The 144,179-nt window shown below is 36.2% G+C and overlaps 10 protein-coding genes across 12 annotated transcripts; 3 read left to right on the top strand and 7 right to left on the bottom strand.

The window, feature by feature from the left end:
- Positions 1 to 25,964: 25,964 nt before the first annotated feature.
- On the top strand, positions 25,965 to 27,311 carry LOC148694481 (uncharacterized). Its single transcript, XM_088700713.1, has one exon. It carries the CDS (start codon positions 25,965 to 25,967, stop codon positions 27,309 to 27,311), a length of 1,347 nt encoding a protein of 448 aa, XP_088556839.1.
- A 7,629-nt stretch (positions 27,312 to 34,940) lies between these two features.
- Positions 34,941 to 39,416, top strand: LOC148694480 (uncharacterized). The gene is made up of 7 exons (XM_088700712.1): positions 34,941 to 35,085; positions 35,215 to 35,496; positions 36,016 to 36,230; positions 37,436 to 37,804; positions 37,918 to 38,568; positions 38,745 to 38,949; positions 39,160 to 39,416. Exons 1-6 carry the CDS (start codon positions 34,941 to 34,943, stop codon positions 38,937 to 38,939), a joined length of 1,857 nt encoding a protein of 618 aa, XP_088556838.1. The 3' UTR covers positions 38,940 to 38,949; positions 39,160 to 39,416.
- Positions 39,417 to 73,565: 34,149 nt separating this feature from the next.
- Positions 73,566 to 76,624, bottom strand: LOC137741132 (transcription factor MYB20). The gene is made up of 3 exons (XM_068480936.2): positions 75,927 to 76,624; positions 75,319 to 75,448; positions 73,566 to 74,353 (listed from the first exon to the last, which is right to left on the bottom strand). Exons 1-3 carry the CDS (start codon positions 76,057 to 76,059, stop codon positions 73,807 to 73,809), a joined length of 810 nt encoding a protein of 269 aa, XP_068337037.2. The 5' UTR covers positions 76,060 to 76,624; the 3' UTR covers positions 73,566 to 73,806.
- A 4,659-nt stretch (positions 76,625 to 81,283) lies between these two features.
- On the bottom strand, positions 81,284 to 86,731 carry LOC137739823 (ADP-ribosylation factor-like protein 8c). Its single transcript, XM_068479541.2, has 6 exons — positions 86,557 to 86,731; positions 82,805 to 82,886; positions 82,686 to 82,718; positions 82,434 to 82,555; positions 81,723 to 81,884; positions 81,284 to 81,619 (listed from the first exon to the last, which is right to left on the bottom strand). Exons 1-6 carry the CDS (start codon positions 86,592 to 86,594, stop codon positions 81,502 to 81,504), a joined length of 555 nt encoding a protein of 184 aa, XP_068335642.2. The 5' UTR covers positions 86,595 to 86,731; the 3' UTR covers positions 81,284 to 81,501.
- A 2,273-nt stretch (positions 86,732 to 89,004) lies between these two features.
- On the bottom strand, positions 89,005 to 92,278 carry LOC137739720 (putative inactive receptor kinase At1g48480). Its single transcript, XM_068479401.2, has 2 exons — positions 90,706 to 92,278; positions 89,005 to 89,970 (listed from the first exon to the last, which is right to left on the bottom strand). Exons 1-2 carry the CDS (start codon positions 92,240 to 92,242, stop codon positions 89,369 to 89,371), a joined length of 2,139 nt encoding a protein of 712 aa, XP_068335502.2. The 5' UTR covers positions 92,243 to 92,278; the 3' UTR covers positions 89,005 to 89,368.
- Positions 92,279 to 102,031: 9,753 nt separating this feature from the next.
- Positions 102,032 to 103,114, bottom strand: LOC137741066 (15.7 kDa heat shock protein, peroxisomal). The gene is made up of 2 exons (XM_068480869.2): positions 102,785 to 103,114; positions 102,032 to 102,441 (listed from the first exon to the last, which is right to left on the bottom strand). The coding sequence occupies exons 1-2, from the start codon at positions 103,038 to 103,040 to the stop codon at positions 102,146 to 102,148; spliced, it is 552 nt and encodes a 183-aa protein (XP_068336970.2). The 5' UTR covers positions 103,041 to 103,114; the 3' UTR covers positions 102,032 to 102,145.
- A 3,115-nt stretch (positions 103,115 to 106,229) lies between these two features.
- Positions 106,230 to 108,311, bottom strand: LOC137741182 (plasmodesmata-located protein 7). The gene is made up of 3 exons (XM_068480989.2): positions 107,375 to 108,311; positions 106,823 to 106,936; positions 106,230 to 106,640 (listed from the first exon to the last, which is right to left on the bottom strand). The coding sequence occupies exons 1-3, from the start codon at positions 108,105 to 108,107 to the stop codon at positions 106,633 to 106,635; spliced, it is 855 nt and encodes a 284-aa protein (XP_068337090.2). The 5' UTR covers positions 108,108 to 108,311; the 3' UTR covers positions 106,230 to 106,632.
- Positions 108,312 to 110,654: 2,343 nt separating this feature from the next.
- Positions 110,655 to 111,523, top strand: LOC137740755 (DEAD-box ATP-dependent RNA helicase 13-like). Its single transcript, XM_068480568.1, has 3 exons — positions 110,655 to 110,779; positions 111,097 to 111,190; positions 111,314 to 111,523. Exons 1-3 carry the CDS (start codon positions 110,655 to 110,657, stop codon positions 111,521 to 111,523), a joined length of 429 nt encoding a protein of 142 aa, XP_068336669.1.
- A 3,668-nt stretch (positions 111,524 to 115,191) lies between these two features.
- LOC137740940 (nudix hydrolase 18, mitochondrial) lies at positions 115,192 to 116,768 on the bottom strand. 2 transcript variants are annotated; one of them, XM_068480746.2, is made up of 5 exons: positions 116,546 to 116,768; positions 116,220 to 116,334; positions 116,041 to 116,109; positions 115,691 to 115,819; positions 115,192 to 115,594 (listed from the first exon to the last, which is right to left on the bottom strand). In XM_068480746.2, the coding sequence occupies exons 1-5, from the start codon at positions 116,644 to 116,646 to the stop codon at positions 115,448 to 115,450; spliced, it is 561 nt and encodes a 186-aa protein (XP_068336847.2). In that variant the 5' UTR covers positions 116,647 to 116,768; the 3' UTR covers positions 115,192 to 115,447. The 2 variants fall into 2 exon arrangements, with proteins under 2 accessions (XP_068336847.2, XP_068336846.2); XM_068480745.2 differs by having other exon boundaries at positions 116,041 to 116,124; positions 116,546 to 116,766.
- Positions 116,769 to 128,435: 11,667 nt separating this feature from the next.
- On the bottom strand, positions 128,436 to 134,690 carry LOC137741050 (uncharacterized). Of its 2 annotated transcripts, none has more exons than XM_068480856.2 (12): positions 134,222 to 134,690; positions 133,435 to 133,638; positions 133,015 to 133,160; positions 132,367 to 132,635; positions 131,838 to 131,935; positions 131,480 to 131,627; positions 130,963 to 131,402; positions 130,134 to 130,648; positions 129,962 to 130,022; positions 129,607 to 129,870; positions 129,198 to 129,459; positions 128,436 to 128,989 (listed from the first exon to the last, which is right to left on the bottom strand). In XM_068480856.2, the coding sequence occupies exons 1-12, from the start codon at positions 134,594 to 134,596 to the stop codon at positions 128,676 to 128,678; spliced, it is 3,096 nt and encodes a 1,031-aa protein (XP_068336957.2). In that variant the 5' UTR covers positions 134,597 to 134,690; the 3' UTR covers positions 128,436 to 128,675. The 2 variants fall into 2 exon arrangements, with proteins under 2 accessions (XP_068336957.2, XP_088556532.1); XM_088700406.1 differs by having other exon boundaries at positions 129,245 to 129,459.
- Between the last annotated feature and the right edge of the window lie 9,489 nt (positions 134,691 to 144,179).

Raw genomic sequence — 144,179 nt, 5'->3', positions numbered from 1 at the left:
GGCAATTTTTGACATAACAATAATAACAATCAGAGGCAGAATTCCTATCGCAACAATAATCAGAAGCAGAATTTCTACAATAATCATGGAGGTCGCAACAACTTTCAATTTTCTGGCAAGAAAATTTCATGTCAAATTTATAGGCAATTTGATCATACAGTTTAGGACTGTGTTCATCGCATGAATGCAAATTATAATGCTAAATCTTCTCACTTAGCAAATTATAATGCAAATTATATGGCAATCTTCATAATCTAGAAGCCTATATAGGACCTGAACAAGTTTACATTGGCTATGGAAAAGGTTTACCCATCTCTCATTCTGAATCTTCTATTTTGCCTATTGCACATTACAATTTTCAATTAAATAATGTGCCTCATGTCCCGGATCTTAAGCAAAATCTACTTCTGCAAATCAATTCTTGATTGATAACTGGCGCTCAATGCATCTTTATCATTTTCACTTCATTGTGAAAGATCTTTCTTCAAGGAAGATGCTTTTTAAAGGTCCTATCAAAGAAGGCTTCTATCCTTTTCATCCATCTTCATCTCATGACGTGCATCTAAAGCTTTGATTGCAATTGTTAAAGCTTCTAGTAAAGTGTGACATCAAAGATTGGGTCATCCCTCTGTGAAGATTTTAAATAAATTGGGCACTCAATCATGTATCTCAATTTTACATAGTACAAATAAGTCTTTTTGCTCAGATTATGCATTAGGCAAGTGTTCTAGACTTCCTTTTGTATATGTTACTTGCCCTACAAGTAAACCACTAGAGCTTATTCACATAGATGTTTGGCGGCCATCACTTGTGTCTTCTCTCAATGGCTCTAGATATTATGAACTTTTTGTGGATGATTACAAAATATACTTGGTTTTTCCCTTTGAGATATAAATCTAATGTCTTCTCTATCTTTGTCCAATTTAAGAATCTTGTTGAAAACTCTTTGTCTGCTAAAATAATTGCTCTAAGGTCTGATTATGGTGGTGAGTTCATGAGTAGTTCTTTTTCTAAGTTCTTGATTAGAAGTGGCATTCTACATCAACTTAGTTGCCCTCATACCCCCGAGCAAAATGGGTGTAGAAAGGAAACACAAGCACTTAGTTGAAACTGCAAGGACTTTGTTGACAGCTTCTAGAGTTCCTCATTTCTATTAGGTTGATGCATTTCCCATATCAATTTATTTGACAAATAGATTACCTACTACATCAAAATCTTCACATTGGGAGTTATTGTTCAAAAGGTTACCAAATTACAGTACTCTCAGAGTTTTTGAATGTACTTGCTTCCCTTGGCTACAACCATGTTCTCCTTCAAAACTACATCCAAATAGCAAGTTATGTGTTTTCTTGAGATATAGTCTGCACCATAAACGTTATAAATGCCTCGACCCTGTGACCAATAGAGTCTACATACCCAGACATGTTCTCTTTGATGAATCAAGTTTCCACTTTTCATCATTTCTCAGTCCCTGCCATTACCACATCTCTCAATCCTCATCATCACCAAATCCATCATCTCTCACATTTACCATTCCAATTCTAGCTCATTCTCCTTCACCAACAACTGCCATACCACCATCTACTATTTTATCCCCAACTTCTGAATTATCCAATTCTCAGTAACCTACTTCCATTTCTGCAAAGTTACAAGTTTCATAATCCCCAAGTATAACCTTACCAAATCATTTACCTTCATTTAATACTCACCCAATGCAGACAAGGTCTAAGTCTGGAATATTCAAACCTAGGGCTTTCACAGCAACAAAGCATCCACTTTCAACACATGTTTCTTCAGCTTATACTCCACAACCTACTTGCAAGAATCAAAGCATCCTCACTGGCACCAAGCAATGCTAGAGAAATATAATGCTCTTCTCAGCACAAGAACATGGTCTTTAGTTCCCTCAACATCATCTGTGAAATCCTGTTCCTGGATTTCACTATGGTAAACTACGTATTTGTATTAATGAGATTTTACATTATTTTCGGAAATTTATATTAATTTATTTGAATTTAGATTTTAATTGAGCTAATTACAAAGTTTGAGTTTTTTAAAATAATTATTTTAAATTCGTAGACCTTCGGGGGTCACTCCTAATATTTTTGTATTAAGCAATCCTACAAGCGCGTAGGTGAAAACCATTCGCAAATCGGAGTTAAAAAGAATAAATTAGAGGTGTTTTAGATGTTAAAAATAAAAAATAAAAAAAAATTAAAAAAGAGGAAAAATTTGGAAGCTGCCACATGGCAGCAAGAGAGAGGGGAAAAAGAAGAGAAAGGAGGGAGAGAGAGGGCCAATCGGAAAAGGGAGCAAGGAGGAGAAAGGAGAGACCCGAAACAGGTCATTTTGACCCGCAAACCACCATTTTTGACCCGGCCATATTTCCTTCATCCAACTTCTATTTTGGGATCTTGGTGTCCATGGAAACCTCTCGATGAGACCAAAATCTTGATATTGTTAGATTTCCCACCTTCTCGCTCATTTTCCCAAGTTGAAGCCACAAAGTGCCAAGGGTTATTTGGCGAGTTTTCTCATTTTCCAGTGATTCCGATAACGATTACCATTGATCATCACCACTAATAGACTCCCCTCAACCCCAGGAGCAAGGCCCAAGCATTGGATGAAGCGTCGGAGTTTGTTTTGGTGATGAATCGCGGAAAACCCATTTCTTGGTTTTCCGGTGGATTCGAGGGAAATTGGAGCTTTTCCCAACCAAAGTGGCCTTAGTCACAGGTATAAAACTTGATCCACTAATTGAGATCTACATTTCTATGAAATTTGGCAAATTTTGGAAATAGTTGATTTTTCCGGCAAGTCTAGGCGGCCGGCCTCAGCGTGTGGTGGCGCATGGGCCGAAACCCCACATGACCTTCCTAGGCTAAATTTGATGCCACAATTCCATATGTGATGTCCAATTGATGAAATCCCATCGTTTGCACATAGTTTTGATAATGGCTGCCATTTGATCATTATAGGAATCAACAATCCAATCGTTGGATCGTTACTAAACTTTAATGGGTTATTATTTGTAGTATTTGAGGACCTAAGGAACTTAGGGATTGGGAATTCGATATACGGATCTTCCCAAACTGAATTCCTAAGTTTGTAAAATCGAACGTTAACCACCATTTAATTTTTGAGATTGGCAGAGATCCAATCGTTTGACCGTTTCAAAATTTTAAGATATTGTTCTAGAAGATTAAAGAGACTCTTGGGAAGTTACTGATCAGAAATCTAATAGGCAGATCTTCCGGATTAGATTACTAGGGTTGTGGACCCTACCCTCGATCTTGATTGACGATTGATTTTTTTATTCAACTAGCCCGAATTATTCTAGCTTGTTGTTTATCTTAGAGTGTTGTTGAGATTTCATGGAGCTTAATGGGCTCATCATGATGATGTGTGTCTCGATTTAAGTACTAGTGGCACCATATTGTGTTATACTTGTTTATTAAATATGATTTCTATTGAATTGTTATTTTTATTTTTGGCCATCGATCTATATTATTAAATGTGATTCGACTATGGTTTGTAAATGGTTATGAAATGTGGTTTGATTTGTATAATTGGTATGATGTGTATGATTATTTTTATGATGATGTGAACCTAGAATCTTATTAGAAGTATTATGTAGAACTTTTATGCTTGTATGACAAGATAGTTAGTGGTCATGAGAAGTTGATAGTGCAGGTGCCTACATTGTAAATCATACGGATTGAGGTTGGGATAGATTGTGTGTTAAACTGCTTGGCATATTCGCGATAGGGGACCATACGTATTTCAGGGGTGATCATGCTTGGTATATCTGCGATGGGTGATCACCACCTGCACAATTAAACTATACTTATGGTCCTCCTTGGTATATCCGCAATGAGGGACCATACACATTCTAGGGGTGATCATGCTTGGTATATCCAGCGATAGGTGATCACTACCTAGAGTGAGGACGTGGTCCTGCTTGGTAAATCCGAGATAGGGGACCACACGCTAGATTATGCTTATGGTCCTACTTGGTTTATCCACAATAGGTGACCATATGCATTCTATGAGTGATCATACTTGGTATATCTGCGATAGGTGATCACTTCCTAGAGCTATAAAACGTGGTCCTGCTTGGTATATCCACGATAAGGGACCACACGTTAGACTATGTCTATAGTTCTGCTTGGTTTATCCGCAATGGTGGACTATACACATTCTAGGGGTGATCATGCTTGGTATATCCATGATAGGTGATCACTACCTAGAGCTATAGGATACAGTCCTGCTTGGTATATTTGCGATGGGGGACTATTTGGAGTGATCATGCTTGGTATATTAGCGATAGGTGCTCACTGCCTACACGTTTAGATTATGCCTATGGTTCTGCTTGGTTTATCCGTAATGGAGGACCATATGCATACTAGAGGTGATGAGGATTAGTTGTACTTGGTACATATTAATATCTTGGAGAATCTTGGAGGGCCAGAGGGCTCGTTTTAGCCCTCTGGCCCTCCAAGATTCTCCAAGATATTAACATTTTAATGAATAGTACAGGGCCATATTTGCCTCTGTCTCCAACTGAGGGCCAAAGGGCCAGAGGCTCGTTTTAGCCCTATCACAAAAAACCGTCTCCAACTGAGGGTAATAGTGCCAAACATAATTTATCATTTAAAAACTACAACTTAAATGTTGTGTAAGTTTCATGTTGTTAAATGTTTTTTTTTAACAAATATGAAAAACTAGAAATGTTTTTAATAATTTGTTAAATGTTGGTAAAAACTACAAATTTTGAAAAATAAAAGTTATAGGAAAAAAATAGAATTTAAAAAAAATGAAAAATAGAAGTTATAGGAAAAATTTTGTAAATAAAAAAATAATAATAAAACTGTAAAAAAAAAATTCAAATCAATCTTGTCGGTTTTAACCGACAGGGTTGATTTGAATTCTGGCCAGCCCCAGGCAGGCTGGCTGGCTGCATGCAGCCAGTCCTCGAGCCCTCTCCGATTCCGTGGGGCCCTCTCAGATTCCACAGCCCTCGGTTGGAGACGGTTTTCGGGCTATTTTATGCCCTTTGGCCCTCTGGACCCTTTGGTTGGAGATGACCTTACCGTCAATAACTGCCCGATCAAATTGGATTGTGACACCTCCTTTTCGTTGTTTCCACTTTGATTACTATTGGGCCTTGGTTTTTGTATTAAAGATTGGAGTCACATTTGCATTATGGACTTGTAATTCCAGCCATATATCTTTTAAGTTTCCCTTCAAGGACCATCTAAACATAAGCAGAATCCAAGATTTAGACATCTAATCAACATTAAATAAGTAGATGTAGAACAGATCGCTCAGAGGATTCTTTAGTTAATTTTGCTTATTGTATATAAGGTCCTTAAGTCCATCCTTAAATTAAAAAAAATACTCATATGTAAAGCAAATGACTGAAATGATTAAATAATAATTGAATATGAGTAAAATTGATAGCAATAGCCCAACCATTGCATACTTGGGCGTCATTGTCTAATTTGGGCTTACGATCATCCGTTTAAAGAGAACAACAAGGCGATCAAGATTAAAACACTAGCTACAGTTTGATGTATGGGCATTTTTGGCCGAATTGGTATTTACATCCCAAAACCTAATTTTAAGATTTTAGAACCCTTGGGGTATTTGTTAGAGAAAATTAGAATGCCCTACATCTTTTCTATAGTTATTGGGCTAAACATTGATCCTTTTTAAAGATTTGATTAAGGTTTTTTGATCAATTGCCACCTCAATAATTTTCTATTTATTTAATTTCCATGTCATTAATTTAAATGCATTTATATAGGCATAAGGTAGCTTAGCAACTAATTGCTTATAATATAGGAATTTAATTTCATCAATCCCCTTCTACGCATTAAATGACATTTTTTTAATAAAATAAAATAAAAAATTAATTAACTAATTCCTCATTACCTTATTATCAGTATTTAAAAAAAAAATCTCTTTCTATTAAAAATGTCTCAATAAAAAGTCTTCAATACATTTTTTTTCTGACACACCCCGACCGAGATCAGGGCATGCTGGCCGTCACATGGAAGTGACGTAACCATGTGCACAGTGCGGAAGCTAAGAAATAATAATAAAAGTATGAATAAATAAAAATTAAGCTATACACAAGGTAAATAATAAACATGTGCAAGCGTAAGTATGAAAAACAATGTTCAGAGCACGGAAGACCCAGTGCAGTCTAGGAGAAACAACACTACATAAACACACCCAAAGGTGGCCCTACACTGGTGATAATCTGTTAGATAAGCCGAGAAATCCTCTGGGGAGCCACCAAAAGTGCTAGCCAAACTAGAACCTGGAAGGGCGCAAAACAGAAAGCGTGAGTGGGCAAAAACAAAGCTTTTCAAAAATCATTTCATAAACAAAGTTCTAACCCCTCACCGTAAAACCTGTATACTTCGTAGAAAATAGAATATATACGTATATATATATATATATATATATATATATAAGTCATGCTCAGGAATATGCCATGTCAAATGTCTCTAAATAAAATGCAAGTACTCAGGTAATGCCAATCAATGCCATGTAATCTGTCAGTCGGAGTCACCTAACGTGACCTGTATGGCTAAATCTAGAGCTCAAATCTCCAACTCACTAACTACACCTGCACACAAGTTGGAACCACCTAAAGTGGTCTGTACGACAGGACTGGGTGTAAATAAGTACGCTCAAGTGCTACGATCACGTGAAGACTGGGCGAATAATCGCGGGTCACCTACAAGTCGGAACCACCTAAAGTGGTCTGTACGACAGGACTGTGCACCTAACTTGGATCCAAGATGAGCGTGTGGTGCAGGAGGTGAACATCACGTGAAGGACTATGCCCAACTCTGGGCAGGAGCACTAACACCGAGGGTGCAGGTTATGAGCTCTCTATGCATCTCATATCACCGCTAAGCATAAACATAAACCATAACTTACCTGGCACTTACCTGTGCGTCCGCAGCACCAAACATATGTATATATACAACTAATAATGCATAATTAAACGGGCAAACATAATGCATGGCATATAAACGTATAAACGTTTCATTTCACTTTCTGGGAAACACACAAGTATATAGGTATATACGGAAAACCAAAAGCCCACTCACTGGTATGTAGAAGGGTCGTAACCCCCTTGCCTTGAGTGACTGCGCTCGTCCTCAGGATAGGTTTCACCTATATGCGAAACAACTATAAAAACGTTAATTTTAAAGCACATAACCAACATTACGAAATAACTTCTCATACAATGCTCAAATGGGGTGTATGAATACACCAACATGATCTATTCAACCTCACGAACATCCCCATATTTTTAAAATAATTTTCTGACACCGCACGTGCCCCCACGCACAGGCCAAGGCACGGCCACACACGCAGGCACGTGCCTAGCACACTGACGGCGTCAGTTAACGCCGTCAGGAATATTCTGTTAACTCTGACGGATTCCGTCAACGCCGTTAGGAATATTCTGTCAGTTTGGACAGAATATTCCGTCGTCTTCTCCGGCCAAACTCTGGCGCCGTCGCCGTCGCCGGAAAACCGGAAAAAACTTCCAAACTTCATATCTCACTCGTTTTTCACCCAAATTTCACCAAAATTAGTACCAAAATGAAGCTTACAACTAGAGGAACAAATCCTTACCACTTTCAAGCACTAAAACCAACAAAATCTCACCGGGAAAACTCCACCAACTCCAGCCAAACCTGCAACTCACGATCCCGACGTCCAAAACCTTCAAACAAACCATCCCGAGCCTCCTAAGGACCTCACCAAGCTTCCTACAAGCTTGAAATTTCCAAAAACACAAGAATTAACATGTGCATGAACAGTACCCCAATTTACACCTCTCGGGTTCTACGTGAAAATAAGGGTTCCCTTACCTGAAATGGGTATGGTTGAACTCCTAAGAACCTCACGAGCACAAATATGTAATTTGTTTCCTCAATCCGTAACGTTTCCAAAGGTTTTGGTGTTGTCCGTACGAAGAAGATAGGAAAGGGAGAGAGAGACAGATACGGGACAAGGCAGAGAGAGGAATGAGTGTGGGTGTGTGTGTGGTCCAAAATCAACCAACCAAATTCCAAAAACGACCACACAACGAAACAAACATACTAGGGGCAAAACCGTCATTTCACCCCTACGGTACGAAAAGTCCGGGACGAGCTGTCACATTTTCACGTATAGATATATATATATATATATAAATAATATAATTAAAACTTATGATACATTTGAGAACAAAAATATTGACTTTTGGTACGTTTAGATTTCAAATGTACCGAGAAACCAAATGGACCAAAAATTCAAATGTACCATAAAATCAAATGTACCCATTGTTATGTAACCCTTTTGGTACGTTTAGATTTCAAATGTACAGAGAAACCAAATGTACCAAAATTTCAGATGTACCATAAAACCAAATGTACCCATTGTCAGGTAACCCTTTTGGTACGTTTAGATTCCAAATGTACCAAAAGACCAAATGAACAAAAAATCACAAATGTACCACCAAACCAAATGTCTCTATCAGATAACCCTTTTGGTACATTTACATTCCAAATGTACCGAGAAATACAAAAAATCAAATCTACTATAAAACTAAATGTGTCCAGATTATAGGTAACTAGACGCAGCTATATAATCAAACAAATCTTTATTATTCGTTGGGTCTTCTAAATAATAAAATCTGACAATTTCTTTTACAAATATTCTACTATATTCACAAAACAAAAAAAGAGTAAAATTATAACAAACAATAAAAACATGCATAGAGATGGATAATAAATGCATAAATATAGGGATAATGGGAAAAGAAAAAAAAAAACGAAATGTCCATGAAAATTCATGAAAAACTAAAATTCTAAACAAAATTGAACTTATGTGAAAAACTGAAATTAATAACCAAAATTTTAGGAAAATGTTTGATCAAATTTTCAAAAGGAGTGTATGTTTAGTCTAAAAAATTAAAAAAACGAGGTGCCTATATCAAAACGCCCTTATTTGTTATTTGTTTAATTAATTCTTTCCTATTTATACTGTTAGAAAGTCTAGGGTCAAGAGGCACTATACCCAATCTCTTGGGTGTTAGAGCTATAATCTTTCATATCATTCAATAATAATGTAGGACCTTTTGGTATTTTATTTGTTTAATGCTTTCCCATTTGTACTCCTAGAAAGTTAAGAGGCACTATAAGCAATATATTGGGTACTAGACTTGTAATCTTTCACATCATTCAATATGAGGTTTCATATGGGCCTGGCAATTCCTGACACGACCCGATAACCTGACACGACATGACACGAAATTAACAGGTGTTCAGGTCGACACGATAACGAATCGGGTCGTTATCGGGTAACCCAATAAGCACCTATTAAGATAACGGGTTGATTCGAGTAAACATGTGGGTAACACGATACACGATAAGGAGAATATTATTTTTATAATTTTATAACCCTAAAAAAATATTGTAATAATTATATATATTAATTTAACAATTTTATACCCCTAAAAACTATAATAATTATAATATACCCACAAAATATTAACTATCTATAATAATTATATATATATATATATATATTAAATTTTATAATAATTATAATAATTATTAATTAATATGCATCCATTGATTTGATTCCATACTTGATAATTCCATTCCATTCCATTCCTTGCAGTGCCGCCATTTTTGAAGAAAAATGGAGGGAAATGAAAATGATAAGAAAAGTTGAAAACAAAACAAAAAAGAGAGGGAATTAGGGAAAGATGGGTAGGCATCGTAGGCTGCCGGAGGAAAAAGTGAAAATTATAAGAAAAGTTGAAAAGGAAACAAAAAAGAGAGGGAAAAATGAAAATTAATAGAAGTGGTGAGAAATTATTTTTTTTTTTTTAATTATTAACTTTTAATCACACATATGACATATCTCACTATTTTTATAATGACACACATGATGTACTACTCCGTGTACCAGTCAATTATACGTTCAAAATAAATAGATTTAAATCTACTTAATAAATATATGTATATACACACACACACACACACACACCATTAAAGTTGATGGGATATGAATTCTCCGAAACTAATTTCAACGATCACAACCGTCAAATTTGTTTGTATATGCTTCGAGATCACATCAGCAAAAAGCAAAAAACAAACATTCAGAGATCAAGTAACGGGACAAAGCTTTTCGACGGTTATAAACGAAAAATCACGATTTAACGGTTATTTTAACTTCGATTTTGATGATTTACAACCACACTCCTTGACCCTATATGAATACAATGAATGAATTCAATCTTCAATTTAAAATATTTACACAAGTGGATACCACAAAATCTTATGTTATAGTTGATGAAAGTATAAATAAACTCTAAGTGTTAGTCAATCTATCGTTTTGATGGGATACAAATTCTCCGAAACTAATTTCAAAGATCCCAACTGTCAAACTTGTTTGTATATGCTTCGAGATCATATCAGCAAAAAATCACAAAAAACAAACATTCAGAGATTAAGTAATGGAACAAAGCTTTTCGACGGTTATAAATGAAAAATCACGATTTAACGGTTATTTTAACTCCGATTTTGATGATTTTTTACAGCTACACTCCTTGACCCTATATGAATACAATGAATGAATTCGATTTTCAATTTAAAATATTTACACAAGTGGATACCACAAAATCTTATGTTATACTTAATGAAAATATAAATAAACTCTAAGTGTTAGCCAATCTATCATTTTCATGGGATACGAATTCTCCGAAACTAATTTCAACGATCCTAACCGTCAAACTTGTTTGTACATGCTTCTAGATCACATCAGCAAAAAATTGCAAAAAAAAAAAAAAAAAACATTCAGAGATCAAGTAATGGGACAAAACTTTTCAACGGTTATAAACGAAAAATCACGATTTAACGGTTATTTTAACTCCGATTTTGATGATTTTTTACAGCTACACTCCTTGACCCTATATGAATACAAAGAATGAATTCGATCTTCAATTTAAAATATTTACACTAGTGGATGTGGATATCACAAAATCTTATGTTATATACTTAATAAAAGTATGAATCCACTATAATAATTATATACATTAATTTAACAATTTTATACCTAAAAACTATAATAATGATATAATATAATTATATATATTAAATTAAATTTAAAAAATTGATGACCATTGGATCGGTTGAGATTAAATCTCAGCCGTCCATTTCATAATTATATATATATATATATATTTTATTAAATTTAAAATTTTGATAATCATTGGATCAGCTGATATTTAATCTTAGCCGTCCATTGTTACCAGAAACAGTTCAAGCTTTGTTGTGCACACAAGATTGGCTATTTGATAAAGGAGATAATATATTTTTATATGGTATAGTACTATTATTTTATTTCTTTTCATAATTATTTTGGTAAACTTCTCATAATTTGAATGATTTTTAATGTTTGGTTTTTCTATACTTAGTTTATGCGGAAAAGAGTTCTGACGTGGAAAACCTTACTGAAAACATCATCAACATAACTCTTGAAGGCAATAGATCAAGCCAAAGTTCCAATACAATTTCATGATGATCGATGTAAATTAAAGATTTTGTAAATGGAGGTTTAAACTTTTGAGAAAGACTTACAACCTTGAAAACAAAAACTCTTTCATTTTGCATATCCTTGCACATTTAATATTTGTAATAGATTAGTAGTGTATGTATTATTTTTTTATTAGACTCTTATTTTCGAGTGTAGATATAGTACTTAAACGACAAATGTTTTAATGTTTTAAAGTAATATTTATGTGGCAATGTGTAGTATGTGCAAATTAAAAATATATATATATTTTTCTTAACGGGTCATAATGGGTCGGGTCACTTTACCCAACGGGTAAAGTGAACCGATCTGTTAAGGACCCGTTAAGATAACGGGTGTGACACGACACGACCCGTTAAAATAACAGGTGTTACACGAAAACGACACGAACATAACAAACACGACCCGTTTGCCAGGCCTTTCATATATCATGGTTGATTCCAATTTGCTAATGAATTTTAGCTTACATTATATTCATTTGATTTTCGTGTTTAATATATATGAAGCTGCGTCTTAGGCTAAAACAAGCATGTTTCAAAAGAATAAAATGTTGTAACTCAGATAAAAGTTACAAATGAATATTCTCAATTCCACAAGGGGGGCATAAAAGAACCACATAATTTAGTAGCTTTTACTTTTTATAATCTACTATTTGAAGTAAGACTACTTTTAATTTGATTTTCGAAGGATAAGTTAGAAAATTGAGTATATCGCCACCCACGCGCCTTCGTTTATTTCTGGTTCTGATTCTAAATTTTAGAGATTGGAAGAACTACAAACCAGCGAACCCAACTTTAGCATTATATTATATATGTCCTAACAAACCAAAAGGGAACACAGCGTGCATATACAAAGCTGATGTGTTTGAATATAATCGATCCAGGTCGAGCACCGACAGATAAAAGTGATTATCTCTAAGACTACGGAAAATCCAAATAAAATGTAGAAGGTTTAAGTGTTTGAATATCATCACCGATCCAACTATAACAAATGGAAGAAAATGATAGATGCATGGGTACCTCCATAACATTTTGTCTGCCTCCCTCTGACATTCTAATTATATTCTTTAAATTTATTTTTATTTTTAATTATGCATTCTAATAATCTAAAGCCTCAAAATCTCACACCTTGACACTGCAGAATTATTAGAGAGACGGGTCGATTTTCCATTACCAACATCGATATTGTTCCTAATTTAGTAATTACCACTTGCACAATTCATTAGGTGTAGAGTTTTGTCAAAAACTGTCTCAATATTAGTTGAAGTAGGATTTAGAATTGTTAAACTCTTCTTTAGATACGGTCAATTTGAGATATTTCAACAGGCACAAGTCCAAAACAATGTATATCCAGAGTTATGCTTCGGGAAGATAGTAATCAACCTTTTTGGAAAGAAAAATTTATCAATGGTTTACCAAATCTTTTTGCTCACAAAATTCGAAATGTTTTAGTAAATGAAGAAGGTGTCATACCTTATCATACCCTTACTTATGGTAACATAGTTAATGTTATTCAAAAGGAAGGATTGAAAATGTGTATCGACATGAAGATTTCAAAACAAGTTCATAAAGATAAATCTATTGCTAAATACGAACTTGGAACATTTTGTGAACAATATGGTTTACCTCCAATCGCTCCTTCGAGTAAAAAGAAAAAAGCCCAACAAACCAGCAAGTTTTCTAAACATCAATCCAGATTTTATAAAAGCAAAAGATCTTCCAACAAACCTTTTCAGACAAATAAATTTTATGAAAAACCATCTTCAAACAAAAAACCTTTTCGAAAGTCTAAAAAGGATTTTCAAAATAAAAAGGGAAAGTGTTACAAGTGTGGTAAATTTGGTCATTATGCAAATGAATGCAAGGTTAAAAAGGTTATTAACCAACTAAAAATCTCTGAAGAAGAGAAGGTTCAACTTATCCAGGCTTTAGAAATTAGAAATACCGACTCTAGTCAATCTGACAAAAATCCCGATTTTTCCGTCTCCGATTCTAGCAGTTCTAGCGACGTCTCCTCGCCAAACATTAAGTTTGGGTGCACGGACACTTGTTGTAACAAAATTTCAGTGCTTAATAAGCAAGAAGAACAAGAAGAGTTTTTAATGGAATTAATTAGTAAAGTCGATGATCCTGATTTAAAATCTTTTTATTTGAAAAAACTCAAAAATTTGATTTCTTCTCATGAACCTGGCACTAGTCAAATTTCTTCTCAAAAGATTTCTCTCAGTACCACTTTGGAACGTTTTAATAAATCCAAAAAGGAGATCACCCTCAAAGATTTGCAAAAAGAAGTTAATCAAATCAAATCGGAAATTAAGTTTTTAAAATCCGAAAATACCGACATTCGTTCACAACTCAGTAGAGTACGTACGCAAGAATACGTCCAAGAACAAAATGGTTCTTCCTCAAATTCCGATTCCGACGCTCACTCGACTAAATCTTCTTCTTCAAAAGAACTTGTTTTAAGTCTTTTAGACAAAATAAGAATTCGAAAATGGTATTCTAAAGTTACGATAGTAATCGAAGATTTTCATTTAGAAACCATCGCTTTAATTGATTCAGGTGCAGATTTAAATTGCATTCAAGAAGGATTAATACCTACTAAATATTTTCACAAGTCTACGGAAACACTTAGCGCTGCAAATCAATCCCCGATGAAATTAAAATATGAAATTCCCAAAGCCCATGTTTGTCAACAAAATATTTGTTTTAAAACTCCATTTGTTTTAATCAAAAATATTTCTGATCCAGTTATTTTGGGACTCCCTTTCATTGCATTAATTTATCCTTTCAAAGTTCATCATAACTGTATTTCTACCAAGGTTTTTGGCCAAAAAATTACTTTTGAATTTTGCATGGAAACAGATCTTAAAAAGTTAAAACAACTTCAAAAAGATAATGTTTCAAAAACTCTCAACCAGATTACTGCAAAATCCCAACAAATTGCTTTTTTACAGGAAGAAATTCTTCACAAAAGAATTGAAGAACAATTAACAAACAAATCTTTATTAGATTCTATTTGCCAGTTTTCTGATAAGCTTACTAAAGAAATTTGTTCCGATCTTCCAAATGCTTTTTGGCACAGAAAACAACATATTGTTAAACTACCTTATATTAAAGATTTTATTGAGTCAAAAATCCCCACAAAAGCACGACCAATTCAAATGAATCAAGAAGTTTTAGAGTTTTGTAAAACTGAAATTAATCAACTTTTAGAAAAAGGAATTATCCGTAAAAGCAAATCTCCATGTTCATGCCCTGCTTTTTATGTCCAGAAAAACGCAGAATTAGAACGCGGTGCTCCACGACTGGTTATCAACTACAAACCATTGAATGATGTTTTAGAATGGATCCGATATCCAATTCCTAACAAAAGAGACTTGATAAAGAGACTTTCTCAGGCAACTATTTTTTCTAAATTTGATATGAAATCAGGCTTTTGGCAAATTCAAATTCATGAATCTGATAAATACAAAACTGCTTTTGTAACTCCTTTCGGACATTATGAGTGGAATGTAATGCCTTTCGGCTTGAAAAATGCACCAAGTGAATTTCAAAATATCATGAATGAAATTTTTAATCAATACAGCCATTTTTCGATTGTTTATATTGATGATGTATTAATTTTCTCAAAATCAATAGAAGAGCATTGGAAGCATTTGCATGCATTTGTTAGGATCATTAGGTCCAATGGGTTAGTTGTTTCGGCATCTAAGGTTAAGTTATTTCAAACCAGAGTTAGATTTTTAGGTTACCATATTTACAGGTCTACCATTCAACCAATAGATCGAGTCATCCAGTTTGCTGATAAATTTCCAGATCAAATTATTGATAAAACCCAGCTTCAAAGATTCCTTGGATCTCTCAATTATGTTTCAGAATTTTATCCTCATCTGCGTCAACAATGTAAGCCCTTGTTTGATCGTCTCAAGGAAAATCCTCCATCATGGTCACAAAATCATACTTCCATTGTCAAACAGATCAAAAATCATGTCAAGACTTTGCCTTGCCTTGGCATTCCAACTCCCGGCTCTCTCAAAATAGTCGAAACCGACGCATCTGAAATCGGTTATGGAGGTATCCTTAAACAAAAAATTTCTTCCGAAGCTCCTGAACAAATTGTTCGTTTCCATTCAGGAGTTTGGAATTCTGCTCAAGCTAATTATAGTACTATTAAAAAAGAGATTTTATCTATTGTATTATGTATTAGCAAATTCCAAGATGATTTATTAAATCAAAAATTTTTAGTTCGTGTTGATTGCAAATCTGCAAAACATGTTTTACAAAAAGATGTTCAAAATATTGCATCAAAACAAATTTTTGCACGCTGGCAAGCCATATTAAGTATTTTTGATTTTGATATTGAATACATTAAAGGCAGCCAGAATTGCATCCCAGATTTTCTAACCAGAGAATTTTTGCAGGGGAAGAATGGGTACTAATCCTACTCAGCAACGAAGGCTCCCAGCCACCCTTACCCAAACCCCAGCACCAGTAAAACAAGAGTCTATTCCCGACTCTTCATCGGCCCTCGCCATTACAAACAGATTTACTCCCTTAGGATCAACAGTAGGAAATATCCGACCAAATTACCAAACGGCCTTAGCCACCCCTTATGATCCTTACTCATCAGTTCGTTCTCCAACTCCCTCACAACCAAAAACACCTAGCTATGCTAAAACATCACCATATGTCCAGAACCCTCATTCTGAAAAGCTTTTTAGCATTCCTCTTCATATTGACAAAAACCAACCCCCAGAGCACATTGCCAAATTACTTCTCCCACCAAGAACAGATTAGATATGAAAACATTTGGCTCTGATACCAATGAACACATCTTTATAGGAAAGCATTGCTATTAACAACATCTTTATAGGGAAACTGCTGGATATGAAAACATCTTTATACCATCTGAAATCACTTAAGGTTGGACACCTTAAATTACTCAGTTGGTCGTGAATACGTGTAGTAACGTTGCTGGGTGTTCCTATAAAGTGTTCTATAATCGTATAAAGTAAAGTATTTACCCCGTCGGGTATTCCCTGTCCTATCGTTTCGTCAAAAATGGGAAATCCTTCCTCATCTTTTTTGACCGCAAAGCGTATTTCATCTCTGGACTGAGAAGTTAAGTGCTTCTCCCACCAAGAATGAAGCATTCCAGTGAAACCAGTGACGAGAAGATCAACGATTTGTGTTTGTGTAAAATTGTGATTTGAAATGTAGCTATTAGCAACCATGGACATGTGTTGAAGTTTGTTCAAAAGTTCTTGTTCGGATAAGCCATCTATGTTCCACTCATAAAGTTTGTCGGCTGAAACTGAAAATTGATTTTGAATATTTCGTTCTTCAAATTGAAGGTCAGGAGGAGTTGGCCTGGGATACCAGTTTTTTGTGAGAGAAGTAGGGTTGACCGGATGAGTACGAATACGTTTTAAATCAAAAGTTGGTTGAAGATCAATGTTTTGAAAAATATTTTCAATATTTTGGATAGCAGAACTAGTTTCCGTGTCCTGAGAAGAATCAGAAGTATTTTCTTCTTCGACAGAAACATCATTGTTTTGCAAAACATTAACAACTTTTTCTTTTTTGAGCTCAGTGAGCATATGATCAATTTTTTGTAAAGTAGTCATGGATTTTAAAGCAGTGGAACTTGAAGCAGTATCAGTAAAATTTACTAAAGGTTTTTCTTTTGGAGAAGAAATTGGTTGAGATAATTTGTCGATTTTGGTTTCAATTTTGTCTAACTGTTTTCCAATAGTATGAAGACTTTGGTTTGTAAAATTGTTCTGTTCAATGACAGGTTTAAAACCAGAATCTTCTTTTGGAATTTTGAAAGGGGTTGCGGGGATGTTGGTATTACCAGTGGAAATCAAAATAGTTTCTTTGGGAGGATGACTGGAAGAAATCAAAGTTTTGTCTTCCTTAACCCAATTTTCTTTGGTAACAACCGTAACTTTATTTTTTGTTTCAAAATGTTTTTCAATAAAATCAAAGAAAGATATTTCAAATTGGTATTGTTCTACAAAAGCTTTCCATTCGGCATATATGGCTAGCTTTTCTTCATCACAATACTTTTTTCTAAAAATATTTCTTCTGGGAATATTTTCCTCAGAAGCGATGTCAGCTTTAAGCTTCCTCCATCGGATTTTATGTGGTTTGTTTAAAACAAGTAATTGGTGATTCACCGATGTTGTTTCAAAATCAGAAGGAGTTGGAGAAGTGGGTTCTTCATGGTTTGGAGGATGATAAACAGGATGTGCAACTTGTGAAGAAGTGTCGACAGACTTTAATTTGAGTAAATCATTGACTAGATCTTGTTGTGCAGCTTCCTGCTCTTTTAACTTTTTGTTTACTAAAGATTTGATCAAATCTTGATCTCGACCCAGTCTATCGGTTGACGTGGATCCAGAAAAAGACTGTCTGCTAGGAGTAAAAGATTTGTGTGACAAAACTGATTCACAAGATTTTCTTGCTGGACGATCAAAATTGATTTTAACTATGCCATCAAAATATTGTTCAATGTTGTCAAGATTAACGAGGCTGTTTTGGACGGAAACCGGCTTACTTTCATTAATTAAACACCAATCTGAGGGGAGACTGATGTCTGACCACCTAATGGTTCTTGGTACTCTAATGTTTGCGCTTTCTTGGGTTGTTTGGATTAAAAGAGTGTGGTCGCGAGGACTTTTGTTCAAAGCTTGAAAATTCATGTTTGTGCCAGTGACTTTGTAATAAACTCTAAAAATAAGTGCCAAAGGTTGTGTTCCTTCCAGGACTTGGTACCCGGAGGTTTTGATATTAAGAGTAAGAGCTTTTAAAACATGTGGATCTGAAAGACTTATTGTGAGATCGGGAAAACAATCAAAATGGATAGGTCCGTTATAAAGACTTGATTCAATCATTCCAAGAATACTATCGTTAAAATCAGTAAATCGGGCGTCACGAAGACATAAAAGAATAGACGTATTAAGACCTTTTCGTGTTAAAGGTTTAACAGCGATTTGAACTAAACCAATGTGAAGATAGTTATGACCGTTTTTGCGATGCGCTTTGATTTGTTCTGGAGAAAATAATTGACAAGTCTCATGTTCTTTGCTAAGAGCATAAGCCTTCTCAACTGTTTTGACGTGATGTTCGGATTTAAAAGAGGTCAAAGACCATTTTTTCTTGTAAATATTTTGGGTTGAAACTTTTGGAATGTTCCAGTCGGAAAAATCAATACTTTCGTCTGTTTGAAAATCCAGTTTTTGTTCTTTGGCGGAGCTAACAACAGGCGGCAAAGCCGGCCATAGAATGTAAAGTGCGGAAGTAAAATATAAAATAGCAGCAGGAGGCATAGCCTTCCATAGAATTTAAAGTGCAGAAATAAAACATATAAAAACAGAGTAGCATATCAAAATAATGAGTTAAACGTAATGATGCAAATATATTTGAAAATAAGTTTTATTGAAAACTTACTGCAATGCAGATAACAAACAGGTATTGCCTAATGGCAGATGAAACAAGTAAACAAAGAGATGGAGCTCGCAGGCATCCTGAATAATATGTATGTATTACAAGTGTTTGAATAATCTCAGAGAGATATGGTTGAACTGAGTTCTTGAAGTTAAAAACTTATGTCTTCCTTCTGAAGATGAATCCTCGTTATATAGAGCGAGGGTGAAAGACTTGGCCAAATGATCCGGGAATCCCGCTGTCTGCTAAAGCTGGGTGAAAGAATAGTGAAGATGCTTTGATTCTTTTACAAAAGTTAAATGAATAGTGACCTTTTTGTTTTTCACTATTGTGAATAGTGACCTTTTTGTTTTTCACTATTGAAGAATAATGCTTTGTCTTTTACGGAAGAGATGAAAGCAGCTACTGCTGATGATGTTGCTGGGCTGACACAATCACATGGGCAAATAATGTGTCTCAGATATCGAAAGGGTCCTGGGCATCTTGAAAATCTGCTTGATCAGCCCATTTGGCGGGAAGCTGAGATGAGGCATCAGAATTATCTGAATCTGAGTCTGAACCTTTTTTCTTTTGCAGCAATGCTGCTTCCGCCATTAGCAGCTGAGCCATATCCAGCAGTTGGGAAGTTTTTTCTTTCTTTGAACTGGAGGACTTGGCTGTCTTGGAAATTCCTTTGAGAGAGGAAGATGGACTAATGTCTGATAAGGACTGAACTGGTTCCTGAGCTTTTGGTAATTCAGGAAATTGCTGATGAACTGGCAAAGCTTGTGAGGACGAAGATGAAACTTTGATTGGCAGTGCTTGAAAAGATGCCTGGGGAAATTCCACTTTTACAAGATCAATAATTTTTTGGTGGTTGAATTTATCCCACCATTTTACCCATCTGGTCCTGTAAATACCACCGGTGTCCACTTCAAAGTTCCATTTGAGAATCCATGGGATCTTGTACTTGGCCATGAGCAGTGAAAAAATAGTAACTCTGTTGTCGAAACGACTTCTGTCAAAACTGGGCTGGAAGTTGTTTGTGAGTACATGACGAAGGTCATCTGGAATGATAGAAGAGCTTGGGCCATGGGAAGCCCACCAATCTGGAAACCATGCAGGAAACCGCAATCTGAAATTCTTATCAAAAGTTATGAACCATGAATGACTAAAGTCTTCTGTCTGGTGGAGAAAAATGTTGGTCCATGCTTGGATATAATCGTAGTAATTGTAATGATTGTTTGGGATGAGAACATGCTGGGTATGAAGGGGTTTTGTGTGATAAAGGGGAATTCCCCATTCGAGTTCGGTAAGGAATTTTCCAATATGGAGTGAATGATACAATATTTTGTTTTGGTGAGTGGTACTGTAAATTGGCTTAATAGCAATGCTTTCTGTTTCTGAGAGGATAGCCTGGTAATATTTTAGGCTTTTATAGGATTCAGTTGGTAAGAAATGAAAACCCCTGTTGTTAATTGCATTTTCAAACAGACGAAAGTATTGATTTTTCCGACTGGAACATTCCAAAAGTTTCAACCCAAAATATTTACAAGAAAAAATGGTCTTTGACCTCTTTTAAATCCGAACATCACGTCAAAACAGTTGAGAAGGCTTATGCTCTTAGCAAAGAACATGAGACTTGTCAATTATTTTCTCCAGAACAAATCAAAGCGCATCGCAAAAACGGTCATAACTATCTTCACATTGGTTTAGTTCAAATCGCTGTTAAACCTTTAACACGAAAAGGTCTTAATACGTCTATTCTTTTATGTCTTTGTGACGCCCGATTTACTGATTTTAACGATAGTATTCTTGGAATGATTGAATCAAGTCTTTATAACGGACCTATCCATTTTGATTGTTTTCCCGATCTCACAATAAGTCTTTCAGATCCACATGTTTTAAAAGCTCTTACTCTTAATATCAAAACCTCCGGGTACCAAGTCCTGGAAGGAACACAACCTTTGGCACTTATTTTTAGAGTTTATTACAAAGTCACTGGCACAAACATGAATTTTCAAGCTTTGAACAAAAGTCCTCGCGACCACACTCTTTTAATCCAAACAACCCAAGAAAGCGCAAACATTAGAGTACCAAGAACCATTAGGTGGTCAGACATCAGTCTCCCCTCAGATTGGTGTTTAATTAATGAAAGTAAGCCGGTTTCCGTCCAAAACAGCCTCGTTAATCTTGACAACATTGAACAATATTTTGATGGCACAGTTAAAATCAATTTTGATCGTCCAGCAAGAAAATCTTGTGAATCAGTTTTGTCACACAAATCTTTTACTCCTAGCAGACAGTCTTTTTCTGGATCCACGTCAACCGATAGACTGGGTCGAGATCAAGATTTGATCAAATCTTTAGTAAACAAAAAGTTAAAAGAGCAGGAAGCTGCACAACAAGATCTAGTCAATGATTTACTCAAATTAAAGTCTGTCGACACTTCTTCACAAGTTGCACATCCTGTTTATCATCCTCCAAACCATGAAGAACCCACTTCTCCAACTCCTTCTGATTTTGAAACAACATCGGTGAATCACCAATTACTTGTTTTAAACAAACCACATAAAATCCGATGGAGGAAGCTTAAAGCTGACATCGCTTCTGAGGAAAATATTCCCAGAAGAAATATTTTTAGAAAAAAGTATTGTGATGAAGAAAAGCTAGCCATATATGCCGAATGGAAAGCTTTTGTAGAACAATACCAATTTGAAATATCTTTCTTTGATTTTATTGAAAAACATTTTGAAACAAAAAATAAAGTTACGGTTGTTACCAAAGAAAATTGGGTTAAGGAAGACAAAACTTTGATTTCTTCCAGTCATCCTCCCAAAGAAACTATTTTGATTTCCACTGGTAATACCAACATCCCCGCAACCCCTTTCAAAATTCCAAAAGAAGATTCTGGTTTTAAACCTGTCATTGAACAGAACAATTTTACAAACCAAAGTCTTCATACTATTGGAAAACAGTTAGACAAAATTGAAACCAAAATCGACAAATTATCTCAACCAATTTCTTCTCCAAAAGAAAAACCTTTAGTAAATTTTACTGATACTGCTTCAAGTTCCACTGCTTTAAAATCCATGACTACTTTACAAAAAATTGATCATATGCTCACTGAGCTCAAAAAAGAAAAAGTTGTTAATGTTTTGCAAAACAATGATGTTTCTGTCGAAGAAGAAAATACTTCTGATTCTTCTCAGGACACGGAAACTAGTTCTGCTATCCAAAATATTGAAAATATTTTTCAAAACATTGATCTTCAACCAACTTTTGATTTAAAACGTATTCGTACTCATCCGGTCAACCCTACTTCTCTCACAAAAAACTGGTATCCCAGGCCAACTCCTCCTGACCTTCAATTTGAAGAACGAAATATTCAAAATCAATTTTCAGTTTCAGCCGACAAACTTTATGAGTGGAACATAGATGGCTTATCCGAACAAGAACTTTTGAACAAACTTCAACACATGTCCATGGTTGCTAATAGCTACATTTCAAATCACAATTTTACACAAACACAAATCGTTGATCTTCTCGTCACTGGTTTCACTGGAATGCTTCATTCTTGGTGGGAGAAGCACTTAACTTCTCAGTCCAGAGATGAAATACGCTTTGCGGTCAAAAAAGATGAGGAAGGATTTCCCATTTTTGACGAAACGATAGGACAGGGAATACCCGACGGGGTAAATACTTTACTTTATACGATTATAGAACACTTTATAGGAACACCCAGCAACGTTACTACACGTATTCACGACCAACTGAGTAATTTAAGGTGTCCAACCTTAAGTGATTTCAGATGGTATAAAGATGTTTTCATATCCAGAGTTATGCTTCGGGAAGATAGTAATCAACCTTTTTGGAAAGAAAAATTTATCAATGGTTTACCAAATCTTTTTGCTCACAAAATTCGAAATGTTTTAGTAAATGAAGAAGGTGTCATACCTTATCATACCCTTACTTATGGTAACATAGTTAATGTTATTCAAAAGGAAGGATTGAAAATGTGTATCGACATGAAGATTTCAAAACAAGTTCATAAAGATAAATCTATTGCTAAATACGAACTTGGAACATTTTGTGAACAATATGGTTTACCTCCAATCGCTCCTTCGAGTAAAAAGAAAAAAGCCCAACAAACCAGCAAGTTTTCTAAACATCAATCCAGATTTTATAAAAGCAAAAGATCTTCCAACAAACCTTTTCAGACAAATAAATTTTATGAAAAACCATCTTCAAACAAAAAACCTTTTCGAAAGTCTAAAAAGGATTTTCAAAATAAAAAGGGAAAGTGTTACAAGTGTGGTAAATTTGGTCATTATGCAAATGAATGCAAGGTTAAAAAGGTTATTAACCAACTAAAAATCTCTGAAGAAGAGAAGGTTCAACTTATCCAGGCTTTAGAAATTAGAAATACCGACTCTAGTCAATCTGACAAAAATCCCGATTTTTCCGTCTCCGATTCTAGCAGTTCTAGCGACGTCTCCTCGCCAAACATTAAGTTTGGGTGCACGGACACTTGTTGTAACAAAATTTCAGTGCTTAATAAGCAAGAAGAACAAGAAGAGTTTTTAATGGAATTAATTAGTAAAGTCGATGATCCTGATTTAAAATCTTTTTATTTGAAAAAACTCAAAAATTTGATTTCTTCTCATGAACCTGGCACTAGTCAAATTTCTTCTCAAAAGATTTCTCTCAGTACCACTTTGGAACGTTTTAATAAATCCAAAAAGGAGATCACCCTCAAAGATTTGCAAAAAGAAGTTAATCAAATCAAATCGGAAATTAAGTTTTTAAAATCCGAAAATACCGACATTCGTTCACAACTCAGTAGAGTACGTACGCAAGAATACGTCCAAGAACAAAATGGTTCTTCCTCAAATTCCGATTCCGACGCTCACTCGACTAAATCTTCTTCTTCAAAAGAACTTGTTTTAAGTCTTTTAGACAAAATAAGAATTCGAAAATGGTATTCTAAAGTTACGATAGTAATCGAAGATTTTCATTTAGAAACCATCGCTTTAATTGATTCAGGTGCAGATTTAAATTGCATTCAAGAAGGATTAATACCTACTAAATATTTTCACAAGTCTACGGAAACACTTAGCGCTGCAAATCAATCCCCGATGAAATTAAAATATGAAATTCCCAAAGCCCATGTTTGTCAACAAAATATTTGTTTTAAAACTCCATTTGTTTTAATCAAAAATATTTCTGATCCAGTTATTTTGGGACTCCCTTTCATTGCATTAATTTATCCTTTCAAAGTTCATCATAACTGTATTTCTACCAAGGTTTTTGGCCAAAAAATTACTTTTGAATTTTGCATGGAAACAGATCTTAAAAAGTTAAAACAACTTCAAAAAGATAATGTTTCAAAAACTCTCAACCAGATTACTGCAAAATCCCAACAAATTGCTTTTTTACAGGAAGAAATTCTTCACAAAAGAATTGAAGAACAATTAACAAACAAATCTTTATTAGATTCTATTTGCCAGTTTTCTGATAAGCTTACTAAAGAAATTTGTTCCGATCTTCCAAATGCTTTTTGGCACAGAAAACAACATATTGTTAAACTACCTTATATTAAAGATTTTATTGAGTCAAAAATCCCCACAAAAGCACGACCAATTCAAATGAATCAAGAAGTTTTAGAGTTTTGTAAAACTGAAATTAATCAACTTTTAGAAAAAGGAATTATCCGTAAAAGCAAATCTCCATGGTCATGCCCTGCTTTTTATGTCCAGAAAAACGCAGAATTAGAACGCGGTGCTCCACGACTGGTTATCAACTACAAACCATTGAATGATGTTTTAGAATGGATCCGATATCCAATTCCTAACAAAAGAGACTTGATAAAGAGACTTTCTCAGGCAACTATTTTTTCTAAATTTGATATGAAATCAGGCTTTTGGCAAATTCAAATTCATGAATCTGATAAATACAAAACTGCTTTTGTAACTCCTTTCGGACATTATGAGTGGAATGTAATGCCTTTCGGCTTGAAAAATGCACCAAGTGAATTTCAAAATATCATGAATGAAATTTTTAATCAATACAGCCATTTTTCGATTGTTTATATTGATGATGTATTAATTTTCTCAAAATCAATAGAAGAGCATTGGAAGCATTTGCATGCATTTGTTAGGATCATTAGGTCCAATGGGTTAGTTGTTTCGGCATCTAAGGTTAAGTTATTTCAAACCAGAGTTAGATTTTTAGGTTACCATATTTACAGGTCTACCATTCAACCAATAGATCGAGTCATCCAGTTTGCTGATAAATTTCCAGATCAAATTATTGATAAAACCCAGCTTCAAAGATTCCTTGGATCTCTCAATTATGTTTCAGAATTTTATCCTCATCTGCGTCAACAATGTAAGCCCTTGTTTGATCGTCTCAAGGAAAATCCTCCATCATGGTCACAAAATCATACTTCCATTGTCAAACAGATCAAAAATCATGTCAAGACTTTGCCTTGCCTTGGCATTCCAACTCCCGGCTCTCTCAAAATAGTCGAAACCGACGCATCTGAAATCGGTTATGGAGGTATCCTTAAACAAAAAATTTCTTCCGAAGCTCCTGAACAAATTGTTCGTTTCCATTCAGGAGTTTGGAATTCTGCTCAAGCTAATTATAGTACTATTAAAAAAGAGATTTTATCTATTGTATTATGTATTAGCAAATTCCAAGATGATTTATTAAATCAAAAATTTTTAGTTCGTGTTGATTGCAAATCTGCAAAACATGTTTTACAAAAAGATGTTCAAAATATTGCATCAAAACAAATTTTTGCACGCTGGCAAGCCATATTAAGTATTTTTGATTTTGATATTGAATACATTAAAGGCAGCCAGAATTGCATCCCAGATTTTCTAACCAGAGAATTTTTGCAGGGGAAGAATGGGTACTAATCGTACTCAGCAACGAAGGCTCCCAGCCACCCTTACCCAAACCCCAGCACCAGTAAAACAAGAGTCTATTCCCGACTCTTCATCGGCCCTCGCCATTACAAACAGATTTACTCCCTTAGGATCAACAGTAGGAAATATCCGACCAAATTACCAAACGGCCTTAGCCACCCCTTATGATCCTTACTCATCAGTTCGTTCTCCAGCTCCCTCACAACCAAAAACACCTAGCTATGCTAAAACATCACCATATGTCCAGAACCCTCATTCTGAAAAGCTTTTTAGCATTCCTCTTCATATTGACAAAAACCAACCCCCAGAGCGCATTGCCAAATTACTCCTTCCACCAAATTTTCATTTCTTACCAACTGAATCCTATAAAAGCCTAAAATATTACCAGGCTATCCTCTCAGAAACAGAAAGCATTGCTATTAAGCCAATTTACAGTACCACTCACCAAAACAAAATATTGTATCATTCACTCCATATTGGAAAATTCCTTACCGAACTCGAATGGGGAATTCCCCTTTATCACACAAAACCCCTTCATACCCAGCATGTTCTCATCCCAAACAATCATTACAATTACTACGATTATATCCAAGCATGGACCAACATTTTTCTCCACCGGACAGAAGACTTTAGTCATTCATGGTTCATAACTTTTGATAAGAATTTCAGATTGCGGTTTCCTGCATGGTTTCCAGATTGGTGGGCTTCCCATGGCCCAAGCTCTTCTATCATTCCAGATGACCTTCGTCATGTACTCACAAACAACTTCCAGCCCAGTTTTGACAGAAGTCGTTTCGACAACAGAGTTACTATTTTTTCACTGCTCATGGCCAAGTACAAGATCCCATGGATTCTCAAATGGAACTTTGAAGTGGACACCGGTGGTATTTACAGGACCAGATGGGTAAAATGGTGGGATAAATTCAACCACCAAAAAATTATTGATCTTGTAAAAGTGGAATTTCCCCAGGCATCTTTTCAAGCACTGCCAATCAAAGTTTCATCTTCGTCCTCACAAGCTTTGCCAGTTCATCAGCAATTTCCTGAATTACCAAAAGCTCAGGAACCAGTTCAGTCCTTATCAGACATTAGTCCATCTTCCTCTCTCAAAGGAATTTCCAAGACAGCCAAGTCCTCCAGTTCAAAGAAAGAAAAAACTTCCCAACTGCTGGATATGGCTCAGCTGCTAATGGCGGAAGCAGCATTGCTGCAAAAGAAAAAAGGTTCAGACTCAGATTCAGATAATTCTGATGCCTCGTCTCAGCTTCCCGCCAAATGGGCTGATCAAGCAGATTTTCAAGATGCCCAGGACCCTTTCGATATCTGAGACACATTATTTGCCCATGTGATTGTGTCAGCCCAGCAACATCATCAGCAGTAGCTGCTTTCATCTCTTCCGTAAAAGACAAAGCATTATTCTTCAATAGTGAAAAACAAAAAGGTCACTATTCACAATAGTGAAAAACAAAAAGGTCACTATTCATTTAACTTTTGTAAAAGAATCAAAGCATCTTCACTATTCTTTCACCCAGCTTTAGCAGACAGCGGGATTCCCGGATCATTTGGCCAAGTCTTTCACCCTCGCTCTATATAACGAGGATTCATCTTCAGAAGGAAGACATAAGTTTTTAACTTCAAGAACTCAGTTCAACCATATCTCTCTGAGATTATTCAAACACTTGTAATACATACATATTATTCAGGATGCCTGCGAGCTCCATCTCTTTGTTTACTTGTTTCATCTGCCATTAGGCAATACCTGTTTGTTATCTGCATTGCAGTAAGTTTTCAATAAAACTTATTTTCAAATATATTTGCATCATTACGTTTAACTCATTATTTTGATATGCTACTCTGTTTTTATATGTTTTATTTCTGCACTTTAAATTCTATGGAAGGCTATGCCTCCTGCTGCTATTTTATATTTTACTTCCGCACTTTACATTCTATGGCCGGCTTTGCCGCCTGTTGTTAGCTCCGCCCCATTTGGTATCAGAATATATATATATATATATATATATATATATATATATATATATATATATATATTGGTATGGTTGCAGAAGATAAGGGTTTTATGCCATTGGATGGGGCACTATTAGCATGAAGACAATCAAAAATCGAAAACCCTTTTCTGTATTCATCATCATTACGAGAGAAAGTGGGAAAAAATTTTAACTGAAAATATGACTTGAAATTTAATTTTCTTCACATAAAATCCGACATAAGTTTGTTACTCCAATAAAACTCATTGACTAGATTTCACATCAGCAAATTCATTAATTATATTTGACTTTACACATTTAAAATTTTTTGATGTCTAAAATACCCTTATTTGAATGTTTGAAGTACACAATTAATTCTATACGGATTGTAAGGAAGATTTAATGATTGTACAAAAATAATAAATAATAAATTTATTGCCTAATATATAATAACAATAACATATGCCTAATACATGTAATAATACATGCTTAGTTTAGTCAATTAAATTATATCTTACATATAAATGTAGGTCAATTATTTCACACACACACATATATAACAGACAAAAAAACATGCATGATATCGTAAAAATTCATGCAAAATAATTTACCTACAAAAAAAATGTTATTTGATTCAGTGCACCTACTATTCAAATTTTAAAATGTTAGATGCTTAAAAAAAGAAAAATAATTTACCCAATAAATGTAAAGTACATGGTAAATAATTTACCTACATAATAAAGCAAACTCAATAAATGCAAAATACATAAGAAAAAAAAATAAATGCAAAATATTTACCTACATAAAAAATCATATTTTTTTTATTCAATACTAGTTTACCTATTATAAGTACATATAATAATTGTGACAGCCCGTTCCGGAATTATTTAAAACGTACATGTGAAAGGACGATTTTGCCCCTAGTGTGATTTTTACGTTGTGTGGTTGTTTTTGGTTTGTTGTTGGCTGATGGTGGACTACACATTCCCACACACACACACCCTCACCTTTCCCTGCCCTGCACCCTGTCCCGATCCAATTCCCTTTCCCATTTTCACCTCCATTTGTACGGACATACCCCAAAACCCTTGTAATCTTCACAGATCGAATAAACAAAGTACATATCCATGCTCGTGAGGTCCATAGAAGTTCAACCATACCCATTTCAGGTAAGGATACCTTCGTTTTCACGTCGAACTTGGGATACCCGATTTTTGTCACTGTTCATACACACGTTAATTCTTGTGTTTTTGGGAATTTCAAGCTTGTAGGAAGTGAGGTCCTTAGGAGGCTCGGGGTGGTTCGTTTGAAGGTTTTGGATGTCGGGATCGTGAGTTTCGAGGTTGGCCAGAGTTGGTGGTGTTTTCCCGGCGAGATCCCGTGTGTTTTAGCACTTGAAAGTGGTATGAATTTGTTCCTCTCGTTGTAAGCTTCATTTTGGTACCAATTTTGTGAAATTTGGTTGAAAAACGAAGAAGATATGAAGATTGGAAGTTTTCACAATTTTCCGGCGCCGGCGACGACGCTGGAGCCTCGCCGGAGAAGACGACAGAATATTCCGTCAGTTTGGACAGTGACAACTCTTGCCATAACCACCATCTCCACCAATACTGCCATTATCATTTACGTTACAAAGTTATTATTTACTATCGAACAGAACATTATTAGTTTTTGACATCATATATAAATCTGAATACAAGACATGTTATTAATATTTTCATTATAAAAAATTATTCTTGAACTAAACTAACATATACATTATCTAATTTTAAAAATGTAAAATTGTATACGCCTAATATTCTAAGAATTCTTTTAAACACACGACCAAACACCTTTTAAACACACAACAAAACACCTCATTTGTTCCTCCTTGCAACTTTTCACCCTTTTTCCTTCATGTTCTTTCGCCTACACCAATCACCATGACTGCCATTTATCATATTTGTTTAATAAAAAATAAATAAAAAAATAAAAAAACTGAATTCTTTTAAAGATGAACAAAATCAGACCCATCTGGAGATGGGAGTCGCCATCTTTGTTGTCCTTTGCACCTTTGGTTTGTGTTTATGATCTGTGTGTGGTAATAGAGATATTAGAGCAAATTATTCAAGCAGAAGATCAATGAGATGATGATCTCTGCTCAAAAAGCATGAAGGAATGGTGATGCTAGAAACTCGGAGTTGTAACTTCTTGGATTCAATTTAGGTGTAACTGAATTGATGCTTACAAATATGAAAAATGGAGGTGAGTTATAGTTGTTGGAGGCACACTCACTCATCCAACTCACACTGCTCACGTGCACAACACATGCTTACCTATAAGTGAGTTGTTATGACTTGCGGCATACATCTAGCCTATTAGCTTTGTTTTACTCACAACCCTATTACAAACTAAGAACAAACACATTGAAAGGAAACATGAAACTTGGATCAAATATAGTTGCAGAAGCTTAAGCACCAACACTTCCTTCTAAGCTGGCAGCTGATTTGACTCCCAACATTTCTTTGAAGTAGTTGAACTTCTCCTTTGGCAATGCCTTGGTCAAGATATCAGCCATTTGTTATTCGGATTTGCAGTAAACAAGCTAAATTTCCTTTTCTTGGATTGCCTTCGTGATGAAGTGAAAGTTCATACTGATGTGCAATGTTTTCTAGTGAAACATTGGATTCTTGGCCATTGCTATTGCTGAAGTATTGTCACACATTAGCAATGTAAGCTCAACTTGTTCTTCCCCAAAGTCTTCTAAAACAAATCTTAGCCACTTGGCTTATGAAGTTGCTTCAGCTACACTCACATATTCACCTTTGCAGTGGATAATGCCACTGTGTTTTGCTTGATTGAAGCCCAAGAAAACACTATTGAATCGAGATTGAAAGTATACCCTGATGTGCTTTTTATGTCATCTTCACTGCAGCCCAATCACAATCATAATATCCAAGAAGAAAAGCTGATTTTCCCTGCACATACTCAATGCCCAAATCCAAAGTACCTTGAATGTATCTCAGTACCCATTTTGTAGTTCCCATGCGTTTCTTATTGGATCATGCATGAATTTTACCAAGAGACTAGCACCAAACATAATGTATGGTCTAGTGGTAGTATGGTACAACAAACTTCCAACCAACTTCCTGTATTCAGACTCATCTACAGCCTCACTTCCATCATTTCTATATAGCCTGTCATTTGCTGCAAGTGGTGTTCCCACAAATTTACAATCCTTTAGGCCAAGTTTCTCCAACAACTTCATTGCATACTTCTTTTGATGAATAAATATGCTTTTCTTTGTTTGTATAATTCCTATACCAAGAAAATGGTGTAGCAACCAACCCTAAATCTGTCATCTCATAATGTTGCATCATGTCATTTTTGAATTCCTCAAGCATTGTGACACTATTTCCAGTGTACACAATATCACTTGGACTTTTTTGAGTTTTCAATGAGAATTCTTGGTATAGGAGACAATGAAATTCTTTAGTTTTCAATCTCTGTATATAAGTGGGCTTCACTTGGACATTTTTGAAAACTAGCCTTTGTAATGTAGGAATAAATTTCATCATACCAAGCTTGGAGCTTGCTTAAGATGATATAATGCTTTATTCAGCTTGTACACTTTATCCTCTTTGCCTTGAATGATAAATCATTGAGGTTGTTCAACATAAATACCATTAAGAAAAGTAGACTTTACATCCAACTGAAATAGTTGTCATTCCTTTTTAGCTACAAGAGTTATCGTGTTCTTATGGTGTCTAGCCTACCAACTGGTGCAAACGTTTCATTAAAGTCAATATCTGGCTTCTAAGAATAACCTATTGCAACCAATTTGGCTTTGTTCTTTTGTATTGTCCCATGTAGGTTCAACTTAGTCTTGTACACTTATTTCACACCTATGACAGGTTTGCTAGAAGGCCTATCAATCAGCTTCCATGTATGGTTCTTTTCAATCATATCTAGCTCAGCCTGCATAGCCTTCTTCTAAGAATTATCCTGAGCTGCCTCTTCATAATTCTCAAGTTTTATAATGCATACAATACACTAAGCCATAACTTCATCCAGTGCTCTCTGCTTCTTTGGAGTGAAATCATAGCTCCGTGATAAACTTAAGACCCTCTATGAAATTGGACAATCAATATTTGAACTTACGTCTTCCTGTGGAATAGTAGGAGTAATCTTAGAACTTAAGTCTTCTTGTTCTTCTGGAGTTTGAATTGGTTCAATTTCTGCAATATCAGTAGTGGTTGGCACACTGAAATACATCTTAGAGTTTGCTTCCCAATTCCAGCTACCATTCTCATCAAATACCACATCTCTAGACAAGATAATCTTCTTAGTGATAGGATTAAATACCCTATATGCTTTTTCATTGGTGTCATATCTTGCTAAAATGCAGTTATGATAGTCAAACTTGTGGCTCAGATTCAATGGAACATAAGTGTAGCATATTAAACCAAAGACCTTCAAGTGTGCTACTCCTGGGGTTTTTTTTTTCTTTTTTTTTTCCACTGTAGGCTTCAAGAAAGTCATCTTATCTAGAGACTTAGTAGAACACATGTTCAATAGGTACACTGCAGTGTGCACAACTTCAGCCCAAAACTGATATGGCATACCTTTCTCATGCAACACAGTCTTTGCCATTTCCACCATAGGCCTATTTTTCGTCTTAGACACACCATTTTGTTGAAGTGTGCATGACAGGTCAGTTGTCTTTGAATTCTAGTGACATTGCAAAAATCATTGAATTCAGTACACATGACCTCACCACCTCTATCACTTCTTAGATGCTTTATTTTGTGCCCCCACTGCAATTCTGCCATTGCTTTGAACCTTTAGAAGTACTCAAATGCCCCAGACTTGTATCTCAAAAAGTAGACCCATGTCATTCTAGTATAGTCATTTGTGCATAAAATGAGGTATATGTTTCTAGGATTTGAAGTTATTTCCATAGGACCATAGATATCTATATGTACCAGTTCTAGTCGGAATTTAGCTACCCAAGTTGATTCTCTTGGAAATTCATCTTTATGCTGCTTCTCAAGCATGCAGCCTTCACAGACATTCTCATAATCTTCCAAGAATGGTAGTTCATGGACCATTTCTTGCTCTCTAAGCAACTTCATGCTCCTTGTGTTTAGGCGACCTAGCCTTTTGTGCCAAGTTTGAGTGCAATGAGATAAGCTAGCTTCAGTGCCAATGATGTAGATGGCATCATATTCAGTGGAAAACACATGTTGCTTGTCATTGGAACCTTAGCTACCAAGCCATTCAAATTCCAGCTATCATAAATACAAATCATCACCACCAAATAACAAATAGTAGCCATGTTTCAACAGTTATCCTACACTTAGGAGATCTTCCTATAAACCAGGTACCAACATCACCTCATGTATGTGTTTTCTACCCAGCTTGGATTCAATGATAAGTGTGCCTTTTCCTGCTACACTTACAATTTCTATAGTTCCCATTTTTACCCTTGCATTCAGATTTATGTTCACATTCACAAGTAAATTCTTATTCCATGTCATGTGGTTAGTGCAACCACTGTTAATATACCAAGTATTATCAACCTTCACCTGAGTTTGGAGTTGTAGGCATAGAATAATGTTCCCATTTTATCAACCTGATTAACATAATTAGCTTTCTGCACCATTTTGTTTCCATTGTAGTTTTTGGCTTCATGACCAAACCTACTGCAATTTGTGCATTTAGGTTTTCCCTCAACCCGGCACTTCCCATAATGTAGTTTATCACAATTTTTTATTATCAAAGAACCCACTAGGCTTTGGAAAATTTGAACCAACATTTTGACTAGCAAATGCCTTCTTAGCTGAACTTTCAGCATACATATCTAGTCTTTCTTCATAACCCTTCATAGAACCTACAACTCCTTGGATTTCAAGAGTTTTAATATCTTTTGAATGCTCAAGCACAACACAAATTGAATCATAACATCTAGCCAAACTTATAAGCAATTTCTGAACAACGCTCTCCTTAGATAATTCTTCACCGATGATCCAGCCATATTAGACTCCAAGGTTCTAAAAGACGCTAGGCGCTAGTCGGATGGCGGGCTAGAGTCTAGAGCCTAGGAATCTAGGCGGGGCCTAGTAGGTGCTTAGGCAGACTAGGAGAATTTAAATAAATTTATTATAATTATATAAGTTAATTAAATAATTTTAAAAATAATATATATATATATATATATATTTATTGTTAGAGTTTTAAATACATAAAAATATAATATAGTGTAGTCTTAAAAAGAAAAAAAATAATAAGACAATATAAAAATTAGATAAAAATATGAAAAGTTATGATTGGTTAAGAGAGAAAAGATATGAGGGAATATAAAAATTAGTAAAAGAAAAGATAGTGGCTCCCTTAGACCATCTCTAATGGTTAGGCTAAAAGACAAATACTTTAGCCCGGAAAATTTAGCTTTTAGCCCGAAAAATTTAGCTTTTAGCCTAGAAACGACTTTTCTGCTCCAACCGTTCTGGCCTAACCAGGATTATTAAAGAATGAACTTAGGCTATTTTTTTTTTTCTTAAATTAAATTTTAAAATAAATAAATATGGAGACTATCGTAAATTAATTTTATGAACATGTTAATCTAAAAAAATTTAAATTCCGATAAATATTGAAAAAGCACTAAATTTTCCACAAAGCAAGCCTTCAACTTTTACCAATCTTTCAACCCCTGGGCTAACTTTCAATTCACCAACCTTTCAACACCAAATTTTCAATTCACCAACCATTCAACACCAAACTTTCAACTTTCACCAACCGTTCAACATCAAGCTTTCATCAATCATTCTCTATATAAACATATGTCCAATATTTGTTGATTACACAACCTTTCAACCTTCAATCATCCTCTATATTCACCAATATTTCAACTTTCAAAGAGTTTTTGTTTCCTAAAAATCCTCAATATCTCATCAATGGGTGATAGAAAAAGGAGTAGTATGGCAATGTAGATGGCACAGTACCAAGCAAGGATCGAGATTGAGGATGCAGAATTGTTCAACGTCGAAGTTGAACTTATCAACTCATTTATGCAATCTAATCACCATGTCGAATCTAGCCAATGTGGTTCTATCACAGGACGTTCATATGTGCAGCGTGATAGAAAATAGTGTCATGATCGAATGATGAAAGATTATTTCATCGAGCGTCCGAGATTTCCTGCTCATGATTTTTGGAGGCGGTTTCGGATGAGGAGATAGCTTTTTGAAAGCATCTTGAGTGCAGTTGTCAATCATGACCACTACTTTGAAAGGAGGGTAGATGCCGTAGGCCGACAAGTTATATCACCTCATCAGAAGCTCACATCTGCTTTTCGCATGCTAGCTAATGGGTGCTCTGCAGACTCAACTGATGAGCATTACCGACTTGCAGAAAGTACTGCTATTGAGAACCTGAAATGCTTCTGTAAGGCAATTGAAGACATATATAGAGCCATATACCTCCGCAACCCAAATCGTGAAGACTTAAAGAGGCTTCTACGCAAGGATGAAAAAAGAGGCTTCCCTGGCATGATATGAAGTCTTGATTGTATGCATTGGGAGTGGAATAATTGTCCTACTACTTGGGGTGGCCAATTCAAAGGCCGTCATGACAAGTCAACCATCGTGTTTGAGGCTGTGGCGTCTTACGACACTTGTATTTGACATGCTTTCTTCGGCTCTCCTGGATCAAACAACGATATCAACGTTTTTTGGTCTTCTCCTTTATTCAATAATGTTGTCAATGGATGGGCACCAGAATTTCGGTACAAGGTAAATGGTAATAGGTATGAGCTAGGTTACTACCTAACTGATGGTATTTATCCTAGTTGGTCTACCTTTGTCAAAAGTTTTTCTCACCCCGATAGTGCAAAGAAGAAATTATTTTTGCAGAGGCAAGAGTCTTACAGGAAGGATGTGGAGAGAGTGTTCGGGATCCTACAAGTTCGATGGGCCATTGTTAGAGGGCCTGCACGATTTTGGTAGTCCGAAGACCTCTATTCAATCATGATACCGTGCATAATTTTGCACAACATGATTGTGTAAGATGAGTACATTGAAATTGAAGAAGATTCAGGCGAAGATGTGGATGATGACCAACCAACACATGCAAGAGCTATTGCAAGAGATGTTGAATATCTCGCTCCAACCACATATGAGACCCGACAGGATAGGATCACCTTGAGTGAGTATATGAGACATTTAAATAGAATTCAAGCTCCTCAATGTTATGACACACTCCGTAAGGATTTTGTTGAGCATGTATGGCACCGAGAAGGTGAACATTGATGATGTTGGTTAAGCATTTATGTAATAATTTTAAGTGTACTATGTTGTTATTTTCTAGTAATAAATTTAAGTGTCTTCTTGTGCAAAGTATTTTGTCTAGTACGTTGGATAAATGATTAAATGGATGTTTGAACAAATACATAGGTATTTATAGAGTTTTTGAGTGAATTTTGAGTTAAATAATTTTTTTAAATTATTTTAGCCGTTGGATTTAAATTTGGGCCATTAGATCTTTTTTTTTACCGTTAGGTTTGATTATATTCGATCTAAGCCGTTGGATTCAATGTATTTTAAAATAACATACTTAAAAAAATCAAATTTGAATCTGGACCGTTAGATCAACCAACGGTCCTTGAAAAGCAGCCATCAGATTGAAAATGTAGTCGTTGGAGGTGGTCTGGGTGGCCGACAAACAGCTGGCAACGGGGCCCATCCTGCCGGGAATGAATTGCAGGCGCTTCGCATGGGGCGCATTGGAGCGTGAACGGGCCGAGACTGGCCCAATGGCCAGCGAGTCCGATTGCGCGGGGGGAATTCTGGGGGGTATTTGGCCCAGTTTTAACATTTGGCATTTAGCCCAATGTTTTAGCATGGGTTGGAGATGGTTTGAGGGGAAAATTTAGGGGGTAATTTAGCATTTAGCCCACCATTAGAGGTGGTCTTAAAAGAAACCGTGCAAAGACTAAAATAAAGGTCGTAGGACCACCTTAAGAAGACTAAGGAAGTCATCTGATTAAAAATTAAAATGAAATAGAAACTGGTGGGACCATGTCTGTCCATCTTCTTCCTTGCGCAAAAAAGTTTCCAGATTCCGAGGTCTTTACGCACGCCCACCCAGCCACGCCCAATCCTACCCAATCCAGCCTAATACCGCCCAGAGTTTGCCTAATCTGTTTTCCGATTTCGTGACCGATCAGAAGTAAATCACAGCGGCCAGTTACCGCCCAACGCCTAGGCAGCCGCTAGGCCCATTTTTTGAACACTGAGACTCGAATCTTCGATCTTCATAGGTTTTCAAAGCACGATTCTACAGTAATGAAGCTTGATGACAATGATTCACAGAAGAACACAAATCACAAGTTCACGCCCAAATTAAAGTGATGAATCTGGCTCTAAGGCCATATTAGTGTTTATGATCTGTGTGTGGTAATAGACATGATTATTGTTCTACTATGCAGGTTTTGATGCCCAATTTAACAACCTTCAATGTGCATCAATGTGATAGTTTAAGATTTTTGTTTTCGAGTTTCATGGCTAAATGTCTCGGACAACTCAAAAATCTCAAGATATCCAATTGTCAAATCATGGAAGAGATAGTGAGAAATGAGGAGAATATAGATGACATGTTTGATAAGCTAAGCCGTTTAGAGCTACAACACCTTCCAAACCTCGCTAGATTCATCTCTGGAAGTTACATTAAATTTCCGTCTTTGATGTATTTGGATCTAGACAATTGTACTAAACTGGAGACATTCATCTTTGGTGCTAAAAGTGGAAATATTACAACCAACAAAGAAGAAAGAGATACTGAGCTCTTTGACGGAAAGGTGAATTATACCTTCACTTCTTTTCTTTATGCTTTTATTTCCAACTTATGCATGCGTCCCACTTTTGTGAAAAAAAAGGTTTGTTCACAAGTTCTAAAATGAATACGTGACAGGTAGGCTTTCCTAGCTTGGATACGTTGTACATATGGGACTTACCTAAGTTGAAGACAATATTCCACAACCAACTTCATTTAGATTCTTTTGGCAGGCTCAGAATTATGGATGTTCGTAGATGCCACAGCGTAATTAATATCTTTGGGCCAAGTATCATGGGAAGATTGAATGCTCTAGAGTCCTTAGAAATAGAGCAGTGCCAGTCACTACAAGTGGTATATGACATATCATCTACTACTCAGTTGAATGGTTTTGAGTGCCCAAATTTAAACTCAGTTGAGATAGACTCATGTGATTGTTTGAAAAATGTCTTTCCCGCCTCAGTGGCCAAAGATCTTAAGCAGCTAAGCAAGTTGAAGGTTAAGAATTGTGGCTTAATGGAGGAAATTATTGTGAAGGAAGAAGGACCAGAAACGACATACGAGGAGTTCGGGTTCCCTAAAGTAACATCTATGGAATTTGATAATCTGCCCCAACTTCGGAGTTTCTATCCAGGATTGCATGTTTCTAATTGGCCATCACTCAACATATTAAAGTGCACGAAATGTGGTGGTGTGGAGATTTTTGCTATTGAATTTTCAACATATAAAGACAAGTTTGAGTTGGGCCATCCAAGACCAACGGAACAACCTTTCTTTTTAATTGAGAAGGTAACCATACTTGTACAGAACTCTTTTGATATTCAAAATTTTATGTGATTTTTACATACTAGTTAAACATACACCAACTAAATACATTTATTATGTTTTTAATATTAAAGTTATTATGTGTTATCTAGTTTTTCAAAATATTTTAAAGCATGCTCTTATCGTTGATTATATTACAGGGTAAGTCATTCCTCAACTTAGAATGTTTAATATTGGACAAGAACACGGAGATTTGGTATGAACCTTATGGTCCACTCCCAACAGTGTTGAGCAAACTAAAAGTGATCGAACACCAGGAAGACTACAAATACCAGACATTGGGGAAAGAAGAAGAATATGATGACGACGACGATGCAAGATTAAGATGGCAATGATGATGAAACGGTAAGTTTCCATATATGCTAAATATCAAGTAAATATAAACTTTTATAAGTCGTAATTTCTGTTACTACTTTTTAATGTTCACTTACCGACACAAAAATTTCAGTAGTCCGTACATATATAGTGAGTACCATGATACCATCAAATAAATAGTACTGGTTTCTAGTTTCTCTTGTTACTTGCTATGACTATTCTCTGTTCTCCCCTAAACAGTCTGCCCAGCCTTGCTTCCGTGGCCGATCTCATCTTGTTTGATATAAGCCTGCAAGCTGCGGTCTCAATGGAAAAGCTATCCTGGAAACTTGTATGATTTGTATTTGGAGCTTTGTTCACTACATTTTCGGTTTTGGGTGTTTGGGAGATAATGCTTGTGTGATTTCTGTAAACATTGATGCATTTGAAGTGGTGCTTGTGTGCATGTCTATTGAAACTGCTTTGTACTAGAGTGTGCTTATTTGAGCTCTCTACTAAAATCGAATCTGCATCTTTTAACTAGATTGTTAATTTTCTTGATGTGTGTATCTATGTATTTTTCTTTTTAGTTTGGAAGGAAAGCTAGATTCAATTCATAAAATGCAGGTTGAAATTGAATTGGTTTAAATGATTTTGGGCCTCTTTATCTGTGAATTGGTTTTGGGATGAACGTCAACTTCCATAATTTTCTTCAAACTCTTATATTTCTTCCCATGTTGTTTTGCCTCTTTTTTCATTCTTGTATTTTGCTTCCTGTCCTATATGAAAAATATCATTTTCCAATCATCTTTTTAGGAGCATCTCCAATGGACTCTCTAAACGAGATCCTAACTAGAATTTCAAGAGGATTTCTAAAAATAATAATAAAATATAAAATAAAATAAAATAAAAAAGCAACACTCATGTTTCAATTTTGAAAGCCAATTTCTTTAATCCTCATATCAAATATTGGTCATCCATACCTGAATCAATTCGTCTGATCGTACGATCTCCATTACCTCCTAAAGTGTGAAAGGAATTTTGGTGGAACTTAAGTAAATAAACAAATAAACAAATACAATGTGAGAAAGGAATTTCACACGTGTAAAAAAAATTTGGCGAGTGGTTCTTTACCATAGTGGTAAAAATGTGTTGAATCCTTGCATGACGATGTGAGTTCAAACTCCTCGGTGGCTAATCTAACAAAATATATCGTTTGACATATTAAAAAAAAAAAATTTGATGTTTGGAATATACATGTTAAACCTTATCATACCGATGGTGGTGGATTGAGAATTTTGTCTGTGCGTGTTAACACATGATCCTTTTTTGCCCCATTCAAATAATAAAGAACCTCGCCCATTAACAGGGGAGGGGCCTTCCAAGAAGTCTGCAAGGGCCTAAAAGAGGTAATGGGCTAAGGATAAATATCAGCACACAGGTTAGAGGAACGCTCGCGGTAGCAACGTTTCGATCCGTCACCCAATGAAATAGAGGACCCAAGAAGAGGCCTAGTAGCTTCCCAGTGGACTTAGCTTTTTTTTTTTTTTTTTTGGATTAAGCACTTAATCTTTAAGTGTCAAATGTGCCATTTACAGCCCCTCACGGTCACCGTACTTGGCGTCAGAGTCTTTTGTTAACCATACCAGTTTTTAGTGTTAACAATGTGGGGGGCATGAAAAATTTCACCCTTAGTGTGCAACTTGTTAATCTAGACGACGTTGAAGATTTCACCCCTTCATCATCTCAAAGGCTTGTCAGATGAGGCAACCAGAATGAAGGGGAAGATACAAGGCCCGAATGTTGCTCAATGTGTTTCCTACGTTGAACAATTAGTTCAATATAGGTATGGGAACAAGGCGGAATATATAAGAAGAAAGTTGAGATTCGTTTTGAAGCAAATTGAACTAGAGGAGCGACGAAAGATTGAAGCTGAAACAATTGTTGGACATCTTTTTTGTTTTTGGTAAACAATTTTTGGACATGTAGTAAAAGTTAAAACTGAGGTGCTAAATTTTAGTACTAGAGTTGGGAAAAATAACTGTTTAGGAGGCTAAATATTGCACTTAGTGTCACAAAATCTAGTTTAGCACCTCCATAGTCTATTGTAAGGTTTTCTTCCTGCAGAACATTCACCCTATTAATGTTATAATACAAGAAGGGTTGTTTTGTTGACACCGACAATTTGTTGACTACACCCCACTTAAATTTTTAATATTAATAGACTTTTTGTCCTAATGAAATGACTTTAGACCTTGAATTATTTTTAAATTAAGTTTTATTTTCTAAGCACACCACAGGTCCATTGTTTACACAGTTAAAAAAGAATCTGATATGTTGAAATAGTTGTAATCGAGCATGATGAACTAGTATGTAGAACATTCATATACTTTGAAATTATTTTACTTTCTATTTTTTTCAAACTTTAGAATTATCCTCTCTTGCTCTTTAGTTCTCTGATTTTTTTTCAACGCCATTAGGAAACCTAATACCCAAAATTCATAAAAATCTAAAACCCATAATTTACAAAACCTAGATGTGCATATATAAGAGAATAAACAAGGGCCCTTCTAAAAGTATTATTGGGTCGAGTTCAGGTTTGTTCTATAACCAGGGCCCTTCTAAAAGTACTATGGGCTGTCCAGCTACCATAAGCCGCCCAATCAGGTCAGCTAAGTTCTATTGTAAGGAGGATTGATTTGGATAAGGGCAAAGAAGTCGAGTCCTGATGCAACAAGAGGTTTCAGAGTTGAAGGCGTTGAGAACTTGGGAATGAATTTGATTTGTTTTAGAGCTTGGTTCAGAAACCTATTAAAACTAGGATTGGCCGAATCCTAACCATATTAGATTTGGGAGTTCTAATCCTAATATGTTTCTAGTTCGGCCATAGGAGTTCTCAATGCTATAAATAGTGGAAGGAGTGCATCATTCAAACCCCCTCCAATTCAACACACAAACTGCCCCGCGCAAACTCTCGCTCTACGCGAAACCTCTCAACAACCTTGAGATTTTTTTTTTATTTTTCTCACCAACACATCTTCAGTTTGGATAAACAGCACTATGAATGCAACCGGTGGCATCTTCAGTTTGGATAAACAGCACTGTTTCCATAGAATCAGCCGATTGCGGAGCACCTTCAGTTTGGATAAACAGCACTGCGTCGAGGCCGACTGTTTATCTATCCAAGTCTCGGCCGAGAAGGATTTTCGAGTTTTTATTAACAAAGGTCATCTCACTAGCCTTCTCGATGAAGTGAGGTATTACAGATTACTTGGCTTGGCGCATTGAACGCTGAGTTGTTTTATGATCGGATATTCACAAGTAAGTTTTAGAGTTCGGCATTCTAACTGCCGAACGACATTTACCATCAAGACATACATCTCTTTTAAGTACTTGTGTCCGTATAGTTTGGTGCCATACTCTTACGAATATAATCACTTTGACCGAACCCGGCGTCGACGATCCGTGAACTTCACAAGACTAGCAGCCTTGTCTTCAGGCTCTAGAACTCGAAGGCCGAGACGTGTTCCTTACTCGGCCGCAATCGTGAGATCAAGAAGTCAGCAGCGCGCTTAACGCAACATCAACACATTTTACTCCCCGGCCGAGCTTGGCTGATGAGTTGGCACACCTCGCACACAACTGAAGGACGTAGTTAGTTTGTTAATTACTCAGCTTGCGCGACATGTAGACTTAGTAATTTTTAGGGTCACCAATGTCCTAACAAACCAAAAGGGAACACAACGTGCATATACAAAGCTGATGTGTTTGAATATAATCGATCCAGGTCGAGCACCGACAGATAAAAGTGATTATCCCTAAGATGGAAAACCAAATAAATGTAGAAGGTTTATGTGTTTGAATATCACTAATCCAACTATAACAAATGGAAGAAAATGATAGATGCATGGGTACCTCCAAAACATTTTGTCTGCCTCCCTCTCACATTCTAATTATATTCTTTAAATTTATTTTTATTTTTAATCATTGATTCTAAGGAAAACTAATGAAAATAACTTGAAATCTTTGAGTTTAAATGATAATGACAAAATAAAAGGTAAAGTGAATTGTACCAGGATTGACTTTTTAGTATAAAAATGTGATTTTTCGTTAAAGTGAACAGTACCGTGGACTTTTTGTTAAAACTCTCTTGATTCTAATAATCTAAAGCCTCAAAATCTCACACCTTAGCACTGCAGAATTATTAGAGAGACGGGCCCAATTCTCACTACCAACAACATCGATATTGTTCCTAACTTGGTAATTACCATTTGTACAATCCGTCAGGTATGTAGTTTTATCACAAAATGTATCGATATTAGTTAAAGTAGGATTTAGAATATTTAAACTTTTCTTTAGATACGTTAAATGCGAGATATTTCAACAGGCATAAGTCCAAAACAATGTAGAAGCATAATATATATATATAAGTCCAAAACAATGTAGAAGCATAATATATATATAAGTCCAAAACAATGTAGAAGCATAATATATATTGGTGTGGTTGCAGAAGGTAAGGGTTTTATGCTATTGGATGAGGCACTATTATTTAGCATGAAGACAATCAAAAATCGAAAACCCTTTTCTGTATTCATCATCATTACGAGAGAATGTGGAGAAAAAAAAAATTAATATTTGGAAAAAAAATAATACAAAAACCCTACTGAAATATTTGTTTATATGGTTTCAGAATGCCTTGTAATGCTGTCTCCCTCTCATTCCCTAATGTGGTGGCATTTGGCAACCAGAGAGATTAACCTAAAGATACTCAAATGATCAAATCAAAAGCAGTCGAGTTACCATATTTCCACTTTTTTGGACCGAATAACCAAATTCAAAGTCCCATCACCATAAAACCGTGTACAGGGAATAGACAGGCATGTTGTTACGAAGAAATGTGGACCTTAACAACGAAAAACTAGTCTTTATCCAGAAGGGTGTGTGTAGAAAGTCAAGTGTCATCATTTTTATTTATCACATCTCTAGCAAAACCTATGACAAGGAAATTTAGTCATTCATAAATCCCTTCTACATGTATATAATTAGGGGTGGTATTGGTATGATCACCAAAACTCATATACCGATTACTATACTAAATTTTTGGTATGACAAAATCTTTATTATTACCTTGCCAAACTTTCAGTATACCGAATTTCGGCATGCCAAATAGTTCGGTTGGCATGGTATGATAATGATAATTACCACTTTGTTTTGAGCCATTCTTTTGGGCCAAAATTTGATATTTTTTTTTTAAAACCAATTCAAGGCACAAATGTGTTTTGACCACTCTCTTTGGGTTTCTAAAACTTTTTTATTTAATTATGAGAATTTTATAGAAATTCATTTAAGAAACAAGAAGTAAATAGATGGAAAAATTGTTGAAAGAACCCAACATCCCTAAAAAAATAGTACAAAGATTCCTAAATTCCATCTCTATTTTCTTTAAAATTGTACAAAAATTAACTTGATAGACGAAGCTAGGGAGAAAGACATCCCAATTTGATGAAGGAGAAGATGAGATGGACTGCGAAGAGAGAGAATTGCAGGAACGGGAGCAACATAGATGAAGCCGATAGTTAGATGAGTGAAAAGATGAAGAGTCGCAGCACAAGAAGGCTTAGGTTTTTTTTTTTTTTTTATCAGGAAAGTAGAGGTTAGAGGGTGAGATGATTGGATAAATAACTAGGAAAAAAATATGAAGTGCATATATAATGATAATAATACCTAATTACATATATAAATGAATAAATAAATAATATAATATTAATTATTTTGGTACGGTACGGTATACCACTGGTAGTGGTTTTGAATACCATTACCGTACCGAAAATTTATGGTGCGGTACAAATACCATACCATTACCAATGGTACAAATTTTTTGGCACAACTTTGATATGATACGGTTGGTATGGTAATTTGGCAAAAAACTCCACCCTTATATATAATGCTTATATGGTACATTTATAATCCCTTATGTTTAAATTACTGTGATCCATCCATTACTAACCTAACACAATTCCTCGAAACTCAGAACTATCTCACAAAAAGAACAATCTAGTAAAAGAACATTATCCTGAAATAGGGGTTTTTGAACATTAGTTCTTGCAAAAAATAAGAATTAAAAAATAAACTAGTAAAAGAACATTATCCTGAAATAGGGGTTTTTGAACATTAGTTCTTGCAAAAAATTAGAATTAAAAAATAAAATAAAAACTTGGTGCTAAATTACATATTCAAATTAATCCCTTAAAGTGTACTTTTGTTAAAATTTATATTCCATTTTTGTTATTTAATGTGTATTTTTACTTATGTCTCCGAATTAAAATTTTGATTTTATTGATATGCACATATTAATTCTTTCAATTATAAATGAAAATAAATGAGAAAATATTAAAAGAAATTAATGACACATAAATATGTAAATGCATAAGTTGACACACCCCGACCTGAAATGTCTACTAGGACTCCGAATCGAGCTGTGATGGCCGACACCTAGAAGGTGACGAAGCCATAGAGTATAGTGATGTGAAAAATGTGAATAAATTTAAACCTAAAAGTACCTAAGACAACAGTGCGCTGTGAGCGGGAACGAGCCCATTTCACACACGACGGCAGAGCATAAGTAAAGTACAGTAGTATGGGTAAGGATCATACCCTCAGAGGTAGCCACCTATACTGAGATTCGCTACGAATCCTCGTCGATATGAACCTTCAGTAGCTAAAGCCTAAAAGGGAGCAAAAATAAGGGTGAGTGAGCCTGAAAATAAAGTTTTTAATAAAAAACTTTTGAAAACTTTATAACCCTACGCCGTAAAACCCGTATAATTTCCCAGAAAATAATAATACATACGTATATAGAAATCATGCTCGAGAGTAGTGAAAACCAAGTATATGCCATATCAAGTATCTCAGCAATGAAATAAGTAAGTCAGGTGAAATAAATCAATGTAAAATGATATGCCAGCCGGAGTCACCTAACATGACCTGTACAGCTGAACCTATGGCTCATTAACCAATTCCTGCATACGAGTCGGAACCACATAATGTGGTCTGTACGATAGGGTTGGGTGTAAATAAGTACGCTCAAGTGCTACGATCACGTGAAGGCTGTGCAAATAATCGCGGCTCACCTACGAGTCGGAACCACTAATGTGGTTTGTACGACACGGTTGTGCACCAAACTTGGATTCAAGGTGAGCATAAGGTGCGGGAGGTGAACATCACGTGAAGGACTGTGCCCTAGCCACGTGCAGGAACACTAACACCGAGGTGCATGACAATGAGCTTTACGTGCCTCTACGTATAACCATAACCAATGCAACCATTAACATCATACAGTACTCACCTGAAATATACCTAGCCTCTGCAGCGTTATATAGTAATACGCACAACATCAATGTGTCACGAACAATTGGCGCCTAGAACAATTATCAAATCACGTCTTAGAATTCTTATCAATAAAATCTATAACTTACGTATCCTATTCAGGAAGATCCGTAAGTCGGATTTCCGATCCGTAAGTTTCTAATATCCTTAAATAATACATATTATAAAGTAGTTTCTAGGAAAATGTAAAGCATATATACGTGTGTGTGTGTGTAGAAAACCAAAAGCCCACTCACCTGGAGTCCGCACTACAACTCCCTAGCACAACATCAAGGCGTCACGAACAATCGGCGCCTAGAACAATTATCAAATCATGTCTCAGAATTCTTATTAATAGAACCTATAACTTACATATCCTATTCAGGAAGATCCGTAAGTCAGATTCCCAATCCGTAAGTTTATAATATCCTCAAATATTACGTATTATAAAGTATCAAAGTTTGGTGACGATCCAACAGTCGAATCGTCGATTGCTATAATAATTGATTGGCAGACCTTAATGGAACTAGGTTCAAACGACAGACTTTCATCAATCGGACTTCACTAATGGAACCAGGGTATTCAAATTTAACCTAGGAAGGTCAAGGGACATCTCGGCTTACGCGCCGCCACAGGTGGCGGTCGGCTGTCCCGACTCGTCGAAAAATTCAACTATTTCTAAAAATTCTTAAACTTCACAGAAATGAATATTTCAGTGAGTAGAGCAACTTTCATATCTGTGACTAAAGCCAATTGGCCAGGAAAATCCCCAATTTCATGAAAACCCGTCGGCACCCTAGAAATGGGTGGTTCTTGATTCGGCCTCCAAACTCACTCCAACGCCTCAACAAACCCCTGGGCTTCGTTCCTGAACTCAAGAGGAGTCTAATGGTGGTGGTTGATGGAGTTACCTTCGAATTTGATGGCTTGCCACCTCGAGGCCGTCGAACCCACCGGTGTATTTCTTCCCAATTCCGAACCCAATCTCCTGAAATTTGATGTGGAAATGGTAGAGGAAAGGTAGTGATGATAGTTAGGAGTGGTAGATCGGCTCAATTTGTTGGAAAAACGATGAATTTCGTCGGAGAAACTCACGGGTCACCACTGGGTCACAGGTCAAGGAGAAACCGATTCGGTTCCCCTTCTTCTCCTCTTCCCTCATTTTTCCTCCTTTCTCTCTTCTCTAATTGGTTCTCCTCATTTTCTCCCTTCCTCATTGGTCCCGTTCCTCCCTTATTTCTCTCCTTTATCCTCCACCTCCACCAACCATCTTTCTTTTAATCTGGGCCACACACGTGGCTCCACCAGATTTTGCTCCAAAAATCTAAAGCATTCTAGAAATAAATAAATTTACAATGTTTCCCTCGACTTCCTTCGTTATAACTCCAAATCACGATCCGTTTGCGCCCACGCGTTCGTAGCGACGAGTACTACAAGGATACGCAAAAAAATGAATCTTATATAACTTGCCTTGAAATTTCACATTATAAAATCGTAATAATTGGGGACGGTTCGTTACAATCTACCCCCTTAAGAAAATTTGGTCCCCAAAATTTAAAATAACTTGTTATAAATAAGATACTCGAAAACAGGGAGGAACATATTTATATGAACATAGGAAAGAAATCAAGTTAGAGCGGCTGCATAAAAGAAAATGTCATTCCGTTGCGATCGGATTGCAATTATTCCTCTTTCATGCCTCTAAGCTCATACCTTCTTCCTTCCTCAGTAACATAGTAGGATAATACTCGTGTAACCCGTAAGGTTGAAAATACCAATTATTATGTAGTAACATAAGGTAAAAAAATAGATACATGTATAATAAGATAGCGACAAGAAATAGATATATAGAAACGTACGATTGAAATACTTGTATGGAGTTGAAGATCGAAAATGAAAGTGACTCACCCAAAATTTGTAATGGCAAAAATAAAGTAATTTAAAAATATTTGCACGGAAAATCAAAACCCAAAAATGAAAATGGACCTAGCCAAACATTTGTCGTGTCATGAACTTCAAGGATGAGTCTGAACCATGGCTAAGTAGTAAGTGTTGCCATAGATGAGCCGTCTTGCCCCCTTACTTAGTGAACCCAACAATTAAGCCATCGATAAGCCATCGATATTACAGTCTGCAGCCTGTAATGTTGATCACCCATTGTTGTCTCAATAAGCTAGTGAGAAGTTCCCGAGGACGCCAACATATCGTTTTGCTCCTTTTGTGCAAATATGCCTAGATCGTCCAATTCATGCCTCGATCGTGATACCGTACTATCCCAGAGCGCGCCGAACCCGTTGCTAGAAATGTTTCAACACCCATGTCCCACAACAATAAGACCCTATAGTGAAGCAGTGGAAATATACATAGAGACGAACACATATTGCAAGAAGATTTTTTTGTGACTAATCACTAGGGTTGTTCTCCAAATCGAAGGATATAATATCTGAAAGCTTAAAGTAGAGAAACCATATCTTTGACGACATTCTTCGAATGACAATTGCAATTCCGAGCCACACTTGAAAAATTAACGTCACAACCACTAAGCTCATAACCTATGTTCATACCTTCACCAATATCATGCTAAATTACTAAATCCTCAAAGCCACTTGGAATTCTTTTTGGTAAATATGGTGAACTCACAAGAAGATTATACTCCAATGGTTCCTGTTGGCATCGATATGAAACTGGCGCACATATTTTCCAAGTCGACCTATTGTGAATTCCTCACTAATTGAGTAAGAACCTATGTTGAGAAGGCTAAAAGAATACTCAAGAATTTAAGGGTCAACACAAGTCCATGAATCTAAAGTACAAGATATCTGGATTGAGTATACAATTTCAGTGTCTAAACATGTGTAAGTATTTAACTTAATCATGCACTATCAACAAAAGGGTTCGAAGATAACTCAACTTGAACAATAGTTTAAGGAGGGTTGACGGACGAAAACTTAGATTTTTCCTTGACTAAATATTCACAACAGTTTGTTACAACGATAACTCCAGGAGTAATAAATCACCGATGGTGACGATTTGCTCGATAGAATGTTGATTGGGTGATTTAAAGACTGATGGTCTAAACTGAAAGTTTCGATGTCTAAATGGTCCTTCTGGACAGTTTGTCAACATCAAAAATGATATGGGGAATAGATGAATGACTCAAAACCAACTAAATACCTTTATTACCAGGAGATGAAACTAAAGGTACGAACAGAGCTGATGCAAACTAAAATATCAAAGAGTCGAACAATTTCAAAAATGATGAATTATGCCGAAAGACTAAACAATTATGTGGTTGTCTCAGGCCAAAAGTAGAAAGGTAGAGTTTAAGAATAAGCTAACAAGGTTTCTTGATGATCGAAAAGTAATATCACAAAAGTATTATAGCTATCAGGAACCAAAAGTGATTTTCCCAAGATGTTTTTCCGTCGAGTGCTACCACTTTAGCACCATCGTCACATGAGACATTTCTAGAGTCTTGACAAAAGTAGACTTCGCAGGAATTCTAATATGTGGTATTCTAATGGATGCTGCCAAGGAATCAAAACTATTTCGGATTTTCAATTTCGAAAGGTTTAATACTGATGCCTGGAGGATAAGGATAGAATTGGTTGGTAAAGTCTCCGATGATACACAGTTACCGATACATTAGCCCTGCTTTAGGCCATCAACTTGCCTCAAATCTACATCTTTCCCTAGTAGAGAATCTCTTCACTTTAAATCTAAGGGCATTCGCCAAAGTGCTATTCTAAAACGTTGACAAGTTGACAAAACACCCAAAACTTAGGAAAAGCTAACACATTTTTTTTATTCGATGAGGTGGCAAGATTCGAACATTAGGCACAAAAATCGAGAATGCCTACATCACGCATGTGATGAACACAATACTACCCAACTTATGCTCTGATACCAAACTGACACATCCCGACCCAGAATATCCACTAGGACTCCGAATCGAGTTGTGCTAGCCGATACCTGGAAGGTGACGAAGCCATAAAGTATAGTGATGTGAAAAATATGAATAAATTTAAACACAAAGTACCTAAAGACAAGAGTGCGCTGTGAGTGGGAACGAGCCCATTCACACGCAATGTCAAAGCATAAGTAAAGTACAATAGTATGGGTAAGGATCATATCCTCAGAGGTAGCCCCTTATACTGAGATTCGCCATGAATCCTTGTCGATACAAACCTTTAGCAACTAAAGCCAGGAGGGGCTAAAAAACAAGGGTGAGTGGGCCTGAAAATAAAGTTTTTAATAAAAACCTTTTCAAAACGTTATAACCCCTCACTGTAAAACTCGTATAATTTCCTAGAAAATAATAATACATACGTATATAGAAATCATGCTCGAGAGTAGCGAAAACCAAGTATATGCCATGTTAAGTATCTCAGCAATGAAATAAGTAAGTCAGGTGAAATAAATCAATGTAAAATGATATGCCAGCCGGAGTCACCTAACGTGACCTCTACGGCTGTACCTATGGCTCATTAACCAATTCCTGCATACGAGTCGGAACCACCTAATGTGGTCTGTACGATAGGGTTGGGAGTAAATAAGAACGCTCAAGTGCTATGATCACGTGAAAGCTGTGCGAATAATCGCGGGTCATCTACAAGTTAGAACCACCTAATGTGGTTTGTACGATAGGGTTGTGCACCAAATTTGGATCCAAGGTGAGCTTGCGGTGCAGGAGGTGAACATCCCGTGAAAGACTGTGCCCTAGCCACAGGTGTATGCACTAACACCGAGGTGCAGGATAATGAGCTCTACATACCTTTATGTATAACCATAACCAATACAACCACTAAAATCATACAGTACTCACCTGAAACTTACCTGGCCTCTGCAACGTCATACAGTAGTATGTATATACATACCAATGCATATAATAAAATGAAATGCAAGCATGACACAACATTTAAAAGAATACGCTCATTTCAAAACAGTTTCTGGGAAAATGTAAAGCATATATACGTGTATATATATATAGAAAACCAAAAGCCCACTTACCTAGAGTCCACGCTACAACTCTCTAACACAACATCAAGGTGTCACGAACAATCGGTGCCTAGAATAATTATCAAATCATGTCTTAGAATTCTTATCAATAGAACCTACAACTTACATATCCTATTTGGGAAGATCCATAAGTCGGATTCCCAATCCATAAGTTTCAAATATCCTCAAATATTACGTATTATAAAGTATCAAAGTTTGGTGACGATCCAACGGTCGAATCATCGATTGCTATAATAATTGAGTGGCGAACCTTAATGGAACTAGGTTCAAACGACGGAAATTCATCAATCTGACTTCACCAATGGAACCAAGGTATTCAAATTTAACCTAGGAAGGTTAGGGGATGTCTGGGCCCACGCGCCGTCACAGGTGGCGGTCAGCCGTCCCAACTCGTCGAAAAATTCAACTATTTCTAAAAATTCTTAAGCTTCATAGAAATGAATATCTCAGTGAGTAGAGCAACTTTCATACATGTGACTAAAGCCAATTTGGCTAGGAAAAGCCCCAATTTCACGAAAACCCGTCGACACCCTAGAAATGGATGGTTCTTGATTCAGCCTCCAAACTCACTCCAACGCCTCAACAAACCCCTGGGCTTCGTTCCTGAACTCAAGAAGAGTCTAATGGTGGTGATGGTTGATGGAGTTACCTTCGGATTTGATGGATCGCCACCTTGAAGCCATCGCACCCACCGGTGTATTTCTTCCCAATTCCAAACCTAATCTCCCGAAATTTGATGTAGAGATGGTAGAGGAAGGGTAGTGATGATGGTTAGGAGTGGTAGATCGGCTCAATTTGTCAGAAAAATGATGAATTTCGTCGGAGAAACTCACGGGTCACCACCGGGTCACGGGTAAAAGGGGTCGGTTCCCCTCTTTCTCCTATTCCCTCATTTTTCCTCCTTTCTCTCTTCTCTGATTGGTTCTCCTCATTTTCTCCCTTCCTCATTAGTCCCGTTCCTCCCTTCTTTCTCTCCTTTATCCTTTATCTCCACCGACCATCTTTCTTTCTTTTAATATGGGCCACACATATGGCTTCACCAGATTTTGCTCCAAAAATCTAGAGCATTCTAGAAATAAATAAATTTACAATGTTCCCCACGAATTCCTTCGTTATAACTCCAAATCACGATCCGTTTATGCCCACGCGTTCGTAGCGATGAGTACTACGAGGATACGCCAAGAAAATGAATCTTATATAACTTGACAAGGCGGTCAACAAAAGTCAATGCATTTGCATCGAAGGGCATTTTCGAAATTGCACATTATAAAATCTTAATAATTGGGGACGGGTCGTTACATGAGTGTACAGAAATGGATGTACCAAAATGTTTGTACCGACATATATTATAATGAACTTAAATGTATGTACTTAAATGTATTATATTAAATTAATGTACCGAAAAGTATGTATCGAAATGTATTATATTGAATTAATGTACTATATATTTGTATTAATTGTGACAACCCGTCCCGAATTATTTGTACTGTAGGTGTGAAATGACGTTTTTGCCCCTAATGGAGATTTGTCATTTGTGTGGTTGTTTTGGGGGTTTGGCTGGTTGCATCTGGGCCACACAATTCATCCTCATCTCCATCACCATCTCCCGTATACCTTCCCTGTCCTGAAGACTCTATCCTCCCTCTTATTTCTTTTTCATACGGACCAGGACCAAAGCCTTCGAAATCGTTGCAGATCGAGGTGGAAAGTTATACCTTTGTGTTTATGAGGATCATACAAGTTCAACCACACTAATTTTAGGTAAGGAATCATTCGATTTCACGTCAAACCAAGGAACCCCAATTTCGGTCACTGTTCATGCACACGTGAAATGTTGTGTTCAGGGAATTTGAAGCATGTAGGAAGCTTAGTGAGGTCCTTAGGATGCTCGGGGTGGTTCGTTGGAAGGATTTGGACGTCGAGATAGTGAGTTACAGGTTTGGCCGGATTTTACGAAGTTTCTACGGCAAGTTTCCGTGAATTTCAAGGCTTGAAAATGGTAAGGTTTTGTTATACTTGTTGTAAGCTTCATTTTGGCACCAATTTCATGGAATTTGGTTGAAAAACGAGTGAGAAACGAAGGTTTGGAAATTTTTTGATTTTCCGGCGACGGCGACGACGACGGCATCGGAGGTATGTCGGAGAAGAAGACGGAATATTCCATCAGTTTGGACAGAATATTCTTAACGGAATCAGGTTAACTTTAACAGAATCTATTAGTTTTAACAGAATATTCCCTAACGCCGTTACGGTTGCCATACTGCGCCAGGCACGCGCCCGCGAGTAGTCGGCGCGTTTGGTCGTGCCTTGGCCAACGTGTGGCGGCGCGTGGGAGGTCAGAAAATTATTTTAAAAATATGGAGATGTTTGTGAGGTTGAGTAGATCACGTTGGTGTATTCAAACATCCCATTTGAGCATTGTATGAGAAGTTATTACCTAGTTTTGGTTATGTGCTTTAAATTGACGTTTTTATAGTTATTTCGCATATAGGTGAGACTTATCCCGAGGACGAGCGCAGTCACTCGAGGCAGGGGGTTACGACCCTTCCACTTACTAGTGAGTGGGCTTTTGGTTTTCCGTATATACCTATATACTTGTGGTTTTTCCCAGAAAATGAAATGGAATGTTTATATGTTTTAAATGCCATGCATTGTGTTTGCCTATTTATTTATGCATTAGTAGTTGCATATATGTATGTTTGGTGCTGCGGAAGCATAGGTAAGTGCCAAGTAAGTTATGGTTTATGATTGTGATTAGTAGTTATGTGAGATGCATATAGAGCTCATAACCTGCACCCCTGGTGTTAGTGCTCCCGCCCAGAGTAGGGCACAGTAATTCACGTGATGTTCACCTTCCGCACCACACGCTCATCTTGGACCCAAGTTAGGTGCACAATCTTGGCGTACAGACCACTATAGGTGGTTCCGACTCGTAGATAACCCGCGATTATTTGCCCAGTCTTCACGTGATCGTAACACTTGAGCGTATTTATTTACACCCAGTCCTATCGTACAGACCACTTTAGGTGGTTCCGACTCGTGTGCAAGTATAGTTAGTGAGTTAGAGATTTGAGCTTTAGATTTAGTCGTACAAGTCACGTTAGGTGACTCCGGCTGACATATTACATTGCATTGATTGACATTACCTGGGTTACTTACATTTTATGTAGAGACATTCGACATGGCATATTTCTGAACATGTTTTCGATATATGTGTGTATTCTATTTTTTTGGAAACTATACAGGTTTTACGGCGAGGGGTTAGAACTTTTGTTAATGAAATAATTTTGAAAAGCTTTGTTTTTGCCTACTCACACTTTCTGTTTTGCGCCCCTCCAGGTTCTAGTTTGGTTGCTTTTTTGGTGGCTCACGAGGAATCCTTGACATATCTGACAGATTACCACCAGTGTAGAACCACCTCTGGGTGTGTTTAGTTAGTGTTTGTTTCTCTGGACTGCACTAGATTATCACCCACGTCGTGCAAATGTGGTAGCTAATGAACTTAGCAGGAAATCTCAAAGCCGTATCAATGCGTTGTACGCTAGTCGTGTTCCTCTTCTGGCAAACTTGACATCAACTGGAGTGAGGTTAGAGGTAGAAGATCATAAGGTAGCTTTACTTGCTAATTTTCAAGTTAGACCGATTTTAATTGATCGTGTACTTGAAGCCCATATGGTTGATGAAGAGACTCAGGAAATAATTCAAGTAAGGAATCAGGGGAAAAGGAAAGACCTCAGAGTTCGTGAATCGGATAGCATGCTTATGCAGGAAAGTAGAATGTTTGTGCCAAATAATTTGGAATTAAAGAAAGCAATTCTTGATGAAGCGCATATCTCAGCTTATGCGATGCATCCAGAAGCTACTAAAATGTATCATACCATTCGACCATTTTATTATTGGCTGGGTATGAAGAAGGAGACAGCTGAGTATGTGAGTAGGTGTGTCGTATGCCAACAAGTTAAAGCTGAAGGGAAGAAGCCGTTTAGGTTGTTGCAACTGTTTCTCGTTCCAGAATGGAAATGGGAAAACATTACTATGGATTTTGTGTACAAGCTTCCGCTTACACATAATGGTTTTGACGGCATTTGGGTGATTGTTGATCGGCTTACTAAGTCAACGCATTTTATTCCAGTGAGGGAAAAGTATTCTTTGGCCCGATTAGCTGAATTATTCATATCGAAGATTGTGAAGTACCATGGAGTTCCAGTGAGTATTGTCTCGGATCGTGACCCAAGATTTACTTCGAAATTTTGGGTGGCTTTTCAGGAAGCTTTGGGTGCGAGATTACTCTACAGTATGGCATATCATCCTCAGACAGACGGACAGTCGGAGAGGACCATTCAGACGTTGGAGGATATGTTGAGATCTTCAGTGTTGCAATTTGGCAATGCTTGGCACAAGCGGTTGGATTTAATGGAATTTTCCTGTAATAATAGTTTTCATTCGAGTATAGGCATGTCACCATTTAAGGCACTATACTCTTGTCGTTCACCTTTGTGTTGGTCTGAGGTCGGAGAAAGAGTTTTGGTGGGTCCAGAAATTGTAAAGGAGACTACTCAAAATGTTCAGGTAATTAAGTTTAACCTGAAAGCGGCACAGGATCGACAAAAAAGCTTAGCGGACCGGCATGCTACTAACAGAGTGTATGAAGTGGGTGATTGGGTGTTTCTGAAGCTTTCTCCGTGGAGAAGTGTTGTATAGTTTGGAAAGAAAGGTAAGCTACGTCCCAGGTATATCGGACCGTATATGATCACTGAGCGAGTTGGTGAAGTGGCTTACAGGCTTGAGTTGCCTTCAGAGCTAGCTAAAATGCATAATATTTTTCATGTGTCCATGCTTCATCATTACGCTGCAGATCCGTCATATGTGATACATCCTCAACCATTGGAAATTAATCCGGATTTGGCATACAACGACGAACCAGTAATGATTCTGGATTGGAAGGAAAAGGTTATGCGGAACAAGACTGTGAGTTTAGTGAAAGTTTTGTGGAGGAATCACTCAGCAGAGGAGGCTACTTAGGAGACAGAAGATCGGATGAGAGATTTGTATCCTTGGTTGTTCTTTGATCACTAATTGTTAGTGTGAGTAGTTGTTATGAATTTTGAGATGAAATTTATTAAGGTGGGTGGGTTGTGACAGCCCGTCCTGAATTATTTGTACCGTAGCTGTGAAATGACATTTTTGCCCCTAATGGATATTTGTCATTTGTGTGGTTGTTTAGGGGTTTTGGCTAGTTGCATCTGGGCCATACAATTCATCCTCATCTCCATCACCTTTTCACGTATACCTTCCTTGTCCCGAAGACTCTCTCTCTCTCTCTCCCTCTTCTTCCTTTTTCATACGAACTAGGACCAAAACCTTCGAAAACGTTGCAGATCGAGGTGGAAAGTTATACCTTTGTGTTCGTGAAGACCATACAAGTTCAACCATACCAATTTCAGGTAAGGAATCATTCGATTTCACATCGAACCAGGGAACCCCGATTTCGGTCACTGTTCGTGCACACGTCAAATGTTGTGTTTCAAGGAATTTGAAGCTTGTAGGAAGCTTAGTGAGGTCCTTAGAAAGCTCGGGGTGGTTCGTTGGAAGGATTTGGACATCGGGATCGTGAATTGCAGGTTTGGCTGGATTTTGCGAAGTTTCTACGGCGAGTTTCCGTGAATTTCAGGGCTTGAAAGTGGTAAAGGTTTTGTTCTACTTGTTGTAAGCTTCATTTTGGTACCAATTTCATGGAATTTGGTTGAAAAACGAGTGAGAAATGAAGGTTTGAAAATTTTTCGATTTTCCGGCGACGGTGACGGCACCGGAGGTGTGCCGGAGAAGAAGACGAAATATTCCATTAGTTTGGACGAAATATTCTCAATGACATCAGGTTAACTTTAACAGAATCTGTTAGTTTTAACAGAATATTCCCTAATGCTGTTAGGGTTGCCACATGTGTGCCAGACACGTGCCCATGCATGGCTGGCGCGTGGCTGGCGCGTGGGAGGTTAGAAAATTATTTTAAAAATATGAGGATGTTTGTGAGGTTGAGTAAATCACGTTGATGTATTTACACACCCTATTTGAGCATTGTACGAGAAGTTGTTACCTAGTTTTGGTTATGTGCTTTAAATTGACGTTTTTATAGTTGTTTCGCATATAGGTGAGACCTATCCCGAGGATGAGCGCAATCACTCTAGGTAGGGGGGTTACGACCCTTCCACATACCAGTGAGTGGGCTTTTGGTTTTCCGTATATACCTATATACTTATGGTTTTTCCCAGAAAATGAAATGGAATGTTTATATGTTTTAAATGCCATGCATTGCGTTTGCTATTTATTTATGCATTAGTCGTTGCATATATGTATATTTGGTGCTGCGGACACACATGTAAGTTATGGTTTATGATTGTGATTAGTAGTTATGTGAAAGGCATAAAGAGCTCATAACCTGCGCCCCCGGTGTTAGTGCTCCGCCCAGAGTAGGGCACAGTCTGTCACGTGATGTTCACCTCCCACACCACACGCTCATCTTAGATCCAAGTTAGGTGCACAGTCTTGTCGTACAAACCACTATAGGTGGTTCCGACTCGTAGGTGACCTGCGATTATTCGCCCAGTCTTCACGTGATCGTAGCACTTGAGCGTATTTATTTACACCAGTCCTGTCATACAGACCATTTTAGGTGGTTCCGACTCGTGTGTAGGTATAGTTAGTGAGTTGGAGATTTGAGCTCTAGATTCAGCCGTATAGGTCACGTTAGGTGACTCCGGCTGACATATTACATTGCATTGATTGACATTACCTGGGTTACTTACATTTTATGTAGAGGCATTCGACATAGCATATTTCTGAGCATGTTTTCGATATATGTGTATATTCTATTTCTGGAAAACTATACAGGTTTTACGGCGAGGGGTTAAAACTTTTGTTAATGAAATGATTTTGAAAAGCTTTGTTTTTGCCCACTCACACTTTCTGTTTTGCGCCCCTCAGGTTCTAGTTTGGTTACTCTTTTGGTGGCTGACGAGGAATCCATGGCATATCTGACAGATTACCACCAGTGTAGGACCACCTCTGGGTGTGTTTAGTTAGTGTTTGTTTCTCTGGACTACACTAGGTTTTCTGTGCTCTGAAAATATTGTTTTTTTTCACACTTATGCTTACACATGTTTGTTAACTACTCTGTGTGTAGGTTGATTTTTTTATTTATTCGTACTTTTATTATTTTTGCTTCCGCACTATGCATATGGTTACGTCACCCTCACATGACGGCCAGCACGCCCTGATTTCGATCGGGGTGTGTCATTAATGGATATACCAAAATATATCAAATGAATTAGTGTAACTAAATGGAGATTATACAAATTGTATATTCCTATATTATATAAAAAAAAAAAAAAAATTTGTCTTTCTAAATGTAGTCATCAAAATATATTATGATGAATGAAATGTAATGAAAATTAAATATAATTAATCCATTAAAAATAGGAAAAAAGACAACAATAAAACATCAAAATATAATTAATAAATAAGATGATTAAATGTATCATGGATTAAAATTAAATTTTAATCTTACACAAGGTTATAGACTAAAACTCATCTTTTTTCAAGGATTAAAATGAAGTTTTTAAAATCAAATATTCAAACTTAAAACATGTGTTGGCATTGCATCATCTTAGTGGTGGGTAGGTTGAATCATATGTAGTGTAAGAGTAGGAGTAACATGTATCACACTTTGGGCCTTTTTCACTAGGATGACAAAAGCATTGCGGAATTCTGGAGTGGCACATGCCACTACAGCCTTGGCTAATCTTGATACCAATTTAGTAAGAACTGTTGTTGATTGAGAACGTACCATAATAAGTTGAAAGTAGTAGGAGTATAACTATTGAATATGCACTGATTGGAACATTGACTAATTATGGTTCATAAGATTAACGAAAAGACTACCTCCTCTTCTTTCTAAAGATTGAAGAGCGATTGACCAATAGAAAAAAGATCGAAGATCGATCGGAGGGACCCAAAATCCACTAAGACCAGAGACAGCAATGATACCAGTTCTGTCCATGGGCAACCGGCCTATGAGTATGAAACCGCCCCAGTGAGAAAAAATATGCCTGCGAAGCATGTAGTTTGGTCCTTGAATGGAATGCCACATTTCCATAGCTATCCCTTTAAAAAGTGTTCGAAAAAAAATACTGAAATAGCTACTAGCTAGGGCTCACAAAATTAATCATGTTCTCTCCCCTTTTCCTGAAGAAAAAAGATATAATAACATATATGCCGACTTCTTCATCTTTTCTGCCCCTCTTCAATCTCTAATGAAAACCATATATGCCACCCTCCCTCTCTCTCTCTATCTATATGTTGCATTCCTACCAATCCACACTCTTCCACTACCTATTTTTTCTTCTTTTTGTTTTTCGGTCTCTAAATCTATATTATAATGTGTATTCTTATGTGAATCATTGTTTAAAGTGGACATGCTCCAATCTTTTTACGTGTGCAATTTTATATTACGCACTTTATACCTTTAGCTTGTGCATTTTTTTTTTTTTAACTTTACTTTTGTCTTTCTCTTTTAGGAAAAACAAAATGGAAGAAGTGAAAGTGAAAACCAAAAAAAATAATAAAAATGCTATGTGTTGACGGAACCTACCTCTATTAGCGAGATAGTACAAGTGATGATACAAATAAATAATAAATGTAGCCTTACTCAAATAAAATGCATAATTAAGTTACAAGAACATGGGCATATTCCATTCTCATTTTAATATTTTTACTTTTATTGATGACATATGTAGTCTAGTTGTTTTCTTGTTCGACAAACTAAAATCAGATTCTGGTGCTCATAAAGGCAATATGAAATTAACAAATTAAATTATAGTAAAATCACGATTGAGATGTTAGTTGAGATAAAAGTCGAGGTATGAAATTTCAATATACGTCTTAAGCTCTCAACTGAGATATTATCAACTTTAGTGTTGTTTCTTTAAGTGTCGAATCCTCGAATAGCAAGTCACCTTATAAGATTATTGTATTTTTATAAGTCAAGGCATAGTTTTGAGCATGATTAGATATCTAAGTTGAAGCACATTTGAGGAGAAACAATCCACACATTCACATTCATTTTAAATTCTCACATACTCATGTTCAATCTTACTCATTATTTTTGTTTGATTTATTGAATCCGAGAACCAAAAATAAAGAAAAATGCATAAAAAGTTTTAAAAGAAAAAAAAAAATTAAAGTGTGTAAAAATCAACTTCTCATTCAAAATGATAGAATAAAAAGACACAACTTAACCCTATTACTCAAATTGAACATTATTTTTAAGGACCTGGATTGTCTGCCCTAATCATCTCATACCCTTCTTATCTTCTTCTATTTATATAGTCACGATTAAACCACGTTAACATTTTATGTTCTAATTATTTTTTGTCTTACTATTTTTAATTTTTCACATATTTCTTTTTAATTTTTGTACCGACAAAAGTAGACAATATCTAATCATATTCATAGGCGGCCTCCCACCAAATCACCGATTAGGGTGTTCGAGTGATTGTGATGTGGCTTAGTGAGGGGTGAAAAGTAAGAAGTGAGAAGGAGCACAAATTCCACTCCCAAGTGTTACCTGACCTCTAGTTCTACGTGTACTGGAGTTTTGACTCCGACTCGGGTAAAATAGTGATAGTGACAGGATAAATCATGCTTTGTCTGGCACCGTCGAATCTCAAGTAATTTCGTGCCGCGTCCTTTTTCCCGAATTTGTCAGCGAGTGGACAAAAAGGATGGGACAACCGCGTTTTGACGGTTTTAAGCTCAAAGTCAGAGCCGCATTACGACTGCAAGACGGTCGGTCCACGCGCAATTCCAGACGCGTCAAATTGTGTGGCCCAAGGACACTCCACTTCAGAGTTTGAAGCGACTTGTGGCGACTTGGGTCGCACGCCAAAACAGGAACACTCTTGTTAGTGCTGATCCTGAGCCAAAAAAAGTAGTCATACGTTCGTCATTGAGATGTCATATTTCGAACCATATCTATGCATTCGTTGATGCAATTTTATATAACATTTTACCTTAGAAATATAATGGATACAAAACATTCAATTTTTCGGTTTAAACTAGGACCACAGTAGTTTAAAAAAAAATTATATTTACCCTAATAATGCACTAGCTATTTAACAATTTCTATGCAAATTGGGTTAGAGGGTTTTCAAAAACTCAAAAACAACTAAAAGAAAATCTAAACTTTTATCTTTGTTTAAAATTTTGTCACTTGCTATTATTTGTGATCAACATACTGTCCTAGTTAACATGACTCAATCTAATACTATGCCTATGATGATGAAAAGATTACGCCGCATGTCAGTGTTAGCGATACTATGCATTAGAAATTCATTGTAAATGTAGAATTAGTGTATATTTTAAAGGGGCATGGCTTTTGATCACTTTCATATTATTAAGATCATTCCTTATATTTACTACCACCCCGCACAGAAAAGAACAGGTTCATTGCTTATAAAGAATTATATCTGTATTATTCAAAGAGTGCAGTCCAAAAAGAAAGACAAACAAAGCGGCCTCTGATTTGGAATTGTGAATGTGAACGAAAATTATGGAATGTATATGTGATGGTGACTCAGACTGACAGTGGTGCATAATGCATATGATGTTTCTCAAAGTTACAGTGATATATGCACTCCACTACAATTTCAAGGGACCATTTAAGACACTGATCATCACAAGCCAAACATTCCAGGCTCTCCAGGTGTAATCATAATTATTACCGAATGTAAATAAAAAAAATTAAAAAGAAAAAAATGGTTGAGGAGATAGAAGTAAGTTAAAAACTGGGCCTAAATAGGTAGGGTTAACGGAGAAGGAAAAAAAAAAATAATAATAATAGAAACAGGAAGTGAAGGGTTATAGTTTGATGACAACTGGGTGATAGGTTGAGTAAAAGGGAAAAACATTAAACTTTATTTTTTACGAAATTACCTTAATGCTCATAATTGTTTTCGGATCTTTTGTTGAACTGTGAATATAGAGTTAATATTGTCTTTTCCTGTGTATTTAGTTGACAGTGTGTTTTTTAATTAATAGCTAGGTAATATAGATATTATTGGCCACATATTTGCCCAATATTATAGGCTTGCGAAATGTAAATATATTTGTATTTAATATTTAGGTACTACTAGTATTGTAATCAAGCTGCGTGAAAGAATCTAGTATTGAAGAGCCGCAACATAGTCCGAATACATATATGTATTGTAACACTCTAAATTTACAATACACAGATGAATAATATCCCTGTCACGCACGGTCACGACGATAATGAATTGGGATGAGAATTCAGAAGTTTACGGTAGCTGGTCAGTAGTCTGTAATTTTGGCTTGAATTTTAATTTGAGCTGGTACATTGATCTTCACCATACATTGAGCATAACCTGTAATATTATACAGAGAATAGAAACAAAATGGACAACCGCGTGTGCACATGTATATTTTACAATGTCAATCTAAACCGCAATGTGGACTACAATAACAAAAAAATCCAAGTAGTCCGTACCTGTCTTTAGTCTGACTACCAAAAATTGAAAACGGTGTATGTGAGGTAAAAACAAGTGTGTGGATAACACCATCATTCTCTTACCCATTTGGTAGGCAGGATGGGATGAGTTATTTTCAATTAAATTGGACTTGTAGATCAGCCAATGTTTGATGAGAATAATTGCAACACTGAATGGGATTGGCTACAAATTCGAAATAAGGGAAAATATGATGGGTTATGTAACCCAACCACACGCATGGGTTATGTAACCCATCCCTGCCAATCCAATCATATTCCTAAGGCTCAATCCCATCCAGCCCACCAAACGGGAGCATTTCACCACACTCTAGCCGTCCCCTTCGTACCTTTTCCTAATGTCCCCATTAGTCTTATGATGATATTTATCGCTAATTGTTAAATCCCAGCCCGGGGCGGATCACTTCCCGGGCCTGCTCCACCACCGTAGCACGATATTGTCCGCTTTGGGCTTACCATTCCCTCACGGTTTTGTCCCCTTTGTACCTTTTCCTAATGTCCCCATTAGTTATGATGATATTTGTCGCTAATTGTCACATCCCGGCCCGGGGCGGATCACTTTCAAGGCCCGCTCCACCACCGTAGCACAATATTGTCCACTTTGGGCTTACCATTCCCTCACGGTTTTGTTTTTGGGAACTCACAAGCAACTTCCCAGTGGGTCACCCATCATGGGATTGCTCTAGCCCTCTTCTCGCTTAACTTCGGAGTTCCTATGGAACCCGAAGCCAATGAGCTCCCAAAAGGCCTCATGCTAGGTAGGGATGGGAATATACATTTAAGGATCACTCCCCTGGGCAATGTGGGATGTCACAATCCACCCCCCTTAGGGGCCCGACGTCCTCGTCGGCACACACGCGGCCAGGGTTCGGCTCTGATATCAAATTGTCACATCCCGACCCGGGCGGGACCACTTCCTTGGCTCGACTCCACCGTAGCACAATATTGTCCGCTTTGGGCCCCTAGCACACCTTACGTGCTATGGTGGAGTCGGGCCCGGGAAGTGGTCCCGCCCGGGTCGAGATGTGACATTAATATTGTTTTACGGGTCATTTTTTTTCCAGTCCCTAGTCAACCTAATTGTTAGTGTCACATCCCGGTCCAAGGCGAATCACTTCCCAGGCCCGCTCCACCACCGTAGCACGATATTGTCCGCTTTGTGCCCCGACCACGCCCTCACGGTTTTGTTTTTGGGAACTCACACGAGAACTTCCCAATGGGTCACCCATCCTGGGAATGCTTTCGCGCGCTACTCGCTTAACTTCGGAGTTCCTACGGAACCCGAAACCAGTGAGCTCCCAAAAGGCATCGTGCTAGGTAAGGATGGGAATATACATATAAGGATTACTCCCCTGGGCGATGTAGGATATCACAATCCACACCCCTTAAGGGCCCTACATCCTCGTCGGCACACCACGGCCAGGGTTAGGCTCTGATGCTAGGTAAGGATGGGAATATACATATAAGGATCACTCCCCTGGGCGATGTGGGATATCACAGTTAGAATTAAACCTTATTTGTTTAAATAATTGACATTATTTAATAGATTTAACTCCTACATTTATTTCTCAAAAAAAAAAAATCCTACATTTATGCATTCAATATCCCACAAATTATAAATTTAAACAAATTTAAATAATATTTTTACAATATAAAAACTACTTAAAAATCAATAATAGAGTAATATTATGCTTCACATAGTTCTAGCAAAAAAATAATGTACCGATGAAACTATTGATATATTTTAAGAAATAACTATTCATATATTTAAAACATAAAATATATATACATATAATCAGCATGGGTACATTCACAAGAAGAATATGGGTACAAATTAAATAAAAAATATGGGTAAATATTAAAATTCAAAATTATGGGTACAAATTAAAACTAAAAAGAATATTGGTACAAATTAAAAAAGGGTACAAATTAGAAATAGAAACATATGAAAAAAAAAAATACAAAAAGATATATATGGAAATGATTAATAAGTTTTTCATTTTGAAAATTGACAAATGATGACTTGTAAATAATTTTAATATTAAAAAAATGACATGGAAATTAGTCAAGGGACCTTGATAAAACAATTAAAAAGAAATAAGGTTTCAATTAATGAGAAGGAAAAATTAAAGATGAGAACCTGAATTATCCTTATTTTATTCTCCACAACTTATAGCTTAATTAATTCTAAGTCACGCGAATAGACAGCTAATTAGTTTTTTGTCTAGGTAGACAAACTAAATGATAAGAACAAATTTTTATTTTTATTTTAAAGAAATGGTTATTGTTGTGATCCATGAGAAACATGTGCACTTGCAATTAAAATAATTGAATTAATCTTCATTTAAGTAGATTAACCAAGGATTGTTTTTTTGTTTTTTTTTTTTTGTCAAACTTACGAAGGATACGTTTTATTTATTTATTATTATTTAGGTTGCAAGAGGGTGTTGTATTAGTATAACTAGTTGATTATTGTCAAGTTGAATGTTTCATAGAGTATGATTCTCTTCCTTTTTATTATCATTTCTTTTCATCCTTTCTTCTTATATTTGTCTTTTTTTTCTTCTTTTTTGTCTATATAAAAATTTTAAAACAAAATGTAAATGTAGCGTAATCGTAAATTTTCAAATTGAAAAAGATGAAAGAGAAGCTTCAAAGTCAATCAAAATGAAATTGGGCTTAATAAAGTCAATGACATGCGATAGGTTGAATGTACTTTTCGAATAAAGTCAATGATAGACGACAGGTTGAATGTACACTTGGAAGCTACCTTACCTATACTAACAACGACCTTCAACTTACTTCTCGGGTTTACTTTGACTAGATGTTCGGATAATTTTTTCTTTTCTTAATTTGAGAGAGAGAGAGAGAGAGAGAGCTGCAGAATCCTTCTGGATATTTTATGACTTGTGGTTACATATAGTCCAAAGAAAGATGAACAAACTATGAGTCCGGTGACGAGAGAGAGAGGGCTGCAGAATCGTTCTGGATATTTTATGACTTGTGGTTACATATAGTCCAAAGAAAGATGAACAAACATTGAGTCCGGTGATATTATTTCTTTTTTAAGATGTTGGTGGGATACATGATGAAAAAAGAAAAAAGAAAAGAAGATAGTATGCGAGAAAACTAGGGGTGGGCATAAAAACCGCCAAATCGCAAAACCGCATCGAACCGTAAGAAAAAAAACCGAAAAAAACCGTGTTGACCGGAAAAGTCAACTTTGAGTGAAAAACCGAACCGAACCGTTCAAACCGGTTCCGGTTCCGGTTTCGAATGACCAAGAACCGGCCGAACCGAACCGAACCGTTTTATTAATAGTAAATAAATAAATTATATATACACACACATGTCATGGTATAATAGGTTGAAAAATAGGTTGAAAATTTGTGTACAGGAGCTGCTGCTTCTTGCTTGCTCTCTGAAGTCTAAAAACTTGCAATTTGTTTCATCATTTTTTTGTTTGTTGACTGATTGACCAGTGCATATGTATTTTAGTTGTCTCTTTTTGTTGACTTGGTGCCACTACCAAAGACATTTGCATTAAAAAAGATGTGTTGTATGCAACTTTATGTAATCAGTTTTAGAAGATGTATTTGAATGCATAATGATTTGGTGTTCAAATAATTTATTATTAGGAACCGTAAACCGGCAAGAACCGAATCGGAACCGGTGTAAACCGAACCGTAATGTTCTAGTCATAAATTTAAGTGGAACCGCACCGAATCGAACCGTTAATATATTTCGGTTCCGGTTCTAATTTAGGGGTGGAACCGCACCGAACCGCACCGTGCCCACCCCTAGAGAAAACTATATGTGTGGATAACATCATCATTCTCTTATTCATTTGGTGGGTTGGATGAGATAAGTTATTTTCAATTAAATTGGACTTGTAGGTTAGCCAATGTTTGGTGAGAATAATTGTAACACAAATTGGATTGGCTACAAAATGAAATAAGGGAAAATATGATGGGTTATGTAACCCAACCACACGCATGGGTTATGTAACTCATCCCTGCCAATCCAATTATATTCTTAAGGCTCAATCCCGTCCAGCCCACCAAACGGGAGCATTTCACCGCACTCTCTCTAGCCGTCCCCTTCATACCTTTTGCTAATGTCCCCATTAGTCTTATGATTATAGTTGTCGCTAATCTTGTTTTATTCTCTGTAACTTATAGCTTAATTAATTCCAAGTCACGCGGATAGAGATAGCTAATTAGTTTTTTGTCTAGGTAGACAAACTACATGATATGAACAAATTTTTATTTTTATTTTTATTTTAAAGAAATGGTTATTATTGTGATCCATGAGAAACATATATACTTGCAATTATAACAATTGAATTAATCTTCATTTAAGTAGGTTAACCAAGGATATTTATTTTTTGTCAAACTTACGAAGGATACGTGTTTTTTTATTTATTTTTTTTTTTTAAGATTATATATATATATATATAGGTTGCAAGAGAGTGTCGTATTAGTATAACTAGTTGATTACCGTCATGTTGAATGTTTCATAGAGTATTATCCTTTCTCCTTTTATTACCATTCTCTTCCATCCCCTCCTTTAATACTTTTCTTTTTTTTCTTTTCCTTGATATACAAAATTCAAACAAAATATAAATGTGGCGTAATAATAACCGTTTAAATAGAAGAAAATGAAAGATGAGAGACATTAAGAGGGAATATAGTTCTACTCCTGGTTTCATAGTCAATCAAATGAAATTGGGTTTAATACAGTCAATGATATACGACAGGTTGAATGTACAATTGGAAGCTACCTTACCGTAACAACGACCTTCAACTTACTTCCCGGGTTTACTTTGACTAGTACTAGGTGTTCGGATAAGTCTTTCTTTTCCTAATTTGAGAGAGAGAGAGAGAGAGAGAGCTGCAGAATCCTTCTAGATATTATATGACTTGCGCTTACATATAGTCCAGAGAAAGATGAACTAACTGTGAATCCGGTGATATTATTTATTTTTTTAAATGTTAGATGGATACATTAATAAAATATAAAATAAAAAAAAATAAAAAAAAAACTGCTAATTTCATTAAAGTTAAGTTCCTAAACTATTTTTTTGATAAAATAAGTCTCTAAATTCATTAAAAACAGCTAATTTCATCTCTACCACAAACTCATGAAAATTACAAATTTACCGTAAAAAGTGTATCCCTTGCGTCACATTAACTTAAAGGTAATTTAGTCAAAAGTGAATAAAAACATTACTATTAAGCCATATATCAATGCCATATTTTTGTTTTGGACTTAATCAGTGATATATTTTTATTAATAAGGCATAGGTCAATGATACATTGCCACATCGGCTTTAAGTCATTATAAATAGTTAGAATTTAACTATTTTATCCTTCTCTCTTTCTCTCCCTATAAATGTCATATGGGCTTAAGTTATTATAAATACAGATTTATATCATCTCCCTATTAATTTGTGGAGATCCTCCGGACCGATGGATCTCAACCATTGATTCAAATCCAAAGACCAAAATCTCTTATCCTTCCTCTTTTCCCCTCAACTCTTCTCTTTCTCCCTCATTTTGAAGCTTTCATCGTCGAACCACCAACTCTCCAAATTCCAAATTAAATTCAACCCCACCTCAAAATTAGCCCCAACACCACCACAAGCCACCCAAGCAACAACCGTCCTACCTTACCCTCTCAAAAATCTGCCCGGTATCGCCACATCCCTCAATTGCAAGTCCCTCGACTTTAAAATCTCAGCTGATGTTAACGAAACAACAAAGAGAGGGGTCGTGCAAACCAATGTCTTCTAGTTGTAGAGATCTTTTTCATAACTATGGAAGAATTATAGATAGAGAAATCTCAAAGATGAAGAAGAAGAAAGAGATGACAAATAACAAGCTAAAACAGTAAGGGATAGCGAAAAAATAAATTAGACTTAAAGCATAGATGACCTGCAATTGAATTAGGTTCGTTAACAATGATGGGGTGTGGGGGTGCGAGGGAGAAAGAGGAGTTAAGGGGGAAGAGAGGCCGGGGAAGAGGCTTTGGCCATTGAATTTCTATTTCTATGGAACTGATCTTGAGAGGACTTAATCCTATGAATAGTTAGAACATGTATATTTTGTCACTCTCTCACCCTTCGTTTATGTGGAAGAGTCTACTTAACTGCTCAACTGCTTACTCATTCTCATTTCATATTCTTCATTTTTACCGTGATTGTTATCTTATTCAACACATATTTGAGTGTGTATGCTTCATCAAATATTATTAAGGAAAACTAATGAAAATGGTTTGAAAACTTTGAGTTTAAATGATAAGGACAAAATAAAGGGTAAAGTGAATAATACCAGGATTGATATTTTACTCAAGGTTCTAAAAAAACGATAGGCGCTAGTCGGGCTGCTAGGCGGGGTCTAGGCAGGTGCCTAGCCGTCTAGGCGGATTTACGTAAATTTCTTATATATCTTATAAATAAGTGCATATTGACACTTACAAAAAATTATACTTGTATGAAATCCATGGATAAAATGCAAAAAAAATATCCAACAAGTCCAAAATTTAAAATCACATTGAACATATATGCCATATAACTTAAGACATTTTGAATGATTATATCTAATTTTTAAAAAATAAAGGTAAAAATCCCACATAGTGGATTGGGTGGTTCATAATAAAGAAAAAAATTCTGATATGAATATGGGTAGTTCATAGTAATTTATAAAATATTTTTTAGAGATCATATTAATTTATGTTTAATTTAAAGAGAAATAAAAGTGTGAAATATGTGGATGTAGGGACTGACACCCCATCATTTTTTATGAGAAAAATCAATATGTTAGGGAATGACAACCTGGTTTTTTTACAAAAAGCAAGCAACTTGATGTTTGCTGTCAAAACTTGATTGGAGAGAAACTAAGAAAAAAAATAAATGAGAAAAGTATGCAAGGTGTACGTGGTGTGAAAGGAAGAGAGAGAAAGTTATTTCTCATCTTCTTCATCCTTTCATCTTCACCAAACCATGAACCAGAAGCCCATAAGAGCAAGAATGTAGCTAATCTGCATTCTTGAAAATAGAACAAAACTGAAATTCTCGGCGACTGCCTAGTCCCTGTCCCGATTTTGAGTTAATCCCCCCGGCCGGCCACCGCCCAACGCCTAGACCGATTTTTAGAACACTGTTTTTAATGTAAAATTGTGATTTTTCGTTAAAATGAACAGTATCGGGAACTTTTCGTTAAAGTTCCCCTAACCCTTGTAAAAACTTTGTGTTCAAACCTTATTTATGTACAGCCAGCCAGATTGGCTAATCAAGTTTACAAAGCTAGAATAAAACTTGTTATATTTAATTAGAAACAAAAGCTGCTAAATCATTTCATTCAAGTCCAATTTACCTATAGGCTATAGCTAATACTTTTCCTGAGTGCTCAAGTGGCTAGTAACTCTTGTATAAAAAAATAAAAATAAAAAGTAGCTAGTAACCGTTCGACCATAATAAAAAAAGTAGCTAGTGACTGAGAGCTAAATTACGTTCAAGGAAACAACTAAAAAGTCAACACGAACGAACGAATTGACAAAGACGTCAAATTTAATAAGATTTACTAAAACTCATCGTTAATCTGAAATTCACAAGAAAATAATAAAAACTCTAAAATTTTAGAGTAAATTGTAATTATGGTCTTTTAATTTTAACTCAATTGGAGCAATGGTTCCTTAACTAAAAATCTATTATCATTGATCCCTCAACTTTAATTCAACGGGAGAAATGGTCTCTTAATTTTAACACAATTGTAGGAATGGTCCTTCTAACGTAACTCGTTTTGTCAAAAATTTTGACGTAGTTGACGAAAATGACCATAATTACACACTTTGATGAGTTGAGAGACCCTAGTTGTATAAATGGTCATTCCAAAATAACTTATTTTGACAAAATTTTGACGAAATTGATGAAAATGACTATAGCTACACATTTTGATAAGTTAAGAGACCAATGGTAATTGATTTTTAGTGAAGGGACCATTGCTCCAATTTGATTAAAGTTGATGGATCATTGTTACAATTTACTCAAAATTTTATTGATAATATGAATAAATTAATAATGAACTGAACTATACACAAGGAGACATCAATTAAAAAACACAAAATCCTAATTCGTTTGAAACTCTAGAAGTTCTAGAATAATGATACTATTGTTCACCAAAAAACAATTCTAGGCCAAAAGAAACAGATTTACTGATTAGATAGCAATCGGTGTTTTCTATTATGACCACCTATTACGGAAGAAGTTCTTGGCCGAGGGTGCCGTATTAGTGGATGATTTTAATCCGGGTCTCTGCGTACTATGTTAATTTGTTGTTTGTTTAATGGTTTTTTTTTTTTTTTTTTTTGTGGCCACTTAATATTATGGTTTTGTAATCTTTATATTTACTTAGTGAGAAATCTTACATTCAAATTTTATAGGCGGATTTGAAATCAATTTATGTTCACACCCTTTAGTATAAATATATTCTTTGCGCCGTTGGAATTAATTCTTTAAATAAATATTAATGCTAGGGAGACGGGAGAACATTCATATTACATATTTGATGTAGCAAGTGATGCCTACAGTCAATATCCAATTAGATTAATTCATTAATTAATGTGGCTTGTACATTAATATAATACAGAAGTGTGGTATCTCTTAGCAGTCTTCTAATAAAAATTAGAATTCGAAATATACATGTTTAAACTGAAGAAATGTTTGACTATAGAATAATTTGACAATATAAAAAATAGTTAACTTCATATAAGCAAATGAAAAGTTCGTTAAGTTTCCAATATGAAACAACTTTCTACATCCTTTTAAACAAAAGTATGAGAAAGAAGTATGGGGATGGGCAATAAGTTTGGTTTCTTTGTGCTTGTTACTCTCTTCAACCTAGGAATTAAGAAACTTGAAAGAAGTTTGGTGTGATCGTGTGGACCAGCGTATTAGGCAACATACAGGGTTAGTAATGTGGCCTACACGACTACAAGGATGTAGTGCCTCACTAATTGTGCACGTACGACATGCCCCCAGCCAAGATTTAGGACAGGTGGTAGAGACTAGCTGTAGTCTTTGTTTCGTGCCAATGGTGGATTATTTTAGTAATATTTTTATTTAATTACTGTATCTTAAATCTTTTTATTTATTTATATATGTATAGAAAATTTCAGCGTTACGAAGCACATAAATCTTAGTCATAGAGAGAATATAAACTTTATCCCGTATAAAAAGAGAAAAAAAAATGAAAAAAGAGAGATATAAATATTACTCCTCTAGAAATGAAAAAAAAAAAAAAAAAAAAAAGGCGAGAAAAAGAGCGGACATGAAACCTAACCCCTATTCCTTCTCTCTCATAGTTTAACTGAATTTAGGGAGATTTGTTGCACCGGATTGTCTCGGACTAGATTAGCTTCAGTGACTAAGCTGGACTAGCGTAGACTAGACTAAGCTGGAATAATTTAGTGAAGCGTTTGGTGCAGTATCAGATTAACAAGTAGGATAATGAAAATAATACTGTAGTTTATTGTCCAAATTAATTTATTATTAATTTCTTCACATAATCTCTCTCTCAGCTTCCCTTCTTGATCTCGAGTCCACCAGCAAGCTGCTCCAATTCCCTCATTAACTTCACAATTTCACCATCTCTCTACTCATTAGCCTCTCAATCTCAAACTTTATCTCACATCATTTGCTTCATCTAGGTCAGAACAAAAACACCACAAACACTCTTCTCCAACTCTAACCCAACATTTTCCTTGCTCCACTCACTCAACTCGCTCACAAGCGGCTTAATCTCCACGATGGAACCGACTCAGCTCGGACTTCAAATCTACCTTGCCCTGCACCAACGACTCCACCTGCTGCTGGCGGTCCTTGGTTTCCTTGAGCAGGAGAGAATTCAGTGACTTGAGGTTCTGGAGCTTCTCAGATGGCTCGTCCATGGCGGTGGTGGCAGCATGAAATATGAGATTAGGGATTTTTTGGGTGATGGTTGGTGGTGGGAAATATGAGATGGGGGATTTTTTGTGGTTAATGTTGGGGGTGGGAAATATTAGATTTGAGATTTTAGAGGATGATGACCATGGTGAAGCGAAGCAGCTTGCTAGGGATAGTCTGCAGATCTTAATTAAATCCCATCGAAATCCAAAATTAAGAAGCCCAGAACTCACAGAGGGGCTCGCAGGGAGGAGGAAGAAGCCGGTCTTAGCAAGTCCCATGGTTTGGGGAGGGCCTCGCTAAGAACCTTTAAGGAGGCCTCTAGTCCACACGAGTCCCCTTTAGTCCCACTTAACTTAGTCTCAGCACCTATCAAACATGGAACTATAGTCTAGTCCAGTCCAATCCCATTTAATGAGGTCAAACAAACGCACTCGTGTACATTATCCTATTTTTCATTAGAAAACTTATCTTAAGAAATATTCAATTTTAAACCCTATTTAATCTAAATTGCGGGAGAGTAAACTTAATTAAGAGTAGAGGGAGAACTAACTACTCTAATCAACGTGATTAATCTCAAATATACCAAGCTCAGAATAAAAAGAATCGATGCAACTTAAATATAATATGATCTCAGCAAAAGGAAAAAAGAAATTAAATAATTAACATGATAACTAAAATAAAACATGATAATGAAATGTAACCAATCGGGATCTCGAAAAGGTTCATGAATCCTTCGGAACAAAGAATAAGAAAACAAGATTAGATAGAAGAAACTGGCCAGCCTACTTCACATTGAAATAAAAATCTAAATGCTTCCATTACACACAAAGTATTAAATTTAATTTATTTCATTTCACTTCCTAAAAGAGTAAAAAAATGCTATACATACATGCTTTATTTTCTCTATTCTTTATTTATTTTGTACTCTTCAGAAAGTAATTAACAAGCAAATTACAACATATAATCCAAGTGGAAAAAATTTAGTTCCTTTTTTTTCTTTTCACAGGAGCCCATATGCCCAAGCTTCTTGACCCCAGCTGCTGAAGTCATCATCCCACAAGCCCATGCTGCCATTGTTACTGTTGTTGCTGTAATCACAATCAGGCCACTCAAAATCTGGGAGGTGTAATTCTTCAAGAAAATTGGATGATGAATTTGAACAAGAAGATGAAGAGTTTGATGAAGAAGAAGGAACACCATCAATCAAGAACTCCATTAGTGGAACTTCATCTATGCAGAATCCATCAATCAAGAACTCCATCTTATCCAATCCATCACCTCCCGTGTTTTTGGAATCTTCCTCTTTGGCTTGAGTAGGGGCATTTTGGTCAATTTCAGATTTGTCATTAGCTGCACAGGATTGTTCTTCTTCTCCTTCTTGCTTTTGACTTTGTGATTGTTGGCTTTGGTCATTGACATTAGCAATTGGTTTGTGGGTGAGGGGATCAATCCCCATTTTTCTCAACTTCTTCTTGATGTGGGTGTTCCAATGATTTTTTATCTCATTATCTGTTCTTCCAGGGAGATGAGAGGCAATCTTGGACCATCTGCCAAAATATTAAGAAACACATTAATTTAATTTCGATGATAAGCAACATTCTAACCTCTAACATACAAAAGAAAAAGTCAAACCTAATTGCAATGAAAATGAACGCTAATTTGACCAAATAGTGCAACTATTTGACTTGTGCACACAACAAAATAAAGAATAAAAAATAAAACAAATTAAATAATTGTTTTAAAGTGTGTGTGTGTGTGTTTTTTTTTTCTCCACCGAGAATTGACTATATGGCCACAAGAAAGCTCCAAGTAAACGTCCTTCAAAAATTAAAAATAGGAGAATATACAGAAGGACAAGATTGCATATTCAGCAGAGTTTTTATTTTTTATTTTTAATGGAGCATCTTCAGCACGGTTGAATTCAAGGGATATTTATTAACATGCATTTATTTTATTTACCTCAAGTTAAAAGATGAAAAGTCTAAAAAAATAAAATAAAATAAAATAAAAAATAAAAATAAAAAAACAAAGGGAATATATGTTGGAGTGGGTGTTAAAACCTCAGAAGTCCATTGCCCAGATTTTGTGCAAAATTTGGTCTTCTACTTGCATGGTCTTATAGTATTAATATTTTACGAGTAATGCTACTCATATTATATTTTTGTACTACATTTATGGACAACCTCATAATTTGAATTAATCATATTTTTAAATTTAGTTCATTATTTAATAAACAAATAATTAAGAAAAACTAGTTAATTAAATGATGATTGTGGTATACGATGAGTCTTTCTCCTTCATTTCCTTGAGTTTTGCAAATTTTTCAAATGATGTGGATGTCCACATTAGATGTCACCTAAGATGTGGTATAAAAATATAATATGAATAACATTACGCATATTTTACTAGAAATTACAAAGAACACTATCTGTTATTAACTTTAGCAGTGGCAGAGCTCTTGAAAGTTACTTTTGGATAAATTAAGCACTTCCTGAAATGAATAATCACAAACCTGTTGCCAAGTTCAGCATGAAGATCAATGACCATTTTCTCTTCATATTCTGATAAAAGACCTCTCTTCAAGTCTGGCCTCAGATAGTTGGTCCATCTCAACCTGCAACTTTTTCCACACCTTAATAATCCTGCAGTTCAGACCAACCCACCACAACTATAATCAGTGAATTGGTCACTATTTTTTTCTTCACTTTTTCATTTAAATTTCAAATGAATTCGGGGAATCATGAATTTTAGTTTGGTGGTTTATCAAGCTCACTACCTCCCCAGATTAAAAAATAAAGCACAAAACCGAAAGCAAAAAAGTTTTGAGCCACCATTTTCTTAAGAAGAATGAAAAATAAAAAACTAAGATCAAGAGGTGAAACAATGAATTAAAACAAACCCCATTTGTGAAAGAAAAAGAGAAACTGGTTAAATTCTTCAAATATAAAAGATTAACAAAAAACAAATGTTCTCCCACCAATCTCCTGAAGGAAAGAGACAGAGTGAATAAAAGAGCATTCAAATTTGCAGAAGCTCTCTCTCTCTCTCTCCCCCTCTCTCTCCCTCTAGAATGGCTATGGAGTGAGAAAAATGAAGTATATAGGTGATATGATATGAGACCTGCAAGCTTAGGAACAGCTCTCCAGCAGCATTGGCCATTGGCGAGGATGAAGTTAATGAGCTTCGTGTCCTCTTCAGCTGTCCATGGTCCCTTCTTCAACCCAACTTTGTCACAGCAAGGTTTCCTACCCATTGAGTAATCCTCACCAAAATCAAACTCACCCACAAAGCTATAATATTAGTAGCTAGCTCAATCAGCTATAGTAGTCCAAGTCTTCAACTTGGCTAGCTAAAGGTCTCAATAAACTAGTTGTGAGATAAGAGATGCAGATAACAAGGTTAGACTCATACCAGTACCCACCTATATATACACATATCTCATAAATATTATATAATAATAATTCAAATTACCCCCAAGGCCAAGACTACTTCCCTTCTATGGACTTTTTTGCTTGGCTTAGCTGGTTGATGTACGTATTTTATTTGTTTGCCCGCTTTCAACTTATTCAACATCGTAGTTCATTGCAAGCAAAGTGCAAATCAAAATAGTTAAAGGCGTTTGCAAGGATGCTACAACTATGTGTTCATAATATTAAATTAGGAATTGTAGAACGAAGTAGAGATGAAGTTTTGTTATTGTATTCACTCAATTCATTTTAAAAAACACCAAACTAACATCAACACTGACCCAAATCCTGGTACAAATTCTAGCCATTATATATGAACTTTGTATGTATTAGAGAGTGTATCAATAACTCCTTAAGCTTAACGTGCACTAAATAACATTTACTCTTTCAATTTTGCTCCCGTTCATGTTATTTTGATTCCCCATTTTATCTTTGGTAAAACAAAAGAGAGTTTTTGTTCCGATTTTGTGTATACACGTGTTGACATGTAACGTGTAACATGCACGTGCGGGCATCCTAATCAGAAAGCTCCATCTCATCAACTTCCATTGCTTGCGTTTGAAGCGTGAGACACTCCATTAGTCCATTCACTAACGCACCGTTGAACACAAAACGACACCGCCGCAAGTCTTGAAGTTGAAAATATGGAACCCTAATAATAAAGAATAGTATTTGGGTATTCATTAGTGAGTGCTTACTTTTGAATTTTGTCTAATGAGATTTTAGCACATATTTTATTGTTTTAAAATATAATGAACATGTTATTAATTTTTATTGGGCTTTAAAAAACGAAAAACATGTAACCTCTTTTTATTGAGCTAAATCAAAAGGTGAGTAAATATTCATTAGTGAGTCCCTAAGTGTTATACAATAATAAATGCTTTTTGTATTTGTCATCCTAATTTTTACATTTACACTACCACAAAAAACAATACTATCGGTATGATGATTCATTATTAGTCGTATGTATCAAGCAAAAATAATAACCATGGAAAAATAATTTAATATAATATAAATATATAAAACTATGGATTAAAAAAACACGAGAAACCTTTACAAAAATTTGTTCTGGGGTCGCTAGTAACTTCTCATTTTGATATTTTTATGATCATGTAATGTTGCGTGATATCGGAATTATATACGTTCTTTGTCATCCTATAAAGATTATCATAATAAAAAATTATCCAATTAAAAAATAAGAAGGTCCAAATCAGAAATGAGAAAGTACAATAAAAAGGTCTAATTGGGGAGGTTTTCAGGATGGGTACTTCTATTAACACCCTCCGATCTTATGAATACACCGCAAGTTCAAAATTATTTTCTAAAATTCCAATTTTAGCCCTTTTATTTGTTGAAGACACCTCACCTTTTTACAATAGTTAAAAAATGAAAACCCTTCCAACACCCTATCTCAACCGCTCACCTGCCACCAACTTCTTCATCAGTGTCGTCAACCGATGATAGCCACCTTCTTCCCGCCATTCTCTTTCTCTCTAGAATTCTCACTTCTGCTAATATTCTGTAAGACATGGAATACTAGAAAATTGAAATTTTTAATGCTGAAATCAACCTAATTAGCGATACCTACATGATGGGGGGGGATATCTGGAAAAATGCTACTTGTAGAGAAGCAATCCTTCTGTAGTCAACTAGGAATTGACTTTCTATGAGTTTAAGTAAGTCGGCATATGTTTTGGTATACTTGAGATCATTTTGTTAATGGAGGTGCCGCCATGGTGGGTGGATGTCGAGGAGTAGTATGGTGAAGAAGGTGGTGCTGATTTTGTTTGTTTGTTTATTATCTATTTTAAATAAGGGTAAAAAAGGAAGTCCAAACCAAATAAAAGAAAGCGGGGTGTATTCATAATATTGTAGGGTGCCAATAAAACTACCATTTCTGGATTCATCTATAGTTTTCGTAACAATGTGATATTAATTTACAAGGGGCGAGAAATTTGAACTGGATTGCAAACAACATCTGTTGAGAATCGAACTTTAGAATTAGTCTAATTCTACCTCGAACATATCATGCATTTTTTGCTAAGAACTACAAGCTGTCAATGCCGCATGATGGTACTTTACCATCTACTAATTTCTCCATCACTTGGGCCTTATGAAATTTCCCTCTTTGATCATCATTTTTATCATAGACAAGATGAAATCTATGATTTATTGACCAAATCAAGTATTTGTGCAATTGATGAGAAGATTAATTTAATTGCTGCAATGATTGAGAATTTTATTCCAATTCTGTTTAGTTAATCAATGACCAAGTTATATAATCATCTAAGAGCCCCATATATGGGGCACTATACATTTACTTGTATTTGTCTTAATTTGAAGGCAACATACATATTTTTCTTCTTTTGGGTCTGATAAAGGCACTATACATTTTTTATATATTTAGATTTTGTGTATGCCATATATGTTCGCACACACTTCGGTTTGAAGCAAAATCTTTCATCTCCTTGTCATCAAAACTCTTCCCGTAAAAGGAAAAATATTCAATAAATGAAGGAATGGGTTCATGTAATATGTAAATCTAATTAGTATATTGGTCCTCTGCTGAAAATAGTGTTGCACCACGCTTGGCAAAGAAAGCCAACCAATACCAAATAAAAGAATATTGCGGACTGCCATATACCCATTAAATTTGCAATCAGTTACAGGAGCATGTGCATTAGCTGCAAGTTAAATGTAAAACAGAAAGTGAGACAAATTAATGAATTTGTTGCGACACAAAGGAAAAATACGACAGACGTAATGTGAAATCTAATAGCATTAGTTGAAATTCATCAGCAATTTGAAATTCTTGAATTTGTTTAATTTTGTATAAGAATGATATATGAATGATGAATTAAACTATATAAACAATTCAAATCCTTGAAAAAAGTTTCAGAATGAAAACCACAAAAAAGTGAAATAAAATGTCTCTCCCGATCCTAGCCCATCTATACATACATACATACATACATATATATATATATATGTATATATATAATATTTGAGTTTTGGGCTGTTTGTAACTTCATCCTTCTAAGAAATAATGCAAAAGGTGCTAAATGCTAGAAGCTTAAAAGCAGAGAAGTGCGAATATGGTTTTGGTCAAAAGTGCAAAAGGTTCTGTTCTCACTAGACATGAATGAACTCGTGCATGAACCTTCTAAATGCTCATCGATTGTATTGTTTTTCAATCCAAGCTGCATGCAAGTCAAGTCCTCGCACTAAAGTTGGCTGTAATTTCTTATTTGACAGGGACACGATGTTGTCTTCTTATACCTTCTAATCTTTTTTCACCAACGAAAGTTTTTTACTTGATTTCCCTGAAATTTCGATTTCACTTGGGCTTGCCACTTGCCAATTAGTTTGGTGATTTCGATTTAACCCTGAAAAGCCAATTTGTTCCACTTCTGAATGAGGAATAATAAACATAAGCGGATTAGGTGAGCAAGAGCACTCAGTAGGACTCGATCATCGGTTAAAATTGTTTTCTTCTATAATTCTGAGGTCGTCAAACCTTATTCATTAATTTTGATAGAGATGAGATAATCAGAAATCAGAAAAATTAGTTTTTTTGCTCACTAGCTAATCATGATATGCGCATGTAAGTTCATAAAAATGTTAGATGATGTACTTGTGGTGTGCAAGGTTTTTACTTATAAAAAATGGACGGACAATAAAAATTGGTTCTGCCTATCAAAATCGTGACTCTATTATCATGAATCTATTTGTACTTGCCCACTCAAATGTAGTCACTTCTAGGGGTGAACGCGAGTCGAGCTGGGTCCATTTTTGGTGGATCTGGACTCAATTTGTTTTGTAAACGATTCTGAATTGTCCTAGTTTAATGTATTTCAGTATCTTCATTTTTAGTGTTAGTTAATTGGGATAAAATACCACACCTGGTAAGTGTTGTACCATTTGGCTCATCTCTCTAAAACTTTAGCAGTTAGTTGCAAAAATTGAGACAACTAAAAGGCTTATCTGTGGTCGACAAAAGGCATATCAATGACTCATTAGGTCTTTTATAACTAGAGGTGGCAAATCAACTCATTAGATTGTTAATGGATACTCGTTAAAATCCATTTAGTTTGATTTTACCTTATATCATCATCATCACTACCAAAACTCGTCTCTATATTATGATGATATCAAATCAACTGGGTCTTAACAGGTACTCATTAATAACTCAATGAATTAATTTGCCACCTCTAGTTATAGCATGTTTACTCACCTCATTTACTGCAACTAATGTAAGTCAACATTTGTCAATTGGATGAATCAAAATGTCGTGAAGGAAACTTCCCAATGCATGTCCTTTATTTTATTAACAACTCCCAAACGGCATGCAAGTCAATTAAGTCGCGTCCTTTATGATTTTATCTATCCATGCAGATGAATCCGGATCCTCTTTGCGAGGATTTCAGAGATCTGTGAATCGTATCTGTTTATTGTACATCGTAAGGTCATAAATCATTTTAAATATTTTTATTTAAAATTAAATACAAACAGTACTTGATAAAAACTGACTGCACAATGTACGATGAACAGACACAATTCACAGATCTCTAGGATCTTCACCAAAGGATCCGGAGAGGATCCTCTTGGCATGCAGATTGCATATTACAAGTTGGCTTTAAGGGAGAAATAGTATATTACCCCTCCACCCAATAACCTCTCGTTACACTGTTCATGCTAAGATTAAGGATGTTGATGGATCAATTCAATTTAGAGGAAATACAAGTTGTACAACCAATGTGGCTGGCCCAAAGCCTGTAAGAATACGAGTGACAATAGAAAAATATTAGGCACTCGTTTGGAAACACACTTGCGAAATGACTGAAAATGTTTTTAGAAAAAATATTTTGAGTTTCAAAAGCACATGAAGTGCTTTCTTTAAGATGCATTAGTTATGTGCTTCTTGTAGCACTTCAAGTGGATCTTTACAATTTGCTTGCATTCTTAGTAAGAATTGGTTCCAAAAAGGTGCGTCAGATTTGGGAGCCTTCATTTGAAAATTGAAATAATTTCATAGGAACAAGGGAAATATAACCAAAGCATCACACTTCGCAACTACAGAAGTATTGTACAGATCTCTATTTGGAGAAAAGCTACCTACTATAGTTACAGAGTCTCAAAACGGTTGTTTTCATCAACTCGTCTTTTCAGCGCCTGATTTGCGACTCGGAATATGTTTGATCAAACACCAAGCAAGGGCCATGCATCGATCATTTTGCTGTTTTGGAGTGTTTGATAAGCCAATCAATGACAACATCTATATTTATGGAGTCCTTGCATGAGATCATATAGCAGCACACTTCTTTATCCGTAATTGAATCAAGGCCTCTGAAAACACCCAATGTAAAGCATCAACATTTCTAGGAGTAGATATCAGCAAAAAAGAGAAATGGTGAGTGAAGTATAAACTTCTAGAATATTCTGTACTCACAGTTGATCAACCAATGCTTGTTTGGAAAGAGCCTCAGACTTGTCGATTTTGTTGCCAAGAACAAGTAACGGAATCCCATTTAAGGAAGGTTTCATTAAGAGGTCGTGCAGCTCACTTCGAGCTATTGGAATATTGTCTCTGTCAGCAGCATCAACTACGTAGCTGTGACAACATCCATCATGAAAGAAATTTTTTAAAGGGAACCTCGGCTTACAGTCACGTGTGAGAACGAATACCAACATCTAAATGAAATAACTATTAAGTGTACGGAAAAGACTAAAACTAACATGACAAGTCTTGAAGTAGCTGGGCTGTCTGATGAACCATACATTGTTATCTCAAAAGAAACAAATATTGTTGAAAAAAAAATAATTAACGTCGCTGAAGAGAACAATAATGAGTGATAGATAGCCTACTTTGTATAATACCGGATGTAAGAATAGAAGTGAGAAGTATCTTCGTTTTTAAATAATATGATTGCCGGGTCAACTGTAATGGTTCTTAGAAGAATAAAATGTTTCAAAAGCAGAAAGAATCCAATTTCGATTCAGGATTAAGTTCCAGGAACAAAATATAGTGTTCCTGCACAGTGGCAGGCATTTGCTGGTTCCTGAAAAGCCGGAAACATCTTAAAAACAATTGATGGCAAAAAAAGAGATGTGATACTAAAACGAGAAAAACCAGGAGATAGTAAATGACTGAAGGACTTACACAATTACAGAGACGCCACGACAGTAACGCTCCCACATTGTGCGGAACCTTCTTTGACCTCCAAGGTCCCAAACCTTGATTGTCACATTTCCCTTGGTTACTTTTCGCATGTTGAATCCAACCTAGTTTTCATAGAATGAATATTCCTCATAAGTACTAGAAGTATGTACTTTCATGTTATACGCTTATTTATTTATTTGATCATGTAAAATGTTAGCTTAATTCCATAGTTTGTTAAAGAGATATGCTTACAGTTGGAATCATGTCCTCACTGTAGCCCCCTGTCTGGTAAAGAAAACATAGAACCATTAATGTGAAGGGAAAGAAATTATACATGCTATAAAGGACGTGGAACACTTGCGTTCACTCACAGCAATGGCATTCAAAAGAGATGTCTTTCCTGCATTCTGAAGCCCTACTAGTGAAAGTTCCATTTCCTGTTTAAAAAATAAGCTGACACGTACGCACAGTCAGATGACACAAAGTTAGCAAACTGATAACGGATAAATCCAGGAACCTTTCAATTTGAAACAGTTTCATAATAACAGAAAGGCGAACCCCAATAAGACTCACTGCAAACAATTTAAGAAAATGTGAAAGTATCGAAGCCAGCAGTTCTCACACGTTACAGCTATTAAATGTTCAATCATGCAAGTATTCTAAGTACGTTACAGGAAAATTACATGCTTCAACCAAAGAATCGCAATGTGCTAATGGATTAAAAAACTGAACGTGCATGCATACACGTGACCTGATAAGCAGTAATGTCAGCAACTTTGGTCAAACAATCAAGTGATAGCTAACACTGACAATAACAGAACTACACTCAAGTCTGTGTAAAGCTTGGATACACTTGAACAAGGCATGAAAGGTAGAATATCCAGCTTCTACTAGCATGAATGCATCCATATCATATCCAATAGTATTACTACACATTTAACATTTTCCTGCAAGGAAGTTCAGTTGTAAAACAAGTCCATGACTCCAAGGTAGAGACCATTGTATCCTTGTACTATGTATTTGTAATATAGATGATGTTCAGCTAAGAAAAGAGATAAGTCTCTGTCGCTAGAGACTATACAGAAATTATAGACGTTTTCAGACGAGCAGTTGGGATGGTTTAGAAGGAACTAAAGACTTAAGGGACAAAGATAGTTTAGACATATGGGTCAATAGGTTCGAGCTAAAGAGATGGAACTTAGATCAGTCTGCTTCAAAGTCATCATCTAGGAATTCCAGGGACTTCCCATTTGGTTTACTATTCATACTTTGCTCATGTTTCAAGGACGACTTATTTCACTAAACACTACTTGACAACAGCTACTACCTCTTCCTAGAACAGAAGTACACAAACACGAGTGTTCGATATCAAGAAACAACATTAGAGAGAAAGATCAGTCCAAATTGCTCCATATCTCCACAAAACAAGCCCGGAATTATTAGCTAAGATTTTCAGTTTCAAATCCATTCGAATAGTTTAGAAAATGAAACCAAAAAGAAAGTTTTCATACTAATCTGGATCAGATGAGCATTCTTTTATTTGTGTCAGGATTCTGATAAATTGGGAATTTTAAAATTTTAAGTTTCCTTCTGAAACTTGCTTGTTTTAGCATTCTATGGATTTGATTTAAAAAAGATTTTAAGATAACATGAATTACAAGTTCCAAAGCTTTTGTACGAACTTTTGAACTTGCATGTTAAGATTATATACTTCTTTTTGTCTTTTCTTTTCCTTATTGTGCATTAGAACTTCGACATCGAATCCAATAGTTTAGTGCTCAGCTGTTTTCAAGAGAACTGTAGGGTCTTCTCTGTGCTCATGATCATGCTCTACTGAGGGCCCTCAGTTCTCACTATACATCTCATTCATTTACCCACAAGTTGATTCAAATTTGTCCCTGACCTAAGACCTATATATATATATGCAATGCGTACCCCATTTAAGTGTAGAAAATTCGATATCAAAACTGTGAAAGCTACATAAGAGTATTTCAAAGGAGTTCCTCAAGAACATATGACTCAAGGCACTAGATTGAAGTGTCTAACCAATGAGGGAATTGCTCGTCTTGCTTAATATGCTAAATTTTTCTATGACTTTTCACCTCTTTGGTGGCAGTAGGACGCCTCCCTAGTTGGCCACTCTAATGCTCCCTTACTGTGGTTAAGAATGAATGACACAGCAACCTAAAGAACACAAATGAGACTGATTTTTTTTAGCCATGCAGCCTCCCCCACAAAAGGGGTTTAGGACTCCAAAATTCATGTAGTTGCTACCCCCAACTGCCCGAGTTAGCTGGACCAATTAGAATTCAACAAGAAGGCTTGCGATTGACATCCCCAGTAGCTAGGATGTTGCTGGCACCAACCTTGTTGGAGATTGGCCAGCATCTCATGGAAGTTACTTCCTGCAACAATCATCCACATGATCGGTCCTCGAAATAAGGTAGCCACCTCTTAAGAACCACTATGCAAATATGTCTCCGCTTGCAGCCAGCACCATGTCATTGTGTAGCCTTCACCCAGGGCATGTTTTGCAGGATTACAGCCTTCCAAACGCAAGCTACGCACCCTAAGCACATTGCTGTGCATGGTACATGCCCAGGTGATACCCAATACATGCCCAGCCCATGCCTTGTCTGCTACTGAACTGCCTCCTTGCAATGGCTTGAATACTGCTGCCCAGCTGCCCAGCTGCCCATGCCATGCCACACCAACATAGCAAGCACCTGAAGCAACCGCACAATCATGTGCTTCCTCCTCCATCCATGGTCTTGCCTTCCACATGAGGCTGCGACCCCTTCATATAGCGGCATGCTGTACACTGAAATGCCACTGCAATCTGCCACACATTCCTTTCAAATTGGTCCTGCTCTTTGCACCCTGCGTTTATGCTATGCCACAGCTTGCTGGCACGTCTCAGAGCAATGCATGTGTGCTGCCCCTCCTGGAAACTTGAATTCCCACTTATACGTCGCTTCACTTGGCGGTGTCCAGCCTTGCTTTCACATGGGCAGAACAGCCATCATGACTTGACCTTGGCCTTGACCCTGGCCCCCAACTCCAGGGTTGTAACATTTATCTGCTACAATTTTACTTTCAAACTTGGTGTTTTGAATAAATTAGCGTTCCCTATCATTGTTTTGCATCCCATTACGGATATGAAAAGAAATGAGAAGTAGATTAGACCTAGTGATTGTCTAACCTCGTGAAGCTCAGAAATCTACCCGTAATAGTGGAACTTAATGACATATGATGAAGTACCTAACTCATAAAGCAAAGGTGCAAAATCCATTGACAAACATAAAGAGTGGAAGAGATTTTTTTCTCTCAACTTAATTCCCTAAAACAGATAACTGCATGTTTCCAATCTTTATGAAGTAATGCAATTAAAACTTCAAAATTCATACTGGCGCACAGACAATAGTTTGCTTATCTTAAAAAAGAGCATAATTGGTCTTTTGGTTCTGTAGATACGCTGCGGAAGGCTCCGATCAACACGATATCTCTCCCACTAATAATATCTTTTTGCAATCGCACGGATTTTAGTCTCGGGAGATTGAAATTCACCTTTTCAGGTGTTTCCAGTATGGTTTTAACAATGAAGATAGCCTCAATCAGAAAAACAGCCACAAAGTTGCAATTTTGGCAAGAACAAAAACATCAAACTCCTAAACTTTTCTGGGTCCATATATCTTTTCAGCAGCAAATTACACCGTAAGAAAATCGTCTCTTAATTCTCATTATTTAACTACTCAGTGCTTGAACCATAGGAGTCACAAAGCCAAAAAGCAACCTAATTTGAGAGTGAAATGAAAGCATACTGAAATTGAACATAGCTCAGTGTAATACACAGATTCAACCAAAACAAAGCCACCAATGAAGCAATCACTTTCGGGTTTCGATTTTACTATTTATTGATTGTTAGCAACTTGGCATAGCATATGAAGTTCTCAAATTAACCAACTTTTTGAACCTCAAATCTTGAAAATACAAAGTTGATCACATAAATCAGTGAACTAGAACACACATTCCAATACAAACCAATCCAAAAAGTCAACAAACAAATTAACGAAACAAGGAACATAAAAGAAGAAGAAGAAGAAGAAGAAGAAGAAGGGGTTACCTGCGGAGCCAATTGAGGAAGGAATCCAGTAAACCCATTTTTCGAAAACAAATGAGGTTTTGGGTGAGATAAGAGGAGGAAAAGGGCAGCAGAGGAAACCAACAAGGAGGAAACTTGGGCCCACTGCTGATCCCTTTCTTTTTATCAATCTCTGTCTGTTTTTTAGCTTCCCTTTTGTGATGACCGACCGCTGTTCCCCTGTTTTTTTTTTTTTTTTTTTTTTTTTTAACCCTGCCTCTTCGTCTCTCAAGTTCTCAACTGGTTCTTTGCATAATTCTATCACCCCATCATTAATACAGAGACTTGATTTTTGAATTTTCAAGATTAAATATTTATTTTGAAGTTTTTGATTGAACATTTTTATACTAATCAACGTCCAATAGTTTTTTGGTTAATTCAAAATTATATAATTTATCCTCATAATGAAAAAAAAAAAAAAAAAAGTATCATTAATTTAATTAAAAGAAAACTAATAAAAATGATTTGAAAACTTTGAAGAAAACTAATAAAAATGATTTGAAAACTTTGAGTTTTAACAATAACGACAAAATAAAGGGTAAAATAAATAGTACCAGGATTAACCTTTTAGTGCAAAAATATGGGTTTTCTTTAAAATGAACTGTACAAGAAGCTTTTCGTTAAAGTTCTCTTTAATTAAAAGTTGTTCCAAACTTATTTACTAGAAAACAATATTATCTAGTGCATTTTCTATAGATCAAACATATTCTTAAATTATTCCAAAATGATGAAATATTCATTTTTAATTTAGTTTCAGAATTGGGTACGTTTCAATTCTATGTTAGTACGGTACATTCGGAGTTGGTATGTTTTCCTTTGACGTTGATACATTTTCATTTTCAATTTTCACTGTCACATTTGTTTGCATGGGTACGTTTTGATTTGAAAAAATAAAATAAATATTAGATTTAAATACAGTTGAAATTATTTAAAATATATATTAGATATTGAAATGTAAATCAAACTCAATTAAACCGAGGTGGCTCAAGTCATAACATCTTAATAAAATTTTCAAAAAATTAAAACAACTAAAAAAATTAAAATTTGCAATTAAATTTTATATTTTCTCTTTTATAAATGCATGCAAAGTCTCACACGATAGATAAGGATGGGCATTGATTCCATTGAACACTCATTTCGTGTTAAAGATGAAACGGTGGTGCGGTAACCTGATGGGATAGTAATGCCCATAGTCTACATCTTCATCTTCATCTTCATCATAAATACTTTAAATTATGTTCCATCATGGACTACGGGCTGGTTTGGTATTGATGTGCTTTGAAAAAAAGCTACTTCTGCTGTACTGTGAGAATAAGCAGCTGTGAAATAAAGCAGCAGAGTGTTTGGTAAACTTTTTTGTAAAAGTGCTTTTGAAAAAAAAAAGCAGTATTAGAGTGTTTGGTAAACTTTTATGTAAAACAGATGTGAAAAAAAGCTGGGTTTTGCAGCTTCTTGTTTTTGGCTTTTTTTCATCCAAAACTGTGAAAAAAAGCTGAAGCTGAGTGTTTACCAAACACAAAAACAGCTCCCAGCTTTTTTTGATAGCAGCTTTTTTCAGAATCACCTCAGTACCAAACCAGATCTACATCTCATCCAAAGAAGTCAGGATCAATCTTGGTCTCCCTTCCCGAATCCGAGGTAATTCTCGTCACGAAAGATTTCGTGAAGGTTGTCTTCCATACTAATTTGTTTCCTGCCACCCGTTAATGCAAATATATTAATGTATTTTTAGTTGAGGAAATTTTAAAAAACATGCACCTATCATCGTCAGCTGTCTAATTGTATGATAAATTTGTAAAAATGGTCTATTAATTTTAACTTAATTGAAGCAATAATCCCTTAACTAAATATTCATGATCATCAATCGCTTAACTCATCAAAACGTGTAGCTATGATCATTTTCGTTAACCACATCAGAATTCAGTCAAAATGAGTCATGTTAGAAGGACAAAACTAGGATTGGGTTAAAGTTGAAAGATCATTGCTCCATGTGAATTAATGTTGAGGGACCATTGCTACAGTTTTCCTAATTTGGTTTTTCATATATTTGCCCCTTAATGCAACCTCACATGAGTGACACATGACTAATTTTTACGGAAGTTGTAACAGAGTTAACGAAAATGACCATATTTACAAGTTTTGATAAGTTAAGGAACTAAAGGTCATGAATTTTTAGTTAAGGAACCATTGTTCCAATTAAGTTAAAATTAAAGGATAATTACTACAATTTCCTCAATAACTAATTATATATGCTTTTGAACCGCCTGAATACTTACTCTAGTATAATTAACACAAACATGGGATCCCAGAGAAGAACAGAACCCTCAAACCACCAAAAGTACTCAAAACCATCTAATAAGATTATTCTCCAAGCAAAGAGAGAGTGCTTGATTTAGCTGAGATTAAAGACAAATAAAAGCAAATGAAGCATTTTTCAGTCAATAAAATTTGCATTGAGCTCAAAGCTAAGAGGAACAGAAGTGGTGAGAGCACTACACTACAAGGCAAACTCAGATTTGCAAATAACAGCATTACAGACATCCCCCTCCACATACAGCATAAACAGTAATATACAGGGGGTAAAGAAGATTGCTACTGATAAAATAAATATGAAGGTGAAAACGATAAAGAGACATGATCCCGGCTGTAAGATTTGCTCAAAATAAACTCAAGATTAAACAAATTATGCCTGACCAGAAGGGCAATGCAGGAAAGAATGCTGATCTTTGTTCAGTACTCACGGTGATATGCGCGTATCAGTTGATAAATACTGCTGAGAAAGCCATCGTCCTCGTCATGAGATATCAGGATTCGCATCTTGTTCGTGCTTTAAACTAGAACTGTAAAGCTCATCGATTCGGCTAGTCACCTCACCCATTGAAGGGCGGCTATCAGGGTACTGAACAGTACATTCGAGTGCAATCTGTAAAAGCTGAACCATCTCCTCCTCAACATTCTGGTACCTAAGAAGCTCGAAGTCAAACACCTCAGCAGTCCACTCCTCTCGAACCACTGAGTGAACCCATCTTGGAAGGTCTACTCCTTCCTCGTTCATGATAGTTTGGGTTGGAGGCTTTCCTGTAAGTATCTCCAAAAGCAATACGCCAAAGCTATAAACATCTGCCTTTTGGGTTACTTTGCTAGTATCTGTGAGTTCTGGGGCACGATAACCAGAAATGCGGTTCGGAGTAGATGTTGGGCTTGCAAGATGAGCAAGGCAAAAATCAGAAACACAGGCTTCATAGGATCTAGTGAGAAGGATGTTTGAAGATTTAATGTTTCCATGGGAGGTAGTGGGACCATGAGAATGTAAGTATGTAATTGCACGAGCAGCTCCTACAGCAATACCAGACCTTGTTTCCCAATTCAATGGAGTCCTTCCAGAACCTCTGGTTCCTGCAGTGAAAAGATAAAGGAATGAACTGTTAACAGAAAGATGGTTAACAAAGAGAACAAATAAAAACTTAATCATTGACTCGTACAATGTGATTTATTGTGAAAGAATACTGAATTCAAAAATAAAAGATACAGACATAGTCAGAGACGCCAAAGCTCAGAAGCTTACAGCATTTTTTGCACCTGGTCTATGCAAGTGCTGCTAGCATTTGGACCAAATGCCACTCTCCTAGCCAATACAAGAGACCAGTAATCAAATAATGACATCCTTCCTATGCCTATATTGCTTAATACTTTCTTAGGAACTCGCATTTTGCTTCTTTGATGTAAAAGAAATAGCTGCGATGGGTCACAATCCTAGTTGTTCTCAGATGGGATTCAGTATGATTTTATTATTTATTCCTTGTCTTTTAAATACGTATTGATTTGTCTGTTTGGTATATAAATGTATAGCAAGCCGTGATAAACAAAAGGCTTCCACAACACTAGTCTATAATTACTAATTGAAGAGTTCATTTTAGACATGCATGTTTGGGGCAACAAAAAGACGATGCAGTTGACATAGAAAATGTACCAAAAAAACCATCCAATGGAGAAACACAGTCAAGAAAAAAAGCGATAAACATAATATAGCAACAGAAAACCATTTCAAGAAAAAGAAACGCGAAAACACCAACTCAAACAATAGCTGCATTATATAATGCAACGAATGAAACCCCAGCATGAAATGCTCACCGTGCAAAAGAGCAGATAAGCTTCCCATAGGCATGTAATCATACACAAAAAGCTTCTCATCCCTGCTGTAGTAGTAAGCCCTGAGTGGGACCAAATTTGAATGATCCATTCTTCCAATCTCTTCAATCTTCTCCCTGAATTCCTTCTCTGATACAGCCACTTCCTTCAACCTCTTCACTGCCACTGACACCCGCATTTCCAAAGTTGCCTTGTACGTAGTTCCAAATGTCCCCTTTCCAAGTACCTCAGCGGATGCCCTCAATAAATCCTCCAAATCAAACACCTTCCCCACATGCCCGAAGAACACTAAACTCTTATTCCCACCACCACTCTTCACACTCCCTTTTGATGTAGATGAATAATCAGTACTCGAACTCCTATCCAGCACCACCTTTCCACGGGAGGTGTCAGCCTCCTGAGGCTTCCCCGGCACAGCAAAGTTTGTACCTTTTTCCCCATTTTTCTTTCTTCGGCACAAAAATATCACAATGGCAACTATCGCCAAGAACCCAATAATACTACCAATCACAATCCCTGCAATTGCCCCACCAGCCAATTTATTCTTCTTCCCAGCATTCTCAGTCCCATTGCAGGCCTTCAACGGCTTCCCACAAAGCAAATTCCCCTCGAACGCGTTTTCGGGCCAATCCGAAAGCTTCGAAGGAACCGACCCGTTCAACTGATTAAAGGAAACGTTGAATTGTCCAAGAGACGGTAAACCCAGCTCAGGAATTGACCCAGTAAGCTGATTCTCCTCCAAATGCAGACTTATCAAACTCGTCAAATTATTAAACGCCGACGAGATTTCGCCGGAGAAATTATTTTTCTCAAGGTTCAATCTCATAAGGCTTTTCAATTTGAACAAAAACTCAGGAATTGGACCGGAAAATGAATTACCTTGCAAGTAGAGATTTTTGAGGTTGACTAGGTTGACAAGGTCGTTCGGTAGTGGACCGGAGAGCGCGTTTACGCGCAGAGAGAGGGTCAAAAGCTGGGTTAAGTTTCCGAGACCCAAAGGAAGCTGCCCAACTAGTGCCCAACCCGGAAGCCGCAATTCGGTGACCCGGTCCGACTCGCATTTGACGCCGAGCCACGAACAGGGCTTGGTCTCCGTCACGTTCCAGCCCATTGTACGGCCTCCCACGGCTGTTCTGAGCGCCAGCAAGGCATCTCTGTCGGAAGCCAGATCAGAATTCGCAGCCATGAGAACACCAAGGCAACATAACAGTAACACAATCAGCTTCGGGGGCTTCATTTTTTCAACTCCAATGGCGAAAAACAAAGGTGGGTTTTGTTCTTCGAGGCGCTTCACGAAATGGGTTTTATCCGATTTTTTATTTGAATTCGAATTTGGTTCTGTGGTGACTGTCTGTTTGGCTGGTGAGAAAGTCACAGAAAGTGAGAAAAAACGAGAAAAAATTGAAGGAGGGAGGGTGAAGGTTGAGAACTTGAGAGGACGATGAGGTGGTTGCGTTGTATTAAAAGCACCGGAATTCCAGAAATGGCTTTTAAAATGCCACTGACTTTTTTGAAACATAAATGAATGTGTGGGAAATGGTTGAAATTTTTTTGAAAATTTTTATTGTGACGGGAACACAGGTTATCATATGTTTTTATGTAATAGTGAAAATTTTTATTTTTCAAATTATTAACTTTTTAACACACATATCTCATCATTTGTATAGTAACACGTGATATATCATCTCGTGTGCCGGTCACATTGAAAAATCTCTCGAAATTTGGGGGTTTTGGAAGGATTAAGAACCAATCAAATCAAAAGAAGCTTCGGAATGGGGCCACTGACATTAGGACGGTGTAAAGGTATTTAAAATGTAGACGTGGTTTTATTATATAGTTTTTGGTTGTGTGTTAATTGGTGGGTCTAAATTTGGTAGCATATTATGTCATGATTTGGGCTTACCTTTCTCCAGAAGAAGTTGCATACGGGGAATTAGGGATTGTATTAAGATAGGTCAAAATGTTTTTTATGGTAAAAAGGATAAAAAAAAAAAATGATTTCTATCGGTATGTTTTTGTGTATTACTTTTTTTTTACTTTTTTTTTATTTAACTGTCAAATATAAGTATGGGATATGGAGAAAATGATGTGTTTAAAATAGTTTCTTAAAAAAATCATTTAGCTAAAAAAAAATTGTATAAGAAATAATTGATATTTTCACCTTGAGCTTCTCAAATTGATTGCATTTTTTCTTAATTTGTAATCGTTTTTGTTTGTAAAAACCTTATGGGTTTACTTCCTTAATAATGCTCATTTAATGGAAATATATATAGAGGTTATACTATTCACATACATTTTGTATTTATCACACATCTATCTTAATTTTTTAACGTTGAATTAAATAAATTAAAAAAAATCAAAATAAAAAATTTAACAAAAAAGCATGTGAAAAATAAAAATAAACATATGGAAATACCATATATAGGAAATGGGATTTTTGGGAAGTTGAGCTAATCAAATCTGCAATGATGAGGAACTTTTGAATTATGATACTCTACTCACTTGGTTAATATATAAAAATAATAAAAATATCCCAAGATAAAATTAAACAAATAAAACCCCATAAGAGGCCAACCAACCAAGACAGGTGTCACATGCCTATTAGTATTACCAAGGATGAAAAGGTTTGTAGAGGACAACCAGTTCATACTTTTATATATATATATATATATATATATATATATATATATATCTATATTTTTTTTTTTCTTTTGGTGAATGATTCATACCGTGTCTTATCCTAGTGTGGATTTTCTCCCTGTTCCTTCCTATTCATTTCTCTCGTATTTTCTGTTTTGTCTTTAGTTCTCTATAAATAATTCAACACAAATTAACGTAATTTAATTGTAATGGTTCAAATAAAAAGAAAGAAAATAAAAAAGAAATTAGCAGAGAAGAAAATCTTACTCCCACTTATACAATCCTCTCTCATATGATGAATGGAAGTTATCTTTTAAACAATGAAAATAGTTCCAATGGAAAACAGTAGATTACCATGATAATTAAAGTAGCATTTATTGATCTCATGTTTATAGAAAAGCAAACTTTGTAGTAAACACGATTAGTAGTGTTGATTTTCAAAATTGAACTCCACGTTTGGTATAGAGCGTTACCTATGGTGGCTAAAAAAGCCTATAGGAAATGGGATTTTTGGGACGTTGAGCTAATCAAATCTGCAATGATGAGAAACTTTTTAATTATGATTCTTTAATCCCTTGGTCAATATATAGAAATAATAAAAATATCCCAAGATAAACTTAAACAAATAAAACCCCAAGAGGCCAACCAACCAAGACAGGTGTCACATGCCTATTAGTGTTACCAAAGATGAAAAGGTTTGTAGTCGTTTGAGGATGGAAAGGATCCTCTTCTGATTTTTTAGATAAATGATTAAAATTTGATTTAACGATTAAAGTTATTATAATTTTTAAATGAACCCATTATTTATAACCATTGAATCAAATTTAAATAGCTCAGATGAGTGGACTTTGTGGAAAAGATCCAGAAATAATCCCTTTCCTTCGAGGACTACCAGTTCATACTTATATATATATATATATATATATCTTTTTTTTTCTTTTGGCGAATGATTTATACTGTGTCTTACCTTAGTGCTCAGACGATAATTTTTCCCTCTACTCCTTTCTATTCGCTTCTCTCACATTTTTTTTGTTTTGTCTTTAGTTCTCTATAAAGAATTCAACACAAATTGATGTAGTTTAATTGTAACAGTTCAAATAGGAGGAGATGAAATGAGAGAAAAATTAGCAGAGAAGAGAATCTTACTCCCACTTATACTTATATGATGAATGGAAGTTATCTTTTAAACAAAGAAAACAGTTCCAATAGAAAACAGTAGATTACCATGATAGTTAGGGTACCATTTCTTGATCTCATGTTTATAGAGAAGCAAACTTTGTGGCTAACGCGATTACTAGTGCTAATTTTCAATATTGAGCTCCACGTTTGGAATAGAGCGTTACCTATGGTAGTTAAAAAAGCCTACTTATTTGATTATATGAGAATTGAGTGTAACTGTAGTCACTCTATTTAATATGTCATGTTTTTATTATAAAAATAATAATAAAACCAAATGCATTTCAATAGAAATTAGCTGGTTGAAAAGTCAACACTCTTTCTAGAGCCGGTAGACTTACCTTCATTAAATCAAGTCTAGCTGGAATGCTAAATCACACTATGGCCTGCTTCAAATGCCCCCAAAACTAACACAAGCTATTAACAGAGAGAGCAGGAAGTTCCTTTGGAACAAGAAGTCGAATTTTTCCCTTGTGGCTTAGAATGATACTTGCCTTCCAAGTCTTTAGGGGCCTCGGGATCAGAAAAGCTGAGAATTTTAATCTTGATTTATAGATAAACTTGCCTGGAAAATCATTACTTACAAAGAAAATTGGTGGGTCAAAATAGTGAAAGCAAAATACTCAAGGAATGAAACTTTTTGGAATGCTAAATATAAACGAAGTCATTTTGTTGCTTGGAAAGGTGTTTTCAAAAGGGGATGAGATGGATAGTAGGAAATGGTCGAAACATTTTGTTTTGGTCTCATAATTGAGTTTTTCTTGTCCTCTATCCAATTTATTCAAGATCAAGTAAGAGACTCTTTGAATTTGAATCTTAAAGTTTGTGATGTAATATTGGATAAAACTTGGATCAAGGGGTTAATACTTCAGTTAGTCCCTAGCGATGTTGCAGATAAAATTCTTGCAATTCCTTTACCGTTAAATGATATGGACGATGATTTCATTTGGGAACCCTTTCCAAATGGAACTTTCTCGGTTAAATCAGCCACTTGAAACCAAAATAATGATCATTGTAGTGTTGGTTTTTAAACTTCGCTAAATAATGTGTGGAAACTCAATATTCCACGTAACATTAAATATTTTAGTTGGTTGTAAGAGAGAGACTTTCCACAAATATTAAGACTTGGTAAGCACAATTCTAATGGGCAAATTATTTGTGCCTTGTGTAGAAATGCTGATGAAGACCAATTACATCGCTTTGTTTATTGCACTCATGCTCAGGAAGTTCGGAAATTATGCAGCAATATCTCTCCGCCTTCTTCTATTGGTAACATCAATGTTTGGTTAAACAATGTTTCTTACATTGATAAAGATGAGCTTCTGATCTTAGTAAGATCCTTCTTTTTGCTGTCAAATGTAGAATGATAGAAACAGTTCCGTGCTTAGACAGGCTAAACCTCATTCTTCCCGTTCTTATTGTGGCAGCCATTGTTGCCGAAGAGAAAGCTACAAAAAATCACTGGAGAACCTATTAAGTAGAAGGCTCCTGCTACGGGTTTTTTCAAGCTCAACTTTGATGGATCGGTGGATGGACACTCTGCTGCTCGGGGCTTCATCATCAGAAATCATAAGGGAATCCTTCTGCTACGGGATCCTGCCACCATGGCTAGAACACTGTCACCGCCGCAGAAGCAATGGCTCTTCGAGGCGCTTTGAACTTTGCCATTGTAGAGGGTGACTTGAAGATTGTCTTTGAGGCCGTCTCGGGAAAACGTGTTGTCCCCTAAAGAAATGTATCTATCGTTGAGAACATCAAATGGTTAGCTGGTGTTTTCGACTCGGTGGAATGAAATTGTTGGTATTTGACAGTTTACTAACTCAATACCAAAATATGTGGGTGATAAGTTTACAAACTCTATCACACCTCTTTCACTTTCCACTCTCAAATAAAATTGGACAAAGAAAGAAATAGAGAAAGGAGGGAAGCAACAAGCTTTGGCAAAACACTTGGACTTTGATATATGAAAAGGTTTACAAACTTTTGGAATAAGAAAGCTTACAAGCTTCTTCACAATTGGAAGTGGGATTTGGATGGGATGATTTACAATGCTTGAGAACTTGGGTATTTATAGCAAACCAAATGATTAAACTAAGATTATTTATTACCACACAAAACACATTAATTGCACCTAATAATTTTTATTCAACCATACCTAACATTGCCTAACTTTCAATGCCTAACTTTGACATTGATTTTCAACAATAGCAACCTATTTTGATTTGAATTTCCAACACACCTCCTCAAATCAAAACGCCTTCATTCCTAGCATTTCACGCAGTAGCCGGAATGTTTCAATTGGCAATGGCTTTGTGAAGATGTCTGCCACTTGTTCCTTGGTGTGACAGTAGACAAGTTCAATTGTCTTTTGCTTCACATGGTCCCTTAGAAAATGGAACCTGGTATCAATGTGCTTGCTCCTTCCATGTTGAACAGGATTCTTTGCAAGTTTGATTGCAGACACGTTATCTACATGAATCACAGTCGATTCCATTTGTGGATGACACACTGACTTCAACAGATTTCTTAACCAAATTGCCTCACACACGGTTGAGGCTACAGCAACATACTCGGCTTCACATGATGACAAAGCAACAATTGATTGCTTCTTTGAAGTCCATGAGAAAGCTGTTGATCCTAGAAAAAACACATAGCCAGTTGTGCTTTTCCTTTCATCTTGGTCACCTCCCCAATCACTATCTGAATAACCAAATAATTTTGCATCTTCACCAAAATTATAAAATAGACCATAGTTTAGAGTACCTCTTATGTACCTCAAAATTCTCTTGGCGGCCAGCCAATGAGACTCCCTTGGTGTTTCCATGTATCGACTCACGAGTCCAACACCATAAACTATATCAGGTCTTGTGATTGTAAGGTACCTTAGGCTTCCAACGAGGCTTTTGTACACTGTTGAGTTTACAAACTCACCCTCTCCTCCTTTGGACAGCTTCAATCCAGTTGCGACTGGGGTATTGACAATGTTGCACTTGTCCATATTGAACTTCTTCAATATGTCTCTCATGTACCTTTGTTGAGAGATGTAGATACCATCACTTTCTTGCTTCACTTCTATGCCAAGAAAGTATGACATTAATCCATTGTCAGTCATCTCGAATTCACTGAACATGGATTGCTTGAACTCATGGAACATTGCCTCATTGTTTCCTGTAAACAATAAATCATCTACATAGAGACAAATAATTAAGAACTCCCCTTTTTCACCATTCTTCATGTAAACTGAATGCTCGTATGGACATTTCTGAAATCCATTTTGGTGAAGGTAGTTGTCGATCCTTGAGTTCCAAGCTCGTGGTGCTTGTTTGAGGCCGTACAAAGCCTTCTTCAAGCGATACACCTTATCTTCTTCTCCTTGTACTTAGAAGCCTTCCGGTTGTTCCACGTACACTTCTTCCTCAAGTACTCCATTAAGGAAGGCTGACTTGACATCTAGTTGATAAATTTTCCATTTATGATGTGCGGCAAGAGAGATTAGCAATCTTACCGTGTCAAGTCTCGCAACTGGAGCATAGACTTCATCATAGTCCACTCCATACTTCTGTTTGTAGCCCTTTGCTACAAGCCTTGATTTGTATCGATCCACACTCCCATCTGCAGTGCGTTTGATCTTGTAAACCCACTTGACACCAATAGCCTTCTGATTTGGTGGGAGCTTTGTCAGCTCCCAAGTGTCATTCTTCTCGATGGCATGGATCTCTTCTTCCATGGCTTTCTTCCAACAATCTTCTTCCACAGCTTCATTGAATGAGAAAGGCTCGTGGTCTGCATACAAGCAGAAAAGGTTGGTTTCTTCTTCTTCTTCTTGTCCATAAATCTCTGTGAGACTCCTTAACCTCACTGGAGTTGATGAGCTGCTTTCCTCACTAGATGTAGGACCACTCCTTGCAATTCTGTGCACTGGAGTTGTTGTGATTGTTTGAGCAGGCTGTTGCTCAATCGGTGGTACAACTTCTGGTTCTTCAAAATCAGTGGAGACAATTTTCTCTTTACTGACTTCTTTGTTGTTCCACGTCCATGTCTCTTCCTCACTGAAGATGACATCTCTACTAACCACTAGTTTGCCAGTTAGTGGGTTGTAGAGCTTGTATGCCTTGGACTCTTCACTGTAGCCCACAAACACACACTTCTCACCTCTATCATCAAGTTTCCTCCTCTTGGCTTCTGGAACTTGAGCATATGCAACACACCCAAAAATTCTTAGGTGTGTAACATTCGGCTTGTATCCACTCCAAGCCTCTTGTGGTGTCATCCTCTTGACACTCTTTGTTGGACATCGATTCAACAAATAAATCGAACAAGCTACAACTTCTGCCCATAACTCTTTTGGCAAATTCTTCTCCTTAAGCATGGACCTTGTCATGTCAAGGATGGTTCGATTCTTTCTTTCGGCTATCCCATTTTGCTGTGGGGTATAGGCAGCAGTAAGTTGATGCCTAATTCCTTGCTCCTTGCAGTATGCTTGGAAAGCATTGGAGGTGTACTCTCCACCTCTATCTGATCTCACAGCCACAAGCTTGTGGTTACTTTCTGCCTCTGTGAGTGCCTTGAACTCCTTGAAAATTTTTAGGGCAGCTGACTTCTCCTTGAGAAAATAGACCCAAGTCTTTCTACTGAAATCATCAATGAAGGTAATAAAATACCTATTACCTCCATAAGACATGGGATCCAATGGACCACATATATCTGTGTGCACCAATTGCAGTGGTGCCTTTGCTCTCCATGTATCACCAACAGGGAACGATAGTCGTGCTTGCTTGCCAAGCACACAACCTTCGCGTGTGGCTTCAATCTGGGGTAGACCACGAACCATTCCTCCACTTGACAGCAACTTTAGGCCATTGAAATTAAGATGGCCAAATCGAAGATGCCATTTCCATGACTCATCTTCCATTACACCGATGTTGCAGCTTCCAATCTTTGTGTTCAAATTCAACGGAAACATCCGGTTCTTTGACATTCGAACACGTGCAATAAGTTTTCTCCTTGCATTCTTGAGAGTGAGAAGCATGTTCTCCATATGTATAATGTACCCTTTCTGGAGCAGTTGACCAATGCTCAGAATGTTGCTCTTCATACCTGGTATGTAGTAGGTATCGGTATTCTTCTCTTCCATCCTTCTGGATGATCTTGATCTTCCCTTTGCCTTCAACTGGCAACTTTGAGGAGTCACCAAGACTTACAGATCCATAGGCCCCTTTTTTGAGTTCGGCAAAAAACTCCTTCTTTCCACACATGTGATTGCTTGCACCAGAGTCCAAATACCAAACATTTTGTTGGCTACTGGAATCATGGTGTGCTAGTAAGACTGTAAGTTCTTCATCAGTATTTCCACTTGATTCTGCCATGTTGACATGCTCACCATTTTTATGTGAACATTCATTGGCATAATGTCCATATTGCTTACAGTTGTGACACTGGATATGCGCCTTTCCTCGAGTAGATCTCCACTCCTAAGACTGACCTTGATTTTGTGCATAGCCTCGACCTCTTCCTCGGGCTCGTCCTCGGCTACGGTTGGATGAGCTCCCACGACGTGAGTTCCACTGCCCACGACCTTTATTTGGTTTGTCAATATTCAACTTTGACTCCAAAGCTTGCTCTAGCGTTGTGGGGCTTGCATTCTTCTGAATGCGTTGCTCGTGAACTAGGAGGGATCCTAGTAGCTCTTCTGCGCTCATCACCTCCAAATCCTTGGATTCCTCAATGGCAGTCACCACATGCTCAAACTTAGATGTGAGTGACCGGAGTATCTTCTCCACAACTCGTACTTCATCGAGTCTCTCGCCATTTCTCCTCATCTGATTTACTATCACAATGAGCCTTGAGTGATAGTCTGAGATGCTCTCCCCTTCATTCATATGAGCAGTTTCAAAATCTGCTCGAAGTGATTGTAACCTCACTTTCTTGACTCGATCTACTCCTTTGTAGATTGTACTGAGTGTATCCCATACTTGCTTGCTCGTTGTTGCTTCTGCAACCTTCTCGAACGTTGAATCTTCCAAACCCTGGTATAGAAGATACAGCACCTTTTGGTCCTTCTTTCGTAAGTCCTTGAGAGTGTTCCTTTGATCCGCAGTATATACGGCTTCTTGCTCGGCAGTGGGTACAACATACCCACTACTGACAACTTCCCATAGCTCCTGTGATCCAAACAATGCTTTGAATTGGATGCACCATCTTTCATAATTTTCTTTCTTCAATGTGGGAACTTGGAGTTGCACTAAGTTGGACGCCATAACTGCTGCACCTGCCAGAATGGTATTCTGGCTCTGATACCAATTGTTGGTATTTGACAGTTTACTAACTCAATACCAAAATATGTGGGTGATAAGTTTACAAACTCTATCACACCTCTTTCACTTTCCACTCTCAAATAAAATTGGACAAAGAAAGAAATAGAGAAAGGAGGGAAGCAACAAGCTTTGGCAAAACACTTGGACTTTGATATATGAAAAGGTTTACAAACTATTGGAATAAGAAAGCTTACAAGCTTCTTCACAATTGGAAGTGGGATTTGGATGGGATGATTTACAATGCTTGAGAACTTGGGTATTTATAGCAAACCAAATGATTAAACTAAGATTATTTATTACCACACAAAACACATTAATTGCACCTAATAATTTTTATTCAACCATACCTAACATTGCCTAACTTTCAATGCCTAACTTTGACATTGATTTTCAACAATAGCAACCTATTTTGATTTGAATTTCCAACATCACATCTTTAGATAAGCTAATTATATTGCAGATGCCATTACTTTTATTGACCATCATTGGGAGAATTTTTATATTTGGAACGGTTGTATTCTTTAACAAGCTAAAAATGTTTTATTGTATGACTCCATAGGCCTTGAATGTTACCGAGGCTTCTCTTTAAATTACGCTATTTTTTTCCTAAAAAATATATATGCTATTGACAATTAGGGATTTAATTGAAGTCGCAAAAATATATTCGGATATGGAAATAATTTTCTTTATAAACCTCCTGATTTCTTTTTTATTGTTTTACAATATACCAAGTCAACTTATCTTTGACCTTAGTAGCCAAAATTATCCTGATTCTTCAGTGATTTAGTTCGACTTTGAGTATGTTAAAATAAATATCAGAAAACTTTAATAGGAGAATTAGGAAGGCGATTCAGATCAATTAACATCCCTCTTTTCCCCCAAAAGTTGATTTGATTTAATTTTTAAATGTTTTAGTTTTTCCCCCAAAAGTCGATAAAGAGATCTTTCATTGATCTTAGTTGGAGAGAAATCAGTTTCCAAGTATTTAACTTCTGTAAGTTACGATTCTTCAACTGCAACAGCCGAGGGAAATGGGATGGGCTATTGCTGTAGCCCACTGCGAGGTTTTGAAAGCAATTTGCTTCACTTGGTTGCCTTGTGTTTGAACTTGGTTGAAACGAGCTCTTGTATTCCCTCGTCCAATATCGCTTGTATAAAAAACTAAAAAAAGGGGCAAATTAATTACTAACGACCGCACATATTATACTCATTGTTACATGTTGTAGCACAATACATTACACATTCAAAGCATTATTTTTGAACCATATGACATAACATACATATGCATATGGTTAGAGCTTGCTAGTGATATTGATGTTTCGCACTCTGGATGGTTTGGGGGTCGAATCTTTTGGGACAACAATCGTGAGAACACCATTCTCAACCTGAGCTTTTATCTGATCGACTTTCACATTTTCCGGCAACTCGATTTCCCGAGAAAAGTCTCCTTTTCCCGTCCCCCTCTCCGCGACGTGCCAAACAGTGTCTTTTGCTGCACGAGCCTCCTCTCCTTCTTTCCCGCCTTCCCCTTTTATCTGCAAAATGTTCCCTTCTTCCATCTGCACTTTTATGTCCTCTTTTCTAAAACCTGTTTTGCCACAAAATCTCTGTCACAAACTGTGACTTGTTGGATCCACTTTCCTAGTGAAAATAAATGGTTCATTCCTAAAAGCAAAATTGGACAAGTGGTCCTAAATTTTCTCAACCCGTGACATTTGAACAACAAAGCGATGGCATGTATTTCAACGTTTCTAAGTGTTATTGACATAAAACGTTACGGTTACATATTAGGTGTAATTAAGTTTCACTAAAAACCTAATGGGAGCAAAGAATCCATATCATACACATAAGTTTTAATTCCAAATAACAAAATTTAGAAGCAGAGATGAATAAAACTCATTTAAGGAGAGCAAAGAGAAAAATAATTAAACCTGGAACATTGATCTTGAATATGTGGGCATTAGGGGATTCAAGCCAGTCCATGAGGGCCGTTGATCCTGACCATTCACGGAAAACCGGAGGGCTCCAGAGTAGGCGCCTGAACGGGTACCCAAATATGCTGTCAGCTGCCATTGTTTTTGTTTCTTTTCTCTGGTCTTCCTTTTTTGTGTTTGCTGTGAACAATTTTGAAGCAACTATAAGCTCGACGTTGATGATATTGATGGGGTTAGTACTGGTATTGGACATCCGCAGAACCCAGAAGCTTCTACTCAAAACCTAGTTCTTATCCGTTTCAGTTTCCATGATACTTCTATAACATTCCAGTGCGTCTATAGCAGCCGTTGGATCAATTTGATTGCCAAGGTCTCTGTCGTTTTTGGGTATTGGGCTATTCAATTGGGTCTTGAGTAATAAAACATGTCATACTTTGCAAATTGCGTGTATTTAGTCACATAAAATTAACACATTTGTTGACACTGGTTCTAATAAAAGTAACCCTACGTGATACTATACATATGTATTGTAGAGTGTTGTGTATTTAAATAACGAGCCACGTTATCTTAGTTACTTGGTGACCTAAGATTCATGGCTATGAGAGGTATTTTCAGAGATATTAGATCAGAAACATTTCCAATTTTCATTTTATAATTTCGGAATTGGATCAAAGTGGAACACAATTTTTAGATCTGAAACTGTAGGAAGTAATCTCAGAAATTTCCAAACATAATTATGAAATTCATATATTTTACAAGTATTTGAATATTCTCGAACTTTTTCGTAAATCAAATCTATTGTTCTTTCTTAATTTTTGGTATGTGCTTATGTATATATCCATTTACTTTTGAGGTATATTATTATGCCGATCTTTTTAATGTATACGTGTATGATGAATAAAATGTACCCAAAACTAGCAATCAAATACAAAAGTTGATCACAAAATAAATTAAAAAAATGGAATATTAATATTGGAATAATTTGAATTTTTTTTATCCAACTAAGTTTGGAACACATCGGAAAATTTAAGATTGATCAAAATATCTAAATGCATTCGAATTTCCAATCCAACTTCGAGACTGGAAATTTTTTCGGGTTCAGAAATTTTGGTGTCAAAATCAAAAACACGATTCCAACTTACACCTCTAATGGTAACTCACCCTTGCATTTGATATCAAATGTCCAGATTAAAATACTAAAAGCACATTCATTTATTCTCCACTCTTGATATCAAAACTAAGGGTGAGTAATCATTTTTTTTATATATAGAAATATATACAAGCAATATTCTATTTTAAACTCACATAAAGTGCAAAAAAGAGGTTCCCACTTGGGTGCATAGGGCAGCACATCATCTAAATGTTAGTCATTTGTATTCATAATGTTCGTAAATGAAAATATATTAACCTTCTTCCCTTTTGGGCTTTGTTCCATGTTGCAGTTTTGTGTTGGTCTGTTGGCATGTTTATGAAAGATGAATAACACATCTAACCCGAGGCCAATGCTAGGAGGACAAAAAGGAGTAGATCAAAGAAATGAGAACAAAAACACACAAACCTACCTGAAACTAACCGTTTGAGTCAAAACACACTTTTTTCATGAAAAATGAAAACACGTGAACTTTGAAGCATCACACACTTTTTATGGCTACGCTGCGAGGGAATGAAAAACATCTATATAAGCTATGTAGTTTTTAGTATTTACTGTGAGATTGAGAACATCCATACTTCCCAAGTTTTTGCCTTGTTTCTTCTTCTTTTTTTCCTTCTCAATGTTTGCATCTCTCTCAATTGCGACAAGTGCGATTATCAAGCCATGAATCAAGAAGACTTTTCTAAACGTAAAAGAAGGGTGACAATTAAAGATGTTACCTCTACAGGAAAACTTTTGATCTCAAGGTTTATCGCACATATAGGTTACTCACATAGAAGAATATGATGTCAATTTTTGTTTTTTTTTTTACAAGTTGTTATAACTTGTACTATACAAAACAAGATAAGTAGTAGCACAATTTGTGTTTTGCTTCTCTTGTTTTATGTAGGATAAGTTATAACATCTCATAAGAAAAAAATTGGCATTCATATTGTTTTTTGTGGGCGTCCTTCCATGAACTTTTGAGATCAAAAGTCTTCTCAGGATAGCACCCATAGGTGGCTAGTGGCTACTTGAACACTTGAACGCGTTTCAGTCGGATATGTTTAGTTAAGTCTTTATTGTTCTTTGCTTCGTAATCGCATTTTTCACAGTTGATGGACATCTTAAACATTACAAAAAAAAAAAAAAAAAAAAAAAAAAAAAAAAAAAAAAAAAAAAAAAACCATCAAATGAAATTAAGCAAAAGACAACTGAAAATTTAAAAAAAAATATGAACCTTTTTATAGATCTTAAATGCAGAAAATGCGAGAATAGGTAGATAGCAATAAGATACCAACTTTACTAGATTGATAAAATGCATTTTGGTCTTGAAGAATGCAAAAGGGAAAACTAACAATACAACTACCGTTCTCCTATCAAGAGGGCAATTTATTTCTCCTTGTTGCCCTTTGCGAAAACAAATCTTACAGCAAATCAAAACTAGAGTCTTTTATTTTGTATGGTGAATATCTGATCTATCATCAAGTGAAAGCAGATTGGTAATACCATCAAGTTAACTGTGAAACGGGTTTTGTCCTGCAGGAACACGTCGGTGCGAAACTACGTGGACGAGGTTCGGTTCAAATTTTGGATTTGCTTCCTGAACAATTTCAACCGTTGTTAATGCATTAAAATTTTCTTGATGGGGCTTCTAAGTTAAGGGCTTTCATAATCTGGACCTTGGTGTACACAACTCTCCCTTAATTGTTGATCTTAGCAGGGGTTTCTGCACAAGTTTCATAATCTGGACCTTGGTTAGGTTCAAATGCATATTGGATGCAACATTTATTACATCCAACATTGTTCTTTCTGCGTATAATGATTCAATTCAAACAAAATGTGAAATCCTATTCATACTCTTTGAGTTGTTAAAAAGGATGATGAGTAGCTTTTATAGGCATTGATGCATTGCTAATGTCTTATTAAAAACATTTTTATTCGAATAAGCACAAGGCAAGTTTATAGATCCTGAGTTAGAATTCTCATGAGCACACACATATGTGAGTTTACTTATTTGAATGTGATTGCGCATATTGAGTACTTAACTTTAAGTACTGTACTTTGACGAAGGAGTGAGGGGTGAAAAAGGTGAAATTTTTCTTCCTTTTTCTTGTTAACTTTTTCGGTAATATGGAGGAAAAAGAGAAGAGAAACACTAAGAAACAACTAGTCTAGCTCTAGCAACACGCCGACACCAGAAGATATATGCAATCATCGAAAAGAATTTGAACAACTAGATTTTTTGTTAACTTTGACTTGATAGCAAAGTTGTTTAAATTATAGCAATCCTTCATCACTAAGAAACCATACAAAAATGAATTATATATAAGGGGACATTTCAGAAAGCACAAAACAATTACATACAGAATAAGAAATCACAAAAAGAAAAGATCATCTGCCCTTTTACAAAAGAATATGCCTCTTTCTTTTTTTTTCATATTAGACAACACACTTTTGTTAAGTGGAGAGGAGATTGGAATCTTTTGCCTTTTTTATTTTTCTCACTCTCCATTTAACTTTGATTTTAGCTAAGCACCCGTCGTACATATTTCCATCATAATTTCTATGAACTCTACTTTTGGAGAGAACATAAAGTAATTAAATCAAAGAAATTAAAGCATAAAGAGAGGGAGGAAGTAGACATAATGAAGAGAAAAGATAACCAAAAGCAAGATCACTTGCGAAGCCGATTACTTTGCATGCTCATTATTTATTTACCTGCACAGAAAGTAACAGCCAGAAAATTTTGTGAAGATATATCCCTGCATATACGGTATCTACTTTTCTGGTTCTAAAGCTAATGAAGATTAATAATAAATATGAACCATGAAATAAATTTTTTTTATAAAAAAAGTGAAATTAAGGTATAAGAAAGACAATCAAGTGAAGATTCTACGTACCATTGCCCCCAGAAATCCTTCTCATGAAAGTAACAAAAACAATGAGTAGAGCAACTCCAGCCAATAATCCAATTATCACAGCAAATGTCTTCTCACCATCATTGATGGATTTATCTGCCATTCATAGTTGAATTTAGAAAAGAAAGAGTAAATCCACAAAATAATGAATTCTATAGAAACTTAGTCGATCAAAAACATGTTTACTTAATATAAATAGGAGAAGGATCAAAGAACTTAGGAATAAAAATAACTAAAGAAATTGAATCGGATGCAAGTTGATCTGATCCCTGAATTTCATATATTTGATAATGAATTTCAAGAAGAAACTTACACTTTTCCGATTCCACATGTGTTAGTAAACAAGTGAAAAAGTTGAGAACGAATTAATTCTCAATCCCGTATTTTAGTAAACGGATAAAATTCATGAACAAAACTCAAAAATAAATATGCATTCAAATTATTATTCCCTATGCCACTAAAAGAATAAAAATGCTAAATTTATCAAATTCATTTGCAAAATAACGTGATGGTAAAATTTCAAGTCTAACTTACCATGATGATGGACCTTGGTGTAAACATCAGATCCACCAGTTGATGAGTACTTAGCGTAGCACTTGGTCAAGAACATATCACCAGAAACTGCGCTACCACATTCACTTTTCACCCGTCCAATTGCCTCCGATATGCAATCCTGACACTCCGCCAAGCTTAAATCGCCAACGCATTGAGCCAAACCTTGTACCTCCCCTGAACCACCCACCCGGTATAGTCCGCTAGACCCCACCAAGGCAGCCAACACTGAATCTCTACGGCTCACTCCATCAGCATCATACCCAATCGACGGCCCACATTTCTTCAGCACCACAGTCTTATCCTCCACACCCAAAAAGGTAGTGTTGTCATACTTGATGTAGCATCCTTGTAGCTGAAGAGCGCCACCGGAATTGTAGGGGCAGAAGTGTCCAACTTGGCTCACTGCACGCGCGACGCAGGTGGCACACTCGGGCATGGCGAGGTCGCCGCGGCATTGGTAGAGCCCGTAAACTACGTCTTGTGTGCTTGAGCCCATGATGGTGTAGTTGTTGTAGGAGGAATAGGTGGCTGAGTTGACCAGGGAGGTGAGGAGTGAGTTGAGATTGGACTCGTAGGGCGAGTTGGATGCGTACTTTTCCTGCGTGCAGCCGACGAAGACGAAGTCGTCTGTGGAGGAGGAACATGATGAAATGGAGAGACATGACAGAGAAACAATGAATGTGAAGAGGGAGAGAATAGTTGTATTTGCCATTAGAGAGAGAGAGTTGGCACTTCTTTACCAGTGTCAAGCTAACACTAACGTTGGATCGTAAATCACTTAATAAGGGACTAATAAATTGCTGCTATCTCCTTGTTTTCTAGGAGTTTCTCTAAAAAAGAACAAAAAACAAAAGGCTACTACAAAAGTTGTACCTCTTCTTATACAAAAAAATACAGCTTTATCTTTTTCAAAATTATTGTAATACAAGACATCAAACATATATATGTTATCCATATTTAGTCTAGCGGTATATTCAGTTTATGGATTACGACCTTAAGACACAAAAAGGATTGCGCTTTTTCCTTTGTTGAATTTTCCAGAGGGACGTCATAGATTCATAGTTTGGCGCTTTACTATGAATTATTGATAGACCTTTTGCGTGTGAACACACAAACACAACGGTGGCCATCGCACCATAGTATTAGTTGCACTCTCGTCTTACTTTACAGGGAGAGGACAGCTTAGTTACTTCAAGAAAAAGAAACCTTTGTTCCTGTGGATTATTAGCAAAAAATTGGCACAATTAGCCAACAGGAACGTTTTGTATCATAGCAAGTAAAAACAAAAAAAATGAACTCCTCAGTAGGGGTAAGCTGGTTTCATGCAATTGAACAACTCATGGTCTCACAGGGCAGTGGCATGTTTCCTGATTATGTTATGCGTAGGTATTTAGATGTGTTTTGATCATCATTTTGTTTTTTCATTATTAGTTTTGATTTTTATTAGAAATAAAGAGCAAATACAAGAAAAAAAGCAGGGATAAGTAAAAAGATAGAGGAAGGGTGGTGTCGTATGGATGTGGAAGACATGCACATAATGTGATTCACAATATGAAAACTAAAAATTAACAATTGAAATAATTTTAATTACGTTTTCTTTTATAGTTTTTTGTTTTCATCGTTTTGTATGTCATTCAATGTGCATTTCTCATACATTATTTCATCTTCTTTCTCTTAATATCTAGTAAGAAAACGAAATAAAAACTAAAACCGAAATGATTATCTAACTAGCCTTAATTATTTAAAGAGAGAAGAGTTCCTACTGTCAAGAGGCTATAAATGATTTCCAAATAAATTTACCCGTGTGACCATACACGTACATCATCCTTGTTATTCACTCTCGTGAATCTTTTATATATCTAAGAGAGCAAACTGACAATGACAAAGGCATGGTCGGATTTTATAGCACAACTGTGAATTGCCTAGAGCCTCGTGGTGCATGGCACGAAGAGACCAAGACAAAATACCATAAATTTAATACGACATTCCTGAATTGAACAGTCGTTCGTTGTTAGGAGTGTAAAAGCAAAGTAACATACACATGCAGCTTGCACGACTCTCCTCCACTACTTCATATCTAGTTTACTGCAGAGAGAGCAACGTTACAAACGAAGCAAACAAATTGATATAAATATTATGGCAGAAAGAAAGAGGCCGATGCCACAAGTGTTTGTTGTGGACAGTCGAGCGGGAGCTACAAACTCAAAGCATTAAATTCAGACTGCCCCATTCTTTACAAACTCTACCCAAAAAGAACTAGTGGTGTCCAGCAGACGAAAAGTGGTGTGCGGAAGTCATCTCTGTAAGTTGGACTAGTAAACACTTGGTTTACCAGTTCCTTGTCGGCCAGAATTGTTGATATATGTACGGACTGTATTCTGCAGTTGATGAGGCATGCTACTGCTACCAAGAGTCAGTCGTTAATATGACAATGCTTATAATTTTGTCACTAATATATAAAGCAATTACTTACTAAGACAATTGGGAAATATGAGCAGAATAATGGACTCTATCAGAGATTGTACAACGAACTCTGTTTCATCATGCTAAAGTAATTTGTAATGTCACACACGCTAATATTTATGTATGTAGTTGCATTCATAAAAAACAGGGTTATTCCTGTTCTAGCTTTATCAGTGGGCAGTACAAAATACTGTGACAGCAGTCACAATTGTGGTGTCACATAATGCTTTTCTCATAGGGAAATGCTAAGGTAACTAAATTTGGAGACTAAATTTGCAAATTAAATTATGTGTCACAAATAGGAATAAGTATTTTATTAACGTTTAAATAATAAACCAATCATCAACTTCCATGTCCTTTAGTTTTCAAAACTTTGTCTACAAATTTAGTCTCTCTAGCATTATTCTTTATATTTCAAAGAAATTGAATTCTAGTCATTGGTCCTGCTTTGGTTCATAAACGAGTTGCATGCATGCGCACACCTTCGTCATGCCTTTTTTCTGTTTACTCCTACTTTCTGCTTTTGCAGTTACATAATTCATTATCTTTCTTTGTGCTGGATGAGGCTGATCGAATGACAGAAAATGGTCATTTTCAAGAGTTGCAGTCAATAATTGACATGCTTCCAGCGAAAAATGGATCAATTGAATGCCATTCTCAAAATGCACAAAATTGTGTCGCAATGTCCAGCTTCCAGAGGAAGAAAAGACAGATATTTGTTTTCTCTGCTACCAAAACACTTTCTCATGATTTTCGTAAGAATATGAAGTGTAGTTCACTATAGTCAAACCAATCAATGTCTGACAGGGTGAATTCTGTAGAAGTTCTAAGTGAGCGACCAGGTATGAGAGACAATGTTGCGGTCATCGATCTGACAAATACATCCATCTTGGCAAATAAGCTGGTGGAGTCATTTGTTGAGTATGTGCCTTCCAAGTGTTCATCTATTATCTGGCATGTGGAACTCTTTCTTGTGAAAATTCAATTCGCCTTACCGACTTTGTCATTGAGTATAATTCCCTGAATGTGTTTTTTCACTGAATTGTGTGAAATTAACTCTCTGTTCATGCATATACTTTCATTCATACATTTGAGTATGAAATCTGAATTATGTATAATTCTGGAAAGTGAAGTAGACTATACTGTGGTAATTCCTTTTTTGGATAGTCAATCTTTGGTTGAATTTACATTTGTAAATAATTTGAACACTACTCTACTCTTCGTCGTGCTGAATGCAGGCAATTGATCGTTTTTGGGGAAATGAACATGCAGGGTGTACTTGTGGCCGATGCTGCTGCTGCAAGAGGCCTGGATATTCCTGGTGTTCGAACTGTTGTTCACTACCCGCTTCCCCATTCAGCAGAAGCTAACATTTGGATGCTTTGCACCATGTTTGTTGCGGCCTTTACATTTTCTGACTGGAGAATTACTTTTATCGTTTCTTTTTCCCACTAGGTTGATGCTCACAGAAGTGGTAGAACTGCTAGAGCTTCTGCTGATGGGTCTCGTGCACTCGCTTTACTAATGTTCGCGCTTATTTTCTTTTTTCAGGAGAAGTCAAAGAAAAACTGGTTTCAAAGAAATGCAGAATTGGTTCAATTAGTTATCGACCTTGATGACAGTGAGGAGGAAAGGGTAAAAGGTCAAAGAAAGCCAGCTCCATGAGTTTATAAAGAAGTTGCAAAAGGTAGCTTAATACTATGAACCTTGTTTTTTCTTAATGCCAAATTGTCTCTTATGATTGTTGAGTATGCATGGTCTAAAGTTCAGGTCTATAGTTTTGGGTACAAACTCCCACCTAATAAGATTACGTGCACTATATGGAGTATATCCCTGATATGCGTAGAAGATGATGTCTACAGACTCTCTACACCGCCCCGCGAAGGAAGGGCCAAACAGTGGCACCAAATAATTATTTAATGCAGAATGAACTAGGATAATTAATCTAATAAGGAGTTTTCGGAGCTAGGGTTATCTTAGTATTTAAGTTACGGATGGATTTTCTAAGGGTTATAAGGCCATCTCTAACCGAGGATTGTCAAATGAGCCCTCTGACCCTTCAAGATATTAATATTTTAATGAACAGTACATGATTATATTTGCCTTCATCTCCAACCGAGGGTCATAGGGCCATAGGACTCATTTTAGCCCTGTCATAAAAAACCGTCTCCAACCGAAGGCTAAAGGGCCATAGGGCCAAACATAATTTATATATTATTTAAAAACTACAACTTAAATTCAAATCCAACGGCTAAGTGACGTTAGCTAGCTGTTAAATTTGAATTTTTTGGGCTATAAATAGGGTGGATATTGGGTTATAATTCACACAACTTTGAATTCAATCTATTTCAATTCAATCTCTTTCAATTCAATATCTTTCAATTCAAGTTTGCAATGAATTCCAACTTTGGATCCTCTTCGGATTCCAACTGGGGGTCCTCATCCAATTCCAAATTGGAAGAAAAATGGGCGCAGATGAGACGAGAAGATAAGGAGTCTAATGAAGAAGATGAAGCATGGCGCAACTCAAAAAACATAGCAGTAACCATGGCTGCAGCCATGGTGTGTCAGCCAACTGCGCAACAACCTGAATAGGATGGCTCTGTTGCTGGTCGCTCTTACAAACCACAAAACAGAGCCATGATGCATGCCAATCTGATGAACAACTACTTCAACCCCAACTCGGTGTACACATAAGAGGATTTCAGATGTCTTTTCCAGATGAGGCCTTATGTCTTTGAGCGTGTACTTCGTGATATCCCGCAGGTCAATTCATACTTTCGATAGAAGCGGGACAAAGCAAGCCACCCTGGTTTCTCACCTCATCAAAAGGTTATTGTTGCACTCTGAATGATGGCCTATGGCTCCCCAGCTGATTCGATGGATGAAACCCATGATATGTCTGAGTCTACATGCCTTGAAACTCTTCAACAATTTTGTGTCACAATTGTTCAGGTTTACAAAGATGAGTACCTTGGCGAGCTAAATCAAGAAGATCTGGATCGGCTCCTTCGCAAAGCTGAAGACCGTGGGTTTCCGAGTATGATAGGGTCATTAGACTGCATGCATTGGGATTGGAAGAACTGTTCCACCGGATGGCAATGAGGCTTCTGCGGAAGGTCGAGAAAGCCAACTATTGTGTTAGAGGCAGTTGCCTCGTATGACACATGGATATGGCATGCTTTCTTTGGAGTCCCTAGATCCCAAAATGACATTACAGTTCTTGGGCGTTCACTTATCTTCCATACCCTAATGGAAAGTAAAACACCTCAACTTGACTACTACATCAACGGTTGTCAATACAATATAGGGTATTACTTGGCAGATGGCATCTACCCAAAGTGGGCGACAATTGTCCAAGCAATTTCAAACCCTAAGAATGACGCCGAAAAGTTGTTTACCTTACACCAAGAGGCATACCGGAAAGATGTTGAGAGAGCTTTTGATATTCTACAAGCACGGTGGAAGATCAACGAATCGGTAAGAGGGTGGAGTCAAGAAAATTTGGACTCCATCATGATGTCTTGCATCATATTACACAATATGATTGTGGAGGATGAGTGAGATGGGTATATTGATGGAGAGTCCAATGACGACCGAGAGGATCCTAATAGGTCAAGAAGGGCTTGTGCAAAAATATTGCCTTTCAATCCACGAACTGATAGTATCTCTATAAATGAATACATGAGGCGCTATAGAATAATACGTTACCGTGCCACAAACAAGTACCAACAACAAGATCTTGTTGCACATCTTTGGGCCAAAAATAGTATGGAGTAGGAGTTTAAGTTTTATGTTGTTAAATGTTTTTCAAAATGTTGTTTAAGTTTCATATTGTTAAATGTTTTTTGTTTATGTTGTATAATTTTTATGTTATTTAATGTTGTTTAATATTGTTTAATGTTATTTAATGTTATTGAAAATATTGAAGGAACGATTATTGGAAGAGGTAAGAAAATATAATGTGAAGAATTGAAATAGAATGAAGTGAGATAGTATGAAATGGTGAAAATTATGTGAGAAATGATGTAGGAATGGCTTATGAAAAAAAAAAAAAAACAAATACATTTGAACCCAACGGTAACTAGCAGTTGAATTTCAAATTTTGGCAACCATTCCTGTCGGTTATATCCGACAGGAATAAGTACTATTATTGTTGATTATATCCGATAGGATTAATCAAATTTTTCGCCCAGCCCAGGACTAGCTGGATGGCTGGATTGGGCCAGCCAGTTGGCCCTTTAGCTCTTTCAGATTCCATGGGGCTCACGAACCCTCTGGCCTAGCCCTCAATTGGAGACGTTTTTCGGGCAAATTTCGGACCTCTGGCTCTTTGGACCCTTCTGTTAGAGATGACCTAAGTATGTGACGATGATCCTTTGTTCCGTTAGTATTTTTTCAGACTGGTGTTTCACCTCTTCTTCAACATTAGTTTAAAGAATTGGCAAGCAAAAACTTGGTGATAGCAGTGACTCAGGAGATAAGAAAAGAAGCTATTTGGTAGTTATTGGTCAGGAATCCGTGGAACGACTCCAGGCACTTCGGAGTGCTGGGCATGAGGTAGCCCATGTTCTGATTTAGAGTTTTATTGCATGATTTCATTACTCCCTTCTCGTTTGAAACCGGACAGAAATAAACCGAATATTAGAGGATCGCATGATGTCCGTATACTGATTTTTTTATGTTATATGGTTGAAACTTCTGTCTGCTCAAAGCCTTTTGTTTCAAATGATCTTTATTACAGATGTATCAGGAATAAAATTATCGATAGGTTTCTTAAGTAGAAACAATACATCAATCATAAACGAACGGATGCATGGCAAATCGGAATTACTAGAATATTAGCATCTGATGCATCGGAAAGTGATGTTGAAATCACATGTCAAACAACAGAAATTTATTTTCATTTAGAAAAACTTTGTGTGTGTGTTTTTATGTCCTTTCTTCAAAAACGAAAAGAAAAGAGAAGAGAAAACACAAACATTCTCGTTCCTTTTTGTGTTTCTGCTTTTTGGGGTGGAGGGGCTGGTTTGGCTTCTATGGTTTCTGTTGGGACTGTGTTTGTATTGATATTGTTATGCCCTTCAGTTTTGTGGCTATTGTCCTTGTAGTTCCATTTTGATTTCAATTTAGTACAAAGACGGAAGTGAAATTCCCAGTAAATTACAGGCAATTCAGGACAGAGTACTGGAAATTAAGGTAATGAATGGTCATTTTTCTTCACAGGACTTCATTTGATGAAAGAGTTCCCATTTTTCTATTTTTTTTTTTTCGCATCCCCTCGACATAATTCAAGCTCAAAAAGTCCATGGATCATCCAAGCAACGAACAAATTTGCGAAAAAAATGAAACGTTTTATTATTTGAAACAATCTTGCTCAGATTCTTTAGCTTCAACCAACATGATTGTGACAAAATTTTCTGGATTAGAATTCCAGCAGAACAAAAACAAGAAGCTAATGATTTTCAGTTGTGGCTTTTTTCTTGCTTGTTTGAATCCTATAGGAGAGTACTCTGCCTAAATGCTTTTTGACTAAGAGGAAAAAGCAATACTGATATCTCCATAAGCACTTCTCCAAAAGCACCTTTTCTATGTACATGCCATCAGATTTTCCTTCCTAGATTTAAGAAGAGGGCCTTGATGCTTTTGTTGCTGAGTTAGTCGATATACTAATCTATCCAAAGCTTCTTTCATCCACCAATGCTGACAGACTTCTCTTGCTTCTTCAACATTCATCTATTTTCACAATTATTTCCAAATTGAATCAGCAATTATATCTATTAATTGGATAAATTAATTGATAAAATTAAACATGCACATATAAAAGCATACCCAAACTCTTTGCCTGAGGTTCTTCTCTGGCCAGAAATCTAACTGCTCCTGAACAAGTAAAGGGAACATGTAGCCTTCATAGTCAGAATCATGGCTTTTGCTCTTGAAACTCCATTTACCCAATTCACACTGTAAAAAAGATAACAAGAACATCAAAATTATGATATTTCCTAAGTTAATTGTAACAAGCTAGTTAATCAGCCAACGAATATTGCTATTTGGACGACATTTACTGACCACTAATAGGATCCGCCTTATCATGGAAGAGGTGATTAGCAAGGCAGTGAGTAAATATGGTACAAAAAGCGTTATTCTTAAGTAAACGAGTAACAAGGAAGATCGTCACTAACCCCAATGAGTCCTCGTACTCCTGCTTCCTCTAGCGTCTCTCGCGATGCTGCCCCTTCCTTGGATTCGTCCTGTTCCCACCCTCCCTGTTATGGATTAATTGAAAATTTTGTATGATTTAAACTGAAGTAATTACTGCAACAAATCATCATTAATGTGATTGAAAAGAAAATCAGGGTACCTTTGGAAAGAGCATCCCTTTGCCCTTCTGTGAACTAATGACAAGGACTTCAAGTTCTTGTGCATCATCCTTCAAGGGAGTTTGCTTGGAAGCTTTATATCTATATGGAATACATCTGCACAAATAGTACGAACGGAAAAAGCACCATCAGTAACCAAAAGCATCAATCTCTTTTACCGATTACAAGCGATATTAGTTGTCTAAGCTATACTAAATGGAGGGAAGAGGATTTGAACTCGGAACACAGAGAATTGGTGAAGAAGGCCCTTCAATAACAAGTAATGCAGTAGATATACAGGTTCGGAGAGAGAGAGAGAAAGACTAACCCGACAACTTGGCGACGACCTTTGCTGTAACGCTGCAAATGCCTTCCAGTGCGAGCTACCAAAGCAGAAACCGTGTTTTCTTGAGGTATCAAAGCTACCATGTTTTTGTTTCAGATATATTCTTGCAAGTTGGAAACCAAACCAAACACACCCAGCTTTTATAAACAAAAATAAGGAACAGAATCTTTGGAAAAAACAGAAACAGGCATCCTATTGAAACCAGAGAGAAAAAAAAAATAATATATATATATATATATGTATATATAATTTATGTTTATTGCTGACCACTAGTAATATATAAAGGAAATGAATAACTTGACGTATTGATTGACGATCCTGACTTCCATGTGTTCTGTTATCCAAAAATAGGACAGCTGACCTACTTGGCCATGCCATATAATTAGGCCGTTTTAATTAGGAATCAGTTCGGTTCGGTTTGTCTGTTTGATATTAAAAATATAATTGAATTAATAAGCATTCAACTGTTTAATTTAATTTAGTTTTGATGAATACTATCATTGAAATTGAATCATATCAAACCATTGTTAATGGGTTTGGTAAAATCGGTTTAAGAATATTGTAAAAAAAAACTTCAATGTTGGAATCAAATTCACACATCACCGTGGGGAGGAGATGCACAAACTCGACTACATGTAAAATAATAAACAAATCGTAAAGTGACCTTGGCACCAGCAGGGTGCTAAAGCAATATATGAGACTCAAGTAGTAGGCAGGAGAATAGAGTATGCGATAATTGTGTTACCAGAGATGAATCCTAAAATGGTGTATTTATACTAGTCGAGAGAGAGTCCTTTTAGAATATAGAATCTATATTAAACTGAGAGAATCACAGAGGATGTCTAGGAATAGATATTGCATTCTTTCAAGAGTGTGATTACTTGCGGCGTGTACTAAAATCCCTATATTGTAGGAATTTCAAAAATATAGGAAACCTGGTTAATTCTTTGCCAGATCAGGTTTTCGTGTCTTGCGGAACAAGAATGACCTATCTTAATGAAGTCGATGGACTTTGCCCATTTATCTGGAATAGAATGATGGTAGCAGGATGATATGTTTTTATAGCTCTGCTATAGAGACTGTTGAGTCCATGACTAGATTTCTGGGATATACGTATTACTCTGGCCTAGAAAATTTGCTATAGAGACTGTTGAGTCCATGACTAGATTTCTGGGATATATGTATTACTCTGGCCTAGAAAATCATGGTCCCACAGTTACCCCTAACTATGTATCTGAAAGGAATGTTCTTTTCGAGGATGGATAGTTATGAAAGACCATGCCTTTTAAAGTAAATCGGCATTCATTGTCACACCCCGATCCCGACATTCGTCCAGGATCAACACGTGATGTCACCAAATACCTATATTTCTAACTTACCCCGCCTCCGGGATATGGCAAGGCACAACTCGAGAATTGAATCGCATAATAATTTTTTGTATACTTTATGGTTGCATCTAACCTCTTCGTTGGACTGCCTACGTACTCTAAACAGGGATCAAGTCATTCGTAGTTCGTCATTCACTACACTCGAACATTCATCGCATATCTCACTACGTCTCAACATAATACCATAATTCAAGCATGTAGCACCTCAAGGAACATTCAACGAAACACAATAATATTCTCTAGTCATCTTGCCATTCACCCACACATATGCATTCCAACACCATCCAATAATCACACCAATCAATAACACATACAATACACCGAAATGCAAGGCTAGAGCGACACAGTTCGGCCAAATACATCGGGCTCCGAACCACTCACCGAAATCCAAATCAAGATACGATTCCAGACCACTCAACAGAATTGATGAGTAAAAGGGATCCGGACCTCTCAATGGAATCCGAGTGGATACGATTCTGGACCACTCAACAGAATCGCGGAGTACAATGCATATCGAACCACTCAATGAAATCCAAGCTGGATACAATTCTGGAGCACTCAACAGAATTGCGGATCATGAGGGATTATGGACCACTCAACGGAATCCAGACGGAGTAAGGAACCAAACCACTGAACAAAACCCCAGTGGAAACCCAGTTCCGGATCGCTCAATGGAACCGAGCGGAAGTCCTAACAATATAACAATGGTCAAAGAACAAACAAGAAACAAGTACTCAAATTACAAAGGCTCAACGAAACGAGTCTCGAATCAATGAATCCCCTATGATAGTGGGTTAACGATCCACTACTAGCCCTCACATTTCATCACATTATACCAATCATGCAAATCAAATCTCATTTCAAATATGCACGTCAAATTACTTTCCATCGAACAATTCAACAAACACTTCAAATCACAATTCACATATATCATCAATACACAAATCAAATCACGTTTAATTAATAAATTCCATGAATCAAAGATACACGATATTAACGTCTGACTACGTTAATCAATCAATGAAATAACATTTCATTTCATGAATTTAATTAAAAAACTCTACATAATTCCCTACTTGGATTATAAGTAATAACATGGTAAATTTCATTTATATTCACAAGATCTAGTGTGGTTAATCTTCATTCACTCGAATCTAGGGTTCTAGACTAACTTATGAAAATGAGCAAGAGTAAGAATTCCATACCACTCAATGGAATCCAACTAAAATATGGCACCTACCGAAATGTTCTAAGTACCACTAATCATCATCAACTCTGGTATGCGTATGGTCCCCTATTGCGGATATACCAAGCAGAACCATAGGCATAATCTAAGTGTGTATGCAGTGATCAGCCATTGCGGATATACCAAGCATAATCACCCCTGCAATATGTATGGTCCCCCATCGCGGATATACCAAGCAGGACCATATCCTAACTCTAGGTAGTGATCACCCATCGTGGATATACCAAGCATGATCATTCCTAGTATGCTTATGGTCCCCCATCGTGGATAAACCAAGCAGAACCATAGGCATAGTCTAATAATGTAGGGAGTGATCACCCATTGTGAATATACCAAGCATGATCACCCCCTAACAGTCCCTCATCGTGGATATACCAAGCAAGACTGTATCTTATAGCTATAGGTAGTGATCCATCGGGAATATGCCAAGCATGATCACTCCTAGAATGCGTATGGTCACCCATCGCAAATATACCAAGCAGAACCATATGCATAGTCTAATAACGTATGCAGTGATCACCCATCATGGATATACCAAGCATAATCACCCCTAACAGTCCGCCATCGCGGATATACCAAGCAGGATGACCATTCATGTACCACTGCTACATGGTACAGTAAATTCAACGCACAACCTACCCATACCTCAACCCCTATGAGTTACAATATAGTCACCTACACCATCAACTTCTCATGGCCACCAACTAATATGTCACACAATCATCTAAGTTCTACATAATACTTCTAATTGGATTCTAGGATCACTTTGTCATAACATTTATCATACTTATCATTCACATTATTAAGAAGATAAATAAACACACACACACACACACACACACACACGCACGCACGCACGCACGCACACGCATAGATATATATATATATATATATATATATATATATATCACAATATGACGTCCCATACACGTAAACCAATGTATATATTATCTAGGATAACTCACTAACCAATATAGGCCCATTAAGCCTACATAGTCTTTAGTAATATTGATTTTAATATTTAAGATCAATTCGTAGCATATTGACCAAAAGTCAAGTCTCTGCCAAAGGTGGGGTCAACGACCCTACACAAGTCAATCTGGAACATCCGCCTATGGAATTCCGATCTGTAACTTCCCAAGGGTCTCATTTATCTTCTAGAACAATATTCTAAAACTTCGAAACGATCCAACGGTCGGATCATCCCCAATTGCTATAATTAGGTTGCTATCAATGTTTGGTTTTACAAACTTAGAAATTCAATTTGGGAAAATCCGTACATCGGATTCCCAATCCATCAGTTCTTATGGTCCTCAAATATTACGTATTATAACGTATTAATGTTTGGTGACGATCTAACGGTCGGATCATTGAATCATAAAATGGTCAAGTGGTGTAATATTCCATACTAGGTTCAAACTATCAAAATATATCAAATGGTTATCAAATTTGAAATCAGAACATTGAATTTAACTTAAAAAGGCAGCATCGGCCCACTGGCTACGCACCATCGTGGGTAACGGTTTCCAGCGAACGAAAACCCCAAATTTCGACCAACACTAAAATTCACCAAATTTTGCTGAAATGTACAACTCAAGGAGATGAACATTTTCATACTTGGGCCGAAGTCTAGTTCGGCTGGGAAATGCCTAAAAACCTCTTCGATCCGCCGGAACCTTAGAAATGGATGTGCTTCGATTCTCCTTTCTCGGTATTTCGCCGCCCCTACAACTGATCGGCCTTTGTTCCAGGGCTCAAAGGGAGTGTAATGGTGGAGGAGATCGACGAGATTACATTAAAAAATGGTGGATCGCCATCGATGAAGCCTTCCGTGTCCCGTCGCAAAACGCCATAAATTAGCCTAATTTCCGTCCAATCTTGAATGAACAATGAAGGAGAAGAAGTGTGGTGGTGATTGCAAGTGATGGTTGGGTGCAATTCACCTGAAAAATGGCTAGGAACCATCGGAATTTAACCGAGTCGAACGGGTTGGGTGTGTGGGTGTTCGGGTCGACGAGATCTGATGCTCCTCACCTCTCTCATTTATCTCATTTCCCTTCTTTTTGATTAGGCAAATTCCTCATCCCTTTCTCTCCTTTCTCTTCTCTCTTTTCCATCCCAAACACACACGTGGCTTCATCCCAGCCATTGTTGCTCCAACAAATCTAGAGCCTTCCAGATTAATAACTAAATGACCATTTTGCCCCTAACTTCGTTCGTTAATAACTCATTCGTTATAACTCCAAATTGCATTCTATTTGTGCTCATGCGCCCGTATCGACGAGTACTATCCAAATATGTAAAGAAATATGGAAAATCACGAAAGGATCAAATACTTCCACCAAGAATCCTGCTTAATCCATTAAGGATGTTTTCATCATTTTACTTATCGAAAGAAAAATTATACGCCATAAATATAAACGTGTTGAAACTAAGAATACAAAATATGTAATTTTAAATAGTGAAATCCGGAAATGGGATTTCACATTCATTCCATTTAAATTCTCTTGACACGTGGTAATTTAACTCCATAACCCGTAAATTGTACGTTCTAGATTCAGATGTGCTACCTCAAAAGTTATGGCGGGAAGACAACAATGATGAGGAGTGTCATGTTATGTGTGTACAATAAACAAGAGGCAGCTCTTTATATTAATGATTGGCTTCGGCTTTTGGTCACACGAATCTCAAGGTAAGGTGTTCCAAAATTTAATGGTGAGATTATTCAGAGAATCTTCTTTAAATAGCGTGGTTCTCTTTCCTTTCTTCTAACTTCTCTTTTCCAAACTTCGGATCAAAGTATGGCTTTCCTTAGTTTCTATCATATTCCACCTCTCGTATCCATTCCTTACTTTGAGTCTTCGATGATTAAGATATGTAGCCAAAAAATTTGCACAACCCTTATTCGTTGTCATCAAGAATTTGTAGAGGAAGTAAGAGTGAGCATCAACCTTTCAATAATGAGCTTCCTTCCCTTATCAGGTCTTATAGTCCTCATACTCTACTCCATAACGAAAAGCAACATCCTCCTAGCAGTCTTTGTGTACGGGTTTAACTTGAGCAGAGTGTCGAGATTCTTCCATGGGTGCTTCTTAATTGGTGCCCTCTTAGTATCTTCCTAAAGTAAGTTGGACAAGCCTGAATAACATGGATCTCTATTACAAAAGAAAGAACACCCTTCTTAGATAAATTTTGTGCTAGGGGTAATAAGTAACACAGAAAAATATTGAGAACTTTTCATCCTTTGTTTCCTAAACACGGAATAAGTTTCTTGTTCGACAATCTTTCCGAAGTAAACCAACTTTGGAGTAATAAGTAACACAGAAAAACACGAATAAGCTTGTAGGCCCGGACATAGCTCTAAGCCCCCCTCGATAACTTTAGTTTGGAAAAATGTTATCTCCCAAACTTAGTTTTTATAAATATTTTCATTGCAATATTCGAAATACCACCCTACTCCAACAACAGGGCCAAAACCCATGAAAAATCTTTTACTCCGAACTTGTTATGATGCATTGGTCGGATTAAGGATTAAAAAGTGATGAGTCTTATCTGGAATGGTCTCTGATTCTTAATACCGTTCCAAGCTTATTTCTTTAAGTATGATTTTATGCATGTTTGCTCGTTCACACTACCTCATTCCGTGTCTAAGAATTTTTTTTGTCGTAATGTGCCACTCAGAAGGGGTTTTCCTTCTTAGTCTAAAATGCGTGTCCGTCACTAGTGAATCTTAAACAAAAGGTCATTGGAGGCCCTGTCTCTTAATGTGGGTCAGAACATCTTTGAAATCCTTTTGTCAAACCTTATGCCTTGGACCTAAGTGCTTCTGATCGGGCTACACTTAGCTGACTTAGCTAAGGTATTTCCACGTATTAGAGCTCTACTAGAATAAAAATTCATCTTGAGGATTTCCTAGTCTGGATATCTCATTGGGACCTGCTCAGCCACAAAATGGTCGCTGAGCGTACTTGACTTAGTACGTTGGTTATAGAAGTAATTGTACTATGGGTAGGAGTCCAGATCGCCCTTTCGGTTATTCTCTCAAATGACGTATAGCCTAGGTTTGAATTTTATAACCCACAACTCTTAGGTTGTATAATCTTTTCGGAAGCCGAATGGTGCATTGGAAATTTCAAATCCGGGGGCGATGTCCCCGTGTCTATAGTCTGCCTATCGTAATTGCGCTTAATACGGTTTGAGCCTCCTAAGCTGCTAAACGAAACATCACATAATGTGATATAGGAGGCTCCTTTGACACTATTACTTTGAGTTTTTAGACATGCAATTATAATTGTATTAGGATTTATTTGGAAATATCATTAAAATGATTGAAAGTACTTTTGGCAAAATTATTTTTGGATTCCAAAATCACTTCAAGTATTTTTCATGATTCCTTTTCATTTTTACTGATGATTGATTTTTAAAATACTTTCACTAACAACGCTTTTATTTATTTTGAAAAACATTTTCCAAAGAGTCCTTAGACTACATAGTATTATTCTCTTTATGCACGAATCTAAATTATATTGAAGGAAACTTTGAGGAGCTATCAATTAGCCGAGTCATGCTACAGAGCCAAAATAAAACCTTACGTATAATGAGGGAGACTCTCAAAGTCGCCATCATCAATTGTGTCCTTGTAAACTTTGAAATTAACATCAATAATAAAGTCCACTTTCTAGAATATTGAAGAAGTTTAGGTTGACATTTTCTATTAAGAAACTAACGTCCTGTATGATTTTCTCTATTTCTTTAGTTAAAAAGAGAAGCAAAATATTTACTATTTAGTATAATAAGAAAAAAATGGAAACAAGGAAGGAATGAGAGAGAGTAGGGTAAAATACTATATATAGTATTAAAAATTAAAACTATAACCTAAGATCTAAAATATTTTATATATATATATATATATATATAATATAGTCAGGGACACGTACTTGCATGCATGCCTCCCAATTTGTTAGATGAGTAGTGCTATTTACATACTTCATTTTACATGCTACACACTGTTATTAATTTTTGTTCATTGATTTTCTTCAATTCATTAAATTTAAATGATGAAAATTTAGAACATGTGTGAAAAGTAAAAATAAATGTGGAGCACCACCCTTATTAGATAACATTAAAAAGTTAATGATAGTCCAATGGTCCCATTAACAAATTGACATTGTCGTCCCCGAGTGAGGATTCTCGCCGAATCCTCTTTGTGAGAATCTCATCCGTTCATTATACATTATACTGTTAGAAATCATTGTAAATTTTTTTATTTAAAATTGAATATAAACAGTACCTGACGAAAACTGATCACACTATATATGATGACATAATGTAATTAGAAGATTCCTAAAATCCTCATAAAAAGAATCCGACGAGGATCCTCTCTCGTCGTCCCATCCTTTGTCTTGACTTTTAAAGTCTTCAAGTCAATTATTATTAACAAAGTACCTTCGCACATAAAGCGTGCAAAAGATAAGATGTCCTAGTTCAAATTGAAGAATTCGGATCCTCGTGGGATCTTTTTTGTGATGATTTTGGAGATCTGTGAATTATTTATTGTACAACATACGGTTAAAAATCATTTTAAATATTTTTATTTAAAATTAAATACAAAAAGTACCTGATAAAAAACTGATCACACGATCTAAAATGAACAGACATAATTTACAAATTCTCTTGATTCCCACCAAAAGGATCCGGACAGGATCCTCCTGGCAAATTGAAAATGTAATTACTATTTAATTCCGTAATTTGTTTCCTTGTCATTGGATTGTGAACATGATAGTCAAGCTTGATTTATTTTAAGTAATAAGAAAAGAGAAATGACAAGGATATAAAAGTTTTTCTTCTTATATTTTTCTTTTTATTTTTAATGAATAACTTGAACGAAATCGAGGAACAAAATTAAACGATAGTAATGCTAGGGAAATTAAGTTTTTAGACAAAATTTTATAAACTAAACGACATAAAAGTTGATGATTAGATTATTACTGAAGTTTATAAATGTGTTCATTTCTATTGGTGACACATCATTTAGTTTGTAAATTTTATCTTCCTAATATTACCCATTGAACAATGATTTGGACTCATATGTAGTTTTATTTCTCTAAAACAACCAATGGCATCATTTGAGAGCTGAGAGCCCTTCCAAAAACATAATTTACTTCCAAAAACATAATTTATGTATTAAGTAGAAGTTTAAAGATTGAAATCATGGAAAGTTGTTTATCCATTTGATTGTCTGGTTGTAGTGGGGTTACACAGAGTAGAGCGTGAATCGACATGGTCGTATATTCTAGGTTTTATCAATTTTAGCATGAGTGACATTTTCTTTTACAAGGGCAAGATTCACATTCGAATATAAGGGGAGGACATCCGCTTAAATCAAAGTTTTTGTGCCCACTTCTATTAGGTTTTCATATTTAATGTCACTACTTTTTAGTTAGGTTTTTTTTGGCTAAAATAATTTTTGAGATTGACATAACTCTTCAATATGATCCGTGACATTAACAATCGACAGAATTGGTCCTTGATTTTGTGTATGGTAAATCATTTTTTATCCTTCAGTGAAAAATTTGTACATATATATCCTCGTTAAGTGTTAGGGTTGGTTTGACAAAATTACTATTGAAAAGGTGGTCACATGGTCGTTCACGTGACAATTTAACGAGGATATTGACAGACTTTTCACGGAATAACCAAAATGATTTATTGTGAATAAACTCATGAATCACTTCTATCAAATTTTTTTATCAAATACCAAAGTGAGAAGTTACGCTAATTTCATACACAATTTTAGCTAAAAAAAGAACCTTTTAGTTATATGTTAATGTATATGCCTGTCAACATGTTCTTTTGTTTTGCTTTTCTTAACCCCATTTACTTTGGACAAGTTGTGTTGCCCCTATTTTTGGTTGGCTTTTTCTCTCCTTCTTGGTTTTATCTCTGTGTTATTTCTTTCCCATTGACCTAAAGCTAGAGAACAACTTGTGATAGTGTGTGAACCCACCCCGGCGCCCCCACAACACCCCCCCCCCCCCCCCCAACCCCAACCCCAAAACAAAAAACCCTAAAAACAAAGTGACCCACTAGAAGAAACCTTAGCCAAGAAAAGTTTTATGAATGATTTGAAGCATTCAAAACCTCTGGATAACCTTCTATATGAAACTAGCTACCACAAAATGCATTTGTCCTTTGTATTGAAATGGCAAGAGTCATGCCTCTAGCGTAAAACCACCCTCGTCAAGCCCACATATTAAGAAAAATACAAGTCTAGTTTATATCCTTTTTCTTTATCGGGACAAAAAATGTCTTTCCTTTTGGTTTTTTTGTCAACGGAAAAGTACTCCATTAAACAAGGTTCTAGAAAGATAATACATGATTTGAATTTTTTTGTCAATGGAAGAGTACTTCATTGAACAAAGTTCTAGAAAGATAATGCATGATTTTTCAAAACATGAAGGGCACGCTTGATGCATAGGATTGGTTTGGCTTGAACTAATTGTAAGGATTGGCTTGGATTGGTCTGACTTGCATTGGGTGTGTGTTCTAGTTAGGCTCCTCATCTTGTAGAGAAGATATAATCTCAACTTATTCAGTTGTTAATTTATTCGATGTTTAGTATATATTAAAATTGATGTTGAATATTCTAATTTAGTCCTAAACCGGTCATACAAACACTCCGAAATTTCTTTCCTTAATGCATTATATTTGTGCATGCATGCTAGCGTTCGTAGAGTAGTCTCATGTTCCCAACATCTTAAACCCTGAATATTATGGTTTATGAATCACTTCCCTATGCATGTTGTCATTTCAACACTTTAATTAAGCATATCTAAGTTGTGAAAAGATTTGAAACCAAACAAATCGATTCATTAAATTGTAAATTGTTCGTGATACACGATTCACGAACAAGTCGGCGAGTCGGTGACATGTCGGCTAGGATTGAATTTTATAAAGCAATTGTTTATACGTACTTCGTTACCGATGCATGATGCATGCTTGCTAGGATATTATAAACAAGTCAAACTTAGAAAAAGGCTTTCTGCCTTGTGAGAAAATGAAGGGGGACAATGAAATTCTTTATCCAACTTGTGTGTTGATATCATGTATAATTTTAGTTCACTTGATTGATTTCATCCAAAGTCTAAAACTTTCGATCTCCTAATTCCATGATGTTTAGCAAAATACTAATATATATAATATATTTTTTATATATTAGCTCATTCAGAAAACATGGGGAAATTTTCAATTCAAGTCCTCACCAGGTACAAACCACAAATACAACTAATATTAGCTAATTCAAGTCACAGGTTTCTGGTGCAAATGTGTTTGGGCTCTTTGGATATGTTTGTGTGGGATGCCATAATGGCACCAAACTCTTCTAGTGAATGACTATCAGTATATTTCAAATTAAAATCTCCTCATTTTTTTTTTTTTTTTATATAAGAGATATCCTACCACACATCGATGACGGATTAATTATTTTTATCCTCTTTATGCAATTCCAGTACAATATGAGGCAACAACAAATTTATGGCCTTCTGGTCAAATCTTAAATGGTACGCAAAAAGTAGAGATAGTCGTCCCAAAATATACGTTTGTTAGAGTTCAAACTTAAATTGGGAGTTCCAAACCATTGTTGGAGTTTTATTAGGCCAATCCCTTAGGATTAATCCCCACATCTTATTGTAAAGAAAATGAACCTATCATTTCTACGTAGCCAAAATGAAATATCATATTTTCATAACAACCCTAACATGTTGATATATGTGTCCAAAAAAAAAGTTGGGATTGGATAGAAGAGAATGATTTTTTGTTAGATCCCACATCGTTTAGGGGAGAGGATCCTCTATGCCTTATATGTACATGCTAGCAGGAGGCTGTTTGGGAGCTCACTAGCTTCGGGTTCCGTAGGAACTCCGACGTTAAGCAAGAATGGGCCAGAGCATTCCCAAGATGGGTGACCCACTGGGAAGTTCTGCTCAAGTGAGTTTCCAGAAACAAAACTGTGAGGACGTGGTCAGGGCCCAAAGCGAACAATATCATGCTACGACAAAGTCGGGCCCGGGATGTGGTGAAGCCCGGGTTGGGATGTGACATAATTTTTTTCAAGTAATCACAAGGAGATTATACATGAATTCTTCTCCCTTCAAATCGTACTAAGTTTTCTTTTCGAGTAATCCATTTCCTAACTTCAAGTTGGCCATAATTATTTTTCATTTATTCCTTTAATCACATGTTGAAAATAGTAATTTGTCCATTCCAGTCTAATCATCCATACGAAACAAGGCCGGGATTTCGACACAAATCATAATAAAAATTCATGACCAGCCTATATATTACATTGTGAATCGTTAAACAACCTAAGTAACGCGAATCTTAGAACTCCCATGCTCATAACTATACAAAATACATTCTTCAAGCAATTATCATTGCATTAGTGGAGAAATATAACATGCAAACCCGTTGAATTAAGTAACTAATCAGATCCATCTTCATCAGATGTAACCTCCGAGCCTTCTTCCTCTTCATCATCTTCGTCGATCTTCAAGGTTTCATTAGCAGTCATCTTCGATAGTGCTGCGGTCTTGCTTGCTCTCTGTGAGCGAGCGCTTATTCTGCCAAGATTATTAGCGACAACGGAGGTGGGTGAGCTATCTTCATCATCGGAAGATGACTCTTCAAGTGTCACTCGTTTTCTAGAACGGGTTGGCTTAGTGGAGCGAGGAGCTGGGGTCTGCGGCATTTCAACAGAAACATTGAAATCCAAGTTGAAGCCTAGTTCTAACTTACCTGCACAATATATATATATATAAGCAGAAGAATGAGAGATTGTAATCATAAACGATCTCACATACAGCAAACATACACGAAAACTACTTAAAATGATTGCAGTCCCATAGGTAATTTGTCAGTGAAACAACCCCTAGTAAGGCAAATCAATTTAATGAATGAATAAATCCTTTCGATGGTAGTCCTAATAGCATGTTAAGGATTTTACCAAATATAAGATTAGCTTGATCTTTCGACATTTCCTGATCTGGATACCTATCTTGTGCCTTGAGATGGTCAGCCATTTGCCTTAACTCTTTGAGAAGATCCTTCTCTGCTGATGCAGATTCTACCACACGAATTAAAAGCCTCCTCATTAACTGGATTGCCTCTTGCTCTGATAACCGGAAATGGAGCATGACAAGTACTCTGCATAATGCTGACACATATGCCTTCTCTGCAGGTGTCTTCTTTGAACGGAAAGTAGCAACCTACATAAAGAAGGTATCCATAACTAAGATCATAATCACAGCTTCAGAGTATGGCATAAAGACCAATCTCTTGCAAGTTGAAATATTAACTTATAGCTGTGGCCCGACTTAACAAATAACCATTTAGTAATTTAATACTACAGTTACCTCTGCAGCTATGCGTATGGCAAGCCCCTCCTCACCACACTCCAGTGGAGGTTCTTCTATCACTTCTGGAAGTTCCCCGGTATCACTTTGTTCCTCTGCTCTATTTTTATATAAGGGAGCCTGCATGATGTGCAGCATAAAATGTGATACTTGGACTGCACGCTTACGCATATTAGAAACCACGGAAGCAGAACCTCCAGCAGTGCCATTGATACCCGGCCACATAGAACGCATGACTGGAATGAAAGCCTTGGCTATACACTTCTGCATCAAATAACCACAAGATTTCAGGCTACTGGCATCATCTATTGATATACTAGAGGCACCTCATGTTAGACAAATAAGCACTACTTGCCTTGTGATTAGCTGCGAGGGAAGGGTAATTCTCAAAGAACACGGATAAGCACTGTTTCAACCTGGTGAAAGGTTTTGTATTAAATTGGAATAAGTTGGTTTTCTCCAAATTTGAGTTGGGATGATTTCACTTGTAAAAAAGGATACAGAAATAAATAAGGCACAAACACTACCTCTGCAAGTTTTTAGATTCGTTGCTGAAGTACAGGGTAATGAGCTTCGATAAAAGCAAAGGATGTAAAGAAGCAGGCATGCCTTGGTAGTTCTCACTTAGAAGAAGAATTTTTGCAAACCCCTCACCAAGAGCGGAATGAACAGATTCATTTTCATCACTTGCTAGAGAATTGTCCCAATCATCTTTCATAATTCCAGCGTACAAAAGATCAAGCAATTTAATGTTCGATATCCCATCTGTATCAGAAAGGTTTAAAGGACTAGAAGTTATATCATACTCTTGAACTTGTGTCGAAATGTCCAGGCCTGTCACCCTATCAACTTCCTGAGGATTATGCCACATTCCAAGATCAAATAATGCCTTGCAAGCAACTATGCTAATTGGAGCTGGTCCCTTAATAAATGAAAGCTTTAACTGCTTTACTAGTTCCTGGCTTGGCTTTTTATCTAACAATCCAAAAAGCCCAAGACACCTGGCTGCAATCCTTTGGACTTCCAAGTGAGAATGTTTTGCCTGCAAGTCACAATCAAGAAAAGTTGTAAACTCCTCAAAAATAAAAAAAGAGAGGTGTTTTACAATGTTGTGTGGACAATTAGAAATGTATAAAGAAACCTTATCATACATGGAAAAAAATGTTGAGTGCACCAATTATTAAGCACCTTTCATTTACCTTAAAATCGCTTTACAGTAAAAAGATGAAATATATTACATTTTAATAATTATCCCCCTATGCTATCTCTTAAGTTAGAGGTTAGGCAAATCAAAGCACTGACACTCGTTCCCAAGTTTTTCTAAATTTAAAGTAAATACATGAAATAAGTTATTACCGCTGGAAGCAATAAAGATTGCAGTAGTTCAGTAGGCTCAATAGCTTTCCCTTGAATCCAATGATATGACCTTGCCTTCTCCAGGCAAAGGCCGAAAACAGCAAGGCAGTGCATCCACTGCAGAAAATCCGCTGTTCTTTCCCTGCAAGGACGAGCAAGTTCCTCTACAACGCCAAGAACAACTTCTTCAAACTCACCACTAGCAGCATGCACCTTGCTTGCTAATCCAAACACAGCTTCAGCCCAATCTCTATCACCACCAAGATTTATTCCATCTCCAATAACAACCATGTTTCCATACTCATCAACTTCATGGTCAAAAGGCTTATTCAGCAATTCCAGCACAAACGTACTAGCAACCTTCCTGTTTGTAACATCGGAAAAATCAAGCATTGCACCAAGCAATAGTAGCTGCCGACATGCAAAGCGATAATTTGGTCCTGATTAAGAAATATAAAGTTAGGTTTTATAGTTGGATATAATTCAATGTTCTTAACCAAATGAAACTTACACTCACCAGCATCAATGTGAGCTTTGACTAAATCTATATAATCAGAAATTGTTGCTGGCAGAATTTTCTCAAGAAGGTCACTGGTGTCTGAAGCTTCCGCTGCATATACTGTTGCTTCAGTGCCCGTTGTAGAAGCAGCATCAGAGCCTTTTGCCTGTTCAACCACAATTTCTGAGCTTTAAAAATGAGGTGCAAATTTGTTCAGTATATGTAACTTAAGAACAATATACCATTGGAATAGATGCCCTGTTATAGCGTTCCAGACATGGTTTACATATTTTGCCTTTTCCGCACCCACTGGCCACTATCTCTCAAATTTTCATATGCCTTTCGACAGTTACAAAGTAAATCGGTATAAACGTACTTGTGCTTCCATCTGCAGGTGCCTACATATCATCCTCCAATAAAGAGCAACCTCCGCTTCCATTAGTTGAATGCTTGGAGTGCAACGTGTTGAATCACCTAATTACGAATTGGAAGCATGAGCAATGAGACAGACTAATATACACACTTTAATACACATACACATAGAGAGTTCCATATCGGAGAGTAGCATATTGAATTGCCATCAGGATGGTCAAACAAGTGGGATCATATCTAAATGTATGATCCTCATGCGAACTGAATCTAGTCATGATGACATGTTCAAAAGATGTTAAGTTCTTTAATTCGATTTATTCGGTTGTACTTTTGAAGAAGTCTACCCAAATATACATTTTTCCAGTCATGCGTGTGCATGTTTTCTCTTCATTGTAAACTGCCAGACCTTGAGTTTCTATGAACTATCCCAAATATATGGTCAAGTTTGTTCCAACAAGTTGGATTTGGAAAATAAAATAAAATGCAATGCACACATGCAAGTAATAAAAAAGAGGTTCAGAATACTATCACACCTTCAATTCTCTCATTCGTAGATGATATGTAGTGCCGAATACTTTCACCATCGTGTAATTTAATCAAACCAGCTTTTAACAGTGCACAAGCCACAGACTCCCCAACCAATTCATAGGTCTCAACATCAAGATACTTGAGTAGCTCTAAAGGGTCTCCTTTGCAGCAATTATTTAACCATTCATCTTTCATTAACTTAAGACACTCATTTGAAACAGCAACAGAACGATCAGCAAGTCCCCTCTGAAGAATTAATGTTCTATGCTTGATACTACAAAAGCAGAAAAAGAAAGTGAGAAAATAAAACAAAAGACAACACCCCAAAAATTAATGTACTTTAAGAATATGCCAGCTAACAATAACAGCTGAGGAGGTTTACTATATATAAAACTAGTAGCTCACATATGATGAGACACTGGTAAACACCACGGTTTACAGAAAAAATGACCCAAATATTATCATCAAACAAATAATGTTAAGTCAAAAGATTCTCCCACTTTGCAAGTTTTATGCCCCTTCATTTTAAAATTCAAATCTGTTTAATTCTACATTAACAAATTTTTGTGACCACCCCTTGGATTTTCATCAGATGTTGTAGTACTGCTGCAGGAGATCAAAGGGGGCAAAATTGGAATTGCACCATAACTTACCTCAGACTTTGAAGAGGAAATTTACTAGCTAGAACATGGTATGCTGCTTTGCGCACTGATTCACTGACATCTAATGTACAACCAATGATTGCTTGTGCAGTTGCATTTGAAGGAGGCAAAGATAACACTATTGCCTTCCGAACCTCCTGCAAAAATGCCAAAGTCAGATACCAACAGATTTGTGCAAATATTTGAGTCATAGTATTTCCTTTGGTGAATAGTACTATTGCAAGCTATAACATTGAAAAGAGTAAACAAACTTTTGAGTATACCTATAATATGCTGAAAGGTTTCTGGACAAGACACAAGTGTATTATATGGAAATGATGTTGATAAGGCCTCTGTAGGTAGCATACTTTGTTTAACATAGAGATTAGTGTTTATCGAATTGTGTGCATATAATAAAAGAGAGGCACTCACCACAGTTTGTTCTACAGGAAGCATCTCAAGAAATAAATCAAGGATATCGCTGTTCTCGCAATCACTTGCAAAACGTGAAAGAGCTCTAACTGCACATGTACGGATTACAGGGACCTTGTCCCCCGCACACAACTTCATACAATCTATTACTTCGTCCCAGAGATCACTGCTCACTTCTGCATCATCTGGTAATTGCACGATGATCTGCAAGAACAAAAAATTATGTCAATTGTCAAGCCACAGGCAAGAGAAAAATGTTGCAAAGTATGAAATTCACACAATCTATGAACTTAAAATCAGAGAACACGAAAAATCGGGGGGAGTTCAACAGTATTACAGTGAAGCCCCTGCCAAGAATGAGTGACGCTAATAAATTATCACCATATAAGTTCAGTGTAATATCTTAAAGTAGATACATCAAATGTTACTTAACTCAATTTTAAGGTGCTATTAGCTCAAAATTAAAACCTCGAAGAAAATAGCTCTAATAAAACCATGACGCAAATAGCTCTAACAATTTATGCTACCTTCAGATGAAAGTTCATCAATTTGAAAACTGTTCGGCAGCTTTTGGAGAAATAATTCATGAGTTACATATAAAGCATCCCTAAACCCTAAATCTATCACAAACCAAGATTAATACCTTCTTCAAATCTCATGACCTTCGAAATTATACCCATCTTCAAAATCATAGACATTCAAATCCCAAAAGTAACAAAGCCCTAAAACCTTAAATCCCAATTGCCTCTCAATTTCCCAAATTCAGTAACCAAACTAAAAACACTACCTCAGAAACAATCTGGCAGGCTCGGGACCTCGAAGTCTTGTTGGCGGCGTAGGACGCCGGTAAAAGGAACCTGAGGAAGTCCTTCAAGAAAGCGTCGGATTGGGAGACATTGCCGGAGTCTCGGGCGGTTGCAAAGGCGGAGATGAACCGGACTATGCGTTCGGCCGAGGCAGTACGCCTCTGGAAGGAGAAGAGGGGAAGTAGAGTTTTGCAGAATGCAGAGAAGAAGAGGGAGGAGGACGACGTTTTTGAGCGGAGGGCGGAGAGCTCCTTGAGCTTGCGGTTGTGGCTGGCGTTGGAAGTCCGAGCGTCGTCGAAGATTTGAGCGATTTTGAGCATCAAGGGCTTCTCGTCTTCCTCCGTCGGTTCCGCCATGGCTCTCTGTGACTGCGAGTCGGTCGGTCTCAGCCTCTGAGGAAATGAAATGGATCTGACGATTATTTGGCACGTCACTCAAAGAAAGATTGCTCTTTTTGAATTCGAGCGGGAGCCTCTGTTTATTTGAAAGAGAACGGAAAAGTCAAGACAATACCAAGCCCAAGCCCAAGCCCATGCCCAAGTTATTAGTTGTTGAAGGCTGAAACCCAATCGTCCAATGCCTTCAGATTCAACTCAAATCCCAATAGAAGGAGCCCTATTTTATATATGGGCTTAGAGAACATTAAAATAAAAAATTTGTCTCGGCTCTAGATTCATCTCCTCCTCCTGAGTAACACCTAACAAATTTTAGAACATTACTCGTACTCATATCTTAAATATTCCTAATATTAGGATAGTCAATTGAGCATTGATGATTCGTAAGGATCAAGATATATTATGTCTTCCAGTTTGAGAAAGTGATGGTCTCAAGTCAGTACTGCAAAGGCATCAAGTATGTAAGTGCTCAATAGAGAGTGAATTCACTAAATGCGATTAAACGCAAAGCTTGGTAGCTCGAACTTGTAACTAAGTGAGGTATTAAATTGATTGATTGTATGAGGCCGTTGAGTTTGGTACTAGACCTATAGAGCACACCCTACCCGCACTGGGTAGGTAGCTAATAAACATTTGATACTGAACACGATCAAACAAGTGTTCTCATATAGAAGTTTTTATTACGGGGAAAGTTTATAGACACAATATTGCAATTAGTTTTTGGACCTGACGCACCATGGTTAGTTGGTGCAGAATCAGGTTGTGAACTAAATTCACCAAGTTAAGCATCAGATTGCACGTCATAGCTTGTGAGTCCGAGGTCTCTTCTTTGGTATGAACTAATCATGGCTTATGGATTGTATTTCTAACGATTATGTAGTTGTTGAATGTTGAGTGATTTATTTTGGTAAGTGTAACTCTTTTTAGTTGTTTTTTCTAGAGCCCACATTCTCTTTTATATACTCTGTTTTTAATAATGTTTACGTTTAAACAGTTGTAAGGTTTTGGGCTGTAAACCATAAACCCATTCTAATTATTATTCAAAAATTGAGTCTCGCTTGATTATAAGCTAAAATGCATAATATCGTCATTTAAATGAACAAGTGACCGAACGAGCGATGGAGCTAGTAATTGTAAATAACACTCTTTCATTAGTAATATATTCATCATGTGATCAAGAATATAGACAAAAAGGAGCTATCATCACCAAGGTATTGCCCCACTTTGTTCGGAACCCAATTTACCCAAACCTACATATCTTGAAGATTAGGAGAATCCTAGTAAGTTTGTACCGTTGTTTCTAAGATGTTTTGCTTCAAAAGGGAAATCTTGGTATATAGATTGAATGGATATAGTGGAAAATACATGACATTATTTGAGTGATTTATTTTGGTATGTGTAGCTCTTTTTTGTTGTTTGAGGTTTTTCTTATGTGGTTTTAATCATTTTTCTTTCTTTCTAATTACTCTGATTTTTTAATGTTGACATTTACAGTTGTAAGGTTTTGGATTGTAAACCATAAACCCATTTTAATTATTACACAAAAATTGAGTTTCACTTGATTGTAAGCTAAAATACATAACACCGTCATTCAAACGAACAAGTGACCGAACAAGCGATGGAGCTAGCAACTGTAAATAACACTCTTTCATAAGTAATATACTCATCATGTGATCAAAGAATATAGAGAAAAACGAGCTATCATCACTAAGGTATTGCCCCACTTTGTTAGGAACCCAATTACCCAAACATACATATCTTGAAGATTAGGAGCATCCTAGTAAGTTGAAAATAAGATGTTTGGCTTCAAAAGGAAAATTATGGTATATAGATTGAATGGATATGGTAGCAAATACATGACATTATTTGAGTAAGAATATGTTCCATGCATGCATAGAATATTATTGCAGATTGATGGATAGACTTGTATAGGAAATGGTAACCAGCCAATGAGCCTTCTTGTAACTATCAACAACCCACCAATGTCAGCAAGTATGTTTTACAAGATATATACACAAATTCAAAGCCTGCCAAATTTGGCACCAGATGCCAATTCCCATAGGCCAATAAAGCGGAACACAACAACTAGGAGGCCAGCAGGTGCAGTCTCCAAGTGACATTGTCCCGCCATCCGCCAAAAACTTTGTGTGGCTACTTGCCATTGCCACTGCTAGTGCACAACAACAAGGCCTAGGCCTAGGTCTGTCGAGGTCAGCTTTGTAATCCATCAACTACGCCAAAATGCACGATAAAATACTTTAGCTTAGGGCACAATGTGATTCCTTTATGCTTTGAGCAAATATAAAAAGTTTTGCATGAAAGCGAAATGGACCATAAACATATGTGTGTGAATATATATATATATATGTGTGTGTGTGACGGATTCGTGACATAAATTTTTCATACAATGTTTAACAAATATTTTTGTGTGGCAATCCCTTTGTATTGTATTTCAACGATCTAAATCGTCTATCTTCTAGGTTTTCTCTCAAAGATCACGTCTACCAAAAATCACTCAAATCTGAAATCATATGACCATCAGATTAAGAGTTTAGAATTTTTTTGTAGAACCGTATTCGTTCATTGTATTCACTACAATGATTGTCTTAATAATTTTAGATTTATCTAATTTTTTTTGTTGATACCATTGCTATTACAAAGTTGCAGTTGTCAAGATGTGATCGATGTCGACGATATGGCTGTAAATATATCGTCGTTATTGTACCTGCAACTGCAATTTGAGTGGAACGTTGAAAAGATGTATATGTGTGTGTATCTAGGAAATTGAACTGCCAAAATCACCTATCTAATTGTTAATATCTACTTTGTATTAATGGTAAACAACAAGAAAATGATTGAGACAACTCCTAATTTCAAAAAATACGGACCGATTATTTGAGGCATTGAGCGGGTCGTACTTCTAATCTTAGCCAAAATTTGATTAGTTGACCTTATGGTTGCCTTACGTTTTAATGGTGACAAGGGTAAGGTTAGCCTCTAATAGAACGAGTGGCAAAGAGAGGGGTCTGCTACATCTGTTTTGCAACCATAAAACCCTGGCTCGTTTGGTTTACTGATGGGATTGGACTTTAAAGATATGATTAGATTGGCATAAATTTGTAAGACAAAATTTGTAACTCATGTGTAAAAATATGTTAGATAACCCACTCTATTGTAGATTCATAACTTATCATATATAATTATGTTCGTCTCATATTTTGACACAACAGACAGCGGACTAGACATAAGTCTATTTTAATTGGTCACAACCTATCTCTTCAGCAAGCGTGGCCATATATATGTAATTAACTCTTGACGGCATGCCTTATTTTATTTTCATGGTCCACTAGTACCATGTATATGAATTTCGGTTCATAGGTTTGTCAAAAAACAAAAAACAAAAAACGAGAAAGAGTTAGCAAGATAAATTTGAAATATAAGTAGATTAACAATAACAGAAGTCTTACTCAATTAGGGTTTGTTCAAGTGGAGAGGTACGAAAAGAGCGTGATTAGGATTAGTTTAATTTTCTTCAATGTGATAAACAAAAAGGGAATCAAAGTCTAATGCTCCGCACGTGCGTCATCAAATGTGTAGATTTCTGACAAAAAATGAGTAAGAAATTGTAATTATGTGCCCTTTCATGATAACTTAAGAACACCTCTTTGATCTTTTGTTGATCTCCATTACAATATGATTAAGGGTGTATTAGATTAAAGAACAATCTTGTCACTAGTTTTTAAACAAAAAATTATCATAATTATCACCTAATCAATAGTTTAGAACATGAGAAATGTCTCATCCAATACTAACATATTAACTTGTAACAGCTTCCGTTACTAATATTTTTGTATTTTATAGAGATTGTCAACGAACGACCTTTGAATTAGCAATAAACTACCCTAAATGATGTGAGATAAACTCATAAATTCTTATTGTTTATGCATATCAAATGTTGACTAACTAAATACAGAGAATGGTATGCTGCAACTAGACATTGCGCACACAAATTTTCTCATTTATTATTGATGAAAACCAAGTTGATATATCATAAATTTACATATATAAATGTTCTCCTCGTCACCATGTGATTAAATAATGCATAATCAGTTATTCTTGAATTTGGTATCAAGGGTGGACAGAAGCTCCCACATTATGCATAAAATAAACGAATAGAAACAATTAATACAGTTATGAGAAAACTACAAATTAATGAAAAACCTAGAGATGCTTAAATATTCGTTTATTAATTGATTTGCCTCCTAAAACAGTTTTTAATCTCACTTTACTTCTTGAAATTGTCAAAATCGAGTCATTTCACTCTTTTTATGTTCACGCTAGCAGATATTTGACAAATTTAGAGGTTCACGGCAATGAAAATTTTATATCTCGTCAACCACAATAGCTCGTGTCTGCTAACATGGTATGAAATGTCCAGATTGCTCTTTCATTTAACATCCCTAACAAAATTGGCGAAGATGAAATGACTCAATTTTGACAGCTTTAAAGAAAAAAAGTGAGGCAAATCTAATTTAAAGAGTAAAATCAGACTAAAAGGCAATTTCAGGAGGATATCACTGCATAACCCCAAAATAATAGTCATGAAAACTACCTCAAAATAGCATCACGCAATGAAAGACGTAATCAAAAGTTTTTGCAAGTTCTTTACTGAGAATTAATATTATATGAAACGGTGTCAATATTTGCTTACTTCATAACCACGCGCATAAATATATTATATATGCTAATTAATTAAGCAACGGACAAGATTCATCGATGGTGGCTTGCGCAATTTTTAGGTAAACGGTGTGTGACACTGACCCCAGATTGTGTTGACAATCCTTTAATTTTAATTCATGTCACCTTCGAATAATATATGAATGGTGCTATTCACACACTTTCTTACTCTAATATTTAATGGTGAACTGGTAATCAAGGAAAAAAGAAAGAGAGAAAATGCGATTTTAGAAAATGAGTTGTTGAGTTTTTTCTTTTTTCTTTTAAATGATTGATAATAAAATAGAGTGGTGTTATCTACACCCCTATTTTTACCTCTCACACACAGGGACGAAGCCAGAAATTTGTAGGAATGGAGGTATCCTCAAACAACAAAGTTACAATTAAAAAGCTAAAAAATTTACCGAACAAAACACTTATATATTAATTTATAAAATTTTTCAGACAACATATTACAATATATCTCGACACATTTTCATGTTTAGCAGGGCACCGATGTCACATCCCTGCCCGGGGCAGATCACTTCCCAGGCCCGCTCCACCACCGTAGCACGATATTGTCCGCTTTGGGCTTACCAAGCCCTCACGGTTTTGTTTTTGGGAACTCACGAGCAACTTTCCAGTGGGTCACCCATCATGGGATTGCTCTAGCCCCCTTCTCGCTTAACTTCGGAGTTCCTACGGAACCCGAAGCCAATGAGCTCCCAAAAGGGCTCGTGCTAGGTAGAGATGGGAATATACATATAAGGATCACTCTCCTGGTTGATGTGGGATGTCACAATCCACCCCCTTAGGGGCCTGACGTCCTCGTTGGCACACATGCGGCCAGGGTTAGGCTCTGATACTAATTGTCACATCCCGGCCGGGGGCGGATCACCTCCCAAGCCCGCTCCACCACTGTAGCATGATATTATCTGCTTTGGGCTTACCATTCCCTCACGGTTTTGTTTTTGGGAACTCACGAGCAACTTCCCAGTGGGTCACCCATCATGGGATTGCTCTAGCCCCCTTCTCGCTTAACTTCGGAGTTCCTACAGAACCCGAAGCCAGTGAGCTCCCAAAAGGCCTCGTGCTAGGTAGGGATGAGAATATACATATAAGGATCACTCCCCTGGGCAATGTGGGATGTCACAACCGATATGCAAAACGGTGGACTATTTTAATTGTTTACCTATTTTTTTATTTTTAATTTAATTAGGGCTGACATCAGAATTGAAATGCAATTTGTAGTTTAATTAGGGCTTGAGAAGTGGAATGCAAAAGTACACAAATTTTTATAATTAAAAAAAAAAAATTTGAGTGGGGGCGGATGCCTCCCCTAGGCCCTTAATAGCTTTGTCCTTGCTCACACACCCCTCTCATTTCCCGGTCATCCGATTGAATGAATTGAAGAAAATCAAGTGATGCGATAATTTATACGCACACAAATTAAACCCTCTTTTTATCAATTGTAGTATAGGTGCAAGTAGGGATCGTTCTGGACCGGGGATTAGGAGGGATTGTTAATCACTTGGATTTGACTTAAAAACGTAAAAACATAATATAAAACACTAAACTAGACTCAAAGAATGTAAAACTAAACTTTAAAACACTAAAACAAATCAAAAGACTCAAAATGCTTTTAAAAACACAAACTAAAATGCTATACTAAACTCGAAGAATTCAAAACTAAAAATAAGAAAGATTAAGACTAAGACTTAAACGAAATATGGGGGGATTGATTTTGGACGAATTTAAACTAAAATGGATAGATTGTAAAGAAAACAAATTGTAAATATGAAATTGACGGAAATGAATGGATGGTATGGCTAGCTAAGGGGTTCATATCCATACATGTTACACTTGCATAATAAAATGATTTCCAATTGCATTTCGATAAACCATGAATTCTCAACACCCCGGGTTAATTAGGTCCGCTTAAATTAACCGTCAAGTTTTCCTTAAGTTAATGAATTGGATGATTGCATACGACAACCCAAAGCATTCCTCACAAGTTCCCTACATGAATTGCATAATAGAGAAACAAGCAAGAATCATTAAGCATCATGAAAACTATAAGTGTTGACGAGGCATTCGTTACTATGATTGCATGAAACTTATGCCAAGAATTCGTTTAACACGATTGTTTATAAGCAACCTCCACTACTTGTGAATATAAGTTCATAACGATTAGGTGAAACTCACTTATATTCTAGCGTCATATTCATGCATGAAAATTAAGCGCGCATTCTTAATAAACATACATAAATAAGTTATCGATCAAACGGTTAAACAAATTGAATCCACAACTTATGAAACACAATTAGAAGTAATCAAATCAAAATGCAAGCATAAACATATATTTCGAATCCCCCCTAGCTAAAGGGGGGTTTAGTTCCTCATACAAAACAAAGAGAATTGAAATTAAACATTGAAATCAAAGAAACGCCTAAACATTCCAACAACTCAAACTTGAATTGTATGAACGTTTAGGCTCTCTTCTCTTCCTCTTTATTGTAGCATAAGGTCTAGGGATAATTGGTTTGGGGGATGGAAGTGTGGAATGGAAGAGGAGTGGTGGAGAAGTGGAAGGGGAATGGAAAAATGGTTTTTGGATTCTAAGGGAGACTCACGGCTAAGAGAGAAAGGGATGTGTTTGTGGTGTGTTGTGTATGAAATGAGATGTTTTTGAATGAATGAATGCAAGGGTATTTATAGGAGTAGTGGAGGGAACATATGGCTATGTCATTTGTAGGTGAAGTAGGTGGATGTTGTAGGTGAGTAGGTGGATGTTGTAGGTGAAGTAGGTGGATGTTGTAGGTGAAGTAGGTGATAAGTGATAAGTGTATGATATGTTAAGTGATAAGTGAATGATTATGATAAGTGATAAATGAATGTATGATATGATAAGTGGTGAATGATAAGTGATAAGTGGTGATGATATGTGATAAGTAATGAGTGGTGATGATAAGTATGGAGCATGTGAATTAACTAATGAAGGAAATGCATGTGCAATGACAATGTGTTAGAATGGATGTGTGTTATGCATGGCATGATTGGGATTAGGAAAGGTTTTAAATGTCCTAAAACTAAAGAGAACAAAGTTCCAACACTTTGGTCTTCAATTAGGTCTTCAATTTCGTCCAACACTTTGGCTCCAAGCATAAGCTATCCATCCTTAGCCCAAAAGTGCTCCAAAAGTCTCCAAAATGCATCTTTTTGCTCCTTTAGCCCTTTGGACCTATAAACACACGAAAATAGCTTAAAGTACTAAAATAACTAAAGAAACATAACGTAAATGCACGAGAACAAGCCATTTAAGTCGCATGAATATGCTCCTATCATCAAGGAATAAAAATTAACAAGTGTGTGTTAGAAGTAAAAATAGGTGTGTGAATAACACTACTCATAAAATATTCAATGTTTGTTAAAATTGAGAGTTGTTGAAGATGAAAAGTTACATATACTAGCTGAAGTAGTTTTTTTGATACAGTTTACCTGCTAAACTAACAAAAAATTAACAAAACCATTAAAGATGTTTTTAAGTTGTTATCAAACTTTCCATCTGTAAGTTTAGATCTAAAATCTCCCACTTATAAACAATAGGATTTTTTAGATATAGATCCTTACAATTTTTATTTCCTAAATAAAAACCCACCTAGTTACAAACATCAAAATAAAACCAAAATTTGAAAATGACTACCAAGTAGAGAAGTAATTAACCTATTATTACAAAATATTTACAACTTGTACCACAATATTCAAAATAAATCAATAAATGTAATTACTCACCTTAATTACAATGAACAAATAGTTACTGCACATATTATTAACCCTAACGTGTATATATATATATATATAGTACTACTATATGTTCAAACATATTAACTAATTAATCTACCTATATGTAAATTTATGATGAGCAATAACGTATATTTTGTAGGTAAATTAATACTGAATCAAATAACATTCTTTTATTTTGTAGGTAATATATTTTCCATGTATTATTACGTAAATTTGGCACATTTTATTATTATAAGATATATGTACAAATAATAGGTAAACTAATTTTGAATCAAAATAAAATTGCTTTATTTGTAAGTAAATTAATTTTGAATGAAATAACATTTCTTCATTATGTATGTATTTTATTTTGTATGTATCATCATATATATTGGGCATATTTTATTATTATATATATAAATAATAGGTAAACTCGTATTGAATAAAATAATAATATTATTTTTATGTAGGTACATTATTTTCAATGTATTTTGAGATTTGCTTTATTATGTAGGTAAATTATTTTGCATGTACTTTACGTTTATTGGGTAAATTATTTTTCTTTTTTTTAAGCAATCTAAAATATTTTTTTACTAATTGTTTTTTTTTTAATTTGAATAGTAGGTGCACTGAATTAAAATTTAAATCTTACATCTTTTTTTGCTTGAATTCTTACATATAGCATGCATGCATGCTTTTTTGTTTTTGTTATATATGTGTGTGTGAAATAATTTATCTACAATTATATGTAAAATATAATTTGATTGACTAAACTAAGCATGTGTTATTACATATATTATGACACACCCCGACCGAAATCAGGGCATGCTGGCCGTCACATGAGGGTGACGTAACCATGTGCACAGTGCGGAAGCTAAGAATAATAATAAAAGTACGAACAAATAAAAATCAAACTACATACAGAGTAGTTAACATACATGTGCAAGCGTAGGTGTGAAAAACAATATTCAGAGCACAGAAAACCTATTGCAGTTTAGAAGAACAAATACTAACTAAACACACCCAGAGGGGGTCCTACACTGGT

This window comes from Pyrus communis, chromosome 9, assembly GCF_041283825.1.
Source record: "Pyrus communis isolate YQ-2024b chromosome 9, ASM4128382v1, whole genome shotgun sequence".
NCBI classification, from domain to species: domain Eukaryota; kingdom Viridiplantae; phylum Streptophyta; class Magnoliopsida; order Rosales; family Rosaceae; genus Pyrus; species Pyrus communis.
The sequence above is the reverse complement of the archived record's forward strand: the minus strand, read 5'-3'. Positions and strand labels throughout refer to the sequence as shown.

Excerpts from the sequence above, each read along its gene's own strand:
- LOC148694481 (XM_088700713.1), top strand. The coding sequence starts at position 25,965 with ATGGGTACTAATCGTACTCAGCAACGAAGGCTCCCAGCCACCCTTACC.
- LOC148694480 (XM_088700712.1), top strand. The coding sequence starts at position 34,941 with ATGGCACAGTACCAAGCAAGGATCGAGATTGAGGATGCAGAATTGTTC. Across the intron at positions 35,497-36,015 it reads TGAAAAAAGAGGCTTCCCTG|ATGAGTACATTGAAATTGAA; the intron begins GCATGATATGAA and ends TGATTGTGTAAG. Across the intron at positions 38,569-38,744 it reads CTTTCTTTTTAATTGAGAAG|GGTAAGTCATTCCTCAACTT; the intron begins GTAACCATACTT and ends ATTATATTACAG.
- LOC137741132 (XM_068480936.2), bottom strand. The coding sequence starts at position 76,059 with ATGGGTAGGAAACCTTGCTGTGACAAAGTTGGGTTGAAGAAGGGACCA. Across the intron at positions 75,449-75,926 it reads AGCTGTTCCTAAGCTTGCAG|GATTATTAAGGTGTGGAAAA; the intron begins GTCTCATATCAT and ends TCTGAACTGCAG. Across the intron at positions 74,354-75,318 it reads CATGCTGAACTTGGCAACAG|ATGGTCCAAGATTGCCTCTC; the intron begins GTTTGTGATTAT and ends ATATTTTGGCAG.
- LOC137739823 (XM_068479541.2), bottom strand. The coding sequence starts at position 86,594 with ATGGGTTTACTGGATTCCTTCCTCAATTGGCTCCGCAG. Across the intron at positions 82,719-82,804 it reads CTCTTTTGAATGCCATTGCT|ACAGGGGGCTACAGTGAGGA; the intron begins GTGAGTGAACGC and ends TTTCTTTACCAG. Across the intron at positions 81,885-82,433 it reads CGTGGCGTCTCTGTAATTGT|CTACGTAGTTGATGCTGCTG; the intron begins GTAAGTCCTTCA and ends ATGTTGTCACAG.
- LOC137739720 (XM_068479401.2), bottom strand. The coding sequence starts at position 92,242 with ATGTTTCAAAAAAGTCAGTGGCATTTTAAAAGCCATTTCTGGAATTCC. Across the intron at positions 89,971-90,705 it reads CTTATCTGCTCTTTTGCACG|GAACCAGAGGTTCTGGAAGG; the intron begins GTGAGCATTTCA and ends TTTTCACTGCAG.
- LOC137741066 (XM_068480869.2), bottom strand. The coding sequence starts at position 103,040 with ATGTCCAATACCAGTACTAACCCCATCAATATCATCAACGTCGAGCTT. Across the intron at positions 102,442-102,784 it reads ATTCAAGATCAATGTTCCAG|GTTTTAGAAAAGAGGACATA; the intron begins GTTTAATTATTT and ends GTGGCAAAACAG.
- LOC137741182 (XM_068480989.2), bottom strand. The coding sequence starts at position 108,107 with ATGGCAAATACAACTATTCTCTCCCTCTTCACATTCATTGTTTCTCTG. Across the intron at positions 106,937-107,374 it reads CACCAAGGTCCATCATCATG|ATAAATCCATCAATGATGGT; the intron begins GTAAGTTAGACT and ends TATGAATGGCAG.
- LOC137740755 (XM_068480568.1), top strand. The coding sequence starts at position 110,655 with ATGTCTGACAGGGTGAATTCTGTAGAAGTTCTAAGTGAGCGACCAGGT. Across the intron at positions 110,780-111,096 it reads CTGGTGGAGTCATTTGTTGA|GCAATTGATCGTTTTTGGGG; the intron begins GTATGTGCCTTC and ends TGCTGAATGCAG. Across the intron at positions 111,191-111,313 it reads ATATTCCTGGTGTTCGAACT|GTTGATGCTCACAGAAGTGG; the intron begins GTTGTTCACTAC and ends TTTTCCCACTAG.
- LOC137740940 (XM_068480745.2), bottom strand. The coding sequence starts at position 116,646 with ATGGTAGCTTTGATACCTCAAGAAAACACGGTTTCTGCTTTGGTAGCT. Across the intron at positions 116,335-116,545 it reads GGTCGTCGCCAAGTTGTCGG|ATGTATTCCATATAGATATA; the intron begins GTTAGTCTTTCT and ends CTATTTGTGCAG. Across the intron at positions 115,595-115,690 it reads ACCTCAGGCAAAGAGTTTGG|ATGAATGTTGAAGAAGCAAG; the intron begins GTATGCTTTTAT and ends TTGTGAAAATAG.
- LOC137741050 (XM_068480856.2), bottom strand. The coding sequence starts at position 134,596 with ATGGCGGAACCGACGGAGGAAGACGAGAAGCCCTTGATGCTCAAAATC. Across the intron at positions 133,161-133,434 it reads TTCCTGTAGAACAAACTGTG|GAGGTTCGGAAGGCAATAGT; the intron begins GTGAGTGCCTCT and ends GCATTTTTGCAG. Across the intron at positions 131,403-131,479 it reads CAAAGCTCACATTGATGCTG|GACCAAATTATCGCTTTGCA; the intron begins GTGAGTGTAAGT and ends TTTCTTAATCAG.